General features: G+C 39.3%; 4 protein-coding genes across 20 annotated transcripts; 1 reads left to right on the forward strand and 3 right to left on the reverse strand.

Annotated features, from left to right (window-relative positions):
- Nucleotides 1–412: 412 nt before the first annotated feature.
- On the reverse strand, nucleotides 413–25676 carry LOC122884753 (serine protease HTRA1A-like). The gene is made up of 9 exons (XM_044215062.1): nucleotides 24984–25676; nucleotides 16241–16340; nucleotides 15338–15542; nucleotides 4826–5020; nucleotides 4710–4742; nucleotides 4484–4598; nucleotides 3786–3843; nucleotides 2855–2950; nucleotides 413–1096 (listed from the first exon to the last, which is right to left on the reverse strand). Exons 1-9 carry the CDS (start codon nucleotides 25444–25446, stop codon nucleotides 928–930), a joined length of 1434 nt encoding a protein of 477 aa, XP_044070997.1. The 5' UTR covers nucleotides 25447–25676; the 3' UTR covers nucleotides 413–927.
- Nucleotides 25677–30272: 4596 nt separating this feature from the next.
- On the reverse strand, nucleotides 30273–47968 carry LOC122884037 (pleckstrin homology domain-containing family A member 1-like). 13 transcript variants are annotated; one of them, XM_044213345.1, is made up of 14 exons: nucleotides 47647–47805; nucleotides 42771–42989; nucleotides 41782–41838; nucleotides 41609–41654; nucleotides 39113–39210; nucleotides 38476–38610; nucleotides 37665–37805; nucleotides 37045–37113; nucleotides 36395–36459; nucleotides 36192–36255; nucleotides 35881–35970; nucleotides 34406–34479; nucleotides 33541–33615; nucleotides 30273–32328 (listed from the first exon to the last, which is right to left on the reverse strand). In XM_044213345.1, the coding sequence occupies exons 2-14, from the start codon at nucleotides 42909–42911 to the stop codon at nucleotides 32097–32099; spliced, it is 1287 nt and encodes a 428-aa protein (XP_044069280.1). In that variant the 5' UTR covers nucleotides 42912–42989; nucleotides 47647–47805; the 3' UTR covers nucleotides 30273–32096. The 13 variants fall into 13 exon arrangements, with proteins under 13 accessions (XP_044069280.1, XP_044069268.1, XP_044069267.1 ...); XM_044213335.1 differs by lacking the exon at nucleotides 30273–32328 and adding an exon at nucleotides 32710–32740 and having other exon boundaries at nucleotides 47647–47806; XM_044213333.1 differs by lacking the exon at nucleotides 33541–33615 and having other exon boundaries at nucleotides 34439–34479; nucleotides 47647–47803.
- Nucleotides 47969–49561: 1593 nt separating this feature from the next.
- On the forward strand, nucleotides 49562–99064 carry phactr2 (phosphatase and actin regulator 2). Of its 5 annotated transcripts, XM_044213327.1 has the most exons (14): nucleotides 49562–49616; nucleotides 50444–50632; nucleotides 77000–77173; nucleotides 79091–79165; nucleotides 79615–79755; nucleotides 81060–81305; nucleotides 83502–84018; nucleotides 84301–84479; nucleotides 86903–87059; nucleotides 87418–87473; nucleotides 89340–89401; nucleotides 89828–89965; nucleotides 91565–91641; nucleotides 93303–99064. In XM_044213327.1, exons 1-14 carry the CDS (start codon nucleotides 49577–49579, stop codon nucleotides 93316–93318), a joined length of 2067 nt encoding a protein of 688 aa, XP_044069262.1. In that variant the 5' UTR covers nucleotides 49562–49576; the 3' UTR covers nucleotides 93319–99064. The 5 variants fall into 5 exon arrangements, with proteins under 5 accessions (XP_044069262.1, XP_044069265.1, XP_044069264.1 ...); XM_044213330.1 differs by lacking the exon at nucleotides 81060–81305; XM_044213329.1 differs by lacking the exons at nucleotides 49562–49616; nucleotides 50444–50632 and adding an exon at nucleotides 58068–58196.
- Nucleotides 99065–106192: 7128 nt separating this feature from the next.
- sf3b5 (splicing factor 3b, subunit 5) lies at nucleotides 106193–107517 on the reverse strand. Its single transcript, XM_044213347.1, has 2 exons — nucleotides 107365–107517; nucleotides 106193–106950 (listed from the first exon to the last, which is right to left on the reverse strand). Exon 2 carries the CDS (start codon nucleotides 106920–106922, stop codon nucleotides 106662–106664), a length of 261 nt encoding a protein of 86 aa, XP_044069282.1. The 5' UTR covers nucleotides 106923–106950; nucleotides 107365–107517; the 3' UTR covers nucleotides 106193–106661.
- Nucleotides 107518–115885: the final 8368 nt, after the last annotated feature.

Below are 115885 nucleotides of genomic sequence, written 5' to 3' on the forward strand. Positions count from 1 at the left end.
CGCTGTTTGTAGTGTGTGGTGGTTTCTCATGAGGTCTGATTCATCATCTTCTTCCAAAATTTATATGGTAAACAAAAATCTCTACCAAAAAACATTAAGTATATTCATGCAAGCATCGTGGGTCGGATCTCTGTTTGGCTCGCACTCCTGTCTCTGAGGTCGGCCTGCAGAGCCCCTGGCCCAACAATCATGCCAGACCACTATCAAGCCCATATGAAGGCAATAAAATCTAATTTAAACCAGATCCTGATTGGTTTTATGTCCCCTTTGTGTTTGTGCGTATGCACAAGCAATGGTTATACAAACTCTGTACACACACAAAGAAAATGCCAGCCTGGGTGCAGTCCATGTCAAAATGTGTTTGTGAAATTGAGTGAAGGAGAGATGAAAGAAAATTAGAAAGCCAGCATGGTGAGTGTCAAAACAAAAGAAGGCAAACCTTTTATTTTCTCAGTATACATCACATAATCAACAAAAACATTCTACAGTACTTTAAAAAAGAGTTTAGCAAACAACAATTATACAAATCAGAATTGCTCAGTGAGTCTCTAAATTGCTCAAAATTGCAGTGGAAGGCCTGACTGAGCAAAAGTCCGTGTTAAAAAAGACACAAAACAAGAGAAAACAGATAAAAACAATACGCCAATAACCAATGTCTTATGTTTGTGACCAAACAGTAGTAGCATTGATCAAAGCATTAAAGACTAAAAGTGAAAACACACATGGAAAACAAAGTACAGCACTGCTTTTAGAGCATCTGCACAGTCGTTCCTTTCAAGGCATAGCCAGTATTTTTCCTGGTTGTGTGGCGCCACTGGCCTTTGGCCACAGGGAGAGAGCATGTCAGTAGAAGCCCCCCTTCAATATAAGGTCCACTGGTGATAAGTAAAACCTAGCTCCAGCTCCTGTGGTGTGATTTGTGGAGTGTCAAGGGTCGATTTCCATGGGAACAACTGTGAGGATAGCGTCCTCATTTCCACGGCGCACAACTACTCTCAAGGTGTCATCTCTCTTGATGGCGGCACTCACATCAGTCGCCGATGAGATCCTCTGGCCGTTGATTGAGATGATGACGTCGTGCTCTTTGAGTCCACCACTAGAGGAGAGAAGAAGAGATGACTGATCAAGGGCTTCATAAATGGTAAGTACATGTTGTGTGGATAACAGCAAAAAATAATGGCAGTTTTGTTTCCCAGGCCTGATTATCTTAGTAGAGCGATATGATATTATGGCACAGTTTTAGTCACTACAGGACTGGAAGGTAACACTGTGCCATTGATGAGGGTGTCCTGTTGACCTAGAAGTTTAAGATGCTGACCATGTGATTACCCCATCACCAGTCCATACACCATCACCAACAACACTGTATACTATCTAATAAATGCAAAAATGCCACAAAAACAACAATGACAACAACAAAAGACTAACGCTGTTCTGCATGTGGTCTTAATCAGTACACAGTATGTAAGAACTTAAAGTTTAAGTCTGGTGTTATTTTTTTATTGTCAACAAATTCCACAAAAAGACCGAAACTATTATTCAAAGTCTGACATGTCTTATTCCTCTGTTCTTAATATTCTATTGTTGTCAAAAAACGATTAAAAACATACCAGTGACTCACACTGTTGCACTGGGTGACATGTTTCATTTTGATGAACACAGGCACTGTATATTTATTTTGAGTCAATCCTACATACACTGTCCTGGTGCTGGAAATATTCACTAGAGCACCAAATGTGTAGTGTGTGGTTTGTTTACAGACCTGTAAGCACAGTCTGAATCAATGTAACAATGTATCTGAATTAACATCATTAATATCAGAATTTTAATGATGGATCGATCATGATGGAATGATAGCACAGCCAGGTTAGAGCGCTCAGCAAATAAAAACTCATTGGCCAAATGTATACCCGTAATGAAACAAACAAACTAGTAAACCTTGAAATCACACAGACCAAGGCAGTAACCAGCGGTGATATCAAAAGCTGACACAGCTCAACGCAGCTGCTTAATCACAGCCAAATGTAAACACAGACCACTACACCTTGACTTGCAACAGCATCCATTAACACAACTGCAGCTCATGATTCCCCTCATTACACTCAACACCTCCATCATAGTAAATGGAGAGTTCTCTACAGCAGGGTCAAGATTTCGAAAGGCCATAAACCAACACAAAACACAGTGAGATCAAAAGAATGAAAGTGCAGCCTAGAAAATAACATACAACCACAGAAATGTTATTATGCAAAAATCAGGGTGATTTAAGCAATGAGTAAACTCTGACGAGGCCTTGTAGGGGACACCACTCTGGAGTGCGCTGGGTGAGCAGGCGCAGGAAAACCACAGCACAGCTAGTAACCTCCCTGCATGAGGTTTGAAGGAAATAGCTGACCTCAGCGTCTCCCGAGCCCCACTCTGCTGGAGTTGTGGTGGTGGCTGATTGGAGTGGGCTGCAATTGTGGGAGGAGGGGGACATTTTAGAGGGCCAGGCACTCCAGGCACGCTGGAGTGAGCCATGAATTTACAGTCTACTAAGACAGCTGTGTAGGAGGATTTGTGTGTGTTTGAGTGTGTGTCTGTGTGCACACTTGACAGTCAGAGAAGAGAAATAACATAAAGGAAGGAAATTAAATACACTGTCTATTTACATTGCGAAAGGGGAGCAGGAGCTGCATGGAGTGACGAGAGTCTTGCGAGAATTAAGTGCACATGTGTAGCAGAGCCAAAGACTATATCCCATAGCTGAAAAAGAGTCATTTGCATTTGCACTTAACTGAAAACCATGATGTTACAACCAAGTTTGAACTGAGCCCACGCTTTTGGAGCCATATGGGCAAAATATCTTCCTTACGTTGCAGCTGGTGTCTTTGCGATGACCTCCATAACGTAAGCTCCAGAGGTGACATCAGGGAAGTCATGGTGTCGAGTCTTCAGCTCTTTGGCCAGCCTAGGGGTAGAAAAAGGGACAGAGAATTTAGTAACCATTTTTATCCAACGAAAAACAAGAAATGTAAATGTTTCAATTTCCTATTGTCTAAGCATAATGAAGGGAATCAATTTTTGGCAATTTTGTAGCTAGATTTAGTAATTCAGACTACCCAGGCAAGTTCTTTTCAAAAAGCACCTAGAAACAAATTTAGCTACTTTTAATATGTATTTGGAAACTTTTAGCAACTTTTGAAAAGTGACTCAAACGCTAAAACACACATATTTTCCCTCTAAATGACACAAAAACGATTTTCTCTGTCACACACTAAGTCACAACACATGGTCTGTATGCCTGGCTGCAAAAGTGCACTGTGAGTGATGTCAGCAGTAGTGACGGCTCAGCTCAATAGCCAGGCACAGGCAGCACTGTGTTAGCTAGCTAGCTACCAATAAGCCATGAAACAGCTAACTACAATTGTTCATGTGTGGTTTTACCGTAGGTTTACTATGTAACAAGAAAAATATGAATAAAACAAACCTACGATGTGTTGTGTTTAAAAATAAAAATATCTGATCGTAAAAAATGTTTTGTGTTTATATTACTTTTACAAATGAAAATATGTGATAATAAACAAACAAAACAAATGGGGAGTCAATTAGAGTAACGTCATTGTGTATTCTACGTAATGATGCAGTTTAACGTCATAACGTAATCATGCAATGACATCACAATGTCATTTATCAACTTTTAGCAACAAGTCGACCTGCCTGTAACTTTCCCTGAAAATTAGTATGCAACACTGGATGTACTGGTGCTATTTCACTGGCGATGTACATAAAAGTGTGCAACTTACGCTGGAGTGAGAGTCATCATCCTCACGCCAATATACTTCTTCTTAGCAGCTGCTCTCCCTGGAGATGGACAATAACACAATACAAATACAATCATTTATCCTCGCCTGCAACAGTCTGGGCTGTTTGTTGACCTCCAAAAAATAAAAATCCTCCAGGGAATTTTCTTTCTGTATGTGAGTGATAGAAATATTACTTTAGATCAGACAGTGGATCTTGTTCTGATCTTGATCTACGTTGTTTGCAGGATGGTGTGTACGTGTTTCATCATACATATGGGGGATCTTGTTTTTTTAGTTATTTCATCATATAGACAAATCTAATCGAGAAGCCATGTTGGCAGTCACACATAAAATACATGTGTGTGCTGTTCCAAAACACTGTGGGAGGTAAAGGGTGAAGGGCAGTAAAATAAAAGAACACCCTGATATATACTGGCATTTCCTTCTATTTCTCTTCATCATAATCCTGTTGGGTAATGCTGGGCACGGATTCATAAAGCAAGAATTGTGGTCAATACATCTCAAGAGAGCGCACAGAGAACAATTACAACCACAGAAGTGGTGCGCTGAATTATATGCTCTACTGTGTGTGCACACGGGATCTTGGGCCAACTCTTGCAGTTGCCTCCTACAGTTTGTCTTGGTGATTGAATAGAAGCAATAAAATGAAAATAAGTTGTGTCAGTGAGAGCTCATACCTCTGGACTGCCTGTCGTAGGACTCTGCCAGGAACTGTCGAATTTTGTCTGAGGGTATGGCAAAGGAGATGCCAGCTGTCACTTTCAACGTGTTGATCCCAATCACCTCACCATCCTAAAACAGCAAACCTCAACTTAGTGTCTGATAACAAACAACTGTAAATTATTATATGGATTTTAACATGTCATGGGAATGTGTCTCCCACTAAATTAAAAAATAGCTTACCAGATTTACTAGAGGCCCTCCAGAGTTGCCGTACTGTGAACCAAAAAGATGCATCACTTATTATTTGTGAAAAAACAAAGTGTATGCATAATGATAATGCATCTTCATTCATTTACATTGATGATGGCATCAGTCTGAATGTAGTCCATGTCGGAATTGCGAAGGCCCAGCTCTCTGCCCCCTCGCTGAGTGGTGCTGACGATTCCTGTAGTGACTGTATTCTGTAGAGAAAATGGGCTGCCAATAGCCACCACAAACTCCCCTGGTCTCAGGTCTGATGAACGGCCCAGCAACAGTACAGGAAGCTTGGTCTGCACGTGAGAAACACAGAGGGACAACATGTTCCTTTTACTGGAGGCCAAAGCTACTGAGAAAAAAGAATGCTTTATGAGGCTTTTGCAGAATAAAACTAATTATGTAGACCAGTAAGTAGGAACAAATACATAAAATTAACAATTTATAAATTAAAATGACATGAATGAATGCAAAAGGCATTGGCATATGTACAGATATGCCAATGCCAAAAATGTTATTATTGCACGACCAAGTAAACGTAGCCATGTGTTAAAGAAAACAAAGGTTTCAAAGATTTTCTCAGAGTCAAAATCCATGATCAGTACTGGGAGGCTGTTCCAGAGAGATGGTGTGTGTATTAGTGGAAAGCCCAGCTGCTTCTTTATTCTTGTAACAGACAAGAGATCTGAATCCTGATATTAAAGCTCTCAATATATATAGGATAACGAAAGCTGGCATGTAAGGTGAAAGTATTTTGTGTTAATATGCAATATAATATTATATATACAGTATAATGAGAGACTGTACTCTCTACATATATATACACATAAGAGTCTTACTTGGCCTGTTACTGGAAGGTAGTCTGAATAAAGGGCTAAGCACAATAGGATCAGATGTGGAACGAATGAGCTATATTTAGCCGTATTCGTCATGTGAAAAATAGTGTTTTGTGATATTGTTAATCTGTTTCATAGGAAATTCATATAGTATTAATGTGTTTCGGTGACTGATATACATCGCAGTCATCGCAAAAGACGATGTATTTTCAACGAGTAGAGCTCTAAAAGAAAATCACAAACTCGGTGTTGCTTTAACTGCTATTACTCTACTGAGCTTTAAGGACTTCTCATCATCATGTGTTTTATGAGCAGACAGCAGGAAAAGAATTACAGCAAAACCACAAGTCTTCTAAACACAACCCACTCAATGCTCCCACACAAAAACAATTACTCCTCTTCCACCGCAGGGAGAAGTGACATTTATGCCAAAGAACTCCACTCAAAATGCTAATAATCAAGATCAAAAGCTTATTTGTTGGACTGAACATGTAGCTCAGCTTACAAATTATTCCTAATGGCGAGTGTGTGCCAACAGACCAGAGATGCTGGAAAATTGACTGATACGGTAAATAATGACTACCTTAAGCTCTTGTAAGCCCTGTTACACTGGGCAGTGGAAACCAGGCTACTGAGAGCTTGCGTCTGCAGACAGACACAGAAAGGATATATTTATCCATCCACAGTGAGTTTCCTTCTCTGAATGAAATCATTCTGCTGAGCAGCCTGCAGTCAAAGCCCACGTACTGCCACATCATGTTGAGTCTGTGCGGAGGCTGTGCCCAACGCCCTAACAGCGGGCGAGCACAGTCTTAAATAAAAAAGGACCTGTCCTGAGTGCTTCTCCTGTGTATCCATTTTGTTTATTCAGGGTTATAAATAGAAGCCAGAAGAGTCTGCAAGGTAACTGAGACAGCAATACAAGTTGGCACACACACACACAAACAAAAGGATCTATGTGAGATATGCAAACCCGGTCGAACACTCAGACATAGCAGGGAAATTCCAAATCATATTATTCTGAGTCATAAAACATGACACCTCGCAGCTAATGCATGCATACATTTTGCTCTGTGTTTATGGATAGCTGCAGATGTGGACAAAATAAACTGTGAGCAGACATTTGATTCATAAACTAGTTTAAATGTAATTAGAAAATTGGATCGTGGCAAACGTTTAAGACACACTTTTGATTTAGTTGTCGGTGTGTTATACTGTAAATGGTCTTGAACCTTGAGGTGAAGTTATTATTAGATGACAAAGATAGCGATAGCCAGTAACCGAGGAAGAGAACCTTTCAACCCTACTTTCCACCTTACCTCACATGTCCCCACGCACACAGATACAAACACATACATGCCAGAAATGTCCAACGCTGTGCTCCTGATTCCTGTGGGCTTATATGAACACTGTGGGGATGTTAAAAGTAAACATGGCACACACACACAGGCTGCAGAAGTGTGTACATAAACCAGGAAACATGCATCTGGTGTGAGCAAACAAACACAAACAGACACCTGACACAGGAGTAGCAGTCTGTATAATCACTGCCGCTCCCCTTCTCCCTTCACACTCCATGTGTGATAAGAGATAAGAGTTTAACCAGGTGGAGAGAGGAAGCAAGAGAAAGACAAGCAGCTGAGAGAGAGAGAGGACGTCAGATGGATGTGAGTCACTGCCAAGACATTCAGAACTAGGCCACTGCTGGTCACCATGATTATGTTAACAGTTAGTGATACTGGTGGTGCCATGGTGACTGTTGCTACCAGGTGAAAACCTTGTATCTCCAAAATGTCAACTTTGAGGAACAGCTTTGTTTTTAGCTTGACTGCAGTTAACCCTGATGCGTTCTGAAAGAGTTAAATAAACGCAAGCAATGAGTTTTTGCTGCTTATAGAGGTTTCTAGGCATCCCAGGCTCACACACACCCACACAAAATCACAATGCATTCAGAAAAATCATGTACAAAGAGTGCAAAATGCATCAGCACGCTGACCACCAAAACGTGCCTAGGTGAGAAGGCAGAACAAACACTGAACACGCAGACTGCCCAACTTTTTGAAAGACCCGCTTACATATCACTTACTAATCGTGACTAGTCAGCGATCTGGAATGACTTGTGGAAAATCATTTCACCATGTGACTCCGCCTCTCCTGACCACCCAAGTGACTCACCCTGCTATTTCAGATGAAGGTTACGATGTACTGGTACTTCATCAAAAGACACTATAGCCACACTTAAAGGAAGGAGGCAAGGTGAAAGAGGGGAACAGCAAACACCACAAACCACAGGAAGAGAGTCTGAGAATGTGAGACGAATGAGTCAAACTGTTTTGTTTGATATTACGTTGATGCATGCAGCGTGCGTTGGCAGAAACCAGGCTATGACCCAAAAAATATTTTTGGTTTAAGACCCAAAAGAGTTTGTGAATATCTCGGAAAAATAAATCATACATGGTCTACGAGGATAACATCTACTTTATGAAAATGAACGCTTCGTATTTTTTTAGGCAGGAGACCACTTCATTGCCTCACTGAACTTCAGTATGATGCCATAGATTTCTCCGAAGTCACAAAGGAAACCATGTTTTCCAAGTTCTTGAGTGTTTAGATAAGAGAGAGAGGTGGGACATCAGATTAAAGGAGGGAGGACGAAACAGCTTTGTTTGCCTTGACTGAAGAAGTAGTTGCAAGGGGCACGTGGTGTGAAAAATTCCTGACTTTTTTTCATCTTTTGTCGCTGAGCTGAGTTTTGATTCAGCCTCCTGCACACAGACAGATTTTGCCACAGTCAGGTCATCGAGGACACCGTGGCAAAGGGACAGATAAGCTGGCAGGCAAGCAAACAGATCACTTTGAAAATAGCAGCAGAGTTGCTATAGAGATGTGTCATTGTTTAATATTACAGCCTTGGTCGTTTGGAGGCTCATTTAAAAGCCATTACATTAACTACCATTTTATGACTAGAGGACCAGGTGCAAACTTTAACTCCAGTCAAGCTGGGATGGACTGTGGCTTAATAGTTTTTCTGAGGCACATGTATATTTATATATGTGCACACATACACATATATGATCACACACAGAGAGGGAGGAGGTTGCCTGGGCATGAACTCTCACTGACTGTGTAAATTAAAACCCACACACCTGGCACTGCTTAGATATACAGCCAGACCTCTTTAAAATACACACATTCAGACACAGAAGCTGCTCCAGTTGGGTCAGTGCATGACCTGAATTGTATATAAGCTCAACTGCAGTCACTTAAGCTCTCCTATTCCTCTCATACAGGTGACTACAAAGCAGGGAGCATACTTTTATAAGTTCTACCTTGCAAAATTCACAAGTACACTAATGTATAGGGTTTTACTGCTGACGTCTGAACTTGTGCCCTTGGGGTTGTGTTAATACAGATAAAAATGGGGCAGGATTCAGCATGCTCATACATAACATCAAATCAGAGGATCAGAAGATCAGGCTGAGGGGTTGGAGAGAGGGGGGCACTGTATGTGTGTGTGTGCGAGTCTGGGTGCTTGTGTGGCGTGTAAGCGACTCATATATGTGTGCATGAATGCCTGTTTGCGCACGTTTGGTCAACTGAAAACATGTAGGTGAATGTTATAATTATGATTTTTACACACACTATAAATATCACAGAAGTAGGTATTAATCAAAGCCATAGTGAACACGCAAGGTAGGTCTTTGCTCCACTGAGCAATTCCTCGCATTGCAAGTAACATGAACATGTTCAGATCACACTGGCTAAACCATATCCTTGCTGACACCAGTATGGAAACCACTATGGTTTCCATATGTTGTTAGGACGGTTTTTAGTCTGTATAAGAGCTAACACATGTCTGTGAGTTACGTGTGTATGTTCCACTCTGTGTAGTTTCGCATGAGAGCTCAGAGAACTTGAGGGAGTCTCAGCTCTGGCTAGACACCACAAAACTTTGAACTGCACAAATCACAATGATGAGAGGAGATGAGGTCTAATGTGTTCATTTGCTTCAGAAATATTGCCTAAAGTAAATGAACTAAACACCTCTTTTGCCAAATTTATATAGTATTTAAATGTTTCACTGTGCTCTGTGATGACTGGCGACCTTTCCAGCATTTACCCCACATCTTGCCCTGTGTGTGCTGGGATACGTTCCAGCCCTGACCTTGAACGGGACTAGAGGGTCAAAAAATGCATGGGTGTTTAACCGCCAACATTGTGCATACAGAGATAATAGTGACAAGAGTGAAGCCTATGACGGCAATACTAATTCCTATAGGCTTTATATGTCTAGGGCAGTTATATTGTAGTCTAGACTATTCTTTATATGGCTGGGGGGAGCACACAGGAATCTCCTAAAGCAACTCAGAGGGTCCTTGGATCCCAGTTTAAGAACCACAGGGTTAAAGCCCTGGTTCTATGTGTTGCACTTTCCTAAAGCCTACACCCCAACTGTGGAGTATGACACGTATGTAATAAATTAGTTAGTAGATATTAAAAGGCACAACTGGCTAAAGAGTAAGTGCTGGTTCATCCAAATAAAAAACAAACAAACAAATGTTTTCTCACAAACAGTATTAAGTTAAATTTCTTCAGTAGAAAGCAGTTCCATTGAAATCTATTCACAGTGAGATCTGTGTGTAAATACACTGCTGGTTATCAACCATTTGACTATAGCCATGGTTGTTTTTAAACTTTTCTATCATGCCTCATACGCATCTAAAGTGATGTCATTGACTGGTAAGCCGAAACAGTTTCGGGCAAGGCTGCTGCCTGTCCAGCGGGCTTGGAAAACAATTACGCAGCCAAGAAGTAGGCCAAGACAAAGTGCATCAAGACCCAGCAGGGCAAAAGACTGTGTGTGTGTGTGTGTGTGTGTGTGTATTTTCCTTGGCTCTTTTCCAACCCGACTGCATCCTTAAGCATGGGAACCATTTTGGTTACAGGGACAAGAGATGAAGGAGAGAGGTTGGGTCAGGAGGAAAAGAGGATGTGATTAATTTCCCCTCTGCCTGTCTCTAAAGGACGACATACAGTGTCTTTCCACTGGCAATGGAGCGTGTCCTCCACGACCCTGCAGTGAGCTGTCTTAAAACCCATCCATGTGCAAACACACAAACACATACATAGTGATTTGAATAATTGATTGCAAGTTTGTTGTCAGTACAGTTCATCTAGGGAAATGTAGGCATCTCATACTTCCTGGGGAAACATTTACCCAATGTTGCTGATGAAGAGATAAAGGATAAATGCAGGAACACATGGCTACATGGAGGGACATTCCTTCTCTTTCCTTTCTGCACATACACATACACACACACATACACATACATAATCCAATAATAGCCCAGTCCAAACCAGCACCAGGCAAATTTCCCAGAGAGAATGGTTTGAGACTCTTTATACTAGGGGATGGGTAATACAGAGACAAGCAGTGCCATTGTTTCAAGGGACCATATGGGAAACATGAGGCCAACAACACTTGTAAAGTTGATTTTAGCATGAGGGTTAAGTTAATGGCTCATTTACTGGAGTTAAATCCAACAATTTAAGTGGGATTTAATTATTTTTTTAGGCAACTCATCTTTATACCAACTCTGGTGTAAAGATTAAATCATTTTTGAGTTGCAGTGTGAACAAAGCCATAACTGCACAGGCCATGCAATAAAATGATGTGGAATGACAATGGAAAATTCCCTGCACAGTACATTTGAGTGTTTTGAAGTAATTCCAAGACAGTATGGTTGCTTCCAAGTCTATGAGGGTCAATATAATTCAGTTTAATTAAATAAATATCTTTCCAAGTCAGCAAGCTTTCAAGTCAGATTGAGTCCTATCAGGTAAATGTGAACGCGTCAAATTCATTGTAAACACTTCCAAGTGAATGTGACCGTGTCCAAGTTCTGAGTGAGAGAATGAGGTTTATGAGAGGCATTTTAAAACCTGAAGCACAATGAGTCGTATCTTCATTGTGCTGTTACCACATCACACAGTGCACTCATTAGCCTTTTAGCCCATATAGTTATCCAGACATATGGATCAATTTTTTCCAGGCCTTGACCACATCGCTCCGTCTCTCTCTGTCCCTCTTGCGTTCTCTTTTCCCCCCATACTCTCTACGCAGGAACAAGTGAGTGCAGCAATTTTCCCCCCTTCCCTTCGCCTCTGAAGTTCCAGCTGCTGTAGACAGACTAATGTATTCCCCAGAGCTGAGGGGTAGACCACAGCCCCAGGAACGGACTGGGACTTGCTACCAATAAACTCCAATTTCACATAGAAAAAGGATGAGAAAGAAGAGTGAAGCGAGTCATTACACTCAGGGAAAACTTAACTTTAAACTTTCTCACTCATAAACTGGTACAATTGTTTAGTGATTATCTGTGGCTGCTTCTGGAGAGCTGACGTTGACAACAGTCTGCTTTTATTTAATATAGAGAACGCTATGAGGAATGGAGCAGAGAGTGAAGGCAAGACAGTGATGAAGGAGGGGAGAATGGAAGATTAAAGCAATATATTGAGTACCAGTCAGGATATGAATTTATAAACTCACATATGGTAATTTTGCTACAAAATAGCCCAATTCATGCTTGTGGAAAAAGTGATTTCTCTAAAAACTAAAACTCTAATCTGAAAAGCTTCTTAAACTAAAGACGAAAAGAGAAATTTGTGGGCTCACTTAACGTTTGTTTACACTTTTAAATCCAGATAAGCATCGTATTGTTGTAATCCTATCAACAATTTTCATTTCTCTTTTCTCTATGAATCCGGTGTGCAATTGAGACTCAAAAATGAGGAGGTTGTGAGACTTGCCTCCCTAAAGACTTGACGTGACTTGAGACTTAACAAAAACATTCAAGCCTTAACTTCAGCCTCAGCTATATAAAAACATTATTAACACAGTTGACAAAACAATCTTCAAGGTCCGCATATTACTTATTCTGGAGCTTTTGACCGTATCGCACAGTCTTCACCAGCAAATGAGGTTCGCTCAGTTGTCATTAACTGTAGATGTTCAAACTCTCCATTATTCTGAGCACTTTAAGGACTTCTCGTCCATGCTGAGCTTGACAGTTCATTCTTGACTTTGGAAACAGCAGTTGACAAACCAATCTTCACTCAAGAAGACTGTGTGATACAGTTGAAAGCTCCGAACAAAAAAGTAAGTGGACCTTGAGTGAAGATTGCTTTGTCAACTGCTGTTTCCAAAGTTAAGAATGAACTGTCAAGTTCAACTGTTAAGACAGCTTTGAAAGTAATGCTGTCATTTTAATAGTCAGTATTCAGACACCTGAAGACAACTGACTTGCAATTTCCCTAATACTTGACTTGGACCTCAAGGACTCCAGATTTTATTCAAGACTTTCTTTGACAGCACTCTGTTATCTATACCTTCAGACTACTTTCCTTAAATAAACGAAAAATATTTCAAAGCTGAAATCTACATTTTTCTTTTCAAATGCAATCCATAATGACAACTTGGCTCGCCCTCCCGCCCTCTCATTATAACTCACTCGTCCTCTAATTCCCCCCTGTATTAACTCTCACTGCACACACACACACACACAAAAACACACACACACACACACACACACACACACACACACACACACACACCACTTCCCTTCATTAGCAGAAATACCAGTTCCATCTAAATCATGTGGTCTTTCCAAAGTGACCACAGGTCTTCTGGGGCTTGACTCATGGCCTGGATGACCTGCTCTGATTTCAGACAATGACTTACACTCTCTATCAAAACAAGTATACTCATGATGTTGAATGTGTTTCCTACCAGTGTGACTCCCTAGATACATCTGGCTGTCATTTGATTACAATTAACCTGCTTTATTACACTCACCTGTTGTTTACCAAACAACCAGGTTCATGGTGTCATGCAGAGGAATGCTACAAATATATTTTATTTTCTGCATACACTGTATAAACAAAGACTTCTGCAATGATAAAGCTTATATTATTGTTGACCAGGACAATAACATATTTTCCATACTTCTATAACATGAAGTATGAGTCATTCCTGAATCAGCATTGTACACAGTATAGGCTGTGGACACTGAGCATGTGACACAAACAAACACGGGAAAGCCCCCACGAATGAAGATCAGCCTGTCATCAACAGACGGAACAGCTTTTATTATAGGATGAACAAAAACAAAGCATCTGCCACTGCTCTTTTCCTCACTCTTTGCTCACATTGTTGGCCGAACAAAAACTGAATTTTTCATTCTTTTCAGAATTGGAGGTCTTTGTAATACACCTTGTGTCGCTGTCATGAACATCTATTCAGCTGTGTCACCCAGCCATGAGAATGAGCTCCATAATGCACTCTGCTATGACTCCCAGTCAATAGGCCCTGGCTCTCTGCCACGCATTCCTTCACATGACTGTTGGCTGTGATTAACATTTAATGCGGATCCCTCTAGTCCAGTAGACAGAGAAATAAACACAGAAAGACAGGGACATGGGGAGAACAAGGGATAAAATGTAGCAAACATATGTCCTGCGCAGCACAGTGTAGAAAGATACAGTATTTATCCCTTTTCCTTAATTTGAACACTGGCTTTAAATTGGCCACAGTTTCACCTGTCAGAAATAAGTGATTGTTTGTGCAATTCTTGTGAGAAGAGTTGTATAATATCTGTCAGTTGTCTTTGCAGCCTGATGTGTCTGAACACCTACAGGATCTGGACTGACTGCCAGCCAGCTGTCTTTTAAAGGCCCATTTGGCTGCACCTGCATTCTCACTTTACTTCACTTGCACTCTGAATAATCTCCTAGATTTAGAACACTTTCACGCCAGACTTCAGTCACCAAGCCTTCAAATTTCCCAACAGTTTACTGGGCGAATTACAAAATGGTGAGTTAATGTTTTGATCTTGTTAATCAGAATGCAGAAAACTTCATGTCATGAGTACATTTGAAAATGTCCTCATTCCAACTGACTCGTAAATCTTTGCATAAAAGCTCATTTATGAAACCAACATTTGTCCACGTCTATTGTTCTCATCCTGGAGGCCGGACAATTTAGTGGTCTGTAAAGTGAATTTGGAGGGTTGTTAGCTTATACAACTTGACAAACAATGTTATCAAACATTGTTGTCTCCACTACAAATATATGAGAAATTATTCCTTTACTATAAGTATATCTTTTTAAAGGAATAGTGTGACATTTTGGGAAATACCCTTATTTGCTTTCTTGCCAAGAGTTAGATGACAAGATCAATACCACTCTCATATCTGTATGCTAACTATGTAGCTAAAGCCAGGAGGTAATTAGCTTAGCTTAGCTTAGCATAAAGGCTGGAAGCAGAGGGAAACAGCTTGCCTGGCACTACCTCATTTGTTTAACCCGTAGTTTATACAAGGAGTTATATACTATAATTACCTCTTGGCAACCAGTGGCCGAGTGCAATGACTTCCTGGAGTCTCCGCTGGGAAATCTTTATGCTATGCCAAACTAATCACCTCCTGGCTCTAGCTCCATATTTACTGAACAGATGTGAGAGTTGTATTGATCTCTTTGCAAGAAAGTGAATAAGCATATTTCCAAAAATGTCAAACTATTCCTTTAAGGGAGACCCTTAGATAGGTAGCTGAGATAGGCAGCAACCAAATACAAGCGAGTAGAAAACGTGCGAAAGTTCAAGCACTTAGTTTCATCAACATCATCATCAACTTTCTAGATGTCAGGACACCTCTAACTACCACTGTACTAATTTTGTCACTTTGCTGGTCTTCTGAATGTCTAGCACTTTGACTGACCGGTGCCTCAATCTTGATGAGGGCGATGTCCGATTTCTCGTCCACGTCTTTGATTTTGGCATCATAGGTGCCGCCGCTCTTTAGCTCCACTTTCACCCGGTGCTTATTGGCCACGACGTGGGCATTGGTCACAATCTGGCCATCTTCTGACACAACAAAGCCAGAACCACTGGCCACTGCCACCTCCCGCTTAGAATAGGTCATCCTGTGGGGGGAAAGGGAGGACAGAGGAGGGAATTAGAGTATTGCTAATGACTTCACTCTTTAAAGGTCTCTTCCTAGAAAAACAAACCAACGCATGATGTAACCGCAGTGTAAGATTCGGAAGTTTAAAGCATGTGAGTGTCTGCACAGGTTTTGTGAACAGGAGGTAAATATATAAAGAGTAGGCAGGTAAGTATTAAAAGGTGAGCTGGAGGGATTAAGTATACATAAAAACAGTAAGAGGAGGAAACAAACAGACACTGCAGCATTAATATACAGCACAACCTCAATGAAAAACAGCTTTCAAGTTAACCTAAGGCAGCAACAGCGAAAAGACAAGAGACAGATCTGAGTTAGGGAAAGATGGAAGAGGGTGAGACAGACGCGTGGAAATCAGAGAGCTTCAGACATTCAAAGACCCGCTTTACAAGCAACAGTGACAGACCAAAGGGAAAGATGACACAGACGAAGAATTGAGGTGTCAAAGAAGGATGAGAAGCAGAGATTAAAGAGCATAAAAGCTGGTGAGACGCTGGTGAAGCTGGTGAAGAAAAGACGTTGAAAGACTGAAGTGGGAGAGTAAGGTGCTCTACCAACTGGTGTGGTCTGGTTAAGTACATAGGTGGGCTGTAAATTCTAATGTGTTTCAGTCGTCCGTACCCCCCCCCACACACACACACACAGGTGCATGGCTCTTACTTGCGGTAAAGTTCAATGTGAACCACAGACGGAGCAATTCTCTCCACCACGTCGGCGATGAAGTTGTATTTGTGTCTTGGGCTGTCTGGGTTGTCCTGAGCTAGAAATACAACACACACACACACACAGGATGTCAAATGGGTAAAAACAAACAAAAGATGCACTGAAATACTGCATGATGTAAGAGCTGTGTGAGAATAGAAAACCAACATATAAAACAGCCCTTTATGATAATACCTCAGGGAAAAGGAAAGATGACAGTTCATCTGCGGTTGAGACTGTCTAGGTCAGGTCTGACACACATGCACACACACACTAATTTACACACGCTTACCTCTGGCCACAAACCTTACAAATAAATACTTTACTACTCTTTAATACTCTTTCTCTCTCTCTCTCTCTCTCTCTCTCTCTCTCTCTCTCTCTCTCTCTCTCTCATTCACACACACACACACACACACACACACACACACACACACACACTGTCTGACACTGTATGTATGAGGGCTGCCAAATTCACTGAATCACCCACCCCACCATCTATCCAGTGTTGGGCAAGTCAGGAAATGTTGACTGATTTACCTGGTAATTAAGTCCTACCCAGAAGACAGTTTAACCAAAGCTATTTTTCAAAACTCCCCAGACCTTTCCCTCTAAGCTTTTCATCCTTCCATTCGTAAACCCTTATTTTGCCACGTACCTCAAACAATTTTGTCTCACAAGGACAATTTTCAGTCATTACATTCTCCTAAAGGACAGAATTTTGTGAAAGTCAAAGGCAAATAAGCCCTGGGATATCATTAATTGCAGTGAAGGGTTAAGGAAAGAGAAAGAGACTTTCCGCTTTAGGTGCAGTTAAGCTAACACAAGCATGGAATGAGCACCATCTTGCCGTAATGAATGCCACTAAATTATACAGTATGAAAACATTTGTCCACCCGCAGTGGAAAAATTCTCATGTTATATGATCACTGGAGCACTCAACTCCAGCTGTCAGATAAATTCTGTCTGTCTGTCTGTCTGCCTATCTGTCTATCTATCTATCTATCTATCTATCTATCTATCTATCTATCTATCTATCTATCTATCTATCTATCTATCTATCAACAAGACTAAGAATCTACAGCCTGCTATGTGAGGCTAAATGTATGCTAACATGCTGATGTGATAATGTTTACCATGTTAAACAATTAATTTTGCATGTTAGCATGCTAACATTTGCTAATTAGCACTAAAGAGGCTAAGGCTGATGGGAATGTCATTAGTATTTGGTCATAATCCAAAGTATTGGACAAATTAAAATTTTGAACTCACCAAAGTGATTTCAATTCATCCTGAGGGGGACATGAATGTCTGAACTAAATTCCATGACAATCCAATTCAGTTGTTGAGAGATTTCACGCAAAACCACAAATATGAACCTCATACTGGCGCTCGAGGATCACCAAATTCACTAGGATACAACCTCTGGGCACCATGAATGTCTGTATAAAATTGTGTGCCAATCCATCTGGATTATTCCATGTCAAATCAGATAGAGGCTTTTGTTTACATTTTACATTTTGTTCAAACTTTATATATATGCTGTTTGACACAAAAAAATAATTCTGTAAAATGTTTGAATCAGAATTTTGAGAATTGCATAGTTATTTTTTGCCCCCTAAAAAAACACCTTAGGCAGGAATCCTTTTTTAGGGATCAATATCTTCAGACATGTAACTCCTAGAGCCGTGAAATTTGTCACAATATTTTATAGAACTTATTCTCTGGTCTCAAATAGCATATATATAACGTTTGAACAAAATCTAAAATGTAAGCAAAAATTTGACACAGAATGACCCATACTAGATTTTTTTTTTCTTTCACGTGATAACTGAAAACTCTGACCTGCTGGGGGCGCTAGAGAGAAAAAAATCACAGATAACCAAACTCATTGAGTTTTATCCTCTAGATATCTGTACCAAATGACATGTCAATCCATCCAATAGTTGTCAAGACATTTCACTAAAAGCCAGAAATATCAACATCATGGTGGCGCAGAGGAAAAATCAGAAGATCACTAAAGTCAGTAGGTTTCATCATCTGGGGAGCATGAATGTCTGTAAAAAAAAATCACAGCAATCCATCAAAAAAAGAAGTTGGCCATAAACAAATGGAACCACTTTTCTCCAAACCTCCACATATATTTTCCTTGTTGAACTTTAAAGCTACAAATCAAACATTAGATCTGATAACTGTCACACAAGTTTCTCATCACAGTAAGAAAGAGAAGAAACGGCAAGGTTGGAGTCATTCTCCCCGTGCTAGCTTCACACCCGGGGGGTTCGTGGTCAGCTCTGATAGGATTATAGTTAGAGAGAACAGGCCCAGTGTCCAGAACCTGTGTTGTTTCTGGAGAGTCCATACAGGCTGTCAGTCTCTCCCACTTTACCATATTATGATGAATGCTGCCTCCTCACACACATGCTGAAATGTACTTCCAGAGACACACTGCAACACAATGTGATGATAGTAGGCTTACAGGCCCAGTGGTGACGATTTGTTAGAGATGGGAAATCGTGAATCAGATATTGTTCACAGCTCAGTTACATTAGAGAGCCTGGGCAAACCATTGTTGCCTGATTTATATACTGTGACAGGTTATTTCACTGCTGAACTGAGCTTAGAAAGGCTTTACTGTTGAAGAATTAAGTCGATTTATGAGCCAAACTGAAAGGCAGCTGTCTCCTTAAATGCCAAAAATGATTTTATTATTATTCATCCTTAACTTTGAAGTCACTGATGTGTGATGATAAAGTCAGGATGTAAAGCTTTCTGATTAGTGTCTAATCCACATTTTGCTTTTGTAAGATTACTCCATCTACTGAAAGAGGCTGACTCTAGAAGACAACATCATATGGTAAACAGATAATTGGCTACTACTGTATGTGCAAAATGTATATATCTAAATATCTATATGATAGGGCAAGAAAAAGGGAGATACATCAGACAATGTAGGTGGTGGTCAGCTCAGAAATGAACAAGTAAAAGTGAACAGATAAGGTAGACTTGCTTCTAGCTGTAGGTCACTGTGACAAATCAAACTGCTCCCAGTCACAACTCCAATGCACAGTTGCACTATAGCTTGCAAAGCATGCAGCTCAATTAACTTCAGAAGCTCATGTTCGATATTGTCAAGTAGCGAACAGAAGGTAGACTTACTTCCAGTTGTAGGTCACTATGACACTGGAAACTGCTCCCAGTCACAACTGCAATGTACTATGAGTTGTAGCCTAATTGTAACTGAGCTCTAGTGTAGCTCAACTTCAACAACTCATTAGACATTGCTAGCTACATAACTAGATAGCTTAGCTACAAACTGTTATCTATAATTAGCCAATACACATGTGCTAGCTTGTGCTAGCTTTACAAGCTAATGTGGAAATTATTTGTTGGTCAGTGACCAACACTGGCCAGCTAGACAGCAAGTATCTTAACCTGAAACTAAGTAAGAAAGCTATATAAAGTAAGAAAGCTTGTAACCTTTTAAGAGAAGGGGTCACTAAGGCGTCACAAGTCAATAAAAATAGGACAAAACCAAACAAATAAAAAGACAACACATGCAACATCCACGAAGGGACTGTCTGTACAAGAGGGTGTTCAAACTAGATTAAGTTACCCATCAGTATATAAAGTAGCTGAAATTAGCCCCACCTTTACCAGCTGCAACATTAGTGACATGGACAGGAGGAGCTGGGGATGGAACCACCAACCCTGTGATTAGTGGATGACCTGCTCTACTAGGAGGTAAAGCAGTAAGGACTAATGGTGTGTAGAGTACATTTTTAAGGAGACCATACCATGGCAAAGAAGTTATGAAGGGGAAAGGTAAAAAATTATTCAAAACTATAGTCTTACGTGGGAGATGATCAAATTCTCTGATGATCAAGGTCTTTGGCAGACTCACGCTCACAAAACAGGCCTATACACACACTACAGAGTTTGAATGACATACTGACATATAAAGAGTAATGAATTTGCTTTAGGGTGCTGTGACCTGACTTGATTTCACCCATATGGAAAACATATTGAGGGGGAAAATGACTCATAATAAAATATCCTAGTAAAATTAAGCATCAGTTAACAATGGTCAGATGTCTAAAAGATTGTTTCTGGAGTCAAATCAAGCATTCAATGAGGGGAAACCATTCAAACACAACATTTAAAAAAAGAAAGTTCATATAAAGGCGCTCTCTTTTTCTCACCATCTCTTTCTCTATCACACACACACACACAAAGCCCCCCATCTTCATCACCCCATATACCCATTACTCCTCCCCTCTCTACACATTGACCTTCACCACATGGGTCCCCGCTCAAGATCTCAGCTTCTTTTCTTTTTCAATTTTCCCATACACAGTACCCGCTGTTTTATTGGCGCCTGCAGGCAGAAGCTGCTTTTTCTGATCCTCTAGACTCGAGAAATTAGATGTGAATACAGTAAGGTCAGCTCCTCTTCTTCATGCACTGATGCCCTCACTCACACACACTGATTCTCCAGTGTTGGGCAGACTGAGGTGAGTCAGGTTTATGCTAAATGTGTGAAATGGAAGCAAAGACTTTTCTATGGTCATTGTCAAAGCAATGTGGTAATTGGTAACAAAAGGTAAATAAAATGCGAGTCCTGTTGTTTACTTTGTTTCCTCTTTGCTCTTAACTGGCTTTATAGTGGAAACTAAGCTACTGAGGCTTCAGCAGAGCTTTGAGAATCATGGCAACCACAGTCACTTAGTTATGTGTATGCTATTATAAAATAATTTCCAGTAAGTCATTGATTTTGGCTCAATACACATCTTCAGTGACTCAACAGATGTGAATGTTGGGGCGCTAAAGTGTAAGCTCATGACTCATTTAGTTTTGATGAGGCAGTTAAGAAGATATACAGTTGCGCTTGCCACTGTTTATAATATTACAATGACACAATGGCAACATTTTGAGGTGATCCACTATGCAACTGTGTGAGTAACTCTAATTAACCTAATTTTTCCATTTCTAATTTTGTTTAAATTTGTCCCAGTTTAATTGAATTCAACTCAAAGAACTTCATTTTTCCATTAGGGACTTCACCCAAGGGCGGCAGCAGACAATAAAACCAGAAACACACACACATCTAAGTAAGTAAGGGGACAGTTTTAGCAGCAGTAAGGTAAGAATCCAAAACATTTTACATTTTGTTGTTAGAAAATGATGTACGAGGATCAAAGAGATACACAGACCTACTGTCAAACTATAAATGCACAAACCAGTTCCAACCTCTGTAGTTTGGAAGACAATTTTCATTTGATAACTTTAAAACTGTTTATATTTCGATATAAAGATCCTGAAGCAACGTTTAGTAAGATTTATCATGGTCCAACATAGACTATATTCACAGAAACGAGCAGAGCAAGCAGACAGGAGGTATGGCGGGCTTGGGAAGTCACATCAGGATTGTTTGCTTTAATGGTAAGATTTGGGGAAAGAGGACACACAAACATAATATTTCCATGTTGTAGTAAGAATTTGATGAGATATACAAGAGCATAAGAGCAAATGATGCCTGTGGAAGAGGTTGCAGCTACAATGGTCGAGCAGAAAGAGAAATAAAGAAATAATGAGCACGAGAATTACAGGCATCACGAACAGGAAGAGAAATAGATGAAGAAAACAGACAGAGACAGACGTGCGGAAACAGGAGAAGAGACAGACTGATAGAACAACATAAAAAAAGACACATGCACAAAGATGATATTTTAATATTATGAGTGGCTGAGACAAGTTGAGGAAGAATGTGCATATTCAGCACATGACTGGCTGGAGTCACAGAGGGCATTCTGCAACATCAGCTAGCAGCACCATAAAGAGCAGTACAGTCACTCAGCAGCTACAGACTGTATTGGGGTTTCAATTGGATTAAAATCTAAACAGATTATTAAGAAAGTACCGCAAACATCATCTGCATGCTCACACCTTTATTCACCCAGATACCTCTTCACAAATTTCTCATATTTGGTTGTTTCAGAAGCCCATATATGAAGTTCTGTCAAAAATGGGTCATTTGGGGCTTCCTGGTAGTCTAGTATATACTCACCATGTAAGTACAACACTCTTTGTTCATTCCAGCTGGGTACCTCTGTTGAATTTCATAAAGAAAATGCTAAGAAAATACTTATACCACTTAAAAAATGGGTAATTTTAAACAAATATGATCCCGAACTTACAGCAATATTTGACCTAATTATCTTTGCCAAGTTGCATAATCAACATCTTTTCTGTCCAGACACAAGATGACATCATGCAAAGTGTACTTGCATATGTTTTCTTAACATGGGGCCAAGTTGCAGGGTAGTTAAAGACGCTTGGAGGGGGTTGGGTTTCTTTTCAGCAGTGGTGGAAGAAGTACTCAAACCGTTTACTTAAGTAAAAGTAGCAATACCACTGTAAAAAATACTCTGTTACAAGTAAAAGCTCTGCATTCATTGTTTTACTTAAGTAAAATTCTATACTTAATGTACTAAAAGTAAAAGTACTCATTATGCAGAATGGCCAATTTCAGAATCAGGATATTATATTATTGGATTATAATTATTGATGCATTAATGTGTAAATCACTATTGCAGCTGGTAAAAGTGGGGCTAATTTTAAGCACATATACTGCAAGGTAAATTTTCCCCCAGGGATCAATAAAGTCTTATCTTAACTTATAATAATACGTTAGAATGTATTTGTTGATTATATTTTATATCATTAATCTGAATCTGCTAAGTAACTAGTAACTGAAGTTATCAAATACATGTAATGCAGTAAAAAGTACAATATTTCCCTCTGACATGTAGTGGAGTAGAAGTACCTCAAAATTGTACTTAAGTACAGTAGTGTACCACCACTGCTTTTCAGTGTCAACTCCTGCAAATCTAAGTCTATAGCCTTGATCACATCTTATGCTCAAGTTAATCTAAAAAAGGGAAAGACGCTACCACAGACAGCATTGTTCACCAACAGCATGGACAGAAGCACCTCTGATGCACCAAATGAAATGTGACTTGTTTTATTGCAGCTATGGAAATTCTCACTGGGTGCCTTTGGAAAATCAATATCACTCACCACAGTATTGCTCTGTTTCAGACATGGTTAGCTGCCTGGGAATTACTTAACCATTTTAGTTGCTTACATGACTGACAAACAAATGTGGCGATATAGTCTGCCCTACCACTGCGCCACACGGTTTTAGATGTACATGTAAACCTTTCCCAAAAATATGGGTTGCTAATTTTGTGTTTTCCTCTGTGTCTCCGGCCTGTTTTAAATTGTCTTCAACAGAAGAGGAATTATGGCTTTGAATCAGCGCCAGGCATTCCTTCATGTGACTGTTAAGTGTAATTTATGAGTGACAACAGAAACACAGAGAGGGAGAGAGACACTGAGAGAGAAAAGGAAGAGAGAGGAAGGAGGAGGGGGGTCAAGCTTTGAGGTAAGTTATAGGTCTTTGAGGCAACAAGTGTTGAAACTCTTCATTCAGAAGTTTTCAAACTGCACACGTGGTGCACACTTCAGATGGACATATGTAAAACACATGCACACACATACCAAACCCTGGAGAATGATACAATGTCTTTACCACCTGTAGCCTCACATGTGTGCAAGTGTGTGTTTGAAAATGACCATTTTTCATTCCTGAATATTTCATATGTAGCATTAATGATGATGAATGACTCACTGGTTAAATTGTACAGAATGTGCATTGGGCTGTTCTGTTTCATAGAGCAGCAGAAGTGAAGAATGATGTCTGTTTATTATAGTGCTCCACTGATTAGAGTGAAATACTTTTCACATGACACTCTGATAAAGTACAGGTACATACTGACACACTCATATATATAAATTATTACAATGTATCACTTCAGTACTATTTAATAACAGCCTGCAGACTGCCCTGGTATTGTATAAAACAATGAAGCAGATTATAGCCATGTGACTGCTAGTTCTGCATGCCAGAGAAAATCCAAAGGCTCACTTCAAGCTTTACATCAGGGGAGAGCTCATGACTTCATTCAAAAGTAAAATCAGTTCTCTGATCGAGTCTAATTGTAATGCAGGAACAAGATGGAAACACACTCAATAGTGGCTTTTGTTATCCCAGACACATGGGGATTGTGTGCCACTGAATGCAGCTTTAAAGCTATAACATCTGGGTGAAGATCAAACCACAAACTTCCAGTGAGGATTTGAGGGGTCACGTTCATGAGCAAGTTGTGAAAAGTGAAATCATGACACACAAAAAATAAAATGTACATACTTACTCAGCCAACCTCTATATACACTTTTAATTTGACTCACTTATGTCTGAACCTTTAAGTCACTGCAGAGTAGGGATTTGATCATCTCCCACATAAGACTATAGTCTTGAATCATTATTCACCTTTTCCCTTCATAACCTCTGGGCCATGGTATGATCTCTACTAGACAACCTGGACATGCTGTGACTGACATAAAGCTTTCTGTCTCAAAAGGACAAACGGTAACATCTTGTAGCACAGTGGATACTAAAGTGAAATGTTTGTTTCACAATAGTTTAACTGAGCAGAAAGTATTCCAAATACAGAATAATACATGTTCATACTACGACATTCATAATCACCCAACTCTCTCAAAACGTATCAAAATATCAGTTTGTTTTGGGGTCTTGCTGATCCTGTTGTCCTGATAAAAACAACCTTAGCGTTACCTTTCCCGCAAGCTCCCCGCTGAATGAAAAGAACAGGTGGCTGCTGCAGCTTCTGCGCACGGCGGCTGACCCTCTTCAGCTCGCAGATATTCCGGTAGGACACCCCATCGCTTCCACAAACCGGCTCGGTGGCTTTGCACGCGCAAGTCCCAGTCTTGCTTCTCCTCCTCACCGTGATAGTGTATGCCACCCCGCCAGCGACCGAGCACTCCAGCCCCTCTCCGCACACCGGATCCCCGAGCTTCCCGCTGCCGCCGCATGCTTCGCCCTCGCCGGACGCGCACACCGTGCAGCAGTGGCAAGCGTCGAGGGTTTGTCCCGCCTGGCAGTCCGCTGGTAGCCGAGGACACATCGACTTGTCACACCGAGCAGGACATCCGATAACATACCGGCCGGAGATTTGCGCATCTGCCGGCACAGACGCAAAGGCTACGATTACGCACGGCAACAGTGACCAAAACATGCTCAAACTAAGAATACGTTTTTAAAAAGTTAAATAGAAAGTTTAAACTAGTTCCAAAAGTGCGCTCTCTGCTTGCAGTGTTATGGGATGAGAGAGCTCAGTAGTGCTGAGAGGGGGGGAGTCACTTCAGCTGGAGAGGTATTTAACAGAAACTCCACTGCGGAACCAATTACGCGACTTTACGTTGTTTTTTTTGTTTTTTGTTGGCACAGCATCATGGAAGCAACTCACTTTCTAGATAATCACAACAATCCTGGTGATTGGTGCGTTTACGTGACGCACTGAACGGAAGAGTTGCGTTATCGATGTGTCTCTGAAAGCATGAGGATAAAATGGGAAAGAGGAAAGAGAGAGGGAATTGATGTACAATAATATTGAACTGTGACACAACACTTGATATTTTTAAGTAGCAGCATTGAAGAAAAAGTAACCAAGTTGTGTGTAAATTCTCCTTTTTGTTGCTTCCCTCCAAGCCAGGTGGAGAAGGTCAAGGTCATCTAACAGCCGCGCCAGTGTTTGCTGATTTGACACCCTGATTTAATTATTTATAAACAAATAAAAATATAAAATTAAAACCCCAGTAGTGGAAGGAGCCATGCAGTCCAGATGTTTATAAGCTGCACAGCCCTCCACACATCCTACAGGCCTATTTCCTGCGTGTTGTTTTTAACTACTCCCTTTATGAATTAGTCACTCCTGGCATCCACACAAGCCTTTTGGCTATTTAGGAAAATCAGTGGTGGAAAAAAAGTTGGGTGGATTGTGGGATTTGTGGAGTTAATGTAGAACTTTCACGTAGTCCTTATAAACAGCCAAATTTGTTCTAATTAGAAAATTGAGAACATAATTTATCCATTTATTATGGTCTTATCCCAACTCTGTGGGTTATAAGCACCCAGCTGGCACGGAAATAAACGACACCTAACAGGGATATCCAAATAACAATAATCATTGCCTCCCAAGTTAAAGTGTAAATCAATCAAAGAGTAATCTAAACATTTCTTTCAATAATTATTTGTGCCACATGCTTAATGGAAAACAAATTTTCTCTGGAAATACCATAAAATAAATTGATTAGTGAAAAGACACACATTTCCAGTATTAAGGGACCAAATTTTTCGAACAAACAATATCTGTTAGGGTTAGATGTCTGTGGTGAGCTGTAAAAGAATCCAGTAAACACTGAGGCATTGAATCAGTGTCGTAAAACACCTCAGTACAGCGTGATTGATTATGGGCACAGAGTTGTATTAATGGCTCTTGGTTCGAATGGTGTGCCTGGATGCGGGTGAGCACCTCTCAGAGCCGCTGCTCGGGAATGGCGGAATTTGAGGGACGAGGCCCCCTGTGGTGCACCGGAGCTCAGGGTAACACAAGCCTCTGTATCCAAAAGGCAATTAGAGAGGGGTATAAAGGGATGAAGGGCAGTCATATGCTATCACAGACTGGGCTGCCTTGTACAGAACAGGAAACAGTAAGAGTGTACAATGTAGACTTACAAGAATTCAAGGCAGGCTCATTGTTTTGAGTTAAATTAGAGGGAACATTCATTTCTGAGCCAAGTAATTGGAGCACCATGTCATTTTGACGCATAACGATACACACATACTGTCGACTGATCTAAAACTGAATGAAACTCATACAGCAGTAAGACCTTACAGCATCATCAGACCCATTATGTGGCAATACTCGTGGAGCACAAAGACATAGGCGAGAAATGGTGGGAAAATCCACAGATGAAAACAACCTCATCTATAAGGAACACCCATTCTCCAACCAAGGCCAGCTAGCGTAACCAAGGATGGACGCCACTGAGGTCTGTGTGATCTCTCCACTCCAGTCTGCAATGATGATGTCTTGGCTGTGAGGGAGGCCCTCGAGAGTCCAAATGGGGCTCGCCTGAAGCCACACCAAAGTCTTGCATCCTCCAATAAGGAGCTGAGATGTACCAAGAAAGAGTAAAGAGAACTACAGTATACAGTATATCCAGAAGCTGTACATCCATGTTGTTTTTTCCTCTTTTCTGTGAACCAGTTGACACCACCCTTTCAACCCCCTACTGCTTGTACACATGCAGTATCCACGATATACTGTACATACGAAGGCTGAAGCCCAGAATATGTCATAGCTCGTTATCTGACTGCCAGGGGCTGCATATTTAATGAGCACCTCATTCAGAGCTGATAAAGGATACCCATACGTACATGACTAAATCATCAGTGTTGAATAGGACTTGCAAACTGTGCAGTGATGGAATATAACTAAGGACATTTACTCAAGTACTGTCCTTAGTTACAAATTTGAGGTACTTGTACTTTACTTTATTTCCATTTCATACTACTTTTTACTTCTTCCCCACTACAATTCAGAGGGAAATATTATACTTTATACTACATTTATTTGACACCCACATTGCTGGTGCAGATTAAGATTTTACCTACAAAACATGTTATGAACTCATGAAATATGATGCACCGTTACAAATTTAACTACCCAACAGAATATAAAATAGTTAGTGCCACCTCAACCAGCTACATATTAATGCCTCAGTAATAATAATACAATAATATAACGTGATAGTATAACATTTGCAGGGGCTTTTTTTTAAATTATGAGTACTTTTACTTTTGATTCTTTAAGTACATTTTGCTAATAATACTTTTATTATGCCTCTGCGCTGGCAATAGCTGTAGCTGGAGGCATTTTGTTTTCAGGTCTGTCCCATTCTTGTGAACGCAATACATCAGGAACGCCTTGAGGGAATTTCTTCAAGTTTGGCACAAACATCCACTTGGACTCAAGGATGAACTGATTAGAATTTGGTGGTCAAAGGTCAAAGGTCACTGTGACCTCACAAAAAACCCAATAACTAGCACAGTACGGGCTATCCTCCATCTCGTCCATCTGCCTTTCACTTCCTGCCTCATTCTGAATTTCGAGCGTCATCGGACCCGCGTGACTGAAAAAAACCTATTGGAGCGCGCCTAGCTAATGGTGATCGGTGATCCTGTGAATGAGTGAGTGAGTTTCACCTACAGCTCATAGAGAGGCTTTGCATCTAAAAATGCCAAGAGAAAACAAAAGCACCACATTTTGTGTGGCTATACTCTTTAAAAATCCATCTTTATATAGTAATCAAGTACATGTGTACCTGTTTAGCCAATACATCTATGACAATCCTTCATTAATCAGTTCAACAATGTATATTCACTGGAATCATACATATAGTATGAATCATCAATATAGTGATAATATAAAATACATAAAATAAACTTAATACCTGGACAGACATGGATGTAAACTGCAACTTGACGGTAATTCTAGTCTAAGTTATAAATAAATAAATAAATTGCTACTTATTTTAATTTTTAAATAATTATTTTAACTAGCATGGCTTGTCCTACTGAAATAATTTTCTAAACACAGAGAGCAAGGTCTTAATCAGGGTTTAGCGCTACTTCAACATTACTGTTCATTATCAACTTTCAGTGGAATTAATATCGTGATGACGTGATCATACAAAATAATTTCAAGCACATTGCAATTAAAATCGAACTAATTCAGTTGTTAAAGTTCAAACACAGTTCAATGCACTAAACATCAATTTGATTCTTTTATATGTGGTTTTGTGTACATTTGCCAAATCACAACCTATGCCCTAATGTTAGTTACAGTAATAATATTTAATAAAAAACATTTTAATTTGCAGATCACATTTAAATATGTTGGGTGGAAAGTACTAGTGGTCGACCGATATGGGTTTTTCAATGGCCGATGCCGATATTTGGAGAGCAGGGCGGCCGATGGCCGATATATAATGCCGATTTCAAAACAAAGAAAAGTCCATTATTCTATGCACATGACAGTCTTATTTATTGTATATGTTTATCTTAGCCAGTAACATGTTGTTTTAGATGGAATTTATATTAATAATGAAATAGAAAAATACATTGGGTTATGCTGTAGAAGTCATAAAGTATGAATGTATTTAAGGGAGAGTGGGGTACAGTCATTCAACTGCATTGTTCTATACATTATAACATGATATTTAATGCTACCCAGTAATGGTTTTAGATTAGATTTGCTGTCATTTAGGAGGGGAGAAACGTGTTAACATTTAGACAAGAAAAAATTTTAGGCAAACGTTTACAGCAGGATGCATGAGAGTTATAGTACAGCGTTCGAAACTAACTTTTTCCACCACCTTCCCAAAACTCACAAGGTGGGGTGCTAACTGACATGGCTTTTTTATTTTTATTTATCTGCCTCGTGAGCGCAGGCATTGGCTGATGCAGATGATGTCAAAATGCCAGATAATCGGCCCTATCACTAGAAAGTACAGCAGAAACACGGTCTAATTTACTTTACATGGTGTGTCCAGCCTACACTCTAGTTTTTTTTGCATGCTTACAGTAAATCAAATTCTTCTCCTGGTCAGTGCTCAAGTGTCTACTACGACATACTGTGTGCTGTTGCTTTCATGTAATTTCTGTTGATCTTTTACTCTGCTTTCATTCTTGTAGATGGGGTTTTGTACCACAGGAATTTCCATTCTGATAACTAAATCATCCTACTGTTGTACAGCACCGTGTTTTCATTCAGTCCACAGCATGTTAATGGGAGTGAACCAGAGTGAAGTTTTTCCTCTCACCACAAGAGGGCAGAGGGAGCCTTGATGAGTGGACAGGCAGTTAGTTGAGCATTAAATAGGGTATGAATGCAAACAGTGAATTTCTTTCTTTCCAGACTTACTAAAGTTCTCATTTTACCTTCACAGACTAATTGTGCTCTAAGAACAATACTAAGTGATACTCCTGGAGCCCGAGCACATTTTCAGTGTTTATTTTTTTCAAGTCATCCACATAATAAATAGAGACAATTCAAACCAATTACACCAGACTGAAAAGGGGTGAAATAGCTTGACTCTGTTGGGCCGAAATAAAGCAGGCACTTAAAAAAAAAAAGATTAGTGTGTATTATTTAGCAGGACTACAGTCTGACATTTTTAAATAAAACCATGAGGCAGCTGCCTCCTGCTGGGTTGGCAACACAGGTACAAGGAATAAGGAATCAGGAAACATCTGAAAGCATATAAAAAATAAATCTGCTGCACACAGCTCTATTCTGGAAACACACAACAGACAGAACGGCCGTAGATAAAAACTAAAAACAGACAGACAATCTGAGGAATCATTAAAATGTTAACATGCAACAGAAGCATGTTTTTTTTCTTCTGTTTAACCATGACACAAAATGTTTGCATGGTGTTCACACAGTATAATCATCTTCAAACAATGCAGGTTTAGTTAACTCATGTGAGCCTCTTATTGCTGAGTCTGTCAGGAGATGAAGCTTATCTATAACTGACCCAGCCCTATAAGTTTTTATTACTATGAATTACAAAAAGTTTACAAGCGTACTCCTTGTACTTCTTGTTTACTTATAATGCTGTTGTTCCTTTCCCACAGTGTCACAAATGTGAGTCCATAAAATCTGGTAAGCTGAAATGTAGTTAGCAAAGAGGCTGATTCAGAATGTTAAGTGATGCATGTACTGTGATAGCTTTCAAATTTTTTGTTTTTCTTTTGCGCTTCTGCACAGTCAAACTCTCACTTTACTGCCAGAGGTGGATTAAATGTAAAAACTATTCACTGTAGATTTACATGTAAGCTACTTCAGCTTGTGGTCAGCAACAGTGAGGACACCATTATATGAATGAGCAACTTAACTCTCCGATATATTTAAAAAATAAAGAGAAATTTATGTCAAAGGCTTGGCAACTGTTTAAAAAAAAAATGTGGCTGCAATACATTTGGTATTGCATTATTAAACACATTGGGTCATACTAATATTTTTTTTTATTTTTTGCATCTAGTCCTAGACCAGTCCAGAATCTCTGAATTATAATTGTGAGGATTTGATCTCAGACTACACTGGCCAACAACAGCAGACAAATCCAGGGTTACAATAGTGAGTGTGTGAATGAACCACACAACTTAAATTAGTAGATTAGAGAGGTGATGAAAAGCCAGTCTTTTCAGACAAGAGGAAATAGCTTGCACCCTTGAAAGTTCTCTTATTTTCTTGGCACAAAGTGGCTTACAAACATCCTCCACCCACAAATACCACTGAACAAATCATTGTGCCTGTACAGGTTAAAATAAAGCCTTGTCACTGAATTATAATCACCACAAGTTAACTAAAATTTGTTTGACATCAACTCTTAGGAAATAAATACACGATTGTAAATGCGGCAGCAGGCAGGCAGAGGGGTGTGGGTGAAGACTGGGTCATCTTTGGCACACAAGTGCGGTTCAGTGGTGACCCAACTTTTTTATCTAGCACACTGACGGCACTGACGGAGGAGCTCAAAAGATGAGTTTGTGATGTTGTACATTGTCTTCCGCCAACAGCTTTGGTTTGAAAACCAATGCCTACGCTTTTTATACACGTGTGGCTCAAGGTTTTCTCTTTATCTTATCCAGATATTTATGTTTTAATGTCCGGTTCAGTGGCTCAGACCTCGCTCACTGGCAGGTCAGCGTCATCCAGGTCCAGGGGTGGTTCAGGCATGTGGGGCTCAAAGCTGCTCCGCCGTCGCCACGGTGACTCCTCAGAGTTTTTGATGGTGGTCACAGGTGGTTCGCAGGTCACTTTGCGAGGCGCGTCTCCTGCAGGGACAGGCGTGCTGGCGTGAGGCTGTGACTGGGCCGTGGCAGCAGGCTCATGAAGTGCTCGCTGTCCCACGCCAGGCTGCGAGCGTGCGCCGCACGTGACAGCAGCCCCCCACTCTGGGTAGCATGGTGGCATTGCAGATATGGGCGAGCGAGGGACGGGGGGACCCGTGGGGCTGCGGTAGAAAGTGGAACGGCTGACGTGTTCCTGCAGCAGAAACAGCAGGAGGACACAGAGAAAGCACGAATGAAGACAAGTGGTTGTTAGTAAGAAAAGTGAAATCCTGATATGTGTAGTTGATTTTTGAAGAGTGAAAGTGAGTTTCAGACTTGGAATTAACACCAACATGTGTGGCCTGATGCAACTTTAGCAGAGTTGGTACTGATGGTTGCTGAAGAATGTAGCATTGCTAGAGAGTGGAGATGGTGGTAGTAGCAGTAGTAGTAGCAGTAGTAGAAGTAGTAGTAGTAGAGGTAGCGGGAGTAGTGGGAGTAGTGGTAGTAGTGTCAGCAGTTTTTAGTTTTGGTAGTCTCAACAGGTTGCAGTGGAGGAGCAGTTAGGAAGCAGTGGTTTGCTGTTGCTCATTATTTCACAGCTTTTCATTGTCATATTTCAATCTCTGAAACACAAAACAGAAGCATGGGAAGAAAGAAAAAACACAGCAGAGGTAGTGAAAGCCAAAAGAGGTAGCCATTGAGCAGTTGGCAACGTTGGCAGTGTTGGTTAGAGAAACACTCCAGCGATAAAACATCGAAAGACTAAGACACAAACATCTGTCAACTTTAAGATCCTGCATTTTGACACAGCTTCTCCCACATGATGTTACTGCAGTGACACCCTGTGACTTTGTGGATGTATCAATCAGAAGTTTCACAAGCCTGCATAGTATCACTTAAGCATTTTTAAGAATCAGGTTCCTAGCACAAACATGTTTAAAAAACTTGGGAGATTCACACATGTATTGAAAGATGCTTTATGCTGAATCCAAAGATCCAAAGTCAAGCTCGTGTAGATTTTTTGGGGCTGTTAGACAGATTTAGATTCAACTTTATTGTCATTACACATGTACAAGTACAAGGCAACGAAATGCAGTTTAGGTCTAACCAGAAGTGCAATAAGTAAGTGCAGGATATAAAGTGTGTGCATAAATGCAGGATAGAGCAGTATCACCACATCAAAGAGATGGACAATTGCACGCAGTTGTATCGAATAGCTCTTACAAACAGAAATATTTGCATGTAAATCCACATGCCACTATGAAAACCAATTGTGACTCTGGACGTGTGGATTCAGCATTGGAGAGTCCTCATTTCAAAGCTGTTAAAATGTTCAACATTTAGCACACAAGAGGTATAGGAAGACAACATGGAAACAAGTATCTTATTATCGTGTGTATGAGAAAGAGAAAAAAAAACATACAGGCAGCGAACAGGAGGGAGGAGGAGAGACAAGCAGGATGTCACACATCTAAGACAGGTACACAGCTGCAGCAGACTGCAGAGATAAAAGGGCATGAAGGGAAGAGAAACAGAAGGTGTGAAAGACACATGTACCCAGTAATAAAGACAGAGATAGAAACAGATTTAAGGTATTCATTGCTAAGCTGGTCAGGTAGGTCATGCAGTGAGTGCATGTTTGTGCATGGATTGTAGATGAACTCATGTATATTTCTATTTTTTACACTGAAGCATCATCAATAATGTTGAGGACAGGTGAAAGCTGTGCAAGTGAAGCTATAAAGGGAGGGAAGGAGGCAGTCTTTCCAATGGTTAGATGGTCATATTCCAGCTGTTTAGAGTCATTCTGTACCTGGGCAAAATATTACTTTTTAGCATTTGAAAGACTTGAGGTGTGCTTGATTTCGGTTGCCGTGCTCGTGGCGACAGTCATCACGTGTGAGAGGAGCTAAATCAAGCACACCTCAAGTCTTAAAATTCCTTAATGTTCAAATGGGAACAATCTGAGCGCACTGAATAAAAAATGGGCTCACACATTGAGCTGAGCTTGAAGTGACAGTGCGGCAAAAGAAAAGCAAAGGAGGAGGAGAAGTGGATGAGAGAAGCAGCAAGGACGAGGGCGTGAAGGGAGGAGCGCTTGTTGGGTTATCACAGCCATACTTAGGATGTGGTTGGCTCTTAGAAAAAAAAGGAGCATCAGATGTGCCGTCAGATCTGATCTGCTCTCATAATGTCTACAACCACAAAGGGCCAGCCAGTGAGTGGAAAACAGTATTAAAAAAAGGGAACTTATAGTTTAAAGGGGGGATTTAGACAAGCTGACATACGTGCTGCTGCACTCCCCGATTCGGGATGTATACCTCTGTATACAGGGGTTCGACAGCCGTCTGGCCTGCCGCATCTGCAACAACACAGTGCATAGCAGTATTAGAGCAGATGGGCCGTCTGCCCACAGGGAGAGGAGGAGGTGGAGAGAATGTGACAAAAAAAGAAAGAAATGGAAAAGGAGGACAGAGAAAAGAGGCACAGGAGAGGAAAAAGGACGTGAGAGAAAAACAAGCAGGAGAGAGAGAGACACAGGAGGCAAGAAAGAGGGAACTATAGAGAAACAGACGGCGTAGAGGTGTTGAGAATGATTCCAGTCTAACCAGCAGGGACCAACTGCGGCAGAGGACACTCTCTCCTCTGTAGTCAGGACTATGAAGCTGAAGCTGGTTTACTCTTCTCACCTGTCAAGTCTGGCTTCCTGTCTCTGTGCATGTAGGCTGCTGAATGAGCTGCAGTAATTAAGCGATTCTAAAATTGTAGACTGTAGTGTACTCACACAGAATTGGTGGTCTGTGTGAGTACACCAGTCTGTCATTATTTAGGTTGTGATGACAGACTGGTTACTGATGACCTACTTTAGTTAAAAATCAGTACAGGGGCGCCTGGTGGCACAGGGGTTAAGGTGACAAACACGAACTGCAACGTCCCCAGTTCGCGTCCAGCCGGGGACCTTTGTTGCATGTCATTCTCCAGCTCTCTCTCTCCCCTCATTCTATCAACTGTCGCTTGTCTAATAAAAGGGATAACACAGCCAAAAAAGTACCTTAAAAAAACAACAAACCAAAAAAACAATCTGTATTTTGCCGTTAGGTGGTGACGAGGAGGGATGAGGAAAACGCAGAACAGGCTGGGCCAAGTTCAAGGTAAATACTGCAAAAATAGCCTACAATTGTCTATTAAGTTAGATAATAATCAGATTTCTTTTGCCAAATTATGTTTTTCCTTGTGGCTTGGTAGCAAATGTCCCAAGGCCCTGTAGCGGTTGGTGGCTCTGGAGTTGGGAACTACTGGTGTAGAATTTAGCTTCAATAATCAAGCTGAGCTGGGCTTAATTTGGTAAAATACAGTAATTAGGTGGTCATTGGGTAAATTCATCTGAAACATAATGCCAAACTACTGTTTCTGCTATTCTGTATCTGTTTGAGATGATGTCAAAAAGGATTTCCATTGCATCTCTGTAGCTGGCAGCTGTATGAGATCTTGTGAGAGCAAGAAACTGAACAATAATCAATGACATGAGTGAAACAGTACAAGTACGTTTTGTAAATAGTCTTGACTTGTCGTGTGTGATGTCACTCAGTAAGTCTCAAGTTCTGTACATGCAAAATTAAGTCAAGGCTGGAGCCATTTCTCTTTCTCACAGGTACATTTGAGGTCTCTAAATTTGTGACTCCGGTTGGACTTAAGTCTACTTATAATGACTTGAATCCATACTATGGTGACATTGTGCTGTACTGTAGTGCAAGATACATACTGTGGCAGCAGACCTTCCAGGCCCTCTCTGGGCCACAATGGCCCCTGAGACAGCCTTGATCCAGCTGTGCATCTCCTCTGGGCTGTCTGCCTAGTGGAGACATAAAAGAAAAGGTGTGTGACTGTGAGGAGAGTGGGACGGATTCACAATCAAAATGAGATAAGACTGATGGGAAGGGAACAGACTGTTTGTAGACATGGAGACAAACATGGAGAGCTATCACAGCGTTTATGAACACTGTAGAACGGGAAAGTCCGACTGTGTGTATGAAAATCAACTGTGCATTCCTTTTACCACAGAAAACATCCTACCTGTATGTAAAACGTCCTTGATGTGGTGACGACTTCAAACAGATTATCTCTCATCATAATGTCACTACAACAAAAGTGGAAAACAAGTCAGAATATATTTATCACATCTATATCTTAATCTAAATCAGAAAAGGTAAACACCATCCTCCTGGACAAAATACATTTTTTTGTACAATGGGAAAATGCTGGGACATGTTAAATACCTCTGTTTGCACTCCTGGACTTTGTGAACTTCCTTCAGTGGGATCATTCTCAGAGGCTCTTTCTCCTAAAGGCATAAAAATAACTGTTCATAATACTCATAGAAGCCAAAATTTAACAACTGAAATACACATGATAAATATTACCATTTGCATGTACATTATAAATGCTTTTTCCTGATATGCTGGCTAAAAATTAGTTTATTTAGCTGAGTTTTTCTGTTTCATAGGGACAGAAGACAGTGAACTTTCCTAGAAGTAGCAGACTACAAACTAAAAACCCTGATGGCTGTAACTTTCTTGACCCAGTCATTTGATGCAGACAGAGAGTCTGTGTCCTTGGGGCCTGTTGATAGCCAAATAGACAGATAAAGCTGTCAAATAAGGACAGACCCGGAGAAGGGTATGGGACGTGTAGTATTATCCTGAGGCAGTCAGTGTATGTGTGTAAGAAGGGGGGGCTCAAAGCATGATAGGACATGTAAAGTGAAGACATTGAATTCCACAGACTACGGATAAAACATGTTAGAACTCAGGACTATGTGTTGTTTGCTGTTACTCTGCTTCAGACTGTGGGGGTGAATCCAATCCACATCAGCATCAATAAAAACATTCCTTAAAAGGCTTCACGTAACTTTATCAAAGTTAATTACCAAATCTGACTTGAAGTAACTCATTGAGTTTTCTTCCAGAAGGAAATATCGCCGCTTCCAGTTCCTCATCTGGGGAAAAAGGGGATAAGATGTTCAGACCTTTTATATAATTTCCAGGCAAAACAAGATCTGTTACATTTGCCATTTTGCTACAATAATAAAAGCACAATTTTAAACTCTAGTTATAATCTATTCCTACACATTAACCATGTCTATATATAAAGGGGGAAGTCCATTATCCTTTATAACTACAGAATTGTACACACTGGATAAGTTGCAGTTCCTTAGGCAACCAAATTCTTTGCCATTATCGAGCTGAAATCTCATCATCTCACATTCAACAAGTCATAAGACTTTCTCTCCCACATGAAGGTGCTATATATTTTTGTGGGTGTCACTTTAATTGTAACTGTGCCACTAATCACAAATGGTGTTGCAAGTCCATTGTAAGGCTTGCTAAATGCAGCTGAATTCTTTTTAGAAAATTGTGTTGCCAGTGATGCCGCCCGCCACCACATGCCTAATTTAAAAGATGTTTTAAGAAGAAGAACTTCTCTGAACAGTACCAGAAGGCCAAGTGGCCAACTTAACAGAGAACCAAGAGAGCGGCAGGTACTCACCACAGCTCCCTGCTTGACGCAGTAGCCTGACTTGATGACGGTGTGTTCATGAGTCGGCCTGCCCAGGAAGTACGGCAGCTGGCTGTGGGAGCGATGCATGGCCTCGCGCTCCGCTCTGTCTGCACCATCACCACCTTCATGCTTGAGGGTGAAGGACACCGAAAATATTGTAATTGTTCCAACAACATTTCAAAAGCCAGACAAACAGATTTGTTGTTGTTGTTGTGGATTATACGACCACAAAATACATCAACCACAAGGATATACGTATATTCATTACTATAAATATTAAAAATAAATAAATATATAACACAAAGGAGATTTTCCCTCAGACGTTAACATGAACACATATTGCTTGCAGTAATAGTTTCTAGGGCTGCAACTAAGGATTATTTTCCTTATCGATTACTCTGGGCAAGTTTTAGATATTTTTGCTTGATAAATGACAATTATCAAAATAGTTGCAGATTTTCTTTTTTTGTTGACCAATCAATTAATGATCTCAGCTCTAATAGTTTCATGACAATATAAAACAAGGACTGTGGGAGTTCTGTTAAAATTCACAAGTGTATTAATAGCTAAAGTTATGTTTTTCAAAACTATATACATTTTGCTTACATTCATTAAAGACAGTATTATTGCTGTCAGTATGTAGTGTTCTTCCTACAGTTTGTCACTGAGTGTTTCCCTGTCAGTGTCAAAATCTTTGAATCTAATACATTTCTAAACTTATGACTGAAGAAATAACACTGTGCTTATGCGCACGCATGTATATACAGTAAGCGTTGCAGCACGTGTGGGTCACACTTACCTGTGTCGGGGTAACAATAGGGACTCCTCCAATGATCTCTGTCTTATAGGAGACTTGTTTCTTGGGCCCTACGACATCCGGCAAAGCCTTCTGGTTCTCTGCATTCTGCTGCTGCCCATCAGACAACTTTGGCACCTTAGGAAAACAAACAAACAAACAAACACACACACATCAGACTTGAGAAGTTTGAAGACAATTTTTAATTAAACACACAAATATTAAACAGAAATAGGTGTTTTGGGGAATTCAGCTGTAGGATGGAAAATACCCCTTTTCTCCATAGTTAAAATAGTATGTAACTTGTATGTATGCAGAAGTTGACAAGCCTTTAACACATTTAATATCCATTTTCCTTCTGAATGGTTAAAGCTTCATGGAGTTGGAAAAAAAAAGTATGGAAAAAAGTCCTTTATCCCAGCACTCAATACAACAATACAGCATCCTGTTAGTCATGCTCTGACTCACTCCTATCTAGTTTCATGACAGTCCTCTCATTTATTTCTACAGAAGAGGAAGAAATAAAAGTTTGTCCAAGTGATAAAATATGAGCCAAAAACAACAGATAAGTACAGCTAAATCAGGGATGGACTGTATGTCCTGTGTTAATCTGTGCACTTTGCGTGTATGTTTGTCTCACAGTGATCTTGGTGGCTTTATTGAGAGCGTTGACCCAGTCCACGAGGTCCTGCTGGTCATTGGCCTGCAGGAAGAACTTCCTCATCCCAGCATTGATGACTAACAGATCATAAAAGAACAGCAGTGTGAAAAGTAGACCACATTCTCTACACTGCATTATCTGATTCATTCTGCATTTAACATGAATCACAAGCAAATAAGCACTACAAGTACAAATGTGTACTATGAAGTAGGTGTTGACTTTTGGCCTCTCTTGTAAAAAAAAAAAAAAAAAAAAAAAAAAAAAAAAAAAAAAAGAAGAAGAAAATATGCAAGTGAAAAACAACTGAGCCAAGTGACTCGCCCACACACCATTAGCAGTGCTGTATGATGAACCAGCTATAGTCAGCTGCTTAGTCTGCCACCACCTACCCATCTAACCATGACGGAGAAAAAAACCGCCAAATATTCTTGCACATTTTCACACCCATGTGAACATGAGAAAACCCCATTTTCAATCACAAAGAAATTTTTGGGTCAAATGCTGATTAGCTGTGGATCAGGATTTAGGAGCTTCTCTCTCTTTCTACCATAAATCCTTCAATTCTGCAACTCAAACCATCCTTGTGTCTCCTCTGTTTCCTTTAGACACCATGTGAATAAATTACATTAAAGCTGGACTGGTAAATTTGGCGGGGGCGAGCTGTAAAAGGCACTGAGCGCTCCATCTCTGTGGCACAATGAGGATCATTCTTCCTTGTTCTGTGTGTTTGGTCCAGCTCTTAGACACATGCAAGACCTCGCTCTCTCTTTTCCCCCCACTTCCCTGTAAATAAATCTGTCTGTCTGGTCTCATTCAGATGACAAGCATGAATAAATCGGTATTAACCTCCAAAAGTGCCCACTGTATGTTTGGCAGAGGTAAACTGCCTGGTAGTGGTAATGTGTACTGGTCTCTTTGGTACTGGAAAGACAAATCTGGGGGGAGGAGGAGTATTAGATCTGACTCATAATTACACATTATAAAACAATGTGTGCTGCTGAGAAATGCACCTAAGGACCAATGTGCACACAAATACACCACTCTTAATCTCTCACCACCACACACAAGGCACAGACCCATATCCATTATCAATCACAGACTGCAACCAAGTAGTCTCTACTTTCTTACTGTAAAAAGATCTGTAAGTAGATGGCCATTACCCAACTTTTCTAAATAATTCTTCACCCTATGTTCTTTCTTAAGTTGATTGATGCAGGAAGCGGGGGAGCATCAGGATTCGTAGATATCAGCAACACATGTGGCACACAAACTTCAGTTTAAAAATAACTTCATACATCTCTCAATCAGGTTCCGATTAGGATGTCGGCATCCTGTCGAAACCTCAACAAGGCAACTGGTGCACACATGCAGCCAGACACACACACAGTCACGGTAACTAGTATTTCCTGTTATTGAAGTGGATGGAAGAGGAGGAGAAGGGCTAGTAAACAATAACAGAGAATGGTTTACTCCTAAATAACATTATGATGGTTAATATTTATGCAACATTTTTCATTCCTGTCTTGACCACACAGGGTGAGAAGTCAAGGACAAATATCAAGATACTGCATTGAGGGTTAAGGTTCAGTATTTTGAACCCACACACAAAATGCTGTGAAGGACAGGAACAAGGACATTTCAACTAACAGAAACTAAGTCAGATTTCAATGAGTAAATCTTTGCTTGATTTTTTTTCCCCAATTAAAATTATTATTGGATGTGTGCACGTTTCGTCTGGTGTCTTTTCCACAACAGTCTGTATTACTGCATTTATTCTAGGGTGAATTACAAATGGGACTCCACAAGGTACTTTTAATATTTAGATTAATAGGAAAGATGGACGAGATGAAAACCAGAGCTTCTCTGCAGTACAATACAGAAGACAAATATATAAACAGGACTGCTCAGCGGAATGTCTAATTGTGGAGCCTCTGAATTTATCCAATTTATATCAGGTGGCAACACAACACAACCTGATCAACTCAAATCAAACTCAGATCATCAACTGCTGTAGCCTCCTGCATCTTTGTGTGTTTGCTAAACAGACAATGCTGAGCAAGGCTGCCTAAATGGTGGAGAGCAGTGCTTGACCAAGTTTAGAGGGTAGAGAAGGACAGCAAACATTCCTCCCTTAGGTTATATTAAGTGTGCTCAGCTTAGTCAACATGTAATGCTGATGTTTGCAAAGCACTGCAGGGATTTTTTAAGTTCTATACTTTTACAAGATGTATGTTTGTTTGACAAGTTGGATTACCGTTTAATTTAATAAATACTGTCATATATCATATTTTACAAGACTCATTAGCTACACTACGCCAGTATAGAAAAAATAAATTAAAGAAATCAGTGAATTCTTTTTAAATAGGTCTATATTTTTCTATGACCTTACGCCCCCAGTAAACTATCAAATTTGTATTTCTAATGCTGAGAAATTAATAACAAATAGCAAGATTGTGATGATCAGTGTTTTCTTACCAAAGCAGAATTCTGCCTTAGGCCTCAGCTTAGTGGCATCGCTGACCTAGAGGGTGACAAAGCTCACATTTGTTAGCTTCCCAGTTCAACCAAATACTGTAAAGGGATTCTATTTATACATAATCTTATCATGTTAGTGTCAGATAGGCTTCAGTGGTAATATTTCTACTTACCTTAGAGATGTAGGTGAGCTTGAGGGAGCCAACACAGTCTGCACCAATAGGCAGGTTCTGTGAGAGAATGGTAAAAATAACGATGTATGCAAAAAGAGAAAGCTAAAACTAACCATTCATCATTTTATAAAAAGGCGGGCGCCTTAGCTGTGGTGAGAGAGTGAAGTCAAGTTCTGCAAAGCAAGTCAATATTACAGAGCAAGTACAGTATACTTTGAATGCACTCCATGATAGTTAATTTCAGTTTCTTGCTGTGAAACTAGGGGATCCAGATTTAACATCATTAAAATTTAAGCTTTTTCAACCTATAAAAAGACTTACTGAATTATTTAAAATCTCTCCTGCACTACATGATTTATGAATACTTCATGTAACAGCACACTTACAAATACAGCAGCTCCAAACCAACAAGATTTACAAACCAAGGGGAGGGTGAGACTGTAATAACTGTGACACCAAGGGTCAGAGAGCAGAAAACCTTTGCAGTCAATGCAAATATCAGTGCTCACAATATCCAGACGACTAGAAAACAAAAAACTAATCCCAGGTTTAGAGTTAAACTATGAGTTAATTCAATCCTCATTCTAACTGATTTACACAAACGTCTGCCGACAGCTAAAACACACCATTAGCACTGACCTATTCCTGTTCGTACTCCTGCTTCCTAATTGCTGTCAACTAAAATTACATAACACAAGTTCTCCCATCCTTGTATGGCTGTCTGATGATGGAAACATTTAGTCTGAACTTAGCTTTGTGTTCATAATGAATGAAGACTGCTTAGCTAGAAGTGGCCTGCAATTAGCCTGTAGTTGCATGAGAGCTGATCATCCACACTGATAACTAATTAACGTTAGCTGGCATGCAGTTGCCTATGAATTGTCCAATTTTCCATCAACAAATTAAACATGAGCCTGTGCAGTTACCTGGGGGATTTATTTCCCTAAAATAATGCTAAGAGCTAAGCTAACACAGCCCTGTGTAGTTACCTGTGGGTTGTCCATGAACCACACCAAGCTTCCCTGCTGTGTGTCCAGTATGAAGTAACGACGCAAGAACTTGCCACTGCTCTCGTTCTCCTCTATGTCCAGGAAGCCACAGATGCGGTTCTGTCGGTCCACGTAAGGCATCTCGCCGCCGGGACATTCCCTGGCCTGCTGGGGCCGGGAGTGGAGAGGAGTGAGGGCAAGCGGGACTGGGATGAATTCCTGAAGGACAGAGAGAAAAGAGTGGAAAGGGAGATGTGTGAGGAGGGAGGGAGTAAATGAGGAATTTCAGTTGTCTTTGTGGTGAGCCTTGCTAGTGTGTCCCGCTCCCTCTTTCTCTCTGTATCTACTGTATCTCTGGTCTCTCTGCCACCTGGAGCTCACTAGGCTACGGCCTGCAAGGGGATCATGTGACACAAACCACAACCCCGCCTTTATCCTTTTATATCAGCCTCACCCACTCTCTCGCCCTCTTTTGCTCTCTCTGAGTCTCTTTTTTTCCTCTTGTAACACACTGTCACTCTCTCTTATACCTCCTCCACCCACCCTGGCTTGCTCTCTTTCTTTCCTTCTCCCTCGTCTCTTGCAGTCCTCTCCTCTCCTCTCTCACTTTCTGTGCTATCTCCTCCCAACTGCTCTCTCATCCGATTTGGCAAGCCTCTGGCCAGCCCCTTCTATCCCCTCCCTCCCTCCACAGCTGAGCACCCACTTGAGCATGGCCAAAAAAATGAAACAACGCCACAGAGCTCAGCCATGTTCGACACAAAGAAACAATACAAATGCGCTAAGGAGCTGTGCGGGAGAGAATGTGCAATATTTAACCTGCTGAGGTCTGATACATCCCAGTAACCTACAGCTCACTGGAAGTCAACAAAAAAATAAATGATTAACGTACATCTCCTTACCCCTACGAGTGTGAATGCACGCATGCCAATGTCAAACCCTATGTGGGTGGGCGCAGCGTTACTGTAGGCATATTGTCACATTAGCCTGTTTAAGCTGCTGTCTTTTTGGACTGAGCCTAAAATATGTGATTGAGATGAGTCTTTGGAAAGCAGAGATAAAGACGCTCTTTCTCCAGGATGTTATGAGCACTGTGTGGGTGGATGAGGGCAAAGCAGGGACAAAAGGCCTGGTTGTTGTGCACAGACTCTGAGCTGAGAGCATCTCAGACTGCCCCTGCATCTACCCGAGTCATCCCATTTGACACACAGGAACGAGAAAGGAACAGCACACAGTCAGAGGCAACTATCTCAACACTACACAAACAGTGATTGTCATGTGACAGTGAGGTGTCTCTGACGAGTTTAGTGATCATGTAAATTAGTTTATCTGCATGCATGCTCACGCTCAGTGATTCAGAATAGATGTTAAAAATAATACAAAAAAAAATCCCGACGAAGGTGAACAGGCAACTGTGTACAATACGTAGGCTTTTAATTCAATGGGAGGTAAACTGGTGGGCTAGTTTCAAGATTCTTGTGGAAAAATAGGTATGCTAACTATAGTAAGACCAATACTGGTAAGTTATTTTCTTTAAAGACTAGTGACCAAGTACTGAGCGAGACATTTTAAGTGCTAAAAAAGACTGTATATAAAGATGGAAGCGTTTTGACTTCCTCCCGCTGTACAAAAATGAAGCCAAAATATCCCGGATACAGTGCTGCTATCTTGCGCTGGTGATGTAATTTGGAGCCAGAGTCTGCGCACTAGTGATCAGGGTTGGAACCCGTGGTATCGAGGTCCCGCCCATACACCTGGCCGACTCAATCGCGAGCCAGCCTCAGCTGTCAGTCATGACGTGAAACCCCCTCAAATAACTAATTAGAACCAAACTTATCAGAAAAATTAACACTTGAACATACATCATACATATGTGTGATAAGAACTACCTAAAATGACCGAAACCATCTTTGGGAAAAATTTATTTAACGTGCCCATGTCCCGTCCGCTAACATGGAGGGGGTGGGGCTTATGACCTATACTGCAGCAAGCCACCGGGGGGCAATCGAGATGTTTTGGCTTCACTTTTGAGGAGGTGTCATGTGGACCATCTTTATATACAGTCTATGGGCTATAATTGGTATTTTTATAATAACAATGTATCAAATGACAATGTGAAAGGAGTCGGTCATAGTGATGACCATACAAAGAATTATCACCTGAATCTGCGGCTCCCCTCAGCTTTATGGAGCTTTATAGTGAGTTTCTGCTCGTTGTTTTGCTGCCTGTCTGCAACTTTGCTGTTTTGGTTCACTCTCACCACTCTCATAGCGCTGTTTCCAGCAGCAGCAGGCAGTTGTTTTCAGCGAAAAAACCCTAAAAACCAACTGTACACTACCTGCTCAGGCCCAAATGGCAGACAGCTGCAGTTAGCGACTAGCTGATGAACATGGTGGAGCATTTAGCAGCTAAAGAGCCAGATATTTCCCTCAGGAGATGAAAAAAGAGCTAAAAGAGAGTGAATATTGGACTTACCATTTGACAGGGGGCCAGAAATATGACTCTAAATGAATGACAATGTTGCTCGGTAACTACCGGTTTGTGTAAATAATCAACTCTTTGCTTGTTCAACTCAACTGTTGTGTTCATAACTTTTTTCTGCTGAAAAATAAACTTGTCATTGCTATCTGGTGGGCAAATTATGTAACAGAGACATATTTTCATCTAACGTTAGACATATCTTTGGCATTTCTGTACAGCGATTTCTTGTTACTTACTGGCTGTTAAATTCACAGATACCAATATACGTATCTATATAATGCTAACTCAGTTCACATGATGTGGATGTTTTAAACTCAACAAATTCCTGCTAAAGCAACCCATGAAAAGATGATGAGGCTCCTCAGATTGGGTGGACGCTAAAATCATGTCAGACATAACTGAATATGTTTACATGCACACCAGTATCCCAGTTTAGTTTTGATCATATTCTGGATACGATGTTGATGTGCAACATGAGAAACCTGGTTATTAATTCTTCTCTGTATACACGATCACAACATTATGCAGGTTTTCTGATCGTCAATCATTGCAGGAAGGTCCCCCACATCCAAGCAATCTCTGTCATTAGATACTTCAGCAGTTAAGGATGAACCCAGTTTGGTTTCTGGCTGATGGACATGACTGCGTGCGCCACTGTGCTGGATTTGGCATCTCATCTGTTATAACTTCTCTCATCTTATCACCAGTAATTAAAGAAGAATACAATTTATCTTAGAATCTTATCTCAAAAATACTATTTATCTGCATAACTGTGTCAAACTTTTACATTTATTTTAGTGAACAGATTACCATTAGATTATTTATCATCGTATTTTTCATTTTTTACAAACTAATTACTTGTGTGATTCATCCATTGTGTTGAGGACAAACACACAAAGTATCCCAGTTTCTATGTGAGCACTCCAGGTAGCATATTTGGATTTCTGAAGCCAGGATATGACGTTTACATGCTCAAACATATAACTAGGATATTTCAAAAACAGATCATTGCCAGGATACTAGTGTACACGTACAAATACACTCTGTCTGTCTCTCACAAGCAGGAGGTTGCATGTAATACTGGAAAAAGACTGACAGTGAACAAGAGAAAGTAAGAGGGTACACGAACAAAATAAATAAAAAAATATGCAAAGGGATAATCAGAAGACAGCACAGACACGCACGTTTAAAGGTCTCACTCTGAAGAAGATTGGATTGGGCTGTGTGATATTAGTTTACTTCTTTATAGGTCAAACATTCCCCCAGTAAACTCAATCTTTACATTTAGTGGAAGGCGTTGCCCTCATCACATGGCAGTCAACTGGTCAGACACAGGACAAGTCATAAAACAACAGTAAGGACCAGCTGGATAGCCCAGGAGAGGGTCAATATTTTCCTTTCATGATCTTAGACCACTGCTGTATCATTGAAAGTCTCCCAACAGCTGGAAATACTAACTGGAACAGAAAGCTTGTGTTATTTTAATGCCTGCCTAACTATGCTTACCACATATGAACTACACAGAAAATCTTGGTGTTGATGACATCAAATTTTACTGTCCACTAGAGTAGTAGTTATGCTTTTTGTTTCAGAAAGACCAATGAAAGAGATCCTCTGTGAGAAAAAAAACATTGAGGTACAAATGCTAGTGAACAAGAGGAAATCTAGGGAAAGGGCTGGGACTGGCTCTCTACAGGTCAAAGGTGGGACAGGTCATTCTGGCCCAGCTGAAAAGAGCAATTTCTGGTCAGTCTGGCTCTGAAAGCAGCACATAAGGCCAGCAGGTTTTACAATTACTCAGGCAGGGTCCTGTTTACCACAGCGATATGCTAGTTTAGATTTCTGTATTTCCAGAGCAGGACAAAATTAAGATGCTCACTAGGTAATGTTAACTAGTAACGTTCACTGACTATGTCTTTGAGTTACTACAACAAACGACTTAGCCAACGAGTTTCCAAATTCCACGCAGGATAACGTGAAAATAATATTTAACGTTACAATCACAAACAGCTAACGTTAGCTAACGTTAGATTACGACAACATTTGTATTAGCAGCATCAGCGACTCGCTGGCCTGAAGTTAAACTGGCTCAGGTTAGCCTGCTCTTAGCAACTATTTCACGCCACAAACTTGTACAACGATTCACTAAACATCATATATATTTACCACCTGAAAGCTGCCATTCCTGTTTAGCAGGGTACATTAAAAACAAGAGCGCTTTAATAGCTAATTTTATCTGTCGTTCTGGCAAAGAAGTTTTGTCACACACGATAACCAAGCTAACATCGGCGACTCCTCTTAGCCAATCTCCTAAAATATAACTGGCAACTTTAGCTGTACGAAACAACAAAGCTGCGTTTATTAGTGCTAACTAATTGTGTTCAGCGTTGCTTACCCGAGCCTTTCCTTCTGTAACTACTGCACTCAGCGGCCGTCGGTCTCGGTGTTGTTGGGTGAGTCGGTCTCTGTCCGCCTTAACCCATCTCCACTGATCCAGGACCAGGACAGAGCTCCAGTGCTGCTGCTGGTGAGTGTGGAGGCATTGATGGTGTATAATGAAGATGATCACTCTGTAGTTAAAAAACAAAAACGGTGGTTGGTAGTAGTTTCCCCCCCATCACAGAGAGAACACCAGCTTGAATTCATGCCAGTTACAAAAGTTTAAAAAACAAAAAATGAATACATAAATAAAAAGTATCACAATGTCGAGGGAAACTCATCAACCCACTCTTGCAGCATATGTTCCTAAATGTGTGCCAAAATATGGATACAAAGTTCACACTGTGAGTGACGCATAAAAGGACAAAGCTAAGACTATCACAGATAATATGCAGGACCACCACTCAATATCAAGGTTCAAGGTACATTTATTTGTTACTCAACAACACAGAACTGCACAATGGAATTAAAGTTATAGCCCCCTTCATATCACACATACACAAATATTTAACATTAGAATAGAATAAAAATCATGTTTCATGATAGGCCTAGTGCAAACAAGACCAAATCTGCTGCTAAAGGCAGTGTGATGCATACGCATATGCATAGGCTAAACCTTTTAGAAAATATTACCAGGCTGTTGATAAATTCAATATTGTTAGCAACTGAAAACATGACTGTGTGGAACATATTGCAGAAGTGTTTCGGACATTTTGATGCTTTTTTTCCACATGAAATTAACCACCTAGCTGAAACTACCAGCGAGCAAAGTCAGTGCTGCAGATCAGTCAATACAAGCAGGAACTGTGCTACAGGCTGAGCCATATTATAATCAGTGGTGAAATGTAACTTTACATTTATGCTACTTATGCTTACTTATGCTATGTTTATACTACTTTATACTTCTACTAATGAAATAATAGTAATAATAGTAATAAAACATGATCTAGGTTAAGCTATTTAGCAGTATGTAAAGTAGTTAAATTTAGCCACACCTTTACCAGCTGCAACATCAAAGTGATGTACACATGAATGCATCACTAATAATCCAGAAATATAATTTGTTACACAGTTTTGTTGAATACTCGATTTTGATTGGTCAATTATGGCTGCTATGAATAACAGACTGTTGCTATGGACACAGTTCTGATCATAGACTCTCCAGTTCAATCATAGCAATTCGCAGAATGCAAAAAAAACGTTTTAAAATCATTTTTAAATCAATTAAATAAATAGTTGGTGTCAAATTATTGATTTTTTTACTAAGTATCCCTGTAAGAAGTAATATATGTGTGTGATCTAATACTTTTGTACTTTTATTTAAGTAAGATTTTGAACGCAGGACTTATAACAGTAACAGAGTACTTTTACACTGTAGTATTTCTACTTTTACTCAAGTAAAATATGAATACTTCTTTCTCCACTAATTTTGATAAAAGGTGACCACAAGCACAAAGCAGTCCTGATAACTGCCAACATGTATGGTGCATAATCATTCCACATGGTTGAAATACACTTATTTTAAGTCGCTTTGGATAAGCGTCAGCTAAATAAATGTAATGTAATGTAATGTAATGCATAAGTGTGGTGTGAAACAATATGACAAACAAGTCTAGTACTTAGTTTGGATCTGGCCTGTTAGCCTATATTTTAACACACAATAGCTCTGGATGTTAACATCTATTTCATATTGATTGTAATCTGCTCCATTCAAACACCTTTTAAAACTTTTTAAAAGTTATCTGCCAAATATTTTCATGTTCTGGTGCCCGGAAAAGGAGATCAGAGTGAGAGCTCTTTTCTTTTTACCAGCTCTAGGTGTTTGGGTATGAGACAAGCATTGGGTGTCAACATGTGGAAAGCAGAGTAACTACACCAGAGTGGAGATGCAGCGACATCTAACGTCTAAAAGCTGCAGCCACTTAGGTCTGCCTATTTTTCGTGATGTTACATTGACATTTTGTCATTACGTAACATTTGTTTGGTAATCTTAATTTGCAAATGAAGTTCTCCACTGATTATAAGAAGCGGAAGCTATAGATATATAGGCTATACATATATATAGAAAGAGAGAGGTTTTATTTTCATGTGGTTATGGTTCCTGTATAGCCTATTTTGAAGACAAGTCATGTTTTCGTGTGTATTTTTTCATTTCAAGGAATGCTTCAATATTTTATTGTTTTTTTGTTGGGGAACGTCCACACTTCCTAAAAATATTGCCTCGAGATTTATTAAAACACCGGCATCAGAGGCCCAGGATATATTAAAGATGTAGGCCTATTAAAGATATTCATACAAGCAAAACAACAATCGCAGCAAAGGGCAATGTGATGCAAATGCACACAGCCTGGGCACATCTTACATAGATTTATATAGGCTACAAACTATTACCAGCACTAGTCTATTAATACAAAGGCTATGTGTATTTTTACAGTGCATTAGCCAATGTGACATTTAGCGTAGCCTACCTATAGACTACACTCAACTTAAAAAAACCGGTTTAGCAGTCAGTCACATAATGGGAATGTAGCCACCATTACCTGTCACAAGTCTTCACTTAGTAGTCCGATCACATTTCAGTCACTACATAGGTAACCTGTCTTTCAGAGGCGATGGGCGTTAACAAACATAAACACACACACACACACACACAGTCTGTGTCTGCTGCAGGAGAAAAAGTTTGAGCGAGTACAAGAGGAGAGGCGGGCAGGCTGCTGGCTGATGAGGTTCACGTGAGGTTTCTTGACTTCTAGTGACTGTGAGTCTGCGACCCCTCTTCTCCTGCGGGCTGACAGAGGAGACGACCATGGAAGAGGAGGGGGACACCCACCCGGAGATGAGGCATTTTCCTTCGCTGTGGCCTCTCCCCAGGTCCCGCTCTAAGAGCGACACCTCCGGATTTCGCTCCAGGGTGCTGTTCAGGCTCCGGGGCGCCCGCTCAGGTAGGATGAACCACACAAAGAACACTAAAGAAAACTGTACAGGCCAACCTGTAAAACATGGAAATGGACTTCTTGAGGCTCTGGAGGTTGAGTAAACAAACTGAACTAAATGATGCTGTTTAATTGATTTAAATTAAATTCAGCTGAGACATCAGTAGCCTACTGAACTGCCTCTGTCTTTCATTGCCAATATAAAAGGACTCTTTTGGTGTTTCAAGTAGTTGTTGCTGTTGTTGTATAGTTGCTCATGGCTAGATAGAATCTCTATATGACTAATAAAGCAGCAGTGGCTTCCTGCTGCCCTACACAGAAAAAACTTCGCCCTCTCTTCCTCTTACATTTGCTCTGGATACCACAAAAGAGCAACCATGCAAACTTATTCTTTGTCTTTTTTATCCATACTCTATTTACTAGAGTACTTCTATAAAGTGTTGTCTCCTTTTTTTCATGATTTATAACATGTACAAAGAGTGGATGCAGTTAGCTCTCTTTTTCTTTTAATATTGAAGTTCATCATAAAAAGCAATAACTGCACAAATATTTACCCCTTTACTATGACACACCTACTTAAATCATCATTGGTGCACCCAACTGTTTTTACAAGTCAGTTGAATGGAGATCACCTTAGTGTAATTAAGATGTGACAAGTGATTTTAGGGTAAATAAGCCAGTAACTGAAATATCCAACTGCTGTTTTGTGAATATCCTGGCAAAAAAGTTCATCATGAAGACAAAGGAAAAAGCTGCTTCCAACCACATTTACATCAATGTGTCTACATTAGTTTTAACTTAAATTAAGGGGGTTTTCCGGTAGATTAAGTATCAATAAGTTGTATGAAATATGATGGCCAAGGGGAGGGGGTGGAACCTTTTCACAAGCATCGTACGACCTTGGCCGCAGTGTTAACCAACTTTGTGTCCTCAGCGTCTTACTTAAATGTCAGTGTCAGAGTTTTGCTACCTGAAGCCTTTGGCCGTTGAGCCCTGACAGGCTTATGTGTCATTTCAGTGGTTGGACCCACTTCCTATCAGCCGTTTTCTGTGTTTTAGCCCAGCTACTCACTGCCTGATTTACACGCCTACCCTATACTGCAGGCATGAAGTTTATTAATATACTGCTTTGCATGAGGTTCTGCAGTCTTATTGTAACATTACAGTAATACTTATTGGAAGTTGCACTTATTTTGCTTGTCTTCCGCTGCTACAGGAAGTGTTGTGTGTTTATGGTTAAGTTCTAATTACAGGAAATGATTATGGAGTAGAGCAGTTAGGAAATTAGATGTCCGAAGTTGTTTATGTCTCCTGCCAGTTTGGATTTTGAGCTTCATGATTCGAACTGTCTAAGAGTAACTTGGCTTAGCCTGAAAATTAAACACTAGAACTGATTGTTAGATACTTTATATCAATGTTCATATACAATCCTCACATTATGTTTTGTCCAATCTGTTTTTATAAAAATCAGTTTTATGTATAAATTAAGACCACAGTTTTAGTTTTCACAATTGAACTAAATTCATACACACACACACACACACACACACAAAAAATCACTTTAATTTTTACTCTACATATTATGTTGATGTGCAGTAAAATTAACTATTTGTAAAATCAAGCAACAGGGGGAGCTAAGACACCTTTTTACAGAGATCCTGAAAAACCAAGTGCATTAAACATGGCACCTTACACTTATGGTGTAGCTTCACAGGGTGAAGCTTCAAATGCAGCCAAATGTGGACTGAAGGAGAGCATGCTGGGCTCAGTTTGCTGAAATGTAGATAAGATCTGACATGAAGATCTAAACTACAAAAGACACATACTGTATTTGTCTCTGAAATCATTGTATGAATTACAGCACTCTTTTTAGTTGACGCTGCTGATGAGAAATTTCTCTTGCCCAGAGAAAAATGCTCCTGTGGGGAATATTACCAGAATTAATGGCTGAAGGGAGGGATGGCTTTTAATGTCCACGTAGGTTTTTTTTTATTTTAACAAACTTTTAAAACATGAGACTAATAAGACAATGCAGCCCACTGATTTGAGAACGTGCAAGTCAACAGGAAGCATAAACAAATATAAAGTAGGTCATTTTAGGTAAAAGTGAACACTTCTTTTCAGGGTTATGAAAGACCTGAACTCAGTTCACAGATAAAACTGATCTTTTGGAAAGCTAGTTCATTTACTAAAGCTTATAACCTGACTTGTAGCAATCATCTCTCCTCTACCAACTATATATGGAATTGTAAGTTCTTTGGTTGATTTTAAAAGCAGTTCTTGCTTGTTTGAAATTTGTAAACCTATCCCAGCCATATTATGGGGTACAGTACAATAAATATAACTAAGATATCAGCAGTTTTGACACAAAAGTTTGTAAAGGAAGATATTTCCCCTCAAATTGATTCAAATATAATACATTTACAATAAATTGTCAAAACATGAAAAATGTTGAGATATAAAGTCCACTTTTGATCAATAAAAAAAAAGCAGTTGACAAAAACAATCTCACTACAGTCTCACCATCCATGAGGAAGATCATGTGACATGACCGAAAGCTCCAGAGTGGACCTTGTGGTGAGATTATTTTTGTCAGTTGAAAGATATTTAAAGTTCTTAAGCATGCAAAACAACATCCAAGATTCTGTTAAATAGCCAAATGTGTGTTAAGTTCATAAAAATGTAATGATATACTATCATTTTACTGCTAATTTCAAAAACCATTCAAATGTGTATGAGAATATGAGAATGCACATTAATGCGTGTCTGCATATGAACTTGTGCACTCACATGTGCATTTGTGTATGTGTTTGTAAAAACAAAAAAAACAAAAAACAGTTTGGGATCATGTTCAGGCTGAGATGGTCTTTGCTGTCTGTTGTAAATAGCACGATGTCCTCCGGATGGACGCTGTATCGCTCTTTTAATTATACATGCAGAGAAAAGAAAAAAGAACTAAAGAGGGGGATAAAAAGTGAAGGAGACTAAATGAAGAGAAGATGGTGAAAAAGAGAGGAGAAAACAGGCAGGACAACCAAGAAGAGATATATTAACACAAATGAGAACAATAAGGGACGAAAACAGGAGAGAGAAGCAAGTCAAAGAGGAGAGGAGGCAAAAGGGGATGTAAGGACAGGATGATTAAGGAGGAGGGGAGGACAGATGGGAAGGCTGAAGAAAAGAAGAGGACAACGGAGGAGTGTCAACTTGCTGGCACTCTCTCCTCCTTGTGGGTACTCTCCTCGAAATAACATTGATTACAGACCCTTTTAGTCTGCAATAACTACTTGTTAAAATGTACTGTAATGCAAGAGCAGCCCTTCCCTCTTCACTGCCCACACACAGTCTATCCTCAGCCACTGTTGTAGCTGCTGTGACAGCCACCGCCATATCCAAAAAGTTCTGGTTATGGCTTTATTCAGTAAATTAAAAAGCCCTATAACTGTGTTGTAGTTTGAACTGTTCTCACATTATCGCCACTTCAGCTGTTGTTTCAGAGGAAAAATCTCAAATTGAAGGTGTAATTATTATTTAAGTATACAGTTTTAAATATATTTTGCAGATGGCCCAGTTTATGAAAGCTGGAGATAAACATGTGCAAGGAATTTCTATGTAGCATTCATTTGGTTTGTCATCTGAAAATTTCCAAAACTTAAGTTCACATTTAGCTAAAAATAAGGTTACAGATTCCAACAGGTATCTATACACCATAATCTATAGCTATGCTACCAGCTCTGTGAGGTTGTACTTATGTACAGTGGTGCTTTGAGCTAAATGCTAATATCAGCTTGCTAACAAGCTCACAATGACAATATGATGTTGTTTAGCAGGTAAAATGTTTTTCAATTGGTTGCACCCTGGTTTTCCATGTTCACGATCTTAATTTAGTGTGTTAGCATGCTAACATTTACTAATTAGCACTAAACAAAGTACAGCTGATGGGGGATGTAATTTGTCACAGGGTGAATTTGGGCAGCAGGGGAAGGACCCAAACGCAGAATGTGACAGTTCAATGATTTATTGCTAAAGGGAAGGTGTATATATAGTCTGAACCAAAGTGATAGATTAACTGACTGGCCATATCCCTAGAGCCACATCGATAGCATGGCTACAAACAACTTTATTTTTAGGTTCATAATCACATCTCAAATAATTATCTCATATGTTTTACATAACTACCATCAACCCTTGATAGTCTACAGTGGCAGGAGGTCAGGGTGGGTGGATGGATTGATGGGTCAACAAAACATCAGACTTTAACACAGGAGTCCGCTGTTCCTGTGTCCAACTGACAGCTAACGTTTGTTTCTTTTCACCGTGACTGCAGTTGTTCCCTGACCACGTGGTTATTAATGTAACCATGACAACGAAGGTCCCCTAACCTTAATGAAGTAGCAGATGCTGTCTATAATGTTTTTATCTTATTTTAAATACGCTATAACACCTGATTATACCAGTTGGTAGGTAGTAATCCAATAATTATAATTAATTGCATGATGACACACAGCTGTGTTGTCTTAGTAGTTAGTCTTCTGTCCCCTCAGTTTTCCTGAACACATGTATATTTTAATGCTTTTGAAAACAGGCTTTCTCTTCTTTCTTTCTCTTATAATCACACTCTTAGTGTTTTTCTCACATTTAATGGTGAGAAAAGATTGTTAGACTGCATGTCTTTTTAAATACCAGCTGACCTTGTGAGGTACTGGTGCTTTCATGTCTTTCATCTACTTTGTTTCTTTTGTGTGCCATCGTGTGTTTGTGTGGGTGGGTGTAGTTAGAGTTGATGAGCCAGTTGTTTTTCTTCTCGCTTGTTATGAGCCGTTTCATTGGACTACTTCAAAAGTCAAAGTCTCCCTTTCTCTCCCCCTTCCATCTGCCCATAAGTAACACTGTGTGGTTACTTACTAAGCCTTTAACTCTATTAATATTTGTTGGAAAGCCTCAACAGCGAATTAACAGGATGTTAACTTTACGGTGCACAGCCTCTAATAATGCTGTGTACATACAATAAGTGTATGTGTGTGTAATGGAAATTTAATAAACATTTTGTTGTTATTCATTTTGAATTGTTGGGTTAATTTAAAAAAGCCAGTGCGAAAGAGAGACTAAAACAACAAACAAAAGATTCTAAGCTTCAAGATTTTAACACATTAGACATTCAGGGAGAAGATAAAAGAGGAGAAAAGGGAAGTTAAAAGGGAGGAAAAGGAAATTAAAAGGAATAAAACAGGAAAACTAGAATGTATACAGTACAATAAAATAGACTGACAAGATAGGAAAGGAGCACTGTACCATATGGCATTTTAGCAGCTGCTATTATGTAGTCAATAACATAATGGTTGTTTACATTGGCTCACTCACAAACGCACGCACACACACACACACACACACACACACGTCTCTTTCAGTCCATCAGCGTATTTTATAATGTCCTATTCCACTTATTCTATTCTCAGGTGGAACTTTAGTATCAAAAGAGATACAAATGATAAAGAACAGGAAATTAAAATTCAACTGTGCTTGATACACACACAGACACACATACACAAATATAACGTGTGTGTGGATTTAAAGGGGATACACAATACCTCTTATGATAGCTCCAGGTGCGACATCCAGCATCAAACCATCCCTGGCATACAGATGACATGTTTACCTTGTGGAGTGGCTCTTCACAACACTGGAGGCACCTCAAGCGTTTGTGTGACAGAAAAAAAGAAAGACAACCATCTGTTTGCCTCTTAGTCTTTCTTGCACTCTGTCTGTACCTTTGATTCCTTTCTATCTCTCCTTCGACTTGTGTCTATCTCAGTGTTGTGTATTGTTCATGTGTATTGATTTATTTAGCATTCTGATTATTGCTGATGTTGTGTTTATGATCAGCAACAATCAAGGCTAATAGGTATTGTTACAATAGTTTTTTCGTACAATAAGTGATCCTGGAATTGTGAAGGTTTAGGTATGGTCTCTTCTAATAGGTATTATTTATTGAGCGTTTAGCATTCAAAACCCCAACTAATGTGCTTCATCAAGACTGTGTGGGTGTGGTTTGATCAGATCTGATTGACAGTGACTAAACAGCCCACCAACTGTCATCAGATCCTCAGATCAGCCCACTTTAAACCAGAAGAAAATGCAGAAATATCTAATGTGAAATATTAGCAAACACAATTGTTCTAACTTTGGCAGAAAATTGTGTGTTTTGTTTGTTTGTATGTAAGTTATCATCACTCAGTAAGAAGCTGATTGCAAAAATAGTTTTTAAATAGTTTTCAGGAACCTTAATGAAAGAAAAAAAACTGATGTATTGTTGTAAAGATTGAAATTTGACTGTGAGTTTCCATTTCTGATTTTAAATTATTTGTAAAACTCCCATATTTCTCTTCCAGTATGCAAATAATAGATTAAAATTAATTATTTATTTATTTATTTAATTAATCGCCAATCATTTAGATAATCGATTAGTCATCTTCCACTGTTTTATATAAATGTAAATTGAATATTTGTTTGGGTTTTGACCTGTAATTGGACAAAAGAATTCACTATGGACTGCATTTTGTGTGACATTTTTATAGAATAAATGATTAAACAAACATATAATCGACAGATTAAGCAATAATGAAAATAAATGTTAGTTGAAGTAAAATGAAATGAAATAAGGTTAAAACAACCTTAAAATTTGTTTTGATGTTGTTGATTAGTTTGCAAAAACTGCTTTGTTAGAATATCATGTGGTGCTGATCGCCTTGGCAGCGAGAAAGTATCAAATAATCACTGTAGGTGGACATGTCACTGCCACTGGATTGACAGAATCTGCACTTCAGATTTACATATAACCAACATGTCTCATGTCTGCCACTTTACTACCATATTGATAATGTTGCAGCAGTGACGTCTGTTCAATTTGCTGAAGATGACTGACAGCAATAAAAATATAGATGAAGGAAAGTGTGACAAGGAAAAGTAAACACACTAAACATACAGCACACCTACTGCTTATTTGATGCCTCTCCCTTCTATTTCCCTTCTCTCTTTCTATACCTTCATCCCTAACAATGACTCCTCATCTGTATCCTCCTCTCCTCTCCTCTCCTCTCTTTATTTCCTACGTCACTGTGGGACCTCAACACAAGAGGCAGAGTGAAGAAAAATGGGTGAGACTGGAGCCAGACTCAGTAGCCAGAGGAAGGAGGAAAAACTTGACATGCAGGGAGATGGAGATAAATTCGGAACGATACACAGATCGGGAGGCAGAACGAGGAACTGAGATGGAAACAAACATTAAGTTTTAATGCTCTTTATTAGAGCGAGGGGAGACAGGAGGGAGGGATGGAGGGAGGAGGGGCGAGTGAGTAGCAGACAGTGGAGAGAGACTGAAGGAGGGAAGTAGACAGCGAGACAGAGAGAAAGGGAGGGGAGAGAGAGAATAGGAGAAGAAGGGAGACAGTGAGAAAGGGAGGAGGGGGAGTCAGTGGGGGGAGGGAGGGAGGCAGAGAGGTGGTGTGTCGGGAAGAGGCAAGGATCAGCACACACTGCTGATAATATTCCCTGGGTCAAGTCATGGAACATGATGGTGAGTTTTCTTCTTATATAATAAGCTTCCCTCTGTATCTTTCTCTGTACATCTATTGTCCAGTGTCTCATTAACCTTCTGTGTCTGTGTTAATCTAACAGAAGGCATGTTAGACACAGAGAGATCCTTTCCACCACTTGTTCTTCTTCTCTTCACATGCTGTCCTTACATGTAGCTTTGGTTGTCACCTGTTAGCCGATGCTTGCTTTACATGTAAAGTGCACACACTGGCTGTAAATCCTCAGCGTATAGTACGCGAGTTATGAACTTCAGCCTGCCTATAGTGTTTGTGTTTAGTCTGAAGTTAGCTTTGTAAAGACCACTCCGTTAAAGAAATAAAAAAAGAGGGTCATAGTGCATTTAAACAAGCACACTAGCCAGTATTGGTGGCTTTGACTGTTTTGCAACATGAGCTAATTTGTATGAGCATCTGACCATTGTTGACAGAGATCATTTCGCTGGGTGGCTGTCACAGCGGATGTTTCTCTTGTACTCTTTTGCCTCGTTTCATGAACTAAAATAAATGTGCGGCATATAGCAATGACAACAACACACAGTCATGCATTATGTACAGGAACACTACTTTAAAGACACAAGCAACTACACTGTGTGCAATATTAATAAGATGCTAATGCCGCAAGTAGAACATTAAGGTAGGCTATGTCATCACTTAACCAGACTTCTGGTGTGCTCCGAGGGCCAGTTTTGGCTATGCTCACGAAGTGATGATGATTGTGTGCTTGACTTTAGAAGCATTTATTGGTTTTGTAAGTCTGCCCACAGTTGCATTTTAGCATTATAGTTTCTTATATGAGTAAGACAAAGCCACATCTAATGGTAGTAACTTTATTGTAAATATTTATAGAGGAAAGAAAACAGACCAATAATTAGGTGGGCTTAGCTGGTAGCCATCTTGGGTGTATTAGAGTAAATGACAATGATATGTTTAAGCATCGGTTGGTGTCACACTCAGCTAGAGGAGGCAGGCAGGCTATATCGGGCCCATGTTATCTAATATAGTTTAATTACTGTTTGCAGAGGTTGTCATAACATATCACAGTGTTTAATAGGCAAAAAGCTCCTGCTGCTATGTGTTAAAGAAGAATACCAGGGATTTAGTTTTTTTTCCCTCTGTTGTTGTCTCAGGTAAGCTTTACAGCAATACATCCGCTTTAATCCACGCTCCTTTGTGTGTTTGTCTGTGTTGATGGGGATGTGGGCTGGGTAGGCCTACTGAATGGGTACACAACATATTCTCGCTGTTGTGAATTTGTGAACTAGCATTTTGCAAGGCAAAACAGCATCTGTGAGTGTGCACCCTTGCATATGAATGTTATGCGATGCGTGTGTGCGCAGTGAGCGCAAATGATTGGTCATAATGCTCTTCTCTGTGTTTTCTCTGCTCACTGTTGATTGTATGCATGTCATATTTTGTGTTGTGTTCAGGAGACAATGTAAGGTGAGCCTGAATGTATGTATTTGCATATGGTAATTTGACCAAAGTACTTTCCCAATGCACATTGCAGTCTGCATTACGTATATTGAGACATTGGACAAATTTGTGGGTACAGTTCTATGTATAGAAGCTCTTTCATTCTGTTTATGTCCTATTTATTGCACATCCACCTCTGCACTCGGGGCGATTGAAGTGATCTTCTTACAGAAAAAGAAGGTTACTCCTAACTTCAGTTCTGCTGAAGTGATAAATGCTGTCAGTTTTCTCTCTCTCACACACTCTCATTTAATTTGATGTGAGACTTGCCCTGGTCAAACAACATGCTTCTAGTTTCGCAGATGGATCTTCTTGTTTGACAGGTACATCTATCTGTGCAACTCACTTGTTTGTTTTTTTTTTAAAGAGAGAAATATCCACCTATTTATGTAATGATTCACTGAATGACTTACTGGAAATAGTTATCTTAGTCAAGAAAATGTTGTATTATTTTATCTTGGCTGGTAAATCTGCACATCTGTTTACATTAGTAAGATTGCCACTTTGATTGGTGGTGATATTCTCAGGACTTTATTTGTTTACCGTTGTACAGTTGGATAAATGTGTCAAAGCTGAGAGAGGTTAGCTGCCACAGACCTCTCTAGGTAATAGACCTCAGTGTGTCAGTAAAAGCTAGCTGGACGTTGGCCAAAGCAACCATCATAACCCAGTGACAGTCTACTTTAAAACAAACCACGTTGAGTCTCCATTAGAGTAATAACGTCCTCGCAGCCGCACAACACAACTGTGTAAACATGACGCACGTGCTTAGGACAGCTGTTTTTGCAATTGACCGTGGCTCTCCAGTAAATCTGTACAGATATGGCCTTATATAGTTAGAGCTGAGCTGTCCTCTTATGGCCTCAAATCACACACTTATAAAACACAGTCATGGCTTGTGTTTTCTCTATGAAACATAGTAATCTCATGTCGGTATTACATTTTCCTGCTACTGCTGCCTTCATCCTGTGGTTATTATGAAAGACCCCACACTACAGTATCAATCTTTCATCTTGTTTTCTGTCTGTCTGTCCCTCTCTCTCGCGGTCTCTCTCTCTCTCTCTCGAGCTCGCTTTCTCTCAAGCTCTCTGGCTGGCTGTCTGGCAGGATGTCAACTATTGATTTATACAGGCAACATTTTAGCAATGATGGCGGCTTATGGGTTGTGCCAAACAGAATACAACAAACAGAAGATCAGATTTCAGGTATGCTGGCTGGCAGGCTGTGAAGAGGAAGAGAAATGACAGTAACTACTACTGTATTGTTGCCATAAAATGACTGTACCGTTAATATTATAAGGTTCCCTTTAATAGGGACGTATGGGGTTATGAAGGTGCAGAGAAGGGACAAACTCGTGTTTATAAGAAGGGATAATTTAATTGAATATTGGCTGGTTTTAGATACTATATACAGGCTTCCTTTCACTGTGTGGAGTTGGATCATGTGCAAGAACTAAATCGTCCAATATTAACTTACAATTTTAGATTATTATCAGCAGCCAAAGCCACAAGCATTGCAATTTTTTTTCTCAAAGCAATTCCATGCCCACGATAAATGTCATTCAGTGATTTATATTTGGTGGCTATACTGCAAAAACACCAAGAAAGTCAGACTTGAAGAGACCAGAGGTCTTTTTGGGATGTCCCTGAAAACTTCAAATACAAAGTATTTATCTATAACATTAAATATTCATGACTAAATAAGCAACAATCAGTTTCAAAGTCTTTAGGTATAGTTTATGGAGAGTCTAAACTGTGTCATCAGGCATGTGTGGGTGTGTTTTAATCAGATTTGATTGACAGTGACCAATCAACCCACCAATTGTCATCCAATTCTGTGTCAAATGTTGCTAATTTTTGACTGGTGCACAGAAGTATGTGACATCACATTAAGCCTACTGAGACCCGCCCACTTCACACCAGTGAGAAGAGCCGGCCCGTTCTCACTCCCAACGCGTCAAATACGGCCGCTTTGTCAGTGGCCGTACGCGTCAAACTATGACGCTGTAGGTACCCCTTAGTGTTGTTTCTGCACGTCTATCATAATGTTTTGATGTGCTGTCAAAGTCAGGTGACGTAGTATAAGGAGTGAGAAAAGTCTGCGAAGGGAGGAGGTCGGGGTGGTTGGATGGGTGGGCCAAACACAGGACTTTCACCTTTGAAACCAATAATCAAAGTTGGTTTCTTTTTAACTTACGGACATAACATAAGTTACGTAACTTAAGTAAAGTTATTATTTATTATTGCTAACTTGACCACGGAGCCCTGCACGTGCAAAACTGACGCTAAGGGGTACCTACAGCGTCATAGTTTGAAGTGTACGTCCACTGACCAAGCGGCTGTATTTGATGAGTTGGGAGTGAGAACATGTTGGAAGAGCACTGGGAAAAAGAGAAAAATAAAATTGTATGTGTGTGTTCATGTAGGATTTTATTAAATGTAGGATTTTATTAAAGTGCCACGGAAATGGCGTAAATTTGAAAAAAAAAAAACCCTAAATATAGAGTTTTTACACTTGGCTGAAGTGAAAAATTTGATGTATCGATAAAAGAAAAATGCAACACAGTGAAATGAAAACAGACTTAGCGAATAAATCATGATGAACATGAAGCATGTGACTTTAATTATGTTATTTTGTTGTGCCGTCTTCTTCTGTAACGGTTTAATGACACCTGACTGGAGAATTAGCACCACCAAATTATCCCGATGCACCCAACACCTAATATTTGCATAACAGTAATGGATGGAAATGTGCATTAATTTGCATTTTCTTTTGCAGATTTTCTGGAAATTCGGTTAAAATTTGGATGGAAACTTGACTATAGTAAGAAGCTGACTGAGAATATTAGTTTCAGTAATATTCATGCATAATGTTTGAGCAAAATCTGGTAATGACAGGGATCCATGTCATGGTCAGTGCATTTTACAGGTCATTAACAATCCCAATAATTACATTTTGACAAATTTAGCTAATCATATGTATCTGACAGACTATGATTTGGACAATGATGATATGCTGAGATTTCACTGGTTGTGCATTAAGACCATGTATGAACAGTTCCTCTCAGCTCAGTGTGGTTTGCTTGTATAACAGAACCTGTTCCTTGCTGAGTCACACTAGACTGTTATGACAGTTTGGTGCAGACTGTTATGGTACAAAGATGTCCGGTCCCTGACTCTTGAAAAGGTTAACTGCTCCGTAACATGGAAAAGCCACGGGTATAACTTCACACGCTTAAACCAGTTTGGATTTATGCATTTAAGGGAATTGTGCAACCATATATAATTGTAAGACAGGCAACTTGTAATGAAAGTGCTCCTTTCAGTCATGAATGCACAAAATCAGTTTAGCTAATTAGCCCAAATGAAAACACACACACACGCGCATAGGTTCCCTGTCCTTTCGGCTATGACAATATTAGGCGACTGTACCCTCACAGAAACTGAGTTTAATAAATAAATCAAGGGGAGGGGAGAAAGGCTCTGAAAAGTAGCACTTAAACAATTATTACCCCCTTGTTCTGCTGAGGCTACTACTTAATATTTGATGACTCTTCCTTTCTTCTGGTCCTCCTCCTCCTCCACCTTTCCTTTTGCTGTTCCGGTCAATGGAAAGGTCAGGCTCCCTCAGTTGACCTCTGTTATTTAGTGTCAGGACAAACAGGAAAAGTGTTCCTGAAAAGTGTCACATTGTCACATACAAATTCCCAAACTCAAAGGGGTGTCCTCTTGAGTATATCTCCAAAGATCTCCATTTTGGATATTGTATTCTTGCATAGATTTACAGTAAAAGCATCACATTGATCTAAGCTAAATCCAGAGGGAGCGTTTCCCTGCATTTGTTTGATCAGTAATTGACACAGATGAGTAAAGAGTTTGAAGCAGCCAAAAGGGTCAATAGTGAGGTTGTGACCAGGATTCTATTAAATAGCGGGATTCTTGTTGAAAGTCATGTTCTACATTAATTAAAGAAACAAAATGAAGAAAATGTGGACAGTACTTTTATATATAGCAATATTATATAGGAATTTAATACAGACAAAAATGATGAACACAATAAAAGGATGAAACTAGAATTTTGTTCCCTTTTAAATAGTACACATGACGATCATTTTACTTGTCATGGGGAGTACTGCTGAGCCTGTGAAAGCCTGTTGTGTAATGTCTTCTGTGGCTCTGAAGGGAGAACAATTAGGAAAAATTACTCTAATGATGTCACCAGGGTTATTTGTGTTTGGGCTTGGAGTAGAGTAAATGCTGGGTCCAAATTGTATTCAGTCTAATTGGGTCAGGTATTGTCTGTAAATAAGGATGGATGACGTGTCTTCACTTCCTCCCGCTGTACAAAAATGAAGCCAAAATATCCCAGATACGGGAGCTGCCATCTTGTGCTTTTAACGTAATTTGGAGCCAGAGTCTGTGCAGTAGTGATCGGGTTTGGAGCCGCGGTATCGAGGTCCCGCCCATACACCCGACTGACTCAATCGTGAGTCATGAAACCCTGTTTTTATAACATCAAATAACTAATTAAAACCAAACTTATAAGAAAAATGAACACCTGAACATACATCAGTATGATAACAACTACCTAAACCGACAGAAACCATCTTTGGGAAAAATCTATTTGACGTGTACTTTGATTTTTTAGTTTGGCTCATGTCCCATCTGCTAATATGGACGGGGCAGGTTTTATGACCAATACTGCAGCCACCCACCAGGGGGCGATCGAGATGTTTTGGTTTCACTTTTGGCGAGCTGTCATGTCATCACATGGTGCATCATAATCATTACAGGAGAAAATTGTGTTTTTTGAGGCAGATGGAGTGTGAACTGTAATGTGCAAGGAAAAATTACATTGCATCAACAAAAAACCCCAAGGGGAAAATCGCTCTGCAGGCAGGAGAGACACAGAACACGCACAGAACATAAAACATAGAAAATACATTTTAAAAAAACATATAAATATTTAAAAATTATACTAAAACCCACCACACAAGCTGACATAACATTACTGAAAGCACAGCATTAATGTTGGAGGACATCGAACTCAGTCATCAATGGTTAAAACAACATCACCCACCAATTATATATGGAAGACTGATCATCAGCTGACTCATCCTGAGAATTTAACAATTTGATGGCATGAAAGACAAAAGAATTTCTCACCCTGTTAGACCTGGCCTTTGGTGAGCTGAATCTCAAACTCTCCATTCTTTCTGTCTGTTTGACTGCATTTTGGATCGGGTCTAATTATCTTTGGGTCTGTTTGGGTCGGGTCTAACTATTTCAGATTGGGTCTCTTTCTTTTTGAAAATTTATTTCTGCATGTCTCGTTCGGGTAGGTTTTCCACTTTTTTCCATTTTTGATTGGGTTAAAAACTGTGGATCTAATCAATCTGTGATGTGTTTGAAAGATGTGGTGGAAGGTCTAATGAAAGAAGCAATTGGGTTACATTATGGGAACCAGGAATTTTGACCTACTGATTCATGTAACTACTCCCTCAGGCTCTGTGTTGATTTGTCTTATATGTAAATGGCCTGAGCATAAACAGTGCTGGGTCAGTCTGCAGGTCGCGCGATGACCTGTAATTCCGGCCTTTTTATTTTTTCTCATCACAACAGTATTTTCCACTGTGCTTTAACACATGTGTAGCCTCCAACAAATTCAGTATGCGTTGTAGATCCATCAAGTTAACGAAATTACCTCCCTGTCAATGCTAACATAATTTTCCTCTGTTAACGTCACTAAGTACTTCCATCCTCCTTTCCTGTCTTTGTTTTCCCACCTCTTCACATTCTTCCTGTCTCAATTATCCACTTCGATCTTATTCACCACGACAGTCGCATAAGACTGCTTTTGTCTTGGCAGCTCCCAGGTGTGAATTTGTATAAGGCTTGCATTATTGTATATACTACAAATAAAACTGGGTTTGGAGTCTTTGCAAAGGTTCTCAAACAGCTGTCAAATATACTGCGCCAAGTAAATAAAGTACACTCAAGATATTTATGTTTAATGATCTTGCGAGTCACTTTTGGATGAGAAGAAATCAGCCAAACTCAAAGTGCACATGTAAAAAAAATGCATCCAATCCTTTAATATTGTTGACTGGTTGCAGATGAGTCAGGTGACTGAATTAAGAGGTGGTGAATGAGGCTATGCAAAAATTTTAACAACTTCGGTCTGCACACACTGCTTCAAGAGCCAAAAATGAACAAGAATTACTTTAACAAATCATCTTTAGCCTAGTTAACCTGAGGAGCAGTCATTGGTGTTGTGTAGTAAACACTAGATGGCAGTCTTGGTCTTAATCATTTCACTTCCAGATCAGGCAAGTTTGATTTGGCAATGTCACGCTATGAGTGTGTGTGTGAGTGTGTGTGTGTGCTGACTGCTGTCTGACCACTCACTTCTGTCAAGCTGGGATCTGAAACGTCTCAACTGACACTTTGTTGACAGTGATGACAGATAAATCTCTCTCTCTCACACACACACACACACATCACACATTACACTCTAGTTGACCCCCATATTAAGAGTCTCAGGTGGGAGTGTTTGGCTTGGTTTGCCACTCAGAGTTGGATTCAGGGTTCACTGTCATCTCCCTTTTTTTCAAAATAAATCACGTCTGGATTAGAGAATACTGAACTGACCCTCCTCTGGAGCCACAGAGAATGTCCAGACCCTAAGCGTATGTATTCATTATGGCCTGTAAGCTTGATATATTGTGGCACACTGGGGATTGTTAATTCCCTGATATCTTTCCCACAGATATCTTTAAATGTTTTACTTTCAAGCCAAATATTTGTAATTTTATTGTTGTCTTGGTGGAATGCCTTTAAACCAACAGTTATATACAGTGACAGTGAAACCAAAACTAAAGAAGTTCCTCTTTCTATCTTTTCAGTTCTTTAAGAGGGCTGATCATTCTGCCTATTCAACGTTAAAGGAAACTCAGTTATAAATACATGTTGTAAATACATGTTGTAAATACATTTTAAAATCAAAATGTATTTACAAAAACATAAATGAAAGCTTAATCGTGGTTGGGGACGACCTTAAATTATGTTGACAAGCAATGATATACGTACAGTATCAGTTAAACCCTATGCTATACCATAAAATATCATACCATAACACACCACACATCATATTAGCGCTGCAACTAATCATTATTGTCACGTTTTTTTTGCCTTTTTTGTGACTCGATGTGCATCATACCATACCTTTAACTCTAAAAGCCATCATCCCTCCATCCCATCTTATCTCTCCCTGCTTCAAGGGATAAGAAGTGAGGTCTATTTCTGGATCTCTGTGATATCCAGGTCTGCACCACAGACTGTATAGTCTGTTGTCTGCACACACACACAAACATATTGTTGCTCTTTAAAAGCTATTAGAAATTAATTTACAAAGGTGGAAGAAGTACTCAGATCCTTTACTTATGTAAAAGTGCCACCATACCATGTAAAAATACTCCATTACAAGTAAAAGTCCTGTATTCAAAATCCTATTTAAGTAAAAGTACAGAAGTATTATCAGCAACATTTACTTAAAGTATCAAACATAAAAGTAGTTGTTCTGCTGTAAAATGTCCCCTATGACTGATATATTATTGTATATGACATTATTAGATTTTTAATACTGATGCATCAATGTGTAAGCAGCATTTTACTGATGTAGCTGGTCGAGGTGGAGCTAGTTTATCTACTTTACATATAGTTAGGTAGTTTTGTCCAGTGGTTTACAACCCAGGGGTCAGTCCCCTCCTACAAGTCACCAGATACATTTGAGGGGTCGTGAGATGATGGCAAGAAGAAAGGAAGAAAAAACAAAGGTCAGCTACAAAAATAATATAATATAATATAATCTATAATAATACATCTGATTCTGAAAAGTAACTAGTTACTAATATTGTCAAATAAATGTAGTAGAGTATAAGTATAAACGTTTACTCAAGTACTGTACTTACATACAAGTTTGAGGTACTTGTACTTAACTTGGGTATTTCCATTTTATGCTACTTTATACTTCTACTCCATGACATTTTGGAGGCAAATACTGTACTTTTTACTCCACTACATTTATTTAACAGCTTTAGTTGCTATGCAAACTCAGATTGTTAATACAAAATATAAATCAACTAATAAATTATGACAGTTATGAATCAAGCTACCCAGCAGTATATAAAGTAGCTGAAATTAGCCCCACCTTTACCAGCTGCAAAATAATTGATGCTTACACATGAATGCATCACTAATTATAATCCAGTAATATATATTTTTCATGTCATTATGCCATTTTGCATAATGAATATTTTTTACTTTTGGTACATTAAGTATGTTTTGATGCTAATACTTATGTACTTTCACTGATGTAGATTTTAAATGCAGGACTTTTACTTGCCAACACAGTAAGCTATGTTTACACTGTATTGCTACTTTTACTTAACATCTGAATACTTTTACCACTGATTACAAGTACCTAAAAACTGTACTTAAGTGCAGTACTTGAGTAAATGTACCATTACTTAGTTTTCTTGGCCAGTGTAAACTCGTGTCTGAAAGTGTCAGACCCCGTCGCCCTTTGACCCCAGCAGCGCCTCTAATCTGCCCGCAATGAGAGGCATTCTTCAGCTGCTCGCAGGAGGAGGAAGAAGAGGTGGGAGGGGAAGTTACGACGTAGTAGCGACCCAGTCAGTCAGTCAGTCAGTGAACCAAGTTTCCAGCGACTCAGCCATCACGGTCTGAAACTTTTTTTGTGTGTGTGACATGAACTCACTCGGCGGCTGCGGGCGGGATTTGTGCGGTGATAGCAGGCCGTGATCGTGTATTTTTATTCGGGGGGGTGGGGGTGGGGGGCTCGGTCCGGTCGGCCCGGTGCTCCGGAGAAGCTGAATATGGGTCAGACTGCTGTGTCTGCCGTGTCTCAGCCTGCGAGCGGTGAGTGTGTGTGTACATATGTGTGTGAACAACCCTCCCTCCCTCTCTCTCTCTCTCACACACACACATTCCGCTATCTTTATTCAGGATGTCTGCTCATTTTTACTTTCTTTCTTTAACATTTCTGTCGGATAATTAATCGAAACTTCCACACAGTTCAGCACAAACAAAGCGCTAACGTTAAGTGGTTTATGCTAATAGGATGTTTATGCTAATAGGAAGTTAGCTAACTAGATGCAACTGTCAGCTTTAAATAAAGTCTTGCATCATTATACTCATTGTCTCTGTTTCTAAATTCATCGCTGCTTGTGTTACATAACTGTTGTAAAACTAGTGAAATAGCCAGTGTTAAAGCAGGATGAATAACCAAATAGTTGTTTATAAGGCTGCATTGTTGCTGCTGGCTAATGAAGCGCACTGTTTGATGTGAGTTTATGTATTTAGCAGAGTCCAGATGAACTGAAGGACAGAAGTTGTTAACCAGTTTGTTTTCCCAGAAGAGACCAGAGATTGAACAGAGGACTATCTGAAGCCCATCTAGCTCAGTGGACTTACATTTAATTCACAGTCAGGAACCTATTAACCAAAATAACATCAAGTCTAAGTCAACAACTTTGTCAAGGCTTCACAGGAAATGTCATCACTTACAGTTAAGGTTTGACATTTTGAAAGCTCAATATTTTGATTTTGTCCCAAGTAGACCAAGTGTTGGCATTCTCCCTGGGGCTGCAGCTAATGATTGTTTTCATTATCGATTAATCTGCTGATTTATTTTCTCGTTTGGTCTATTAAATGTTAGAAAACTGTGAAAAATGCCCATCACAATGTCCCAGAGCCCAAAATGCAGTTATCAAATAGCTTTTTTTGTCCAATCAACAGTACAAAATATTCTGTTTATAATAATATAAAATAGACAAAAGCAGCAAATGCTCACAATTGAAGGGCAGGGACCAAAGAATTTGTGTATGAAAAATGACTTAAAAGATTATCAAAATAGTCAATCGACTAATCTATGCCTCCAACTAACGATTCTTTTCAATATCGATTATTCTGCCAATTATTTTTTCAATTAATCGATTAATTGTTGTTAATTGCCTATCACAGTTTTGAAAGGCCCAAGGTGACGTCTTCAAATATCTTGTTTTGTCTTACCAAAATGTTCAAAACCTAAAGATATTCGATTAATTATCACATGAGCGAAAGAAAAGTAGAAAATCCTCACTTGTTTGTTTGGCATTTTTGCTTGAAAAGTCATTCACGCTGGTTTGATTATCAAAGTCGAATTTAGGGCTGTTTCACACCTGCAATACAAAGTAAATGCAATTTATCATTACATTTCATCATCATTAAAAACGCACCACATGACTATGAACCACCGCTTTTGAGGAACAACCATTTTAGTGTAGAAATTATCAAAGATAGCAGAGATTGTATACATACATACATACATACATACATTCAGGCAAATTGTAACACAAACCTGTTTTGATAATGGCTACAAAAAGTACTGAATGTACTAGCTACTGAAATAACAAATGTGTGGATGCATCATAAGCTTTTTCACTCATTGATGAAGCTACACAGAGTGACATAAAGCCTTAAAAGATAGAATCTTAGACTACAATACATAAACTTCACCTGCAGTACAGCAGTATTTCCAGTAACAGCACAGGAGTGTGGGGGGAAAAAAGTGCTGTACATCTATGCTTACAAATAGTTTTTTCTTCTCTTTTTCTTTTCAATCTGTAGTCCCCAGTCTCTCCATGAGCCATAAAAGTAAACATTTCAAATTTGTTCACATTTTTTATGGGAACGCTTGAAGGCAGTGAGGCACAGGAAGCGACAAAGGACTCCGGATGAAAACAGAACTGGACCTTTTTATGATGCTGTCAGCATTTAAAGTAAAACCCAGACTGTTTTGTAGCACACTTAAGCCAACATGCATAGGAACCTGAGGCTATAATAATGATCTATATGCTCTGCATGGCTGTATTATGGGTTTCATAATGATGCTGCAATGTGGTTTAAATGCTGAATCTACAGTACTAAGCGCAGGAGAGGGAAGTGATTCTGTCATGGTCTTATTGAAAGATCATTAACATAAAACTGATATCCTCTGAGCCTTAATGAGTTATGACTGTGTGTTAAAACACTGTAAGCTGCAGTTTCCTGTTTGATTTCTTTTTGGTCTGTTACTCTTGTCTTAATCCATGCTGCTGGGATCCTGTGAGTATCATGAGTTAAGCAGTACTGTGCTTCTCTGGCTTACATTGGAGAAAGATGTGGAAGAAATGACCCAAGTGTTAAAACTGCAGCTAATGCCCAGTGTTGCCCCACCCTCCGCTCTCATCCAACACCCCTTGTTGCCTTGTCTTCTTCTTATTTCCTTCCCTGTTTCTGCCCTTCTCTTTCCCACTTTTGCCCCATCTCAGTTTCCACCTCTCCCCTTCTTTCTCCATCTTCTCCACCTTCTCCACTCTTTTGTCTCTCTTTGCCCCCCCATCCCTCTTCCTCTGTTCATGACGTCTGGTTCTTCCCTCCCTGGTGACTTGCAGCAAAGGAAGGAAGCCTCTCCCTTTCCCCTCCTCCTCAACACATGTTCCTGCTATAACGTCTGAAAAAAACATGCTGGCTTTGTCACAATACATCGTCACTTTAACCCTTCAATGTTGTACCCAGACAATATACGTCATCCATACCATATAAAATGGAACAGCTGTTATACCAGTTTAACATAATGTAAGTTTAGTGTAACTGGAACGATAATCACAGTTCACTGAATAAATCCTGTGTGCGATTGCTTCATTGAAATGTCTGTTCTGTCTCAAGTTGTGTTTCTGATTATCCCACTCATTTCCACAGCTGCTTCATATCCAAATCCTGACTCACCCTTTTAGCATGACATCGCGAGTCATTTGTTTCAAAATAAAACGCCTCAGTGTGAAATCCACTGTGGAACCATGGAGTCGAGTCAGCAGTTGTAATGTCTGTGACATATCATCCCTGAGTTAACATGAGGTGCATTGGAGCCATGTTGCTGTAATTAAAAAGCTGTAGTCAGTACGAAAAGCAGAATTGCTGTTAACTGCAAACGTTTGCAGTTCTTGTGTGTAATGAATTGATTTTAACTGTCATAATTGACCCAGGATTGCTCAAACATAATTCTTGCCATATTAATCAGCAGATTTATAAACTGAAGCCCTGAATTGCCCTATTTCATCTTTTCTTGTAGCCCCATCGATGAGGACTTACAGTTTACAGTGTGTCTAACTTAATTTGTGATATTGTAGCGTACAAGTTTGTCTTTCTTAGGCTTTGAGGTTAAGTTAAGTTTTCTTTAGCTGTCTGTCTACTGATAGTGGTTCATGCTGTCACTTCCTATGTTGCTGACAGTTGAGTTCTGCATTTCCAGGAGTAGGGTGAACGTGACAGTGCCTCGAAGTTCAGGGGCGTGGTGTCTCAGGGAACATGAGCACAACAAATCAGATTTGTTTCATGATGTGACGACACTATGGTTAAGGTTTGGTTAGGTGTAGGCACAAAAATGAACTGGTTAGGGAAAGATCATAGTTTGGGTTAAAATAAGTACTTTGTTAAGTTTAAGGGGACCATTGTCATCATGGTTACAATAATTAAGGTGGTTAAGGTTAGGGTTGTGATCATGCTTTAAAAAAGAAGTTGACTGTTGGATGGAAACAGGAAAGAAACTGCGGCCTCTTGTGTTAGTCTGATGTTTTATTGACCCATCCATCCACCTCGACCTCCTCTCTACTTTGTTGCTCTATAACAACCTTCATTTTGCTTTGTTACTTGAACGTAAACATGTGCTGTTATGGGGCACTTTCTGATTCGACTGATGCTGTCGTTCCTCTTGGGAGGACAGTCTGACTTTTTGGGGGGTCTAGAGCAGTGGTTCCCAAAGATTTTCAAACAGCAACACCCCTCCATAACATCAAAATTAAGTTAATTGATACAGGCCTATTCTGTTCCTGGGATTCACAGATAAATATTGAACTTATTCATATAAGCAAGCGATAAAATTAGGTATGGTTAATGTATTTACTACATTTTCTTCAAAGGTAACATTAGTGTACATATGGTGATTCTGATGTGTCTGATAACTTCTGTTGTAATGTAACACTGTAGAATGAGACCAGGATCGGTTCATAGTGTAATAAAGTGGCTGTACATGTAACTCAGAAAAGTTGCTCTTGTGTAAGATTTTTGTGTCCTATGAGTTTGGGCTTACTAAAATATCCATTTCCTGTATTGCTACATGACACTTAAAATAAAATAAAAATAAAAATCGCAGAGGAGCTCAAAAATGTCATCTGTCTGGTTTGATTTACAGTTTGTCATACCAATATTAGGATTTGTTCAGAAAGAGATGAAAGCAGATGTCTGTTGATGAAGATGACTTTCTACGAACCACCAATCATCTTCATAAGACTAAGACATTTATCATCTTTTTGGCCCGATCTTGTCAGTTCACAATCTCTTTTTCTCTCTATTCTTCTTTTCTTTCTTCTCTAAAGTCAACAATAATATTTCTATCACTGTTTTTCTTTTCTTTCTATTCTTTCTCCCTTCTATGCAAGTAATAAGTCCATCCATTGTCCCTATTTGGTTCCCACTAGAGGTTTAATAGTTGGGCTAATGGTGATGATAATTGCTGCTAGTGATTTTCCCATCATTAGCAGCACAAAGCAGCTGCTGAAATGCACCTATTGTTGTTATTTGAAATCAACACAGGAACAGGAAATGAGTATGTGTGTGTGTGTGTGTGTGTGGATGTATATGTGTGTGTGAGAGAGAGAACTAAATTGGTGTCTAGGAAGAGCATGTACTGGGCTCTGTACGGCACTTTTCCATGTCTTTGCTCATGGTTTTTGTGCTCTTAATTGAAGTGTTTGTATGTACATCCCTCAGCAGTCAGAGTCATAAGGTAAGCAAAATCAGGTTGAGAGCAATCTTACCTGCATAGTTTTGTCATACTGTGAACAAAAGGAAAATGCTGCAGTAATTGCATCCTTGGATTCTATTACAGTACTTTTCTGACTTTTTGGAGCCTCACTTTATTATTTAGGCTGTTTCTTGACAACTTGATTGATCTGCCATCACTAGTAAGCAGCAGTCAGAGGCAGTTTATGCTCATCAGTTTCAGCATGTCCATCAGTGAGGCGTATTGAGAACCAGATGTGCCACCAATATCTAGTAACAGCGCTGCCATCTGTCAGCGCTGGTGAGAGCCAACCAATCAACAGAGTATTGATCATTTTCAATTGAGTTGGGTTAGGATATGGATTTGCTCCACCAGATGTGCCCAATGAGATATAGATGAGTTAAAAATAGATTTAAATTTCCTGGAGTAAAACTGCATTATTTTTACTTACAAACAATGGTTTTGGTGTTATTGGGCAAATGGCTAGCAATTCCTTTATTGTCAAATGTGCTGAATATCTGGTTCATTTGGCCAAGTTAGCTGAGTGTGTTTTCACACTCACACACTTTGGTCTGTGTGAAATCTGGGAGATTATTTTTAATTTTTTTTGCTGACTATGTTGCTGCATAAGCCTGTTTAAAAAGAATTGAGAAAACACTGCACTGTTGCCTTTTCAACGAACCTTTATTATGTTTCTCTCAGTGTATATTGAGAAGGACATGAGCTGAGATCAGATTTGTTGATATTTGATTGTCATATCTTTACCCATCATCAGCAGCCACAGCAAACATTGGATTCAGTCACATTATTGTGTGTACAGTATGTGCTCACATTTTAACAACCAATGGTTGTCCGGTCCATGAAGGAAGCATGAATTAAATCCCTCCAATCATCTCGCCCTCTGATATTTTCCTGGATGATAAAAGTGTGTGTGTGTTTGTAGAAGAGATGAGGGCAGGTCAGCATGTCTAAAGAGGGACACTATATATACAGACAAAGATAATTACACCACATCCATGACAGTGTTGTAGTTATTATTCTAACAGGCGTGTAATTAAATGTACATTTATTAAATGTACTGTACTTGTTAAAACTGCCAAATAAAATTTCACACAAACACACAAAAGGATGCTTACAGATATAAGGAGCCAGTCAGTGCAGTACGGTAGGGACAAGAATTTTTTTATGCCTCCGCGTCTGCGATAGCCTTGGCTAGAGGCATTATGTTTTCGGGTTGTCTGTCCATCCGTCCCATTCTCGTGAACTCGATACCTCAGGAACGCCTTGAGGGAGTTTCTACATATTTGGCAGAAATGTCCACTTCGACTCAAGGATGAATTGATTAGAATTTGGTGGTCAAAGGTCAAGGTCACTGTGACCTCACAAAATACGTTTTTGCCCATAACTCAAGAATTGATGACCATATTTCACAGTTAGTCAGACAACGTATTGGTGAAACTTTTGACTCAAAAGTCAACTTCACTGTGACATCATAATGTCCTGGAAAAAACACTTTTTTGGCCATTATTCAACACCATAACTCAGGAACAGAAGTGGAGATTGTGACCATATTGTGACAGACATGGATGTAAACTACAACTTGACTGGTTGGTGGAGGCATTCAACCGTTGGTGGTTGTTCTTGTTTGATAGATCAGTAGAAATTTTCAAGTTTAATCAAATGATTCGAACATCAAAAAAATCCCATACAATTGTGCAAAATGGGACATCCCATTTTTACATCCTACATTTGTAGGTTTGCTGAATGCTGATACGGTGGAATAATTTAACGCATCAAAATAAACACACCATACATTGTGAAAATCTTCTCAGCTAGGTATTTAGTCTTAGTGGCCAGCATAATATGGACCCCTGCAGGTTCAGGAGTAAACATTAGCTGGTACTAACTGGTACTAACATAACACAGAGGAGGTCCGAGTGATTCAGCAGTAGCTGTTATGTAGCTGGAAAAACAAAAACCTTCCCCTGCTTGAATCTGAGGAATTACACACCACCTCTCTTTCCGGCATGGCACGCGCGCACACACACAGACACACACACACACACACACACACACACACACACACTGTCTGCAGTATTCCAGAGAGTTCACTGCACTTCTAATCTTTCAACAGGAAGAGGAGGAGTTGTGGAAGGACAGGGATCTAGCCAAGACACACACAAGCACACACACTGCAAATACTTTACAGAGACAGAGTTCGAAATAATATTCCTGCTTAGCTGTTGAAAGCTAAGTTGTACAGTGTTTGAAGCAGCAATGTACGGCGATATGCTCTATGACAATAGTTCCCTCCTTTTTTAGCTTTTGCTTATCTTAAACCTTTAAAACAACGCATATATTGAGTGTATGTGGATAAGTATTGAGCAGTTTAACTAAAGAGGGGTCTTTAGCTTTTCAGATTGTTTCAGTAGAGTCATTTTTAGGGGCATAAAGAGATTAATCTTTCCAGTATTTCACAAGAAAAAAGCAACAATTATTAGAAGTCATAAAAATAAACAGGAGTTTTGTGTAGCAGAAATATATATATATATATATATATATATATATATACACACACACACAGACAGCGGTGTGAAAAGGTGACACTTGAATGTTTCAGATCATCAAACAAATTTAAATATTAGTCAAAGATAAGAGCCAAACCTACATTACCCTGTGTGAAATAGTGATTGCCCCCTAAACCTAATAACTGGTTGGGCCACCCTTAGCAGCAACAACTGCAATCAAGCGTTTACGATAACTTGCAATGAGTCTTTTACAGCGCTGTGGAGGAATTTTGGCCCACTCGTCTTTGCAGAATTGTTGTAATTCAGCCACATTGGAGGGTTTTCGAGCATGAACTGCCTTTTTAAGGTCATGCCACAGCATCTCAATAGGATTCAGGTCAGGACTTTGACTAGGCCAGTCAAAAGTCTTCATTTTGTTCTTCATCAGCCATTCAGAGGTGGACTTTGACTAATATTTAAATTTGTTTGATGATCTGAAACATTCAAGTGTCACCTTTTCACACCGCTGTGTGTGTGTTTTTAAGGGTGACAGACATGCAAAAAAATAAGGAAGGAATAAGGAAATCAGGAAGGGGGCAAACTCTTTTTCACACCACTGTGTGTGTATGTGTGTATATATATATGTATATCGATCTATCTATGCCCTGTGATTTTACCCATATCCTGTATTTCATGTGACAACAGGGATAATAATGAAACTAGTCTGTGTTTTGCAGTGTGAGCGAGTAAACATATGGCTTTGTTTGAACACTTAAGTCCAGCATTAGCTGTTACCAGAATACATCAGAAGACATAAACCTTCTGGTACATATAGAGAACTGTTGTGCAGACTCGTGTTTGGATCATAATGCTGATCTGATTTTCTATGTTATATTTTTGTATTTCTGCATGTGTGTTTCTAGTTGATGGGTTGGAGAAATCATCATCGCTGGCCAGTTGTGACGTGGTGGTGGACAGCGCCACCAATACTGCATCACGGCAGCAGCGAGGCAAGCTGTCGTCACTAGGAAAACTGTTCAAACCCTGGAAGTGGAGGAAAAAGAAGACCAGTGACAAGTTCCAGGATCTTTCTAAAGGTAGGATGTCTTTTGTGTGTGTGTGTGTGTTTGCATTTGTGAGTGTATTTTAATGACATAGTATGAACAAGTGATAGGTGGCTTCTGATTTGCTCAAGTGTGAATAGGAGCAGTGTAGCTCCCAGAAGAGCTTTAAAAGGAAAAGAGTGAACGGTTTGTTTGTAGCTCTCATTGATTCATTCTTGAAGTGTTGGCTGGGAAATAAAAAGGTACAGAAGTAAATACGAAAAGCAGAGACTCTTTCACGGCTGCCAGGTTTATCTGTATGGAATGCCATGTAGGTCAATATTAAATAAATAAATACATAAATAAATATGGCTATGAAATAAATAATTTTTTTAAATATTTTAAATGACTACTTTTATTTATTTCAGGGGACTTTTATTTCCTAATGCCACATTTATTTCCCAGCTCTTTTAATTCAGACCAAAGCAGCCCTGTCATCATACTGGCCTCCGTCGGTCTCTGAGCCAGAAGCTGTGTCCGGTCATGCTGCTTTGGTCTGAATCTCTTAGATAACCATGCTGCATTCATTTGAATATAAGGGATGGACATAAAAAGAGCTGGGAAATAAATGTGGCATTAAGAAATAAAAGTCCCCTGAAATAAATAAAAGTAGTCCTTTTGAAAAACATCCTTTTTTAAATAAAAAACAATTTATTTGTTGAACTATATTGACTAATTTATGTATTTATATTTACATTTATTTATATATTTATTGCCTCATTTATTTATTTTAGGATTTATTTCATAGACATATTTATTTATTTATTTATTTAATATTGACTTAAATGGCATTCCATATATCTGACCCTTTCTCTATTATGTATTTGTATGTAGGTTTCTTGCCTACATGTCCCTCTAGTTGGTTTCAGGCTACTGTCCAGGTGTGAAGCAAAAAAAAAAAATCATTGTATCACATTTTTCTTTCCACAAGTTTGAGAATGTTTAATGTTTCCTCCTTTCACCTCAATCAGGGGCATCAACTGCATTACTCATTGTACTTGTGCAGTACTCTAAGTCGATATGTTAATACCCTCTTTTGGAGTCGAGTCCATTTAATTTTTCCATGGAGGTCATATTGGTCTGCTCAGGTGTGATCTCTAGCCCTCTTCTTGATTTTGATTCCCAATAATCCCTTGCTCTTTAAAGGTATAAAACACCTTGCCTAATGGTGACTATGGATGGTGGCATAACTTTATAGAAGCACAATTTTTTTTAACATTTTTGAATCTTGATTTGTAACCCATTTATTTAAACCATGTGTTTGGAAGTGAAAACAAACATTGAATCCATTTGGCATTGTTTGTCCATTGTTCAGTCTTATTTGTAATTATGGAGTGTACAAAACCAATCTACGCTTTGTGTGTAGCGCTGCATCTATTGATTATTTTCTGACAATCTAGCAAATGTCAGAAAATAGTGAAAAATGCCCATAATTATTTCCCAACACACACTGTCCAAAACACAAAGATATTCAGTTAACTATCATATATGACAAAGAAAGGAAACAATTTGTCACATTTGAAATCAGAAAATGTTTATTATCCAAATAGTTGCAGGTAATTCTTTTGTCAACTGACTAACTTTTCAGCTCTAATTGTGTGATCAACTCAGTCTGAGCATGCTCGTTTGATGACTCAGCTGTGTACAGATGTCATTGTGAACAAGGCAGATTGGTTCCTTATGATCCCATTCTCAAGAGGTTTCAGAGACAAACAGCAGTTTTATCAAGACAGAATTAGCTTGCAGGGTTGGGATTGTAGTGACGTTTGCAATATAAGAAGATGAACATATCTGTTGTGCAATACTTTTGTAGATTTCTGTGTAAATGAATTGCTGTAGCTAGAAGACTAGATAAAGGGAGAGTAAATAAAATTGAATCATACGCTGACCTTGATCTTGTTCATCTTTAAGTCCTAGAGAGAAAAATCTCCACCAGACAAACGAGGGAGGAGCTCATCAGGAAAGGAGTTCTCATTGCTGACCAAGGTTTGTCTGATCATTCATTCACATGTTTCTTCATTTATTTATTTATTTCAACTTCAGATGCAAAATCTTGGACATCCATATCATGATTTGGGGAATAAAAAACAGGAAAATGATGCAGTAAAATGATGCTGCTGTCCAGCATTCAAAATTACCCTGATTGGCCTATGATGGAGCTGTAATTTGCAATAAAAAACATTTTAGTTACTTATAAACCCAGATGGAAACTTTGTCATTTGTGAGATCTGACATCATAACTACTTCCTTTATGATTTATTGATCAACTTTCCCCTTTTTTTCTGTTTTTGAGTTAAGTTCAACTTTGTCAAATGAGATGATGTTTGCCTGTTGTAATGCCAGTAAAAGCAGAACTTAAAATACAAATTGCTTTCAAGCAACTGAACATTACTGAAAAGCAGAGGATTTCGGTTACAATTTTTTTTCCTTTTTAGATGAATCAATCAGCAGTGAAAATCTGAACGGCCATGCCACATCTAGTGTGACATCAGAGGAGGTCAAAGTTCACATTGAGTCTTCAGAAACACCGCTGGAGGAACAGGCCACCGGGCCTGCCAGCACTGAGGACAAAACAGGTAACTTCTGGATCAGTTACTGGGTCTAACATGAGCTTTTGTCGCACTGTCATCTAGGGCTCATTGGTGTCATTAACTTCTGGATCCCTCTACTAGTTGAGTCCAATAGTTTCTCACCCGCATATTATAAATTTAAACGAGAATTTACTTTGTGGCCATTTGTTAATATGTAAAAACCGGCACAATTATTCCAGGGGCCACACTTTGGATTAAGCATAAATTATACAACATGAAAGCCACCACAGAGATATTGATATTGGTACAATGTTTGTGGAATGAAGAAATTGTCGTATCTACAGAGAAGGACAAAATAAGAGGGAAAAGATACTCGGAGGGCAAAAGACAAAAAATGGCAAGAAAAAACTTTGTTACAAAGAGGCTCTTTCCCTACAGTTTTATTATAAATGATCAAGAAAATATTTTACGCCTCAAGCATATAAATATTGTGCCTCTATTTCTGGAACATATAGATATAATGAATCCACAGTAGTACTAATGTGTCCAGGCAACAAAGATAATCAATTTGGGCAAACAAATGTAATTGTAATTGTCTATTAATATGGCTTCACTCTTCCAAACAGAAAGTGCTGAAACATGTTGTGTTACTTGGGAATGTGTGACTTTTACAGCCCTTTAGCAATTCCATTTTTATAAGCTAGAACTAAATGTTGCAGCTTTTTTTAGATGTTGGTTGCTTTGAAGTCTTTTCCTCTCGGCCGTGGCATGCATTTGTATCAGCAGCCGCTTTCTGGCTGACACTGAATCCTCTGTGGGATCTCTGACTGGGTGTAATGTGTTCAAATAGATATTCCCATTATATCAGCCTGCAGCGGGTAGAAGCCATCTCCTAATGCTTCCCTCTCTCTCAGGAGACAGGCCACTGTTCTCCTGTCTGATACTCCTTAAGTGTTGTGCTGTTCTCATCTCAACCCTTTTAGCATAGAACTCTGAGCCATTTGTTTGTTCTTTTGTCAATAATCAGAAAGGCCCAGGCATCAAACATTACAAATACAGTAACAGAACACACATGCCTTCACACTGGAGGATGGGTAAGGTTAATGGGTACATGACATCTGTCATATCCCAAGCCTTATACATCATTCATTTTGATCCAATCCTAAATAAAAGCTGCTCAAGACTCTTCTCTCATTATCATCTCTGTCAAACTCACCTCTGATCTTTCAGTATCTCTTTCTTTGCTTGTCTGCATGTCCATTTGGAATGTGTCTTTTATCTTGCTTTCAATCTATATTTTAACCTGTAAAAACCATACTTTTCCTTCCTGCTTCCTCTGATCTGCTCAGAGAGATGTGATACTAAACCCCTCGCCCGGGCTAACCAAGTGCGACCTCGAGAAGCTCAAGCTAAAAAACAGCAAAGTGCCACTCTGCCCACCTCTTCCAAACCTGTGGGTGGCACTGCAGCCACAACCAGGCACAGAGATGGTGCCTCTGGGACTAAAAAGACAGCTAAAACCACAGGCAAGACAGGCTCATCCACTCAAGCTAAAGCTAACCCGCGGAGCACTAACAACACTAGTCATGGGATTGGTAAGTTCAGGTCGTTGGGACTGAAGCCAGTTTGCCTGTCGATGTTCTTGCCTGCCTGCCTCCCTGCATGGAAAATGTGTTTGTATTACTGTTTGAAGGGAAAGAAGACTCACTATGAAGCCTTATGCACCTGTAAACCATGGCTTCAAGTACACTCCCTCATGTATTTAAAGTGTTAGTCAAGTTTCTGTCAAGTGGCTACAAAATAGTATTTCCCTGGTTCTCCCTCTTGATATTGTTCTTTCCTCATTAGAAGAGTAAAGTGTTTCATTTATGATCTCTCTCTGATTTCTGAGAAAGCAGAAGTGAAGATTTGTTTGTCCAACTGTGGACAAGTATGTGTGTGGGGGGGCTCTGAGAAGCTCATGTGGTTTTGATTGATGGCATGATGCTAGGGCATGATCATCACCCTTCATCCAGTGTAAGTGTGTGTGTGTGTGTGTGTGTGTGTGTGTGTGTGTGTGTGTGTGTGTGTGTGTGTGTGTGTGTGTGTGTGTGTGAGTGAGAGACTTATTTAAACTACAGCATGGTGATAGCAGTACAGAGCCCAGAATATTGCATGTGATGTTTATGCAATCGTTTCTTAAGGCCTCTGTTTATTTTATGTTGAGTTATCAGGGAAGTGGGACAAAAGTTGTTTCATTAGTGTTTTAATAACATTTTAAGTACATCCCTTTCCTCAGGCTGCTTTTACCAGCACACAAAGACACTTCACAGACACTTAAAGGACTAATTCAGTCAGTATTACCTTTAGGTATTCTATATTTGCCACAGTTTTAAAGATCTGATTACAAATGGTTATTCTAATACTCGCCACCAGCATGTTCAAATAAAGCAGTTTCTTACTGCTTCAAACTAGATGAACTGCATGTGTACTGTAGATTAAGGCTGAAACGATTACTCTATTAATTGATTAGTCAATGACAGAACATTGTCACTGTGACTTTTTGGGTTTTGGACTTTTGGCTGGACAGAAAAAGAAATTGGAAGACATCGCATTGTGCTCCAAGAAATATTGATGGACACTTTCATAGTTTTCTGGCATTTTATAGCCTAAACAAAGATTAATTTGAAAAATAAATAAAAAAATTGATTTAAGTAATGAAACAATCATTAATTGCAGCCCTACTGTACATACTATTTTCAGTCCATCTGAAAATAAATTGGGTTTTTTTTCTGCTACAGCATACATATCTGTTTTTGTTTACATATCTTTTGAGTAAAAATCAGAAACCTAAAGGGGGAAATATAAATTTAATATTTTTTGGATTCATGATGGCGCCCCCTGTTTTTGCATTAATTTGACAAAATACTGTTTGGTTCTCCTTCTACGTAGATGGAGAACTTATAAATAGAACTTGAACTTAGCAATAAAATTGCTTCATTTTAAACCACATTTGGTTAAAGCAGTAATGTCAGGGTTCAATCCTAGACAGACGGACACACTGACTAACAGCCAGACAGCAGCCTGCTACACAACACAAGAGCCGCAGACTTTAAACAACACCCACATTAGCTTTCCTGCTAACATGAACAAGTCTTGTCCTGCACTTTAGCTTATTGAACGAGCCACCAAACAAACATTCACTGCTAACATCCATTTGCTGGCTAGACAGCTGATTAGCTGGTTAGCTGCAGCATATTAAACAGCATGCAAACTTTCCTGCAAATGTCACTTTGGTCTGTTTAGATGTTAGTGTGGTCCTTACTCTTCAATACTACTGCTAACAACACGTCGTCTGCACATCACTTGTTTGCACAAGTTTGTCAACTTTTTCTCTTGTTTCCCTGCTGGGGGTCAGACTGCAGGCTGCTGTCAGTCAAACACAGATGCGTTCTTCCAACCGACTGAGACAAAAAGGAGCTTTTCTGATATTTCCCTGAAGATCTCTTTTTCCTTCCTTTTCAATAATAAAAAATATTAACAATACATTTAAAACAACATGTTGACAGTATTTTTGACTGCAAAAACAGATGCCTAAATGTGATTTCAGTTGGATTTTAAAGTATATACTAGTATAAGACATAGCATTTGTACTGATAGAATTGCATTCACACCTACAAACAATTGGTAGTTTTTGTTTATGTAACCTGCATGTATTCAGACTGGGAGGAAACTGGAGCACCAGGAGGAAAGAAAACGCCTAATTTTCTATCTTTCCCTTCTCTCTTTTTCTTGCTCCTGCTTCTCCTTAGCCAAATCTTCCCATCCGAAGAAGACAGGATGTACAACAAAAACCACCCCTGCCTCCACCTCCACCCCTCGTTCTCGTGCGTCTAAGGAGGCTGCAGCACAGACTGGTGGAACAGATGCAAGGACCAACCGGAAAACAGATACTCCCACCTCTTCCTCTGTACCGCAAAAGGCCTCAGCAGAGACTCCTAGCCCGCCTGGGGAGTTAAAGTCCTCGCCACTTTCCTCAGACACCAAGCCTGCCTCCTCTAAAGCCTCAGGCAATGAGGCAGCGGGAACTCCACCTGGTCTAGAGCCTAAATCTGTTCCCAAGACCTCCACTGCGGGTGAGGAAGGTATGGCTCCTGAACCCATAGTCCAGTCTCCCCATATCAACACTGCTACAGAGGACACTTCCTTCACAGAGGGAGAGACAGACAGCAGCTCACAGGGGGAGAAACAGGGGACAACGGGAGGGAAGGGAGGAGAAGAAGAAAAGAAGAACAGAGAAACAGAGTCTGCTATGGAGAACATCCCAAGGTAAAAATGTAGTAAGGACATGAGAGTTGGTGAAACATTCCTTATGTTCGACTTCTCTGCATGTCGTACATTACATATCTACACAGCAGTGTTACTGGAGTCACATGATAAGTGCTAAAATGATTATCATTTAAGCAATGAGTTGATTGACAATAAATCAATAATTCTAATTAATTGTGTGCAATAATGTAAAATATTTACATTTGGTGGAAACAGCTTTTAGGATTTGTTCTATTTCAACAAATGCGTGCGCTCATTCTGTCCTGATATTGTTTCCTGCAGGTCAGCAGAGCGCCAATGTGAAAAGCCAAAGGGCCTCAGTGTAAACACGGAACATGCCAAGGTGACGGTGATCCCTGATAGGCCGAGAGACAGCCAAACTAGTGACTCTGATTCTGACGGACCAATCCTGTACCGCAATGAGGAGGAAGAAGATGAGGAGGAAGACGAGTACACAAACAGTATGGCAATTGTTTTGTAACACATAACACAATAATGGAGATCCACACGAAAAAGCCAGTATGTCACCTGCAGAATTCATACGAACATCAACTGTGACGTGGTGATGTGCAGGTTGTTTGTATGAGGCATTTCCGTAAGAATATGCCATTTTATTTAATAAATAGTTTCAAATGCTGGCTAAAAACTGAAAGGAAGTGGGATAAGCAGCTCTAAGTTTTTATGTACATTTGGCACAGTGTATTCTTTTTAGAGTACATTGAGTTACCAGTTCATTAGGTTTGTCCTGTACTTTCACACAATTTGTACATTCCAACAAGTCATAGTCATGTGCACCTGCAGATTGTTGTATAAATTAGGCAGACCAGTGTTTTAAGTATCAGTTAGGGTTGAGTGTTGGAACAGGAAAAAAAAGTGATTTTGCGGGTGTCATGATAGTTGACAGTTCTAGAATCTTCCCAACAGCATTTGGGAGTTCTAGAATCTCCCCAACAGCATTTGGGAGTTCTAGAATCTCCCAAACGGCTGACATGTTTAGCTATTGACCTTATGCGGCCTGCCCCTTTTCTCGTTTGTTCCACTTCCTGTTTTGTCTCTTACCTTCTGGTTGCTATTGCTGGCTATAGTAAATACAAGTTAAAAAAAACAAGTTAATATACATTTCTCAAAGTTGGGAACACAACGTCCACATTTTTGAGGAGGTCATACTATATAAAATACATTTTACTAGTGACAGCTAACTGTGTTGACGAAAACATCTTGTGGATCCTAGAGTTCAAAGGAGAATGGCAAAAATTAAGCAAAAAATGCAAATCACACTTATTGAAAAAAGTCATATCTGAACATAATTTCTACATTCATCTGTTTGTGACTACTTTTTATCCCCGGATGGACACTTCCAGCAAACAAATGCATTATGTCACAAGACATGTATCATCACTGAATGGTTGCAGGAACACAGTGAATTTTCATTTCTTTTGTGGCCTGCATAGTCCCCAGATCTCATTGCTATAAAGATGAAGTGGAAAGGACTGCTCACAGTAAGACTGCAGTGACTTTGCAATGCAGAAATTTTCGCATGGTGCAATTTTCATGCCCAGACAAATTCAAGCTGTTATAAACGTCAAAGGAGGCGCAACACACTGAGATAGGTGCATCTATTAAGCTGCCAGCTGGGTTTTTAGCATTAGAAATACATGAAGAACACTGGGGGGACATCTTTGAATAATTTTTTACTGACGCACCAGCTTGAGCACATATGAATTGGCCTCTTACTTGTTAGCTACTGTTGCTTTTCAAAGCTGACTATATCAAAGGGCTGAATGACAGATTTCTTTTACAGCAGACAAATGCTGCTAACCAACATTTAATCCAATATGACTCACCTTTGTAGCAGTGTTTGTAATCAAGTGCACCTATTGTGCTAGCTATTTTTATGGAGTGTGCACACCATGTACTGAGTCCTTACTGCAGCATCCTGGGTTCGATTCCAGCCCTGATCTCAATGCTGGTTGTTTCAAGGCCCAAATAAGCTTGTGACTAGTGTCCATGTTGGACGGTGTAGTCCCTCATTCGTCCAGGAGTGTTCTATCGTAGAAAAGGTTTCAGTCGTAGTCATCTGGACACTGTTTTCAGAATCAAGACGTTTCGGCTCCCATCCAGAAGTCATTCTCAATTGTGAAAAAATGGGATGGGAACTAGAAATTTCAGCTACTCTGTGTTACATAAGCCCTGCCCTCAGGTAGGAGTCTACCTGAGTATCTGTTGATTAGCTAGTTTCACCTGAAACTGACCTAATTGTTTCCATGATGGCCCAGTAATCAGTAATCAGGCCTATTGTTTTCTGGCTGCACCTCCTTCATCACTGTTAAGTACCTGATTAGTATATGATTGGCGTGACCAAGGTGCTAATACACTGTGATAGACTGAGACTGAATCTCAGACCACCATTTCCGTTCAAAGAGGGGTTTTCTTTTTTCACAAAAATGGCTTCCTTGACACCCCGTTCAAACCAACTCTTCTCTCTACTTAGAATCTTCACCTCGCTGTCTTCAAATGTGCGGTTTGTAGCTTTTAGATGCAAATGCACGGCGCTCTGCAATCCTGAGTTAACGTGTCGTCTGTGCTGATAAAGTCTTTTGTGAAGTGGCTGTTTGGGCTTACCTATGTACCGTTCTTTGCAGTTTTCCTCACTGCATTGAATGGAGTAAACTACATTGCTCTGTTTTTGTGTGGGCATCTTGTCCTTAGGGTGAACGAGTTAAAGTGTCTTAAAGTGTTGCCTGAACACGCCTGAGCCCATTTTTTCACAATTGAGAATGACTTCCGGATGGGAGCCGAAACATCTTGATTCTGAAAACAGTGTCCAGATGACTACGACTGAAACCTTTTCTACGATAGTATCCATGTTACATCTCTGTTCCAGGCAATCTGGCTATTAAGGTCAGCCGACGAGACACCCTGAACATCAAGCTGAGGAACCGACCTAGTAAGAAAGAGCTGGAGGAGAAAAACATTCTGCCACGGAGCTCTTTGACAGAGAGACATGAGCTCCGCCAACAAATAGGCTGCAAACTAGTCAGGTACACACACTTGTGCACACACACACATGCTCAGCATGCTGTGAAAATGTAGCTAGGTGTTAATTTTCATCATAGACTTGGTTGAGCTGTGGGGTAATAACAGAGATTGTTGATTGTTTATGGTGTAGTTGTGGGTGGTGTACTGGTACAAATGATGCACAGTAAAAATCATTTAGTTTGGCATTTTCAGAAAGGCTGGCAGCAAACCAGCCTTTAGATTAACAACAAAAAAGGATGTAAAATAAAAATTAAAACAAATCACAAATGTTACTGTGATAATTCTTCTTGTTTTTCAGTGTAATGTTTAAATCATCTCCTATCTGCTCCTTGTCGAAAAGTATGTATTTTCTCTTATCAGGCGCCTGAGCCAAAGACCCACCACAGAGGAGCTGGAGCAAAGAAACATCCTCAAGCGTAAGTTTCTGAAATACACTGTTAAACTGAGGGGTGATGTGAAACATGATGTTTAGAAACTTAAAAAGTAATATCACGTCATTTTTTAGCTATGACTATCAATATGGTTGCATGGAAATGTGAGTGCAGTTGCTGCAGCTTTAGTTTCCAAACTTTAAACGTAAAGCATGCTAACAGTCTTGCATCACCTCACGTGATACATGTTTAGGATGTGTCTACATGCCAGTGAAAAATGTTGTAACACTGGGTAGATATATTACGCACTGTTACAATATGCAGCCTTGGTCTTATCTCTCAAACTTGAAATTAGCGCGTGACATCCTGCTAATTTCTAAAGAGCCATATTTTGTGTCTGTCGAACATAAAGTAATAGATGTTCCTGTTTATAACAGGTATCGTGGTGTTCCAGCTGTCCAGTTTCAGTCAGTGGCAGCAACAGATACAATGTGTGTCTCATTTATCAGATAGATAAGACAGATATGTCTGTCTAAATTATGAGTTACTGTTTATTGGAAGCTTTCTCTCTCCTAAACTGGACTGATGTGGTTGGTCACACTGTGGTCTGTATTCTTTTACAAAATATTGGGTTGTTGATAGTTCTGGTGAGTTAGTTAGGCTGCATTATGCACAGTACACACACTGCACGCTAGCCCTGATAAATATTAAATACACTCTGTCAAATAGTCAATAAAATTTGTATGTCATGCTACCAAGCAGGACTTAAATCATTCCGCTGGAGGGTTTGCTAGCTCAATTTATATGCCGACTTTGCATTTCAGAGGTTTAAAATAGGTATTTAAGCTTTGGGTATTATAATTTCAGTTGTTTTGCTCTTGGCCTAACTGAACCAGTTCAAACTGCTTTTTCTCCTACTAAAGACTGAGTCGTTATGCATTATCTGTGGCTTTATGTTAAGTGGAAAATAATAGCAAACAGTCCACAATCACCAGTTTGTATCCAGTGGAGATGACACAGGAAATTAAAGATATCATCCAATGCGTTGGTTGATATCTAAGTTGCTATATGCAATAACTATGACACAATAACCCAATTACAACAACAGTATAACATGACTACAAAATAACTTAAAGTGAACATTGTGTATGACCAAATTCATCTGTTTGTGACTTCAGTTTATCCATGAATGGGCACTTTCAGATCTTTGAGGCTGTAACTAAACACATTAATATGCAACATCTGTTAAACTGCTAGAATGAACCTTCACCTTCACAACTGACTCGTGTAGTGATACTGATCTACTGACATAAAGAACGTTGAAGTGTGATGTTAAAATTGGAGCAAAAACTTTGCAGGGCATGTTAGGATGTGTGTACCTTTGCACCCAGATTTTGCAATAAGTTGGTTTGCAACTTCAGTGCATGTCATCCATCAGGAGATACTTTAATGTGTCATGGTGTACAGTGTAACACACCACCTCAGTCTGGTCATAACGCAGGAAAAATAAAGCTATCCTCCGATGTGTACAGCATGAAGCCCAAGATGACTGTGTGACTTTTCATTTAGGAAAAAACACAGAAAGAGAAAAGTAGTTCTACATAGCTGTTCTGATTATGGGAAAGAAGAGTTAAGTGACTGGTGTCTGTGCTGTGAGCCCCAGACTACTTCTATTTCAATCCCGAGGTCAAGTAGTTTACCAGCGTCTCAGGCCAAGTCTAGAAGAAATCAAAGGACATCATTTCCCCTTTTGCTTTTGTTTATGTTAAGGCAACCACACCACTACATAACCATGGACACGCTCTAATATCGCAAATCATATCTTGCTGTTATAAGTAGAAGCAGAAGCAGAAGTAGGAGAAGACACAGTAGGTGTGAAATGACTCACACTCACTCATTTTCTACATGCAGAAAAGAATGAAGCAGAGGAGCAAGAAGCCAAACAAGAGATCAAAAGAAGACTCTCCAGAAAGGTACTGTAAACACTAAGCACACACACACACACACACACACAGGAGAGAACAGAAAGGATACAGAGAGTCTATATTTAGCTGCTAATATGTTTTGCTACCAGTCATATTAGGAGGCAGAAAAGATGCTTTGCGTGGCCATCTAGTGGACATAGATGGAACTGAAAATTGTCTTTCAGCTGAGAAGTTGGGCCTTTGCTGTGACTCTTGTGATAAAAATAACATTTGCTTCCTGGAATTGTTTTTATATAATCAATACTAGGTACAATAGTAAAATGAAACATAAGTACATAGGCATATACAGTATGTTTGACTTTAATATAACTTAAAACTAAAAAAAAACATTGGGAACACTATTCCTGAATTTTGATGGTTATAGTCTAATTTTGCTCCCTCTTTGTGTGTGTGTGTGTGTGTGTGTGTGTGTAGCTGAGTGTGAGGCCTACAGTGGCAGAACTCGTTGCTCGCAGGATCCTGCGTTTTAATGAGTATGTGGAGGTAACAGACGCCAAGGATTATGACCGGCGGGCAGACAAACCCTGGACACGGCTTACTCCTGCTGACAAGGTGATACAGTAAATATGCTGCATTGTCAAATCTTTATTTTAAGTTTGACTACGTTTTTCCATTATTATGTTATCAACTTCTCAACCTGTTACTAGTCGGTGTTGCATACTCTATGCTAGTGAACTACGTGTGGTTAAAGGATGTCAAAGTACACTACATGGCCAAAAGTATGTGAGACTGGACACCCAAACAAAGTATGTGGACACCTGAGCATTATACTCATATGTGATTGTTGGATATTTAATTCCAAAACCTTGGGCCACTCCACTCTTCTGTAGAGGCTGTTTGATTTCCTCCCACTCAGCCACAAGAGCGTTAGAAATGTCGGGCACTGATGTTGGGCGATAACATCTGCCTCGCTCATCAGTTTTCCGGTTCATCCCAAAGGTGTTGGATGGAGTTGATGTCAGGGCTTGGTGCAGGCTAGTCGAGTTCTTCCACATTAAACTCAGACAACCTTCTTTTTGTGGACCTCGCTTGGTGCAAACAGGAAAGGGCCGTCCACAAACTGTTGCCACAAAGTCAGAAGAACACTATTGTCTAAAATATGCAGAAGCATTAAGGTTTCTCTTAATTGGAACTCAGTGGTTGAACCCCAACTAAACCCTGAAAAACAGGCTGAGGCCACAAGTCCACACTACTTTTGACCATATAGTGTATGTTGCACTTAATGTTTTGTACAGTGAGTGAGATGATACATGTGTTGATACAGAAAGAATATAAGTGCATGCATCTACCAGGTCTACTGTACAAATGTCTTCCATGTCTATAAAACCTCCTCTTAGAAGGAGAAAGGCTCTCAGGGTGTGCTGGAGGGCATTTTATATGTCAACCCTGCCCTCTGCTGTTTAGAATTACACAGCACACAGAAATCACACACCCTAGTCCCAATGTCCTCTCTAAATCCTAAACACTGAACCCTTGTAGACTTTAATTTACATCACCTGCATAATCAGTACAAGTGCTTGAGTGCGAGAGGGTGGGACGAATGCTGTACGAGGAGAGGGACAGGACTTTGTGTTAAGTGTGGCACAGGGATTTCTGTGCAAATGTAAAATGCAAGGCTCATTTTTCATATATACTTTAATGAAACTAAGAGTTTGTTACTAACATTCAGTAATCCTATATATTATTATTAATGTTGTTTGATAATAACAGACAAAAACAAATCAACATAATCATGCCTTAAGAGAACAAAGAACAAGACACATGTTTGCTGCTGTGTACATATAAACTTGTTCTTGCCAGCTCTTTTTTTTTTACATTTTTGACTATTAACATTACAGTATGAATTGTGGGTAGTTCCCTGAAGTGAAGTCTGTAGCAGCACAGATTTTTGGAAGGTATGCATAAAGAGCTCAAAAAGTCCAAATTGAAGCCTTTAAGTATCTTTTGATATTTCCCATTGGAACAGCCTGGAGCTCTTTTAAGTTATTGGGAATGCACATCAAAGTCGGCAAGTCCACGAGGGTGTGATTAGAGTAGAAAACACAGCTGAGTAATAGCTGTGTTTAGATGTTGTGTGTGTGCGTCCTCATCTTGTCCTCGTCCTCCTCGGGGCATTTTTATCATCTTGTGTGTGTGTGTTCTGTTTCTCAGGCTGCTATCCGTAAGGAGCTGAATGAGTTTAAGAGCCGAGAGATGGAGGTTCATGAAGACAGCAAACAGTTCACCAGGTACTTAAGCGGTCGATGACCTCCACCATTTAGCCAACTCTGATGATAACTTACGCTTCATTAGTAATTTATCACCGTAAATCCTTCTGTTTGTTAGTTCACATTGATCAATATTAATATTACTCTGGTCCTCCATTTCCACTAACCACATTAAAATCATGATATACACCTGGGTCGACTCCAGTTTATTAGCCCCAGGCATTGATTGCCAATAAAGTCCAGGTTTACTCTCTTATGTTATTAGATCTGTGTGACATGGTTTTATGTTGTATCACTGTACAGAGCACAGGGAAGTAAGTCCACCAGTAAAAACTAATACACCTTTTAATCAAAGTATATTTAACTTTGTAATGTTTCACTAATATCACTTAAAAATTTGCATTTACCTTTTTAAGTAGAAATTTCTTAATGTGTTACTTCCACTGGTTGCATTAGTAGTTGCACTCTGTATGGCATAAATTCTACATGTTTTTGCTGAATTAATTCTGTATTATTCAATATACACATTTAGAGCATCCCATTGCTATCATTGCTAAGGATAAATATAATTTGGTTTGTGCAGATCTCTCCTATGTGTGTTGTACAGTCCTGAAAAGTAGAATCTAAACACCGTTTCGTATTCCATAATAACTGATGTCACCTTTATCTGTTGCTGCAGCGTTTAGATCAGTCAAAAATCTTCAGCACAAAAACATCATTACGCCAACATCATTTTCATTCTCTAAAGCCACTGGCTGAAGCTCAAGGTGACCATAAATTCATTTTCAAACAGCAGGTGTTTGAGGAGTGTTTTTGTGCCTGGTGAAGACCCATATCAGATCAAAACATAGCAACAGTAGATAATTGAATGTATTATTGGATTATAAAACAGTGTGCATATTAAATTTTTTCCTGAATATCTGCTGTTTTATTAAGCACCTGTTAAAACGTTTTTTGGATGTGGGTTAGTGCTGTCACTTAAAAAAAAAAAAAGTCAAGTTTAAGAATGAGAACTAACATGTAATTTGTTCAAACGAATTTGAATGCTACCCACGTACCATAACCCTAAACTCCGTTGTAGAATTACTTCATTCATTCATGGAGCCTCCGGCCTCACTTGAGTTACAAGATAACTCTACTGTAAGGTAATTGCATTTTATAAAGTCAACAAGCAACCATACCGCAATTTTGTCACCTGTGGTGTCAAATCTAAAATGTTTCCTCACATTACTTATCAGATAGTTTGGTGTCATGATTATCTGTTGAGTACAGCTCGCTAGCTTTCTCCATTTTGTGATATTAAAGAGAATAACAGTTGTCTACAGTAGTCTACTGATAGGAGAACAGGGCATATAAAGGGTCAGATGGACATTGTATTTTATAAACGCCCCCTGCTGGAGTGGAAGGTGTGGTCTGTTGTGCTTATTCATTGTGAGTTTTGAATTCAAACAGATCATTTCTGATTGATTTTCTTTTTCTTTCTCTGAAGTTTCAAATAAAATGTGACAGCCCTCATGTGCGTATATCTTTGCTCTACAGTGACAGCAACTTTAAATTGTTTTAGTAAGATACTATAGATAAATTTCACACAAGCATTTTTTAAGATCCAAAAAATTAACGATTTGTAGATTTTCTATTAAATTGAGTATGTGTGTATTGTATTTCCATGTTTGTGTTTTCAGATTCCATCGGCCGTAAGCGCTCTCGCTGCCAGCTGGACGTCAGCACTACAAGCTCTCTGGTCCACAGCTTTCAGCAGTCTCCCAGCCCTCCAGACCCTCAGTACACAGCTCGGTCCACTTTGTTTTGGGATCGTTTTGCGCCTGATAATATGTATTGCTGTCTATAGTGACAGCTACAGGTGTGTCTTAAGGCCTTGGCCATCCATGGACACCAGTGAAACATTTGCACATATCTATAGTCAGAACAGTGGTGTGTATAGCGCTCTGATTAGAACCATTTATTTATTATAGATGGCCAGAACTTGCTGGAATATGATGTTTTTTGCTTGTTTGTTTTTTGGTTCACTTCAGGCCTTGGTTCCAGGGAGGAAAAATGGGCAAAATTACCCTTGTATTAGTGAATGTGGCTTGGTTGTACTAAAGAGTTTGTGTACTTGCCAAGATATGCCTTTCATAAACTGCCAAATGGCCATATATGGGCATCCTCCTAAAACAGGAAATGGGAGTGATTGGATGGTTGCATGCTGATGTCAGTGCCTATGTCATAGATCAGAGGGGAGGAGAGGCAGTTTGTTCTGCTTCGATGTGCCTCTTGGAGCTGAATTTGAAATACTGCAGTTAATTCTAAGACTTATTTAAAGTATATTGCCACTAGAGGGCATTATATCATAAGAGTTATAGACTATAAGGACAAAGATGTGTAAGTAGATGAAGAATAACCTGCAAGTGTTATATTTATAACTGCTTAAGCTGAGGGGTCGGTGGACACCTGAGGCTCTAATAGTGAAGTGCAATGGAAATTACTCCAATTCTAGCCAATGCTAATCCTTCAGCACTCTTCCTGATGATACATGGTGATCATGTACCATCATATATCCTGTGTTGAGTTATTAAGTGCAAACCTCTGGTCAAAAAGTGCTGGACTTGCTGTTTAGAGGATCTACTTTTCAAGCCTTGGCTTCAGTTTTTCATTTTAGGCTTTTGGCTGGAGCTCTTACTCAGAGTGACTTGGTGCCAAAGAAAAAGCAGGAGTTTGACTGTATGTTGGTCTTCTTATTTGAAAGTTTACAGGTTGGATTTTGTTGGGCAGATTTCATATAAAGGTTTGATGAATAGACAACATGCACTGAGAGTTTCACCACTGAAGCAATCAACAGGCCACTTGCCTGCCTAGCCTGTGATAGATACGTAAGGAGAGACTTGCTGACAAGAAGCCCTTCTACACCTTGTCCTAACATGCACTTGAATCCAACAGTAAAGAGCTGTTTTATCAACACACAGTTTGACTTCTCTTTTGGCTCCCAACCTGAGAAATTAAAGGAATTGGTCAACTTTTTGGGAAATATACAAGAACAATTAGTCGATGAATTGATTAGTCGATCAACAGAAAATTTATCTGCAACTATTGTCATAGTCGAATAGTTTAAGCAAAACACCGTCTTATTTTTAAGCAAAAATGTGCTGCACAGGTGGTCATATATGACATTAAACTGAATACCGTTGGGATTTGGACTAGTGGTCGGATAAAACAAGCAATTTTATAGATGAAACGATTCATCAATTAATAGAGAAAATAATCAGCAGTCAAAGTAATCGTTAGTTGCAGCGCTAAAAGGCAGGTGATTAGCTTAGCATAAAGACTGAAAACAGGGGGAAACAGCTAGCCTGGCTCTTCACATTTTGTTTTTTGTCATTAAAAAAATGCGATGTTTATTAAGGTAGGCGCAGATAGACTTTCTTCTTCTTTTTTTACCTTTGAACAGTCAGGCTAGCTGTTTCCCCGTTTCCAGTTTTTCTGCTAAGCTAAGCTAATCGCCTGCTGGTTGTAGCTTCATATTTAGCGCATAGACATGAGAGTGGTTTCAATCTTCTCATCTTAACTCCTGTCAACAAAGTAAATAAGGGTATTTCCAAAAATACAATTCCTTTAAAGTCTTATGTACGGCAAAACTAAAAGATTGATATCAGGCATATGGGAGGTTATAAAGCAGCATGTAGTATTTCTTAGTCTATTTCATATTCCACTGCTCTATGGGATTACATTTGTATTTTGTGCACTCTTGGAAAGAAGTTTAGACTTTCATAAGTCTGGATTAATTTTTATTGTTAGGAGATTAAATACAAGTAGGTAAATTGTCACAGCTGGCTGTACAACAACATAACTACACTCAAGAGGGTTTGGCTTTGTTTAAATACACACAGACATTTAGTGTATGTGTAGATTTATGGTTTGTTTTCAACGTGGCTGAGGTGGTTTGAAACATTTGGATCACTGTTCATCTTTGGTGCATTTATAGATGTTCTGCCTCTAAATGCTCCTTCGAGATAAAATCCAAATACTTAAGATGTATGTTAATGCAAATTGTAAAGGGGATCAATTCTTAATGATTTGTTTTTGTGTGAATGCCAGAACATTTAACTGAGCTATCAGAAAAAGAAACCTCAGAACAGTCAAACGTGAAATGTAGAATGACAGATACACAGATAGAGGACCTTGAACCTTTAACTTGCTCTTAAAAATATTTTAGGACTCATATAAGAAGCTGGGACAGAAAAAAACCAAGACATGACCCCTTACTCATTGCCATGGATGTTCATATAAAAATTAATCAAAAATGTTAGTGATTTTTTCTTTGCAGCGTATTTGGACTATAAAGGAGACCTAGCTGAAAAGTGACAGATTGAGCTTGCTGACGTCCGATGGCTTGTATTCTCATAATTGACCTCCAACCTCCACACTCGTCATTCTTACAAATATTAACTGAAAAGGACAGATTTATTCTTTCTGTTTCTGAATGTGTGGAGGCCATAACATGAAATGATGTACAGCGATGGAAAAGAAACAGTATTCGTTCATGTCGATGTATATGTTATATATTGAATATTTTGTACAGAATGTATATCGAGCATGTGCATACATTGAAATTTTATTACCAATATGATACAATAGAACTTCGATGTGAATGTTTTAAGCTCTAATTTTAGTTGTCTTATTTTATTTTTTATCATCCCCAGACAATTATAATGAAATGAACAGTTCAACACACGTATAAGTGCTGTTTCTAGGCAGCCTATGAAGCACAGTATGTTGAATACCTGTCTTGTCTTTACCAAACCTTTCCAGAGCAGATCATGGACAAGGCATTTTATAGGTAGTGATTAATCTCTCTCTGTTATTTCGTATTCTGTTCCACCTTCACTTTAACTGAAGTCAGCAGGTGCAATGCAGCAGGTATTTCATGGATGGTGACTCGGTTTAAAAACAATTTATAATCCTTTCTGGACCTCACTTTTGATTTATTTCTTCAGATGACCATAGTTCACCCTGCACACACTAGAAAACCCAAACAGGATTCGACTTGAAACTTTGACATAGTCATGATAACATGCTCAAATTTTACTACATTGGTTTAGGCACAGTATATAATCCAATTTCATTTTACAAGTAAACCTGAGTCTGATCGATTGGACGTAGAGTGAAATTACCTTCTATAAAGGTGAACATGGTGCACACAGCAAATACTGTAACAAAAGTCCAGAAAGCTCTTTTATTTTAGATACACAAATTAAAAGTCTTATCTGGTGGTACAGCTTTGATCCCGTCATGGTGAAGTAAACATGAATATAATGCTTGCATCTCACAGTAAGTTAATCCAGAACTGGTAACTGGTAACAGTTATGGTAACCCAGCCTATTTAGCATTTCTAAGCAGTATATAGTCAATGTGAAAACAATGTGACAATGTGAAAGGGGTCGCTCATAGTGACGAACCTACAGACAATTATCACCTGAATCTGCAGCTCCCCTCAGCGTTGTGGAGGTTTATAGGGAGTTTCAGCTCGTTGTTTAGCTGTTCAGCAACTTTACTGTTTTGGTTCACTCTCACTGCTCTCAAAGCGTTGTTTTCAGCAGCAACATGCAGCTGTTTTTATTGAAAAAGCTTTAAAAACCCACTGAACATTACCTGCTCAGCACCAAACAACTGACAGACAAAGTTAGAGACTAGCTGGTGAACATAGTGGAGCATTTAGCAGCTACAGAGCCAGATATTTCCGTCAGGAGTTGGTGGAGACCAAAAACAGCTAAAAGGAGAGTGAATATTATAGGACTTGCGTTCGTCAGGTGGCCAGAAACTCCAAATGAATGATAATGTTACTCTGTAACTACATATCAACTTAAAAGGTGATAATATGTCGATCCATTATTGCAGGTTTCAGGGTTTTAATACTGTATTTGTAAACTATCTTAACTCATTATGTGAAGCATCCACAACTGTTGAATCAACATGAATAATTTGTAATATATTATAGCATATCCCTGATCTTACATAATGATGTCTACATATGTTTAACACATTTATAAATAGTTTTAAACCTGTCTGAATGATTTTTACATGTGTATGACTGGCTAATACATGCTTTGTTAAACTAATGATTAGTTATGATATATATAGTCATGTTATACTGTGCTATCAAGCATTCATTAGCTGTTTATACACCAGTTATGGATGCTTAATCGTAGAAGTTATAAATGCTGACAAAATACATTAAGAAACACTTAAAAATGTCTTTATATTTGCTAACAACTATATTACAGTGTGTTATAAACCATTTATCAAGTGTTTATATACTGCTTAGAAATGCTAAAGAGAGGTTAACAAAGTGTTATGTAATAAGAAGTTTTAGAAATCTTACTTGTTTGTGTAAATCCAGGCAAGAGCTTGGTGTTATTGCTTTTATAACGTAGGCAACTTTCTAATACTGAAACTACTTACAGGGGAGTCCTCGTCTGAACTGTCACCAAATCTACATTTAAGTTTTTTTGTTGTTTTTTTTTTGTCCTGCAACACTGATGCATAATTCCATATTTTTGTCCAGAATTAGGTATAGCATCTAGACTAAGGAGTTGAGAGTGTGGAAGAGCCTTGACAGTTGTGGTGTTTAGTCATAACCAGTCAGTATTAATCACAAGAAGCAAGCCCTGTAAAAACTTTTATGGCTGCAGTCTGTTTCATCTCATCTTATATGGAACTGTAAAATAAACACAATAAACCTTCTGAGACCCAAAGAAGCTTTAAATGATATAACACACCCCACATTTCTTTGCAGTGTTGATAACGAATTAATGAAAGTATCAAACATACAATTCCTGCGATTAAATTTTAAATAGTATTTCTCTAAAATTCCAATTGCGTTGGTTAAAAACATTCACGGCCACTTTGACACTTGCTTGCCCGGCTGCTACTATTAATTTGCTGCTTGCTTGTACTGGAGACTTCCACCAGTTCATGAAAATGTTTACATTTGAGGAAGTCTGCTGTTGTAACGGTGCTTGAGGCTTCTTTTATCACTTCCCCAAATCAAATCCACGATTTCTGACAAGAGCCATAATCACACTGCTGCTGTTGATCAAAAGCCTTTTATCTTCAACATGTAGTCTTTTCTTGATCTTGTGAAATTCACAGTAAGGTATCATGATTTGCTGGGGATTCACAAGTCAGTCACACCATAAACCCTCCAGCTTTAAATGCATTGGCAGTCATTGAAATGCATTTATTGAAAAATGTTTTCATACAACGGCAGTAAGGTGCTCAAAGCAGCAAAGACCCGTGACTGGATATTTCACATGGACTTCAAACACCTTTTACTGTATTTTTGACATAAGATTGATTTGTCATAGGATGATGTCATATATCCCAAAAACAGCTACTGTTATGTCCAAACTGTATATTGTTTTTGTATATAAAGAATCATGGAAAAACATCTATCTTGTTATCCTGGTTTTTCTTGTGATATGATCAGCATTACTTTAATCAAGTGATAACAGTCTTGAGCATATTAGACAGGAATGTAGAAATAAAAATGTGTGAGTAATATGGATGCAAACAGCAGCTGCAGCAGCAGAGTGCACTGAGATGAAGATAGAGGCAGGGGTATAGTGAAAAATGTGGACATCAATACAGGACCCTTTTAACATGGGGGGAAAAAAGGTGTATACACAGAAACAGTTGGACTTGTTTAGAGAGGACGACGCATCTTCCTATCATCTTCTCATCACTTCATAGATTCAGATATTATGTTTGTACCAGCATGTAAGAAAAAGTAAAATTTAATTGATCCCCCTTCTCTCTTTTCTTCCATTGTATTATTGCTGGCCATACTCAGAGCTAGTTTTAGGAGGCAGATTTCAGAGTCCCCGAAGGCCACATTTCCTAATTCACTATTTAGAGACATGAAATGAAAAGAGTAAGACACTTAGTCTAAGTAGGGTTTTATTTTTAAATACATTACATCATCCCTTGCAGATTTCCTGAATTAATTAAAAACTATCAGAGAAATTTACAGCCTATCTGGAAACTCAAATGTTTAGCAATTAGTGCCAATTAATCCTTTCTAGGATATTGGGGGGGAAAATGAAGAAAACCTTTAACTCAGCTTTTCTCATCACCTTCCACATGCCCTGAATTTGAAAAATTATGGGAGATGACACCATAATTACTCAGAGAAATCTGCGTTGAACCTTGCTGTGCCTTTTGGCTCTCACTGAGTTTCTGCTTTGGTTACAAAAGGACAAACAATTCTGCAAAAATTGAGATGACGCATGTATTTTTATTAGCCTCACAACATGGGTCTGTCAGCCAGTCCACCACTTTAGTCCAGACTGAAATATCTCAATAACTATTTAATGGATTGCCATGAAATTTTGTGGAATCATTATTGGTGTCCAGAGGATGAAGCCTAATGACTTTGGTGAACCTGTGAACTTTCCTTTAGCGCCACCATGTGGTCAACATTTGTTGGGGTTTTTTTGTGGTTGGTTGTTTTAATGATGTCCAGTCTCTTTTTGTTGTGTCCAAACTGATGTGACAAAGTTAAAATGAGAGCATCAACACTGACAAATTTGGTAGTCTGCTGTTATTTCTTTTGTGTCTTTTCACACTTGTGACTCAGTTGCCTACAAATAAAACCAAACGCAAGGAACAGTCTAATCAAAAGTGCATGGTGTAATACACATCAGTTATGCAAAATAAGACAATTAAACTTTTAATGTATTTTGCCAAATAGATTAATGATAAATATTCCAGATGAATGTGAGTTCTGTGAATACTGTTTGTACTGTTTCGATTTCGTGCTTGCTTGCATGTAGGATTTCGTGGTCTTAGAGTGCATGTCACTTTAATGCATGTGTTGCAAACAGCTCTGAACCTTTAAGTGCCTGTGTATTTTGGTTTATACGGGAGGTTTCTATTCGAATGACCATTAAAGTATTCAATTTCAGCCCTATCTATTCAGCCTCATCCAGAGTACGAGCCTGCCAGCTTTTAAAGAGGATGTGGGCGTAATGGAGTTGGTTCTTGAGGAGAGGACAAGGAAATGAGAACTAGAGATTGAAGGAGACAAGGGACAAGGAGAGGTAGAAAGTGATTGCAGAGAGAGAGATGGTAGGAAATGAGAGACAGTCAAAGACGTGAATCACCAGTGGGGTTTATGTTCAAAGGCCTTCTCTGATAACTTGCTGGCTTTGGAATGGATTTTGCAGCACATATGCGCTACAGCTTGACCTCTGTGACAGGGAGGGTGTAAATTGAGGTTTTTGACTTGCTCATGATAACCCACTGGTCGACTTTGCAGCTCCCTTGTTCGATATATATATTATTCTGACAGTGGTGATAATCGCTTTTAGAGAGCAAAGGAGGACAGCAAGACAACTGTAGCAGCTGGTGCTTATATCTGAAAGATTCCCTCCTGGCCCACAGTGATCATAAACCTCTCTCTATCTCACTCACTCACACACACACACACACACACCTTTATCTTTACGCTAAAATTCACCACGCTCATATTTTTCCGACCTGAACTTTAAACCTAAACCTTAAATCTAAAATGAGCCCTTTTTTTCAGTGTTAAAAAGTTTCCACTTTTTAGCCCAAAAGTCATATTAGTTGTAAAACACACACACACACATATACATGCACACTCACACTCCCCACGTTAATGAAGTTTCCCAGGCAGGATGGGAAGGCACACAGGGTTTTGTCCCTGGCACACTGCCTGGAGGTCTTGGCTGTAATGCAGGTCTACTACTCAATTGGAAAAGGGTAGATATTAATCATCAGTCTAATACCCCACAAGGTTACAAAAAGTGTGATTATTAGAGGATTTATTCCACCCTGTCGTACTGTTCAGTCATTCCACTTCTCAAATGACTTGCATGCGTGAAAGGTTGTAAAAGATTAACAATGCAGGAAAGGGAAAAACTAATCTAAAACCAAGTCAGCTGTTAATTTTCTGTGCTCAGAAGTTTTATTAGAAGGTAATTGTTCAATAAGAGGCGTGGGTGATAACCTTTATTTCCAAAAGACTCACAGTTAGTTTCAAATATGGTTAAACTGCATTTGTTAACCAAAAGGGATTTTGAAGTAAACTTTTCATTTTTCTTTTCTGACACTCATTAAGTATTTTTGTCCAGCATTCATTCGCTTTCCTCTTCTGAGCACCATTATTCCTCAGGATTTCTGTTTGCATTTAGTTAGAGAAAATTATGCCAGGCACACACTCCTGCGTTCTTCACAGAAAATATTTATGTGTTTTTTCTTGGATGTTTCCACTCCACTGGTGAGCCTATCTGAGCAATGAAGATGGAAAAAAGAAAGACAGAACAGAAAGCGGGAGAAAAGGAGGAAGTGATGAGATTTGCAGGAGGGGGTGTAAGCAGTAAAGAAGATGAGAGCGACGAGTTTAGTGGAGAAGAACAGTGGAGAAGAAGAGTTGAGGCAGATAGATGGATAAAACAGGTGGGTGGCAGAAAAGGGCAAAGATAATTAGATTGTTAGAGCATTCATATTTGATGAGGGTGAATGTGCTTCCTGGACCTTTTCACTGTTTGGCTGAGCTCCTGAGTAATCAGAGGAGAGAGCATACGTGAACTACCGGCCAAACGAGACACTCACATCTGCATGAACACAGAAAGGCCAAGTGGTTATTCAAAGATGCCATTCACTGTCAGGCACTTAAAAATGCATTTAAAAATGCAAACACGTACTGATGCCAATGCACTTTCCAGTCTAACTATAGCTTTTACAGGGTCATGTGAAGGAATAGAATTAATTGCCTCGACTATCAAGACACTGCAGGGTCCTGAATGGTTGCAGAGGTGAGGTGATAATGACCTACCATGCCAGATTAGATCGATTCAGTGGGTGTTGGGCTATGAGATGTTCAAGCAGACCTGTACTTACTGACTTCATGACCAGTGTGATGGAGACTCACCATCAAAAGAGAGTTAGTACAGTTGAACTGCTTCAAATGGAGCTTCGGCTTGAGTACCATTGAGCTAAATGCTGACGTTTAGCAGGTGTAAGGTTTACCATGTTCACCATCTCAGTTTAGCGTGTTAGCATGCTAATGTTTGGTAATTAGCACTAAACACAAGTGACAGCTGAGGCTGGTGGGAATGGCATTAGTTTATTTGGTGATAAACCAAAGTATTGGACACCACAAATGTCAACTTCATGGTGGCGCTAAAGGAAAAGTCAGTAAGTAGTTAGGATTCATCCTCCAGGGACTATGAATGCCTGTTGTCATGGCAATCCATCCAATAGTTGTTGAGATATTTCAGTATGGACCGAAGTGATATACCACCCCTACATCCATGCTAGTGTGGCTAAAAGGGCGATATTCCACAGGTGTGATCCTCTATACCAGCATGTAACAAGGGGTTATGGGCTATATATGCCGAAGGGGATCAATTATCAAACCTAATTCTGAATTTGGGTCATTACCCTAAAAGCACTAAGGTCAAAATATACAGGTCTCGGTCCCAATTTTGTCTCAGAATTAGACAACACAACAGCTGCTGTGTTATACTTTCTTTTTTATTTTGTGGATTTAGAGCAACACCTTCAAAATCAGAGAGGTATGAATTGAAGCATAAACTATTTCTAGCCTAAGTATACACTTAGGCATTTTATTCCAAAAATATTAGGATCCACCCGACAGCTAGAGACCCTAGTGGGTATTCAGTATCTTTATTTGCCTCATTTTATTTGTGACTTTCCAGAACTGAATCAAAACATTTTTTACTGCAAATACAGGATGTGGATTATGAGTGTACAAAACTGTTTTTATGTACCTGTACTGTAAAAGTCTCTATAGTGTGTATGCGTGTGTTGGCAGGCAGGGCACGGTATTTATAGCCATTGTGAAAGACTCCAGAAGGAATAAACAAAACAGAACAAGCTGTTTCAGTTACACTGTTATTTCCCTTTGCTTTATGTAAACACGTGTGCTCACTTGTGCCTTAAAAATATACTTAAAAATGGGAATTGTTACATAAAACATTTGTCACTTTATTTATTGGTACAGTAAAGACATATTTCACATACCAAAAAAGATACCTGTCAAAAAAGCCAACATGCTTTCTCACCATGGTAAATGAACTTGATGATCAAACCTTTCTCAAAGTGGAAATTGCAGGTGCCTATTCAATAATTTCTCCGATCTGCTGGTGCTTTCCTCAGCAGATTAACAATAAATGTTTCCATTTTTTTTCCTGTGTAGAGAAAGAAGAGGAGGAAAAATGTGCATAAGATGTTTCTCTCAGAGTGCTTCACCTATGGGTGTTATAGCCTATAATCAAAGTACACCCACCTACAAGCCTTATTACCGTTAAAAAAAGGAGAGTCCATCTCCACCGATGTTGCTGGAAACTGAGGAGCAGACATCTATTTATGTGCTTGTGTCAAGTCAAGCAGTTTATGTGAGTGTTTAGTGTGTGTGTGTGTGTGTGTGTGCGTGTGTGTGATGATGACACACCGACAGACCTCACGTTGCTTTCACGCCTGATTTGGCAGCGCCGTCTCCACGACTCTCACAGCGAGGACAGATGGCAAGGACTTACCCCACTAAGAAGCCCTCCAACACACACACACCCAGACGTGATGCGCAACACAAGAACTTCCTTGGCACCCACTGACTTGTCTCTCAATCCAGCAATGAGTCATGCATTGCATCCTTTCCCACCAAGTGTCTGTATTTGTGTGTGAATTTGGCCGGCAGCATGCTTTGATAAATCATCTGAAGTCTTTTCTAGTCACACATCTCACTTTGCCTGCTGCCCACTTAAGTCCAAACATGAGCCTTGTACCAACTGCAGCTTCAAACATCTATTCTACTTTAACCACTCTGAGGCAATTAGCATTATAAAAACATGTTCTCATGGCTAGTAGCATATTCACCTGACACTCCTGATCAAAGACACTGATTCAGATTCAACATTGGAATAATTGTCTTTATGCCTACCCTGACCTGTTTTTCATGGTGGTTTTTTAAACCAGTACCACTGCTTGAGAAGTTAATTTGCACTCTGAAATCTAATTGCTATTCCTTGCTTTTCAGATATGTAAATGAAATGGAAATTTTTAGTTCTATCAACCATAAACACCATATATGAGGACCGGCCACCTCTTCAAATGATGTTCTTTGAATTTTTTACTTGACTTGAGTGACATGCTGTTGTCTACAGTACAACTTAAACACATGGCAATGTAATAATTTAATTGAAAATCAGACAAAATGAGATACAGCATGTCTGGCTGTGTTTAAGTCATGCACAGCTGATCTGCCCACACTCAAATGTGTGGGTGGATGATTGGGTACAAAAGAGTATGTGCCCAAATGTGGTGGATGTGTGTGAGACTGTGTAGGTGGACAATAGTTTGTTGAATCTGCAAGGCCAAACAAATGAAATTTAGTGCTGCAAATATATACATGTAGCTGATAGGCGTTATGCACACATTGGTGGTTCTGGCTTGCAGTTTACATTTTCCAAACTGACCTCAGACACCTGCATGTTTAGAGGTTAATTGTAAAATATAAATGTCAGTACAAAAATTGAACTTCATTTACAAGCATGTATCATCTCACCTTTTATTAACACAAATTTGCACAGCTCTTAAGCTTCAAAAAAACTGTTGAAGACCCACTTATGTTGAGAAATTGTTTCCTACAGTCCCAGACTGACTTTTATGACTATATTTTGAATTGACTTTGATTGCTCTGTACATCTGTAACATTAATATACATTTATTGTATCTTGATTTTTAATGGTGACAAAATGTTTACTTCTTTTCCTATTTTTCTTTCAGTTAATATTTTTTTTCTGAGCTTATGTTTGTGTTGGAGCTCGTGATCCAATACAGGCTTTTTTTTTATGTAAAATTTTAATGTTAAAGTTTCTTTGTCATTTACTCATCTTTCTCCCCCAACTTCTCTCTGAAATTCAGACTGAAGCACAACATATCCTTGCCTATTGCTTGAAAATTCAATACTTGATACAATAAAATATACCATATAATTTGCCTAATTTGTTCTCTTACTGATGAAACTACACACTGGTGACAAATTAAAAGAAACTTAACAGGAAAAAATGCTTCCAGAGGATATGAGAGGTCACTGAATGATTTGATGGATTATGAATACGATATGAATCATATGCTATGGCCTTTAGTCACCAGATTTCAACCTGACTGAGCACGTATGGAAGATTTGGGACTGACAGCGCTCTACACTACCATCATAAAAACTCCAAATTGGGGGATATCTTTTGAAAAATTGGTGTTCATCCCTCCTGTAGCATTACAGAAACTTGGAGAATCTGAACCAAGCACTGAAGCACTTGTCTGCTTGTGGTGACCCGACGCTGCACTAAGTCACTTTTTGATGGTTTAATTTGTCACCCATCTGTATGTAATCTGGGTGCTGACTTTGTGAGGAGAAATGACTACATTTTAAACAGTAACACATGAATGACTGAGCAGGGTGCTGGTTGACTAATTTGAACAATGAAATATAAAAGCATGTAAATGCAGTCTTGATGTGAACAAGCCAACATAGAGAAAGACAAATTTTAATTAAATCAAAACAGAAATTTCTATCAAGAATACAGCTCCATCAGTTAATACAAATACTTGACAAATGATAGTACACCACTTTGTACATGTTTTCTATTATCTTCTCTGGTGACTGTTTAGATCTTGAAGTCCTTCCTACTCTCCTTTGTCGTTAATTTCCCTGAAAGCTGCAGAGCTGTATGGGGCAAAAAACAGTGTTTTTCAGTGGTCCAGATGCAAACAATATAAAGATGGGTGTCCAGGTATCTTATACTGTGTAAGTGGACAATCCATTCAGTGTTGGCAGGGTTATACAAGGCTGTAGCAGCAGTTCTAATTTTATGGTCAGAAATAGAAATAGAGCATAACATTGAATATGTCTGGCAGAAAACTAAGTTGAATGTCCAACAAAAAAACCCAAATACTACAAAAATATTGTGGGGGGGATCCACCGGTCACTCCAGTGTAATCTAGGCATCATCAGGTTTGTCTGCTGGTGGTCCACATGGTTGAAGCATCTTCTCCATCAGGTTGAAGCGGACACGCGCTTTGCTCTCGTTCTCAGCAACGGAGAAGTAGTTGAGCAGGTCAAAATGTCCCATGTAGGAGCAGTAAGAGTCTCTGTGCTGGTTGACCAGCCATTCCCACTTGCTGGTGTCAGCGTGTCCTGTGCCGATGTACTTGGACTGAAGATGCTCCAGTTGACTATGGATGTTGTATCTGTCGGTCATTCTCGCTGAGATGAGAGTTCCGGAGGCTCTGGACAGAGGAGGAAAAAGTTAGAATGTGATAAAAATATATAAGTTCATGCAGAATTCATGCAGAGGCAGACTGACGACAATGAGATAAAAAAAAATACCGAGTGAATTTTGAGCCATGTAACTTAAGCGATTATATTATATTATATAACTGCTATCTAGTTAAAAACAACAGCAACATATCTGGCTTAGTCATTGTAAAATTAACTAATTTCTGGCTTTCTAGCGCTTTTACAAATAACAGCTAGCATGCTAACGTTGTTTTCAATAGCATTCTGGCTAACAGTAACGTGAGGTTAGCTAGCTGATGTTAACCCTATAAAAGTCTTATCAAAACCGTAACTTAAGCTGCACTTTTAGCAAAATACCGGTTTGTTAGTGATCATATAGCTTGCAAATACAAAAAAATACTTACTCGATAAAATGTAAACAGCTCAAGAGCGAAGGCAGGGGATATAAATAATATGCCGATCCTCGAGGACTTCGTAGCACAGCAATGGACCAATGACTTCCGGTAGGTTCCCCCTGTAAAATGAACCGGGGAGAAACACAGAGAGTAACTCTTTAATCTCGGACCAGGTTATACAGATTTCAAAGGAGCTCAGTACAGTTTCATCTGTTTTTTGGCTGGTTTTCCTTCAAGCTCTGACACAAAAGAAATGCACTATTTTGCTGCTTCTATAGCAATGTCCGTTTTCTCCCCAAGTAAATACAAAATTTTGTTTTGGTCTGAGAGGGTGTCAATTTCTTGGTAATTAAGTTTTATTTTGGTAAAGAACCTGTTTAAAGATGAAGAATTCTTCTATCTTAATACAGGCTGTAGTTTAGCAGGAAGTCTGCCTCTACCTCTTGATGTTGGCTGTATTGTAGCTATTTTGTAACTCTTGTTTGTAATTTGATATGGTTCATTGTCTGCAATCAGTTTAGTGCTGACCAAGCTAGCCATTAATACTAGCTCTGTCTGAGGCTAACGTGTTGCTAATACAACATAAAGCCTCATTTGTGGCTTCAACAATATGTTACTCCGTGATTTGGTCATATAGCATTGCCTATGCAAATCTTAGGGGAACAAGAAGGTCTACAGCAACAATGGTAGGACATAGGGGTGAAATGGCCAAAGGGCAACAGATATAAACTGAACAAAATAGGGCCAAGGACTGAGCCCTGTGGGACCCCACATGACATGGGAGCAGTTGAAGAGCAAAAGTTGTCAACAGTGACTTTGAATACTCTGTTTGATAAGTAAGATGAAAACCACTCTATAACAGTTTCACCTGGGCCAACCCAGTTTCTGAGTCTGTTGAGTCGAATTGTACGATCAACTTTATCGAAGGCTGCATTCAAGTTCAGCAAAATGACAATGGTGTGATTACCAGAGTCCGTACTCATCAGGACGTCATTTGTTATTCTAAGTAATGCTGTTTCCGTACTGTGGTTCTTTCTAAAGCCAGATTAGAACAACCTTTTCAACAATTTTGGAGATCAAAGGTAATTTGGGTATGGGACAGTAGTTATGGGTGAGTGTTGGATCTAATCCAGGTTTTTTAAGGAGAGGCTGGATACAGGCCTGTTTAAAATAGTCCGGGACCATGCCAGCTCTATGAGACTCATTGACAATGTCAATAAGTCAGGGGGCGATGACTTCAAAAACTTATTAAAAAGCTTGGAAGGACAAATGTCAAAATTACAAGTAGAGAGATTGGTATTAAATACAATGTCGACCAAATCCCTTAGGGTAATGGGGCTAAACTTATCTAACAGCGTGGAGGAGGGCGAGGGCTCAGGTGAAGAGAGAAGTGACACAGCAGAAGTAATTGAAGCTTTGATGTTTTCTATTTTTTCCATAAAATACTTTAAAAACTTGTCACAGTCCTCAACAGAGCTGGCACATACAGTAACTGGGGAAGAGTTGACTGTAGAGTAGACTGTTGGTACTGATGGTACTGAAGAGAAATTTTGAGTTATGCTTTTGCGAGGCAACAAGATTAGAGAAGTGAGTTAGTAAGTAAGTAGTTTTACCAGTGAATTAAATGATGATAATAACTCCCTCATATGCAGCCGAAGAACTTGAAGTTATGACTTTTTCCATTGACGTTCAGCTCGTCTACATTCTCTTTTTAGTTTTCTAATATTTTCATGTATCCATGGCCTTGGGTTGGAGGGACGACATGACCTAGCTATCATCGGGGCAATTTGGTCCAGAGTTCTCATGCACATGGTGTTAAATTGTTTAACCATTTCATAAATATTGTTACACTGGGTCATACAACCACGAGCACTGAAGATAGCAGCAAAGTCTGCAACCAAAATGCTATTTAAAATGCGTGTGTACACTATTTGCTCAGAACAGGGAGTAGTAGAAATGTAGTTTATATAAAAAAAAAAAAACATTTTATGATCAGAAATAAAATCCCTCAAGCGGAGGGAGTTCATGTCTAAACCCAGGGTAAAAACTAAGTCAAGAGGGTGGCCCCGTTCATGAGTAGGAGATGATGCATGCTGTTTTAGATTAAAATAGTCACATATAGTTAAAAATTCAGATGTAAAACAATTATCGGGATGTCAACATGAATATTAAAATCAACAACCAATAAGATGTGGTCATAACAATAGAAGAAATAAGATCTGAGAATTCTGATTAAAAAAAACTACTTTTGGGTTTTGGAGGGCGATAGATAATAATACAGCACACAGGGATATCAAGAGTGATTTTGAACATCATTACTTCAAAGCTGGTAGGTTTCTCCACTGAGATGAGGGCAAAATGAAACTCTTTTTATAGGCAACTGCCAGTCCACCTCCCCTGCCACTGAGCCTAGGGGAGTTGAAGTTCGTATAACTGGGGGAAAATAATTCGGAGAAAACAGTTATCTCACCAGTCTTCAGCCATGTCTCGGTTAAGAAGAGAAAGTCCAATTTGCTGGTTGAAATAAAGTCATTTAGGATGAAAGTTTTATTGGCCAGGGACCTTGTATTTATGAGGGCACATAAATACACTCCCCGCTCAAAGCACTTGCTTTAGTGGGGAGAGGGGGAGAGGTGTCCAGCAGTGTCTATTTGTGATAGGGATAGGAATAGAAAGAGCTCAGACAGCAGTGTGACAGTCTTTGTTGTGGGAAATAGGGGAGGAAGAGAGTTCAGGTAGGCACTCAGCAGCAAGCATGCGACTACCTAGCATGTTCAGGTGAAGACTGTCTTTTCCATACAGAGAGGAGCGCTTCCAGAACAGGTCAAAGTTGTGAATAAAACCACGTTTCACTCTGCACACATGGACTGGAAATAGTAGGCCTGGTTGAGATATTTCAGTCTGGACCAATGTGGGGGACTGACAGACCAACACTGATATCCCTAAAAACATTAACATTATTTCCTACCTGTTATCAAGCAGTAGCCTGAATCTTCAAAGGTGGGTTTTTGATTTCACATAATGTTTACTGTCTGGCCAGAATGATAAAACTTTGCTTGGGGCAAAACTTAATTTAAAGCCGACATTCCCACTGGTAAATATCACAGACTGTTTCCTTTTCCTAGGATGATTCCTTATTTTATCCAATAGCCTAAACAGCTTTTTGAAATTGGTGAACTTTTACTGTATTTATTATATTTCCATTGGTGCTTTAATTTTGGGCAGAACAGAGTTGTTGTTCATCTTATTTATACAGTACTTATAGAGTGCGTTCATCCCTAAAGCTCTATAATGACAAGAAAGGTTTAGGTTTAACATTTTAGGTTATCTGAAGGTAAATCACATAAACTGTTGCAATAGCAGTGTCCCATGTGTTGAATATGTTTTTATAGCTAAAGCTTATTTCCAACTCCAGTCCCTTGATGGGAACACTTTGCACTCTGGATAATTACCTGACTTTTGCACAGGTTCTTTTCTTTTTCAATTTCAAGCTTTTTTATTATAAACATGTTGCTTGGGGAGTTGAGCCAACTCCTTTTTGTTGTTGTTTCTTATTAGAAACAGCAGTGGAGATGTGGAGAGAGAGCAGAAGGCAATAGTCATAGCTAGTGGTAGTGCTGTCCTCAGCAGACCACAACACCAGAGATACGGTCATCTGGGTGGCTACATAAACCCCTCATACATAAAAACATTGTAACTTTTTGCTGCCTTTACCCAGGATTGTTACTGATCTGGTTCTGGCAATTTGTACATGGAAAACTCACTTCGGCTTTTGTTCCAAATTCCCACAAGACACACAAAGAGAAAATTGCCTGAGTGTTTACAAGTTAAGGTACATGTGGGAAAGAGGCTGAATTGTCCATAGGTGTTGGTGGTACTGTTTTTGTTTTTATGTGTTCAGCCTGTGATGAATAGAAAAAAAAATAGAAATCCAGACAGAATCAATAAAGTTTGCTGAGATAATGTAACTCTATAAAAGTAAAAGAGTAAAGTAGAACAATGCTGTCAGGCTGATTTCCACTGACATGCTGAAAACTAGTCATTTAAGTCATTGTAAGAAGTTTAGGTAAAGAAAAAGCACCCATTATGATATAAGATCACTTCATTGAGCTTCACCTTCATGTGTGATTAAACCCTATTCATTTAGGTCCCATGAGGTCTGCTGTTAATGACTATTGATTGTCTTGTCACTCTGTAGAAAAATACCTGATGAGAATAATTAAGTATGAAGCAGTAATAAGAGGGGAAGGTCCATTTATCACACTGCGCCATGGAGATCTACACGGATAGAGATTAAATTTCTGATAGCACGTCCTGACCATGGTGGAGACGCAATATTGTCCTTATTTTATCAAAGAGGAAAAAGCGAGCATGCCCAGAGGATCTTGTGAGCCTTGATTCGTTTCCATTCCTTTATGCTTGTGGTATAGTGCAACGCATTCAGTCTTTATGGTTAAAGTAAGTTCAAAGAGTTCAGTGTGGTTTGAGGGATAAAACTGGACTGTATCTCCAGTCCCTTGTCATAAGAGAAGCTGAATGCACAATGAGGGCAGCAGACAGTTGAAAAGAGGTGGAATTTGCATCAGAATGAGAATAAAGATACACTGATATGTATGTATGTCATTACTTTTCTGACGTCCACTTAAAGGAGGGGAAATTAAATAGAAGGGGGGAAGAATGAGATGTGTTGTTAATGCAGCCTGTTACATTATGCTACTCCTTTCCATCATCTCCATGTGTGTGTTTGATCATGAGAATTATTAATAGGCCTTTTGTTTGTGAGTTTTCATTACACTTCAGACTGTAGCACTCCTTACCTCAGTATTCAACAGTTTGCATAACAGGAACTACATTTTAATTAGTGGACACTGTGGAGATATTGCTGAAAAAATACGCTGTAAAACTATGTAGTGTTGTAAGTGGACAGAAATTTATTGTGGCCTTACTTAAGAGAGAGTACAGTAGCTGCAATACTAAGACGGATGTTATACAAATATTACAGAGAATTTTACGACTGCCATAGTTTCCTATCATTTCCAAGAAAGGAACTGATATTAACTCTAAATTCATAGGAAGGTTCCAGAAATTGACAATGTAATTTGATAATAATTACTGGGAAAATGGAGACAGTGTTTGGTACACTTCTGAGTAATTCATTCCTCACTCAAACTCAACACAACTAAGATAATTTTGTGTCTACCTGTATTAAGATTCCTAGTTTTTCCAGGCATCTTCTTAGGAAATTATATATAGACCTGTATTACTGGAATGTTATAGATTTTCATTAAGGAATAATCAATTTTGAAAGAATACTCCACCAAATTAGAATTTGACTTCCATAAATCTGGGAGAGATACAAGTTAAAGTAAGAATAGAAAAAGTTGAAGAAGCAAAGGCTGGGATATCCTGACTTTTAGTCTCTAGTATGGGTCAAGCTTCAAAAACACAAAATCCTACAATTCCCATGATGCAACTCTATAGCATCTTTCAGTAGACCCTCTCTGCCTGGTAAACACCCATATCTTTCAAACCCTACGCCCCAATTTGTGATTTCCCTTCAAAAATTGTTGTCTTAATCAACTATTAAGACATTAAACAACTGTTTTCACAAGCTGAGTAGTTCCCCAGTTCAACCTCAGTTGAAAACACTCTCTTATCAAGACTCTCCTTGGTATAGAATTCCAATACCGCAGAAATGATCTTTTTCAGTTTTTTTCTTTTTCCCAGTGCAGCTCCACTTATACAGAACATTTAAACCTACCAGAGAAAGACCTTGTCAGTGGCATTTGGATCTCTTATGCATAGATGGCATTAAAACTACTCTCTACAATGAACTTATTGAAGGGTCACTCATGCAGACTTGTGTGTGTATCTACTGTATGTGCAGGTATGCGTGAGACATAAGAGTATAGATTCAGTATACGTTCTTTTCCTCTAGTTTTTTATGTTTTTGCACTCTTCCAGCAACCAGATAGATGCAGTTTTATCCCACTTTTGCAGAGCTACACCTATGGTAAAATAATAGTCACAGGGGCATGATAATCAAACTTTGATAGCCAATCTTTTAGTGAGCAGACCTAGGAATTGCAAAGCAAAGCACTAGCATGAGGAAAGGGTAATGAAATCAGGTGGATGGATGGGAATATTGCCTGACTGCATGGCTCTTGTGCCCCACAGTCCCGCTGAGTGATAGCCTTGTAAAAAATGGAGTCAGCAATATTTCCAGTGATTTAAACCAACTGCCTAAGACGGAGCCCATTCCCAACCATCAGGCATCGGAGAGAGAAGAAGTAAAAACCATGTAGAGCTGTAACAGCGATGGCTTGTTGGTCGACAGACAAACTGGCAGCTCATTGGTCAGCTGTCAAACTGCCGGCTTTGCTGGATGGCTGGTTCATTAGCGGACAAAGTAATGAGGTGGATGGCAGCTTCACAGGACTCAGTGGTCTGTCCCACTTATTTGCTTACTGATACATTAGCGCGACCAACCGGCTGGTTTGTTTTTCTGACTTCTCTGGACAATCCATGACTTTAATTTTCCCATCACACCTGAGATTCTCTCGCCAGCATCTGCCTCTCTCCCTCCTGCAAAATGCAATGTTCCTCTCGGTCAGATGCCGGTTAGCCATTTATCCAGGTATGAAATAGCCTGAGGAAACTACTGCTCTATGACAGTGCTGAGTTGCTGGGGTATCAAGGCCCGGAGGACTTAAATTGGATTTGGCACAGCTCTGAGCATACAATCTCACAACGTCTTGCGCCTGCCTCCTACTGCTTTCATAAAGGACTTATGTTTAGTTGCTGTTAAAAACTCATTATTTTATTGATCACATGCTATGATCAGTCAAGAGCCTGTTTACTCAAGGCTTTGGTTATGAGCTGAGCTGCTTATAGCAGTGGCAAAAATAAAACATGACTTTGGCTTTTTCCCTGGAGCCTTAAGAGTGGAACAGCAATGTACAGTATGAAGCAGATAACCACAAGATCCAACGCATTGCATGACTTTCTCAAATGAATAGGAATCACATTTCCTATAAGATATGCAGCATTGAATCTCATTATTTAGACCATGCCTAAATATAGTATGACACTCAAACTTTTTAAAAACATGGTTCTAGGATGTACAAAACATGCACCATTAATCAATGATATCAGCTCAAGAACGTATACATAGTGAACAAGTATGCAGAATAATTGTTTACATGCATCATAATAAGATGATTAGCCTTATCAAATATGTCATATTTAGAGAAAACATTAACAGAATGTGCAAATTTGTATAAGTAAGTTATCGGCTGTTCCCTATATGCAAAACGGCATATAAAGGTTCCATACAGGGGAAAGAAATCGGCCAGAGTATCAAATTTTTGTGTGAGTTTTTAAAACAAAATGTCCTTCAATCTTCTCATACAGACCTTGATTTTTCTCCACAAGACAAAGGTCTTTGAAATATGAGGTCATTTATTAAAGGGACAGTTCACCCCAAAATCAAAAATACATATTTTTCCTCTTACCTGTAGTGCTATTCCTACAATAGTTCCTACATGAAACTGCTCACAACAAGGTCTGTGGATTATCTTGAGTAACTGGGTCATGATTTCTGGAAAGAGACATTGCTGTTGAGCACCACAAGCCGAGTGCCCTGTAATCCATTATATTCAAAAATGCTGACATCTCTACAGTCGATATCTCCAAAACTCGGCAACTCACACTAAAACAATCTAGATGGAGGAATAGCACTACAGGTAAGATGAAAGCTAAGTATTTTAGAATTTGGGGTGAACTGTCCCTTTAGGTTTGGTTGATTAGCTTTCAGTACAGAATAGGGCAGCTCCACAACATCCTGTCTAAATGAGAGCACCGTCTCTGCAGGAAGAGGGGACATTCAATGCCACTTGACAATAATCGCTAAGACAGGACTAATCATGCTGCCAGCTCCAATAAGATCATGCTTGGCTCTTCGACAACCCCATACCAGACAAGATAAAGTTCAAGGCATGTACGCAGACATACATGCCGCAAACACACCCACGCACTTCTGAGACCGTGCTGATGATATATTCTCTTTGAATACATTTGATTTTAGATTAATTCTGATGTGAGATTCTGCCACCAACAGCTCAAACCTTCCTCCACGTTTGGCAATAGTCTCTATAAATCACTTCATTTTCAATCAATGTGTGGGAACAGGTTTCAGTCCGTTTTAATGCCCTCTTTCACTTCCCCTCGACACTTGGTAATGCGTAACACCATATGTCAAGCGAGTGGCCACTTACTGAGTGAGGGGGCAGTGTCAGAGAAGAGCAGAGGACTGAAAATGAAATGCACCTGCTCTTAAACAGGCCTAATAATTGAGAATAATGCTTGATTTATAATACTCAGAATAATGAAGAATAAAGGAGGGCAAATGGCTCACATTCATATATACTGTATAAGTCCTTAATCATTAGCATAGCATTTAATGGGATGACATGCAGAATTGCTCAAAATCATACAGCATATTACTACATTTTCCATTACGTATTGTGCA

The sequence above is a fragment of the Siniperca chuatsi genome, linkage group LG11, assembly GCF_020085105.1.
Source record: "Siniperca chuatsi isolate FFG_IHB_CAS linkage group LG11, ASM2008510v1, whole genome shotgun sequence".
Lineage (NCBI taxonomy): Eukaryota > Metazoa > Chordata > Actinopteri > Centrarchiformes > Sinipercidae > Siniperca > Siniperca chuatsi.

What these genes read in the sequence shown, in the direction of transcription:
- LOC122884753 (XM_044215062.1), bottom strand. Translation starts at nt 25,446, where the DNA reads ATGTTTTGGTCACTGTTGCCGTGCGTAATCGTAGCCTTTGCGTCTGTG. An exon ending in GCGGGGAGCTTGCGGGAAAG is followed by an intron (nt 16,341 to 24,983) that starts GTAACGCTAAGG and finishes TTGTATTTCTAG; the next exon opens with CTCAGGACAACCCAGACAGC. An exon ending in GAGGGCCTCTAGTAAATCTG is followed by an intron (nt 4,599 to 4,709) that starts GTAAGCTATTTT and finishes TTGCTGTTTTAG; the next exon opens with GATGGTGAGGTGATTGGGAT.
- LOC122884037 (XM_044213345.1), bottom strand. Translation starts at nt 42,911, where the DNA reads ATGCCTTACGTGGACCGACAGAACCGCATCTGTGGCTTCCTGGACATA. An exon ending in ATAAAGCCACCAAGATCACT is followed by an intron (nt 38,611 to 39,112) that starts GTGAGACAAACA and finishes TGTTTTCCTAAG; the next exon opens with GTGCCAAAGTTGTCTGATGG. An exon ending in CTGGAAGGTCTGCTGCCACA is followed by an intron (nt 34,480 to 35,880) that starts GTATGTATCTTG and finishes GTGTTGTTGCAG; the next exon opens with ATGCGGCAGGCCAGACGGCT.
- phactr2 (XM_044213327.1), top strand. Translation starts at nt 49,577, where the DNA reads ATGCAGCGACATCTAACGTCTAAAAGCTGCAGCCACTTAG. An exon ending in AGTTCTCATTGCTGACCAAG is followed by an intron (nt 79,166 to 79,614) that starts GTTTGTCTGATC and finishes TTTCCTTTTTAG; the next exon opens with ATGAATCAATCAGCAGTGAA. An exon ending in GGAAGACGAGTACACAAACA is followed by an intron (nt 84,480 to 86,902) that starts GTATGGCAATTG and finishes TCTCTGTTCCAG; the next exon opens with GCAATCTGGCTATTAAGGTC.
- sf3b5 (XM_044213347.1), bottom strand. Translation starts at nt 106,922, where the DNA reads ATGACCGACAGATACAACATCCATAGTCAACTGGAGCATCTTCAGTCC.